The sequence below is a fragment of the Mobula hypostoma genome, chromosome 10, assembly GCF_963921235.1.
Source record: "Mobula hypostoma chromosome 10, sMobHyp1.1, whole genome shotgun sequence".
Classification (NCBI taxonomy): domain Eukaryota; kingdom Metazoa; phylum Chordata; class Chondrichthyes; order Myliobatiformes; family Myliobatidae; genus Mobula; species Mobula hypostoma.
The window spans coordinates 56,242,446-56,386,587 of NC_086106.1; the positions used below are offsets into that span (position 1 = coordinate 56,242,446).

A 144,142-nucleotide genomic window follows, 5' to 3' on the forward strand; every position below is an offset into this window, starting at 1 on the left:
AGACTTGAGATTTGTCTGCTTACATGCAGCCACAAAACAAAGAAACCCAAAAGAACTCATAAAAATACCAACGAACACCCAATGAGCAGAGAGAGAAAGAAACAAATTGTCCAGCAATAAAAGTAAGCAAATGGCATTTAGAATGAAATTGAATCCTCAGACACGAAGCCTGAAGCAGCCAGAGCAGAATCTGCCCTCGGTCTCAGAGCAGCTCAGAGCAGAGTAAACGTCACTGACCCCATAGGTATGAAGCCTCAGCCTCAGGCTCAGAGCGGAGTAAATGTCACAGAGCTCGCAGACATGAAGCCTGGAGCAAGCCTCAGCCTCAATGCGGCATGGTAAATCTGTTGGATTAGCAAGCACAACTGACCTGACCCTCATCTCTGGTGTCATTTGGTGCCTCTCTGATTCTCAATACAGGAGCCCTTCAGGGCTGAGTACTAAGTCCCCTCCTTTTCTCGCTGTATAACAGTGTGTCACCACCCACAGCTCCAATCTGCTGACTAAATTTGCCAACGACATAACATTGATTTACCTTATCTCTAACAATAATGAGGTGGCCTACAGGGAAGAAGTCATCTCTCTGACACAGTGGTGTCAAAAAAAGCAACTTCTCCCTCAATGTCGCAAACACAAGTGAGCTGGTTGTGGATTACAGGAGGAATGGAGACGGGCTAACCCCTATTGACATCAATGGATCTGGGGTTGAGAGCGTAAACAGCTTTAAATTCCTCGGCATCCATATCAACGAGAACCTCACGTGGCCTTTCACCTCAGACAGTTGAAGAACAAGTGTGGACCCCCAAATCCTAAGATCTTTCTACAGGGGCACCATTGAGAGCATCCTGACTGGCTGCATCACTGCCCAGTATGGGAACCGTACCTCCCTTAATTGCAGGACTCTGCAGAGAGTGGTGCGGACAGCCCAGCACATCTGTAGTTGTGAACTTCCCATGATTCAGGACATTTACAAGGACAGGTGTTTAGAAAGGGCCTGTAGGATCATTGGGGATCTGAGTCACCCCATCCGCAATCTATTCCAGCTGCTACCATCTGGGAAACGGTACTGCAGCATAAGAGCCAGGACCAACAGGCACATTTTGTTTGATTACATCACATTTTGTTTGATTATTTTGCTTAAAATAGTGATTGTCAGCCAGTGTGTGAGGCCATTTGTCTTATAGCATCTCCAGCAGAGTATTTATCCCCTGAGAAAGAGCGAATTTGTGTAATTTTTAGGGAGAACCAATAAAGCAACTCCTGCTGGAAGGGGAATGAATTAACCTTGATTGTATTCTCTTCATTATGTGTTGGCGCGTGGTCAAGTGGTTAAGGCGTTCGTCTAGTGATCTGAAGGTCACTAGTTCAAGCTTTGCTGAGGTAATGTGTTGTGTTCTTGAGCAAGGCACTTAACCACACATTGCTCTGCGATGACACCGGTGCCAAGCTGTATGGGTCCTAATGCCCTTCCCTTGGACTACATCGGTGGCGTGGAGAGGGGAGACTTGCAGCATGGGAAGCTGCTGGTATTCCATATAACCTTGCCCAGGCCTGCGCCCTGGAAACCTTTCAAGGTGCAAATCCATGGTCTCACGAGATTAATGGATGCCTAAAAAGAAATTCTCTTGATTGAACTGAGTGAAGAGAATAGCAGCCAGTATGGGAGGTGTCAATGGCAATATTGTGACAATAACAGAATTTTCACACCATCAGCAAACCTCTAAAAGCATTTCAGAGATTGCCCTTTCTGCACTGGGTGAGATAATTCAGATTGGCAAGTGGCTACACACAGCTCCATTGCTACATTCAAGTTTGTGGATGATACCACCATCGTGGGCCAACTGGTGATGAATCAGCATATAGAAGAGACATTGAAAATTGAGTGGACTGGGGCCATAACAACAACCCAATAACTCAATAACTCAATGTCAGCAAGTCCAAGGAGCTGTTTATTGACTTCAGAAGGAAGAAACCGGAGGTCCAGGAGCCAGTTCTCATTGGAGCATCACAGGTGGAGAGGGGCAGCAACTTTAAATTCCTCGGTGTTATTATTTTAGAGGATCTGTCAGGCCCAGCATGTAAGTGCAGTAACAAAGAAAGTATGGCAGCACCTCTACTTCCTCTAGAGTTTGTGGAGATTCAGCATGACATCTAGAACTTTGACAAACTTCTATAGATACATGGTGGTGGAGTGTATATTGACTGGCTGTATCATGGCCTGGTATGGAAACACCAATGCCCTTGAATGGAAAATCCCTCAAAAAGTAGTGGATACAGCCCAGTCCATCACATGTAAAGCCCTCCCCATCACCAAGCATATCTGCACAAAGCAATGTCACAGTAAAGCAGCATTCATTTTCAGAGATCCCCACCACCCAGGACATGCTCTCTTCTCACTGCTACCATCAGAAAGAAGGTGCAGGAGTCTCAGCACATGCAACACCAGGTTCAGTTCAGGTTATTGAACTATAGGGGTTTAACTTCACTCAACTTCACTTCCCCATCATTGAGATGATCTCACAGCCTATGGACTCACGTTTAGTGACTCTTTATCTGATGTTCTTGATATTTATTGATTACTTACCTTTAATTATTATTTCTTTCTTTTTGTATTTGCAGAGTTTGTTGTTGTCTGCACACTCGTTGAACACAGAAGTTGTTGTGGTCTTTCATTGATTCTATTATGGTTAATTATTCTATTGAGGTTTTATTGAGCATGTTCACAGAAAAAGTGAATCTTAGAGTTGTGTACGGTAACATATATCTACTTTGATAATAAATTTATTTTGAACTGTGAACTTTGTTAAGATTTCTTTTCCCGGAGCCCAGCTCTGAATTGTTGTCATCCCACTGCAACTTTCAGTCTTCATCCCACACTTCTGTTGTCACACACTTTCCAAACATCCAGAACAAGGAGAGGGTTTTCTTGTCTTCAACGTCCATTTCACCAGCATCCATATTCAGACTGCACCAATGCAAACCAGTTCATGTCCAGGAATTGATACTGTAATTAAGAAAAAATAAAACAAAAAATATCATTAAAAAAAAGAAAAGTCCTCTGATATCAATGGATATCTTTTAAATATTTTCAGCATTAAATCCCCAATACATGTCAACAAGACCATCTAGGAGCATTCAATGTCTATGGGCTATTTATTGGGTGATTGCAATGTTTGTAGATACTACCTGGCAGACAATTTTCTCAACAGAAGTGTCCTTCTTGTGGAATCTGATTCACCCAGCAATGACATTGGATTCTTTTCTACAGATCAAACTACTGTCTATATATATTCACATTGTATAGAGGCACAACTAACTGTTGCACATTTAACTAACACAGGCTATCTCCAGTGCTGGTAGTTATAGGGCAGAATAAACTGAAAGGACAGATACTAGTGATCTGCCTTAACGCAAAGTTTTATTGTTGAAATATTTAATTAATAATAGATTTATCTCTGTCTACATAAATTGTTCAGTTGATTTAACCCACACACAATAAATCACAGAACAGATTATTCATTCGACCAGAAGACATAGAAGCAGAATTAGGCCATTGAGCCCATCAAGTCTGTTCTGCTATTCAATCATGGGTGATTTATTTTCCTTCTTATTCCCAATCTCCTGCCTGCTCCCTAGAACATTCGTTAACCTAACTAATAAAGAATTTATCAGCCTCTGTATTAAATATACCCAATGACTTGGCCTTCACAGCCATCTGTGGCAAATCATTCATGATATATAATCTGTTGTTAGATGTTCAGATCACAGTTCTGGTGAGCTGGTGTACAACACTTCCCCATCATTCTTCCCAGTATAACCAGTCTTCTCCAGGCCCCTTTAACAGTTTATTCTCTTCTCCCTCCCCTCAGTCCCAAGGATTTCACATCACTGGTCCCTGATGATTGTCACGTTTTCAACCACAGAGTAACCTTTACCATCACTGAACATTGATTGAATGAGTCTGGTGGCAACCAACAGAGTGCATTATGTGTGCAGTTACCAATTTATTTGGGAAAGTGGTAATTCTATTGGATTTTGATTGATGCTGTTCCTGATGCTCCTGGTCCAAACATATTGTAATGGAGGCAACATTCTCATGATCAGTGAAATGTTGTCTGTTTGCTGACAATGACACTGTTAAATCTATACACAGATCCATCATCAAGGACCCTCACCATCCAGGCCATGTTCTCTTTTCACTGCTGCCTTTGGAAAGGAGGTACAGGAGCCTTAGGTCCCACACCATCAGGTTTAGGAGCAGTTATTAGCCTTCAGTCATCAGGCTCCTGAACCATCATGGATAACTTAATCACCCTAACACTGAACTGATCACTGAACACAACCTGTGGACCCATTTTCAAGGACTCTGCAACTCATGTTCTCAGCTTTCTTTCTTTCTTTCTTTCTTTCCTTATCTGTCTGCCTATCTGTGTTTGTTTGTTTATTTATTTTTTTGTTTGTATTTGTGTTTATTTATTTGTTTTCACACAGTTTGTCTTTCGCACAGATTTCTTGTCAGTCTTTGTGTGTGGTTTTCATTGATTTTATTGTATTTCTCTGTTTTATGTGAATGCTGGCAAGTAAATGAACCTCAGGATTGTACATGGCGTCAGAAACATACACTGATAACAAGTTTACTTTTAACTTTGATTTTGAGGCAGTTTACACTGCCAGGAGCAGCCACTCCAATCACTTTCTATAAGGGAAATGGTAAGATGTTGGTAAGACCTCAGACAAAGTCAGGAATCAAAGGATTGAACATGGTACAACTCAGGGCATGGATCAACACTTGGATTTATGACATTGCAGATATCAGTGAGACTTGCTTGCAGGAGGGGCAGGACTGGCAGCTCAATATTCTGGGGTTCCACTGTTTTAGATGTGACAGAATGGGAGGAATTAAAGGAGAATGGGTGATGTTACTAATCAGGAAATTAACAAGGCAGTGCTCCACCAGGACAAACTGGTGAACTTACCTCATGAGGTGTTATGGGTGGAACCAAGGAATAAGAAAGGTATGATCACATTAATGGGGCTATATTACAGACCACCCAATAGTCCATAGGAATTAGAGGATCAATTTTGAAGGAAGATCACACACTGTTGCAAGAAACCTAAGGTTGTTATTGTAGGTGATTTCAACTTTCAAAATATTGACTGGGACTCCCATACTGTAAAATGATTAGATGGGTTAGAGTTGTCAAATGTGTCCGGGAACATTTCCTTTATCACTAGGTAGAAGTCCCAACTAAAGAGTGTGTGATACTTTCAAGTGTATCAAGTGGCAGATGTTTGTATTGGAGAACACTTTCCATCTCGTGATCACAATGCCATTGCAAACATGGAAATCATGGTAAAAGCAACACACACAAAATGCTCGTGGAATGCGCAGGCCAGGCAGCACCTATATGAAGAGGTACAGTCGATGTTTCAGGCCTATAGGGGGGGGGGGGGCTCTTAATTCTCTGAGACCTCCGCACCCCTCACCTAACTCTTCAGGTTCTGACACTACTGGGGATACTTCCAGTCTACCTGGCGAGGCCTCCCCTGACCTATCACTTGTGCCTACCTGCAACTCGGATCCATCTGTCCCGTGGCCAAGCCCCGCTTCCTTCCCTGCAGAGTCCCGCTGCAACCCAGACTGTCCACTGCTAACCCCCTCATTCACCTGACTCAGCGGGAGAAGGGCTGGGAGTCTCTTCCTCCACCACTGGGATTTAGCAAAAGGCAGCATTTACCACGCATCCAGGTCCTCATCTTCCACATCAGTATCCCTCTCAGGGGCGGGGGCCAGCTTAACCTCTCCTGCTGTTGGCCCTGCAGTCGCCCCACGTTTCCACAGAGTGCTTTTACTAGGTGTAGGCTTGAAGTCAGGCTCGGGGTCTATCTGCATCTCTTTTCCCAGGGGCAGCTGGTGGTTCCGATGGACTCAACTCCAAACATGCTCAGTAACACATGGATGAGTCTGCTCTTGAAATCCCGTCCCAGATCACTATGTATCCGCCTGGGGAGGCCACAATAAAGGAAATACTTCTCCCATAACACTTTGGCCACTGTGGACACCCTCTGGCCCTTGGTAGGGAAAGTCTGCGCATATCTGGTGAAGTGATCCGTGATGACTAAGACATTCGCCGTGTTGCCGGCATCGGGTTCTATTGACAGGAATTTCATACACTCCAGGTCCAGAGACCCTGCACTCTGCAAGTGGGACAAGGGAGTTGCCCACATAGGCAGCGTCTTCCGCCGGATGCATCAAATGCATGACTTGCAGTATTCTTCGAACTCTGATTTCATCCTGGGCCAGTAAAACCGGTGTCTGAGCAATCCATACTCTTCTTCTGGCGTGACACCTGCTGCCAGCAGCCCTCCGCATTGTTCGTCTCCTTAGGGGATACGCCCCTGCATCTGCTCCGTCACTGGGGGGAGGCGGGGAGGATGGGTCACACCGGCAGATAACAGCCGAAACATCTCTGTTCTCCACTCTGCCACAGTCTCCTCTACCGCTCCCCGGGGTAGGCTATCCGCGGTCACTTCACCGCAGGGTCTGGAAGATATCAGCTGTGTCTGTTACTCTGCATTCTATAGGTGAGGTGTTTACATCCGGCAGATACCTTTACACATTTATATTCTCATTGAACTGCACACCCCAGCAGTATGAAGTACAATGTGTATCACTGGCCATTATTTCAACAAGATTATTCATTGTCACATTGGTACTACACCCCTCTCCATTCCTCACATTGCGTCATCCAAAACCTGCTTCTCCTCAGGCAACACTGACGATCCTTTATCAATGTCAGTTGGAAGCAAGAAGTGCTGATGGAAACAATATAATTTCTGGACTGCAAGTAATCAGTTGTTTGTCTGACGGTCAGCATGGACATGGGAGGCCAAAGAGCATGTTTCCACGTCGCATCTCTCTGTGACTCTTGATGTGTACCTGTTAATGGATAAGCTGCAATCTATGAACCAGAAGTGAAACATACAAAAAGAATATTAAAATACAATTGGTATTTAGTGCACGGCAACAGTGCTTTTGCTTCTGAATTCCTCCACCGATCTCCTCCTCATTCCTCTCATGTTTTCTGCTCCCTGTAGTGTCTCTACTTCCTCCAAATATGCCAGTAATGTCTGGAATTATTTTTCTGTCTAGTTCTAATTTGTACATTTCTGGTTCTCCCCGCTCTTCACCCTGCATCACATGATTTCTCTTACAGCAACAGTAGTTCAGTTCCTGGTTCAATCCGACATTCAACCGATCCATCAGATGTCTCTGCATGGGCCACATTCTGGTCCCCTGCATTGAGGTAGCTTTCCTCACTACACAAATACTCAGAATTCTTTGGTTCAGTCCCTTCCTATCTTCATCCATGACACCTCACATGCTCTTGAACACCTCAGTCACTCAGTTCCCTGGCCTTGATCACCTCATATTCACTATGGACATCCAGTCCCTATACAGTTCTCTCCCTCATTATGAAGGATGTAAACCTCTCTGAATCTTTCTGAACAATAGACCTGAACAGTTCTGCTCCACCACCACCCTCCTCTCTTTGTCAGAACTGGTTCTCCTTCGGGTTCTCCCACTTTTTCCAATTCCACTGTGTTCCCATGGGCCCCTGTGACGACCCAAACTGTACCTGACATTTTGTTGGCTACAAGTCTGCACTGGTAATGCATCTCAACTCTTCCTGTGCTACATCGATAACTGCACTGGTCTTGTTTCCTGCACCCGTGTTGAACTCTCCTGTTTGATCAACTTTGCCTTCAACTTCCACCCTGCTGTCAAATTCACTTGGTCCTTCCTTGACACCTCTTTCCTCCTTGATTTCTCTGTCTCCATCTCTGGAGACAGTCAATCTGCAGATATATTTTATAAAGCTAGTGAATCTTCCAGCTATTTTGACTATACTGCAGCTTTTCCCATAGGGTTCCCCTTGTCCTTACCTATCACCCCAGAAGCCTCTGTATCAAGCATATCATTCTCTGTAATATTCACCATTTCAAATGGGTTCCTACCACTCAACACATCTTTCTATTCTGCTACACCCCACCCCATCCATAGAGCTTGGTCTCTGCATGACTTCCTTGTCCACTCATCCCTCTCCACTGATCTCCTTGCTAAAACTTATCCCTGCAAACAGGTGTGCTAAACCTGTCCCTACACCTCCTCCCTCATCACCATTCAGGGAAACCAGTCCTTCCAGGTGACACAACACATCACCTACGAGTCTGTCGGTGTCATCTACTGTATCCAGAGCTGTCAGTGTGGCCTCTTGTACATCGGAGAGACCTCATGTAGAATGGGAACTGCTTCATCGAGGACCTTCTCTCTGTCTATCACTAAAGGTGGTGTTTACCATTACCACCTACTTCAATTCAATTTTCCATTCCCGTTCTGAAATGCCTGCCCATGACCTCCGCTGGTGCCATAATGAGGCTACACGCAGGCTGGAGGAACAAAACTATTAAGTGTTGTAACTCTAAATCATAAAACTAATCAAAGAAAAACACGGGGAGACTGGGACAAACATACTCTTTGTTTTTACAATTATCGAGGCATGCACTTATGACGTATGTCATTCACGCACTATTTCATATAATCCGTAATTGATTATTAAATAAAACAAAGAATGCTTAATCAAACAATATATTTGCAATATCACCAACCCTGCTACTCAGCCACTCACATAATACACACATCCATGTACCATTTACTATATAATACAACTGCTCTATAGACATCCACAGAATAGCTGGTGAATTGATGGTTGTGGAGTGTGTTGAATTACGATATGCAAGGACGAAATTGGTGAGTTTCTGACTCAAGTTTCAAAGTACATTTATTCTCAAAGTATGTATGAATCATGCAATTTTGAGATTTGTTTGCTTACAGGCAACTGCAAAGCAGAAAACCCAAAGGAACCCAATGAAAAGAAAATCAGATAAAGACCTGATGTGCAGAGAGAGGGAAAAGGAAGCACAAATCATGCAAACATCAGAATTGAGTAACAATATTCTGAACTGAAGTGAGTCCTTCGCTCCAAACCCCATAGCAGTATGCAGTAGGCCCAAAGCCTTGGTATCAGTTCATTATATTAGCGGGTACGGATCACAGCACCAGGGTAGTCTTCATAACCTCAGCACCATGGAGGGGAGTGGACATCCCAGGAGAGTGAGCGATTTCGGCTCTCACCTCCAATCCTGACACTCTACTTTCTAGTATATCTGAACCAGTGATTAAATTGTACAGTATCCTACCTCGTACGCTAGGACCCAGGCAAAGCAGCAGCGAAAGGCTCTGGGCCTAGACCACTCTGCCTAGCAACTCGCTCAGTGCCCAGATTTCACTGCCCAGCCAAAAACCGCTCTCAATTTCTCCAAATTGGCTTGGTGCGCAGAGCGATCCAACCTTGCATGTCAGCCCGTTGCATGGGTGTTGAACCTCCTCTGCCTCAATTTCTCCTCTCCAGATGCCTCACTGCATTGTCTAAATTCTGCAAAGTACCACCATGGTTCATCACATGAATTTGCTTTGCCTTGCTTGCCTCTTCACTGTTGGCAGTGGAAATTTACCACCGATTGCCTCAGAAAAGGGGTAATTAATTATGTTTTTAATCAAATTCCTTGCCTTTTCTTTTTCAATCTTTTTATTCATTTCGAAGTAGAGAAACAAAACATAGCAATAATACAAATAGTAGGAGAAATATTGTTACACTTAGGAAAAGTAATTGTAAAATCAAATAGTGGAAGTTAACAAAGCTCCCAATCATGTAGAACTGACAACAGATAATACAAATCAAAAAAAAACTGAAAAAAAATTAATGAAAAAGAAAAAAAAAACAAAACCAAAAAAAAAACAAACCCTATCCCCAAAGAAAAAAAAAATTAATCAACTAAACTAAAGACTTGGGCAAAACTAACAACTTAAAAATGGAAAAGAAGAAAACCTTAGTGTCGACGACTCCATTCCCCTCCAACAACAGTACAGAGAGATAAAACAAGTTTGGAAATGATCAAATTACATCAAGTGAAAATTCTGAATGAATGGCCTCCAAGTTTTTTCAAAATTAATGGAAGGGTCATAAACTGCACTTCTAATTTTCTCCAAATTCAAACACGCCATAGTTTGTGAAAACCAACGAAATACCTTATGAGGGTTAATATCTTTCCAATTCAACAAAATGGACCTTCTAGCCATTAAAGTAAGAAATGCAATCATCCTTCGTGATGAAGAGGTTAAATTATTTAAATCTATCATTGGTAGTCCAAAGATAGCAGTAATTGGATGAGGTTGTAAGTCTATGTTTAGGACCGTTGAAATAATATCAAGAATATCTTTCCAATATTTCTCCAACAAGGGACATGACCAAAACATGTGGATTAAAGAAGCTATCTCGGAATGACATCTGTCACATATTGGATTAATATAAGAGTAATAACGAGATAGTTTATCTTTGGACATATGAGCCCTCTGCACTGCTTTAAACTGTATCAACCTATGCTTAGCACATACAGAGGATGAATTCACCAACTGAAGAATTTTTTCCCATTTTTCAGTCGGTATATTAATCTCAAGTTCTCTTTCCCAGTCAGCTTTAATTTTATTAGAAGCATCAGGACATAAATTCATAATTATATTATATATAATTGCTACTACACTTTTCTGAGAGAGATTTAAATCTAAAATTTTTCCAAAATGTCCATTGGATATGGGTGTGGAAAATTAGGGGAAACAGTAATTAAAAAGTTTCTAATCTGTAAATATCTAAAAAAGTGAGATCTGGGTAAATTATATTTAATAGAGAGTTGATCAAAAGACATAAAACAATTATCCAAAAATAAATCGCGAAAAGATATTATACCTTTGGTTTTCCAATCAAAGTAAGCTTGATCCATCGTGGAAGGTTGAAAAAGAATATTTGATATAATGGGACTTGCTAGAATAAATTGATTAAACCCAAAAAATCTTCGGAATTGAAACCATATACCTAAAGTATGCTTAACTATTGGGTTATTCATTTGTTTATATAATTTAAAAGAAGTAAAAGGAAGTGAAGTTCCTAAAACCGAACCCAAAGAAAACCCTTGTAATGAATTAGATTCAAGATTTACCCAATGAGGATTTAAAGATACGTCCAAATCTCATAACCAAAATTTTAAGTATCGAATATTAATTGCCCAGTAACAAAATCTAAAATTTGGGAGGGCGAGCCCCCCTCCTTTTTAGATTTCTGTAGATACCTTTTACCTAACCTAGGATTTTTATTCTGCCAAATATATGAGGAAATTTTTGAATCTACATTATCAAAAACAGATTTTGGGATGAAAATTGGAACCGATTGGAATATATACAAAAATTTGGGCAAAATGATCATCTTAATAGCATTAATCCGACCAATCAAAGACAAAGAGATTGGCGACCATTTGGTAAATAAAAGTTTAATCTGATCAATTAAAGGTAAAAAATTAGCTTTAAATAAATCTTTATATTTTTTCGTAATTGTTACCCCTAAATATATTAATGAATCAGTAACCAATTAAATGGTAAACGTCCATAAGTAGGTACATGCTTATTTAAAGGGAGTAATTCACTCTTATTAAGATTCAGTTTGTAACCAGAGAAGTTACTAAATTGAGCTAACAGATCTAAAATAGCAGGAATTGACTTCTCCGGGTTAGAGATGTATAACAACAAATCATTTGCATATAATGATAATTTATCTCCCCACTGATCTCCCTCCTGGCACTTATCCGTGTAAGCGTAACAAGTGCTACACGTGCCCTTAACTCTTCCTCCCTTACAACCATTCAGGGTCCCAAACAGTCCTTCCAGGTGAGGCATCACTTCACCTGTGAGTCGACTGGGGTGATATACTGCGTCCGGTGCTCCCGATGTGGCCTTTTATATATTGGTGAGACCCGATGCAGACTGGGAGACCGCTTTGCTGAACATCTACGCTCTGTCCGCCAGAGAAAGCAGGATCTCCCAGTGGCCACACATTTTAATTCCACATCCCATTCCCATTCTGACATGTCTATCCACGGCCTCCTCTACTGTAAAGATGAAGCCACACTCAGGTTGGAGGAACAACACCTTATATTCCGTCTGGGTAGCCTCCAACCTGATGGCATGAACATTGACTTCTCTAACTTCCGCTAAGGCCCCACCTCCCCCTCGTACCCCATCTGTTACTCATTTTTATGCACACATTCTTTCTCTCACTCTCCTTTTTCTCCCTCTGTCCCTCTGAATATACCTCTTGCCCATCCTCTGGGTCACCCCCCCTCTTGTCTTTCTTCCCGGACCTCCTGTCCCATGATCCTCTCGTATCCCCTTTTGCCTATCACCTGTCCAGCTCTCGGCTCTATCCCTCCCCCTCCTGTCTTCTCCTATCATTTTGCATCTCCCCCTCCCCCTCCAGTTTTCAAATCCCTTACTCACTCTTCCTTCAGTTAGTCCTGATGAAGGGTCTCGGCCTGAAACGTCGACTGCGCCTCTTCCTATAGATGCTGCTTGGCCTGCTGCGTTCACCAGCAACTTTGATGTATGTTGCATGATAATTTATGTATTTCGTTTCCATGGGTAAGACCAACAATATTTGGCGAGTCACGAATAGCAATTGCTAAAGGTTCAAGAGCAATATTGAATAGTAAAGGACTAAGAGGGCAACCTTGCCTAGTGCCACGAAAAAGACAAAAAAAAAGGAGATCTATAATTATTTGTACAAACCGAGGCTACCGGGGAGTAATATAACAATTTAATCCAAGATATAAATGTCAAATTAAAATTAAATTTCTCAAGAACATTAAATAAATAAGGCCATTCAACTCTGTCAAAGGCTTTCTCAGCATCTAAAGAGATAATACATTCCGGGGTAGTAAATGAGGGGGTATAAACAATATTCATTAACCTCCTAATATTAAAGGATGAATAGCGATTTTTAATAAATCCGGTTTGATCCATAGAAATAATTTGAGGTAACACCTTCTCCAATCTAGTTGCTAGAATTTTTGAAAAAATTTTCGAGTCTACATTCAGAAGAGATATCGGTCTGTATGATGCACAATCAGTAGGATCTTTATTCTTTTTAAGAACTAAGGAAATAGAGGCTTCGTAAAACGATTGTGTTAATTTACCTAAATTGATTGCTTCCTTGAATATTCTAGACAACTTAGAAGAAAGAATCGAGGAAAAAAATTTTTTAAATTCCACTGTAAACCCATCCGGACTGGGTGCTTTACCGGAATTCAATGATGAGATTGCAGTTATTATTTCTTCCTCTGAAATGGAAGTTTCTAATGATAAGCAATCTTCGGTTGATAATTTCGGAAAGCTCAATTTACCTAAAAAATCATGCATGAAATTAGAATCATGAGGAAAATCAGAGTGATACAAAGAGGTATAAAATTCTTGAAAGGTTTGGTTTATCCCAACATGATCAACTGTGAAAGTATCATCTTGTTTGCGAATCTTAGTAATTTGACGTTTAACCGAATCAAATTTCAATTGGTTGGCCAGTAATTTACCCGATTTATCGTTATGAATATAAAAATCACTTCTCGTTCTCATTAATTGATTTTCGATCGAGGATGTTAATAATAAGCTATGTTCCAATTGGAGTTCAACTCTGTGTTTGTACAGCTCCTTACTGGGAGAAATAGCATATTTTTTATCGACTTCTTTAATTTTATCAACCAACAAAAGTATTTCATTGTTAACACATCTTTTCAAACCGGCCAAATAGGAAATAATCTGACCACGGATATAAGCTTTAAAGGCGCCCCAAACAGTTCCATTGGAAACTTCTTCCGTAGTATTAGTTGAAAAGAAGAAATCAATCTGCTCCTTTATAAATTTGACAAAGTCCTGATCTTGAAGGAAAATAGGGTTAAATCGCCATTGTCTGCTAGTACAAGAGGTGTCCATTAACTTGATGGAAAGTTTCATTGGAGCATGATCTGAAATAACAATACTGTCATAATTACAATCAACTACATATGGAATCAAACGAGAGTGAATCAAGAAATAATCAATTCGAGAAAAAGAATGATGAACATGTGAAAAAAAGGAGAATTCCTTATCATTTGGATGTAGAAATCTCCAAATTTCTGAAATCCCAGAATCCAACATAAAAGAGTTAATAATAGTAGCTGACTTATTCGGTAAAGCCGGACTAGCTATGGATCTGTCCAACATGGGATTCAAACATAAATTAAAATCACCGCCCATTATCAACATATACTCATTTAAGTCAGGAAAGGAAGTGAATAAGTGTTTAAAAAATTCAGGATAATCCACATTCGAAGCGTAAACATTAACCATAGCGACCTTTTTATTAAAAAGTACCCCAGTAATTAACAGAAATCTGCCATTAGGATCTGAAATAATGTCTTGATGAATAAATGTAATTGAAGGATCAATAAAAATTGAAACGCCTTTAATTTTGGCTTGAGCATTTGAGTGGTATTGCTGCTCTTTCCAAAACTTAAAGAAGCGTTGATTGTCCTCTTTCCTTACATGAGTCTCTTGTGCAAAAATGATATGAGCATTCAGTCTTTGGAACACTTTGAAAATCTTTTTCTGTTTGATTGAATTGTTTAAACCATTTGTATTCCAAGAGACAAAATTAATAGTATGAGCCATAATTGAGAATTAAGCCTTTGGTGAGTAAGGGGTTAACCATAATGTGAGCTCATGAAATTGGAAGAGGAATACATGATTAGAGAAGAACCGGAAATCTCGACACTGCAGACATCTTTCTAGTTCTGAATCAGCCCAAAAGAAAAAATTAGAAAAGAAAAAGACTATCCCCTCCCCCAACCCCAAGAACCCCGAACTAAGCCAAAGAAGGCTGAAAAAAGCTCTAACTAAAACTAATTCTAACCCCATTTCTGCAGGGGGCAACTCCAAAAATATATGTTAAATAGGTGACCTCCCAGACACTAATATGTGTAAAAAATAACCAGTATAATAATTAGTCTACATAGTAAAAATTACTAAAATATATGAAATAAAAAAAACTTAGTCAATACGTATAATTAGTTATAGACGAGTAAATAAAAAATCACTTCCAAAAGGAAAAAAAGGATTATGGGAAGAAGAAGCATAAGAACATGGCGTCCCGAAAAAAAACAAAGGAGATTATACAAAGAGAGAGACAAGTCGCCATTTTAATTATGCAAAAACCAAAAATAGGAAACATATAACTAAAAATGATCGTCGGATCAGATCATTAATGATAACGAAAAAGGAAAAGTTAAAACAAAAGGTTAACTAAAGGAAAATGATGTTATTCACAGGAGATAAGTATTCTATATAAGTTATAGAATAACAACTATAGTAATAAACAAAGAACAAAAATCTTGGACATAAAAAACCTTCATCGCACGGTAGTAAAAGGTTTATTTAAAGAAAAACACCAGAAAGGAAAAAAAAAATTGGTGCTGGAAGCACCGGACACAGATTAAGAGAGGGTGTCTGTATCAGATGGGAAGTTATCATCCAAAAAGCTTCGAGCCACAGTTGTAGAGTGGAAGACACGACGATTTCCATTGGGAAGAGAGATTCTGAGACGTGTAGGATACAATAGTGCCGGTTTGAGATTTTTTATATAGCATTCCGACATTAGAGGTTTAAAATTCCTTGCCTTTTGACCGACCAGTGAGCTGCCACACGTTTTGGTTGCAGACTCAGTGTGGGAATAGTGTGTTCTGCTGACATTGATCGCAGTGCAGTCTTTAGACTCCGGACAAACCTCTCCACGAAGCTATTTGTAGCTGGGTGGTGCAGTACAGATGTGCTTTGTCTTAATCAAGAGGAGTGTCCTCTTTTGTAAATTTTTTTAGGTATTTCTTTTTCCAAGTGTAAATGGGACAATCCGTCAGCATTTCCATGATTTGTCATCTTCTTGAATTAAATCTTGTAATTGTGTCCTCCAAGAATCAGAGCCCATCTTTACATTTGTGCTACTGAAGTTAGTGGAATACCCTTCTGTGGATTGAAAATGGACACCAGTGATTGATAATCAGTAATGATAGTAAACTCTCTCCCATACAGGTAGTGGTTGTATCATTTTACTCCCCAAACCAGACTCAAAGCCTCTCTGACAATCTGTGCATTAGTTTCTCTGCAGTGATCAGGAAACGTGACACAAAGGCTATGGAGCGTTCACCTCCATCACTCATAACAGTTGACATGACTGCATCTGTACCACAAGACAAGGCATTACAGGCAAGCTTCACTGGATGATATGGATCATAATGTGTGAGTACAGCGTCTGATGTCACCATCCGTTGTTCGGCCTCTGCAAAGCCCACAGCTGAAATGCTTCCCTCCAGAAAGGTTGCAAAGATATCCTCTATCCTGAGCAGAGGGCATTGATCTACTTTCAGGACTGGGTTGGTGGTGACGTTCACAACACCACAGATCCTATCAGACCCATCCTTCTTGGCTGCTGGAACTACTGCTGTTACCCATGGGCTCCACTCAACCTTGAAAATACTTATATAGTTTCCAGCTGATCTAGTTCACTGGATCTTTTATCATGGACGATATAAAGAACTAAATGGGATTTGTAACACTTTGGTGTGGCATAACATTATTTTACTGTTGAATGTCGGAGATTTCCAATGCCAAACTTGATCACTGCTGTGGCTTCATCCAGAATTGTTCTCAATTCATTTTCTGTTGACTCTATGGCAGAGGATGTGGAATGCAAATGGAGGATATTTCTCCAGCCAAGTTGTAGTTGTCTCAGCCACTCACATCCCCACAATGCTGGCCCCGCTGTTTTCACCACATACAAACTCAATGTGTCTTGTTGGTTGTTGTACCTCACTGTTACAAGTGTCACTCCCACTGGAGTGATCTTTCTCCAGTATGAGTTCTTAGTTGGATGTCTGCAGGCTTCAGTTCAGAACCTCTGAGATGACTTTCAATCTGATTTTGTGAAATGACTGAAACAGCTGATCCATTGTGCAATTCCATTTTAATTAATTTTCCGTTCATTTCTGGTTCATACTGCTTTTCTCTTGTCAGTTTTCACAATGTAAATCCTGTCTACCCAGTCCTGTGTCACTCTCATTATTGTCAGATTTTTCATGAGCAACATGCAGATCAGTGCTCTTTGTGAAACTGCAACAACTTTTTATCATTTTGTCTTCCCTATGCAGTCGATATATTTTTGTCCTCCGGACATGATTTGTGACCTACTTTGTTGCATTTTCTGCATGTTTCACCTTTAAACCTGCAATTGTCTGGTGTATGTGAGTTATTGCCACAACAGTCACACAGTTTGATTGGTGAGGCTGGTTTCTGTTCAGACACTGCAATTTTGTTCACGCTCAATTTCATTCCAGACTGCAACTCAATTGTCTCTGTCTGCTGTTGTGTCTCAGGCTGTGGTTTCATTTTGATCTAGTGATTTCAACAGCTCTTTTAAATGTGAGCTGTGCTTCAGTTAGGAGTCATTCTTAAATAGTTTCCTGAAATACCTTTCCACTACCTTTTTAGTGATGTCACAATCAGACCTTTACAGATATTGAAGGGCAAACACACCAACGAGTTTGTACACAGCAATATTGCATACACTGTGACCTTATAATATCCAAACAGTCTGACACTGGGCTAGTGATTGACGGGTGAGCATCCTTCAGACACTTGGAGATCACTTCTCAACTCCTCTTCAAATTAGGATCACATGTCATTTATGTCCACCTGTTTCATGTCTTTAACAGAGTCACACTCCCTTGGTCAGGTACAAGTCTTTCTCAGAAATGGATAAACAATATTTCAGAAAGGAAAGCAACAAAGGGAAAATTTTCGTGTGGAATTACGGCAGGATTTAGAGATAGGCCTCTTAAATATTTTAACCACAGCATAATATTAGCTCATTGTATTGATGTTGGCGCTGACCAGTTAATCAATACCATATACAACCTTCACCACCCTCTCTGCGCTGTCTGTAAGGTCCTTCAGTGCATCGGTCAGTATTGTGTAGGTCATGAGAAATGATGATCCTGTTGCAAAACAGGAATGAATGGCAGGGACAGAGTAAAGACCAACTTCCAAAGGTGAACCAACAGCTATAGCACGCCTTGCCAACGTTATAAGTACATCTTCATATCTTTCCCCTTGCAGGGGAGTTTTAACGACTGCCTTAAGCTCTTCCACAGGTTTATTTGTAATGTTGGCCAGTTTTTGAAGAGAAGCTTCATCCAGACCCAGACATTTACGATTATTCCAATTTTCAATATGCTAAAGTCATCAGCAAGAGAGAGACCAGGAATGGTGGCTTCTCTCAGAGATAACGATAGCTTTGCCAACGTCCAGACATCTTTCTGCAGCATCTTGCTTTTCTGCTGAACAATCTCCACACTTCGATTTGCATAGGTTAGAACAGAGAAACTTTTCTTTATATACGACAGATCATCTTCAAGTGTTTTATTTAACCGATTGAAATCATATCGATCCCGCTCAAAACTGGCTATCAGGAAAACAGACGGGATCAGAATCCTCACTTCCCTCAACCATCTAATGCAGTTACTCCGAATATCATCCAGCTTTTCTTCCTCATTAATTTTCTCTCCCCTTTCTCATTGAATAAAAATCTTGATCAATCTTCGTGCAGACAAAGTAGAAGTCTTTCCCGAGCTGTTTAATCTCTTCAGCAAGTTTTGCATCATTTTCTTTGAAACGACCAGCTGATATTATGATGAAGAAATCGTACATTTCAAATTTCATTTTCTTGACATATTTACCAGATGGAAATTGTGTGGACCCAATCCCTGGCAGGTCCCAGTAGCAGACGTTGGAGAAAATGGGATGTGGAGATCTAGCTGGCTCCATTGTAGTTTCAGTGAGCCCAACTTTAGCAGCTCCATTGTCCCTGTTCCGAAGTCCTCTCATGACATTGATGAAGGCAGATTTTCCTGTACCTGTCTCTCCTATCACTGCGATGTTAAGGTCTGTCTTATCCAGTTCTGATGCATTCCGCTTTATTAGAAAATTCATCTGTTCCACCCCACCTATTTTAACGTCGGTAATCACTTTGATGAGCTCTGCCATTGCGAAGACCGTGGCAACCTCAGCGTCAGCCATCTGTTGACTGAAAAGAAACATGATCATTATCATTTCTAATTATGAAAAAACTTCCATTTCTTCAGATCCCCATTCTCTTGTCATCCATCTCATTTGGGACAACTTGTAGTGACCAATTACCTCAAAAATCAGCAGCTTGTTCCGACATGGGTGATAATTGCAACATACAGGCAAACCTACAGGACTACAAACAATGTTTGTAAATTTCATGTGGATAACACCATAGATCAGGTTGCAATCTTGCTCTCTAGAACTATGAGAATTGGAAATCTATCCATACAACCTCACAATATCAATGCAGAAGTCCTTACGTGATAGCTGCCAGTTCAACCAGTATCAACTCCATCATAAATGTCCTCCCTTTCTCTACAAGGTCAGATGACAGAGATTTGATGATAATTACACAAGATTCAATTCACTTCACAATGAAAACTAAACAAATTCATGCCTGCTGTAACAAAGTGACCCAGGAGGGTGCAGTGACACTGTACTGCAAGTGGTGCAGCGGACTGACACCACCAGTGACCTGGCTTCACTCCTGGTCTCTGGTGCTGTCTGTGTGGAGTCTGCATGTTCTCCTGTGACCGAGTCAATTTCCCACGGGTGATCCTGCCACACTGTGTTAGTTGTTAGGTTAATGTGCCCCTGTAAATTGCTTGTCATGCAGGTGGGGGTGGGAAAGTTGGAAACTTGATGTGTACGTGAGAGAGAATTTGTTAGATGGAAATAAGCAGGTGCATGGGAAAGGTGGGAATGCTCAGTGGGGGGGGTGGAGGGCGGCAACAGAGATGAGTCTGGGTGTCATAAAGAAAAATAAAAAAATTACAAGTAATTTGAAAACATGAAAAAGCTGTAAGACTTTCATGTCTGTGTTAAACAAAAACAAGTAACACGTTTGTAACAAATGTACCAGGCTGTGACCATCTCCAAACAAGGAGAGTCTAATCACCTACTCTTGACACTAATACCACACAGATTTGTCACTGTGTGCCACATACACATCCCCTACACTGTTTCTTCTTGGCTACTCTGACAGCAACTCACAACCCCCTGATCTCCACTAATAAAACAGGGCACTACTAATCAGGGACAATATCACAGCTGCTCTCAGGGGGTGTAGATAATGGGCGGCTTATCCACTGAGCCCACAAGGGTAAAACTCAAGGTGCAATTACTCTGATCAGATTGCATTATAAAGACCCCAGTAGTAACCAAGATATTGAGGAACAAACATGCAGGAAGATTGTCAAAAACAACAGGGTTCCTTTATTGGGTAACTGCAATTTCACCAAATTAGACTGGGGCCTTCTTTGTGTAAGAGATTTAGACAGGGCAGAATTTGTCAGGTTCATCAAAGACAGTTTCTTAAAACGAAATGTGGTTATTCCAACTAGAACAAGGGCCACTCCAGACCTGTAACTGGGAAATGTGACTGGTCAGCTGACTGACCATTAAGTGGGGAGAAGTAAGAGGAAACAGTGATTACAATACCTTAAATTCTGATAGCTTCGAATAAGTACAGATATTACAGGAAAGCATTAAATTCACAGAGTTTTAAGCAGCAATCAGGTAGACTTAATCAGGAATAGTTGTGGTTGGGCAAATCCGTTCTTTGTAGGGTGTTTAATGGCTAACTTCACAGAACATGGAAGTGATATATTCTGGACAGATGGAAGGAGAAGTGTGGTAAATTAGGGGAGCATTGCAAAGAGATAATTAATTCAGTCAAGAGGGGAAAAGAACTGTACGTACAATTTAGGAAATTAAAATAATCGAAGAGTCCTCGAAGGATGTAAAGAAGCCAGAGAAGAACTCAAAAAGGGAATGAGGTGAGCCAGGAGAGGCAATGAAAAATCCTTAGCATGTTATATTAAAGGGAATCCCAGGGCATTCGATACATACATCAAGTGTAAGAAAATAACAATAGAGGATTAAACATACGCTTGGAGGTGGAGGACGTGAAGAAGTCCTAATGAGTACGAAACAAAATACTGGGCAAATTCAGCAGATCTGTGATTGACCTACTGAGATCCTACAGAGTTTTATGTATTGATCCAACAAGGGGAAAGTCATGGGGAACAGTGTGAGCAGTGTGGAGCATGTTAATATGCTGGGGCATTTTGAGATAAAGAAAAAGATGATGTTGTATCTGTTGAAGAATGAAAGGGGTGCTGGTGGCAATACATATGATTAAGGAGTTTAAGAGATAAAGTTTCTTTGATAAAGTATGTGTAATTGCAGAGAATGAAAAGATATGGACCATGTGCAGGCATAGTAATTGGTTCAGTCAGACATGATCAGCTTAAAAAGTGCAGCATAACATGATGAGCTGAAGGGCCTGTTCCCATGTTGAGTCATTCTGTGTTCTATGGCAAGGAATTTGATGCAAGGGAACACCATCACTACAGCTTCCCCTCCATCATACACTGATATCATTGCTCCACATGGTCACTGGGTCTACACTCAGGAATTCCAGATCCAACCCCACAATGGGATCAGATTTATCAGGATGGCAGCTGATCAGCAAAGCAGATCCCATGCACCAATGAGAATGCTGAGCACTCAGTGTGCAGTGCACTGGCAGGAGTTGCTGAGGTAGGGTTCATTGAAGAGACACACAGTGTGGCACGTTCTGACCTACCTGGAGCTTGTGCCTTCCATTCTTGATGGCTGTTTCTCACAGTGTGGCCTGTGTGACAATCCAGTAATCCCAGCACCAAACAGGGAGAGTGATTGGGGGCTTGGGTCTCCTCTTTGTCTTTGTGTGGGTTATCTCCTTGAAGGAAGTAAAAGGAGGGACTGGTGGTTATTTGTCTTTCAAGCTTATTTAATGATGCTCAGCAAATCACCTTTAATCACTGGAGAATAATGCAAGAAACCAGAGCATAGAACAGTACAGCATAGAAACAGGGATCTTGGCTCATATTGTTCCTGCTGATCATGATGACAAAATAAACTCATCCCATCGACCTGCACAAGATACATTTCTCTGCATTCCCTGCATATTCACGTGTCTGTCTAAATGTCTCTTAAATGCTCCTGTTGTGTCTGCTTCCACCACCATCTGTGGCAGAAAGATCCAGGCACTACCAGTCTCTGAGTAAAAACATCACCTTTAAACATGCCCTCTCACCTCATCTATGCCTTGTAGTGTCTGATATTTATGGGAAAATATCTCCTGCCAGGTCTCTCATTATTTTCTATACTTCCAACAGGTTTCCCATATCCCTGCAACCTCCAACACTATCCCTTCCACCACCCCCATCCCTCAACACTCCAGAGAAAACAATTCTGGTTTGTCCAAACTTTCCTCACAGCACATGTCATCTAATCTAGGAAACATCCTGGTAAACCTATTTCTCGCCTTCTCCAAAGCCTACATATCCTTCCTATAATAGGGCAACTACAAATGAATGGAATCCTCCAGATGCAGCCCAACCAGTGCTGCATCATTACAAAGCTGGAATAAATCGATGTTTGCCAAATTTTTTCTTGTAGCTAAACAGAAAATACACAACTGTATTTCTCTCATTACTTTAGTCAACCTGACAGAGGAGAATATCAGGTGAGTTGTGTTTCCTCCTCAAGGTTTCAGGAAAGGATGTGGTGGAACATTGGATGCTCGGAGCTGAAGGTGAATGGAAATAAGAAAGAACGTTGTCCATAGTGCACTCTACAACATGGAATCTGCAAATCAACCAACATCTCCAAAATGCCACACAGTTGCCTGTGATAATCACTCTGAATAGATAGTGTTTTCTACTCAAACTCCAAGATTCACAGGAACTTGTTGAATCTGTGGGGTGAAGACGCATCTGTGACATTGCAACTACAATCAAATCCAGACAACCTGCAGATAATGAACACTGAGCTGAACTCTCCCGAAATATGCCTTTTCATTTTCTGTTTGGCCTACTCCTGCACCTATTTTCTATGTTTCTGTGTTTTTAATATTCTGTGCTTTACTTTTTTCATTGTCATATGCATGATTTGTTTTTAAATGTCGTGCGGGAGGGAGATCAATACTTTGATGTCTTTGGTTTGTAAGGGTTAGTTTCGTAGTTCTTCTTTGTTATGTGACTGTATGTGGGGAAGACAAATGTCAGGGTTGTACACTACGTACATACTTTGGGGTGTATCGGGTGTCCAGGGAGGGGTAGTACCTCTGGTGACGGGCTTGTCGTGCTCTGCCCAGGGCAGCTCATCCACCATTGGTCCCCACCTGCCATCCAGCTCTCACCTGTAGCTCCAAGTAACTGTTCACATGCAATAGTGGCCACACCCCGGTACACCGCTTCGACAGGCAGGTTAAACCAGGTGAGGGTAGCCGGGAACCTCCGACCCCGGTGAGATAGGGATATGCTCACCCCAGCATGTGAAGCCAGATCCAGCAGTCTGGGTGGATGAGATCATCTACAAGATCTAACAGTGAAGAAGGCGGTGCTGCAATGTTTCGTGGAGAGCGAAGGGCAGGACAAGGCACAGACGGCGTCATGGCTACCCACTGCAGCGAGAAAGTTGTGACGATTTTTTGTACTACTAGATCGAGACTTTTGAGGCTGAGAGAATGGAACTGCCCCAGTGCAATGGATTTTCCACCATAAAACTCCTCCCGCACAGGTTTTACGTCATTGTTGGAAACAACAGGCAACCAACACTTTGACAATAAATGCACTTTGAAATTTGAGAATAGAGTGTAATTAAATTATAAAAATACTCCCACTACCAAGAGATTCCAAACTCACCATATGTGAGATGATGCTCTCACAGTCTTCCAGAGCTTCTCTGATTTTGGAAATCTTTGTCAGTTGTAAAGTTATTTATCGCACTCTATTATTTAACACGGGAAGAGAGAGCCTGTGGTATGTCAAGTTATCAGGTGAATGAGTAGTGTTTGGGGTGCTGTAGGTCTGTGTCTTTATTGATGTTTTGCTGCACGCCATGACTCCATATACCAAGGATGCGGCCTAGAAGATTAGCTTGCCTTCGAGAGTTTCGGGATTTTGTGGCTTTGGAGGTGTGCGGACTTGCGGTCGGTGCCTCTGCAGGAAATCGGTGTGTGTCATGGGACATGGAAGATCTCGGGCTGTGTGCGCGGAAATCCAAGTTCTTTGGGCACAGAGTCAGAAAAACCAACGCAATGGACTTTTAACGCCGTAAATCGGAGCTGTTTGTTCTGTCTCCCCTGTTGCTGTGAAACAGAGACACCCCTTTTCCCCTTATTAGGGAGAGAGAGTGTCTGTGGTATGTTGAATTACAGGGTGAACGTGTTGTTTTTAGTGTACTACAATTCTGTGTCTTTATTGATGCTTTGCTGCATGCTTGAGTGGATGGTGGGAGTGCAGATGCTTTTTTTTTGCTGGTGGGGGAGGTGGGATCGTTGCTTTGTTGCTGCTTACATGTGGGAAGGGGGAGGCGAGGGTTGTTTTGGGGTTCCAACATTTAACTGTCATTCATTCTTTGGGGCACTCCTCTGTTTTTGTGGATGGTTGCGAAGAAAAACAATTTCAAGATGTATATTGTATACATTTCTCTGACATTAAATGTACCTTTGAAATCTCTGAAAGAAATAAGGTTGATGAAACTGGTATCTGCTGTGGGAAATGTGAACATATCAGAGTGGGACTGAGAATTTGGACAGCATGTAGTGATGACCAGAGCATTTTCTCAAGTGACATTAAAAAACAGGGATTCTGTAACTGGAAGAGGAATGCAGAGGCATGGACTGATGATTCAGAATAAAATGAGTTCAGGTCACATCACAGCAGCAGAGGGATATAACAATGGATTGTATATGGTGAAAACAGCCAACTTGCATAATAGTCATGATTCAACCACCAGATCACCATCAACACTGAGCTTCTTCACCCTTTGTCCTTCACAGAAACATATGGTGATTGAAAGTCTTTGGATGTCAGGATTTACCCAATGCAAACATAAGGAAATTTTTGGGGAGATTTGGTGTGGTGGTAATTACCACTGGATCAGTAACCCAGAGACCCAGTTGTACACTGGGGATATGAGTTCGAATCCCACCATGGCAGATGGTGAATCTGAATTCAATAAACATACCTGATGACCTTGAAACCATGTCAATTGTCGTGAAAACCCATCTGGTTCACTAACATTCTTTAGGGGAGGAATCCTGCAGTCCTTACCTAGTCTGGCCTATATTTGACTCCAGATCCACAGCAACATGGTTGACTCTTAAATGCCTTATGAAATAGCCTAGCAAGTCATTCAGTTGTATCCAACCACTAAGAAGAAAATAGTAAAGAATGAACCCGAATGGACGCCCTGGCATCGTCCTAGGCACCAGAAACGACAATGGCAAAATGAGCCCTGTCGATCCTGCAAATTCCTCCTTCCTAACATCTGGGGACTTATGCCAAAGTTGGGAGAGCTGTCTCACAGACTAGTCAAGCAACAGCCTGATATAGTTATAGTGACAGAATCATACCTTACAGTTAACATTCGGGATTCCACCATCACCGTTCCTGGGTATGTACTGTCTCACCAGCAGGACAGACCTCGCGGAGACGGTGGCACAGTGGTATACAGTAGAGAGGGAGTTGCCCTGGCAACTCTCAACATCAACTCTGGATTCCATGAAGTCTCATGGCACCAGATTAAACACGGGTAAGGAAACCTCCTGCTGATCACCACGTACTGTTCTCCCTCAGCTGATGAATCAGTGCTTCTCCATGTTGAACAACACTTGGAGGAGGCATTGAGGGTGGGAAGGGCACGGAATGCGCTCTGGGTCTGGCACTTCAATGTCCATCACTGAGAGTGGCTCGGTAGTACCATCACAGACCGGCCTGGTCGGGTCCTACTGGACAGAGCTACTAGACTGGGACTACCGCAGGTGGTGAGGGAACCAACAAGAGGGAAAAACACACTTGACTTCATTCTGACCAATCTGCCTTCCGCGGAAGCATCTGTCCAAGACAGCATTGGTAGAAATGACCATTGTACAGTATTTGTCGAGACTAAATCCTGTCTTCACGTTGACAAAACCCTCCAGATCACATTGTGTGGCACTACCACCATGCTAAATGGGATAAACTTCAAACAGATCCAGCAACCTAAGACTGGGCATCTATGAGGCACTGTGGGCCATCAGCAGCAGTAGTAGAATTGTACTGAACTGCAATCTGTGACCTCATAGCCTGGCATATCCCCCACTCTAACATTACCACCAGGCCAGGGGATCACCCCTGGTTCAATGAAGAGTGCAGGAGGGAATGCCGAGAACAACACCAGGCATACCTCAATTTGAGGCGTCACGCTGGTGAAACCACAATACAGGACTGCTTGTATGCCAAACACCATAAGCAACAAGCAATAGACAGAGTTAAGTTGTCTCACAACCAAGGGATCAGATCTGAGCTCCATGGTCCTGTCACATCCAGCCATGAATGGAGGTGGACAATCAAACTACTCACTAGAGGAGGAGGCTCCACAATTATCCACATCTTCAATGATAGAGGAGCCCAGAACTCCTGTGCAAAAGATAAGGCTGAGGCATTTGCAACTACCTTCAGTCAGAAGTGTCGACTAGATGATCCAGCTTGGCCTCCTCCAAAAGTCCCCAGCATCCCAGATGTTAGTACTCAGCCAATCTGATTCACTCCACGTGATATCAAGAAACAGCCGAAAGCACCAGACACTGCGAAGGCTATGGGCCCAGACAATATCCCAGCAACAGTCCTGAAGAATTGTGCTCCAGAACTTGTTGCACCATAAGCCAAGCTGTTCCAGTACAGCTACACTGGTATCTACCCGGCAATGTGGAAAATTGCCCAGCTATATCCTCTACACAAGGAACAAGACAAGTCCAACCCAGTCAATTACCACCCTATCAGTCTACTGTAAATCATCAGCAAAGTAATGGAAGGAGTCACCAACAGTGCTATCATGCAGCACCTACTCAGCAATATCCTGCTTACGGATGCCCAGTTCGGGTTCTGTCAAGGCCACTCAGCTCCTGATCTCATCACCTCCTTGGACCAAACATGGACCAAAGAGCCAAATCCCTGAGGTGAGGTGAGAGTGATAGCCCTCGATATCAAGGCAGCATCTGACTGAGCATGGCATTAGGGTGTCCTAGCTAAAATGGAGTCAATGGGAATCAGGGAAAAGTGCTCCGCTAGTTAGAATCATACCTGACACTAAGGAAGATGGTTGTGGTGGTTGGAGGTCGATCGTCTCATCCTCAGGACATCACTGCAGGAGTTCCTCAGGGAAGTGCCCTGGAACAAACCATTTTTAACTGCTTCATCAATGACTTTTCTTCCATCCTAAGGTAAGAAGTGGGGATGTTCGCAGATGACTGCACAATGTTCTGCACCATTTGTGACTCCTCAGATAGTGAAGCAGTTCATACCCAAATGCAGCAGGACCTGGACAATATCCAGGCTTGGGCTGAGAAGTGGCAAATAACCTTCCAGCCACACAAGTGCCAGGCAATGACCATTTCCAACAAGAGAGGCTCTAACCAGTGGCATCACCATCACTGCATCCCCTACTATCAACATCCTGGAGGTTACCATTGACTGGTCTAGCCATAGAAACACTAGAGGAGATCAAAAGCTAGGAATCCTGCAGCATGTAACTCCAGCAACATACATCAAAGTTGCTGGTGAACGCAGCAGGCCAGGCAGCATCTGTAGGAAGAGGTGCAGTCGATGTTTCAGGCCGAGACCCTTCGTCAGGACTAACTGAAGGAAGAGTGAGTAAGGGATTTGAAAGTAGGAGGGGGAGGGGGAGATGCAAAATGTTAGGAGAAGACAGGAGGGGGAGGGATAGAGCTGAGAGCTGGACAGGTGATAGGCAAAAGGGGATACGAGAGGATCATGGGACAGGAGGTCCGGGGAGAAAGACGGGGGGGGGGGACCCAGAGGATGGGCAAGAGGTATATTCAGAGGGACAGAGGGAGAAAAAGGAGAGTGAGAGAAAGAATGTGTGTATAAAAATAAGTAACAGATGTGGTACGATTGGGAGGTGGCGCATTAGCGGAAGTTAGAGAAGTCGATGTTCATGCCATCAGGTTGGAGGCTACCCAGACGGAATATAAGGTGTTGTTCCTCCAACCTGAGTGTGGCTTCATCTTTACAGTAGAGGAGGCCGTGGATAGACATGTCAGAATGGGAATGGGATGTGGAATTAAAATGTGTGGCCACTGGGAGATCCTGCTTTCTCTGGCGGACAGAGCATAGATGTTCAGCAAAGCGGTCTCCCAGTCTGCGTCGCGTCTCGCCAATATATAAAAGGCCACATCGGGAGCACCGGACGCAGTATATCACCCCTGCCAACTCACAGGTGAAGTGTTGCCTCACCTGGAAGGACTGTTTAGGGCCCTGAATGGTGGTAAGGGAGGAAGTGTAAGGGCATGTGTAGCCCTTGTTCCGCTTACACGGATAAGTGCCAGGAGGGAGATCAGTGGGGAGGGATGGGGGGGACGAATGGACGAGGTAGTTGCGTAGGGAGCGATCCCTGTGGAAAGCGGGGGGGGGGAGGGAAGGATGTGCTTAGTGGTGGGATCCCGTTGGAGGTGGCGGAAGTTACGGAGAATAATATGTTGGACCCGGAGGCTGGTGGGGTGGTAGGTGAGGACCAGGGGAACCCTATTCCTAGTGGGGTGGTGGGAGGATGGAGTGAGAGCAGATGTACGTGAAATGGGGGAGATGCGTTTAAGAGCAGAGTTGATAGTGGAGGAAGGGAAGCCCCTTTCTTTAAAAAATGAAGACATCTCCCTCGTCCTAGAATGAAAAGCCTCATCCTGAGAGCAGATGCGGCGGAGACGGAGGAATTGCGAGAAGGGGATGGCGTTTTTGCAAGAGACAGGGTGAGAAGAGGAATAGTCCAGATAGCTGTGAGAGTCAGTAGGCTTATAGTAGACATCAGTGGATAAGCTGTCTCCAGAGACAGAGACAGAAAGATCTAGAAAGGGGAGGGAGGTGTCAGAAATGGACCAGATAAACTTGAGGGCAGGGTGAAAGTTGGAGGCAAAGTTAATAAAGTCAATGAGCTCTGCATGCGTGCAGGAAGCAGCGCCAATGCAGTCGTCGATGTAGCGAAGGGAAAGTGGGGGACAGATACCAGAATAGGCACGGAACATAGATTGTTCCACAAAGCCAACAAAAAGGCAGGCATAGCTAGGACCCATACGAGTGCCCATAGCTACACCTTTAGTTTAGAGGAAGTGGGAGGAGCCAAAGGAGAAATTATTAAGAGTAAGGACTAATCCCGCTAGACAGAGCAGAGTGGTGGCAGAGGGGAACTGATTAAGTCTGGAATCCAAAAAGAAGCGTAGAGCTTTGAGACCTTCCTGATGGGGGATGGAAGTATATAGGGACTGGACATCCATGGTGAAAATAAAGTGGTGGGGGCCAGGGAAATTAAAATCATTGAAAAGTTTAAGAGCGTGAGAAGTGTCACGAACATAGGTAGGAAGGGATTGAACAAGGGGGGATAAAACCGTGTTGAGGTATGCAGAAACGAGTTCGGTGGGGCAGGAGCAAGCTGAGACAATAGGTCTGCCAGGACAGGCATGTTTGTGGATCTTGGGTAGGAGGTAGAAACGGGAAGTGCGGGGTGTGGGAACTATAAGGTTGGTAGCAGTGGATGGGAGATCTCCTGAGCGGATAAAGTCAGTGATGGTGTGGGAGACAATGGCCTGGTGCTCCTTAGAGGGGTCACGATCGTGGGGTAAATAAGAGGAGGTATCCGCGAGTTGTCGCTGTGCCTCGGCAAGGTAGAGGTCAGTACATCAAGCATGACTCCCCAAAGCCTGTGGTAGAGGTCAGTACGCCAAGCATGTAACTCACCTCCTGACTCCCCAAAGCCTGTCCACCATTTGCAAGGCTGAGGTCAGGAGTGTAATGGAATACTGGCCACTCGCCTGGATGAGTGTAGTTCCATCAACACTCGAGAAGCGTGACAGCATCCAGTACAAGGCAGCGCATTTGATTGGTACAGATTTCACGGGCATCCAATCCCTCCACCATCGATGAACAGTTGGAGCAGTGTGTACTGTCTACAAGATGCACTGCAACAACACACCGAAGTTCCTGAGGCAGCACCTTCCAGACCCACGACCACTACCATCTAGGACAACAAGAGCAGAAACCTGTGAACAACACCATTGGAAATTCCCCTCCAAGTCACTCACTATCCTGACTTCGAAACATATCACTGTTCCTTCATTGTCGCTGGGTCCAAGGCATGGAATTCCCTCCCTAACAGCATTGTGGGTGTACCTACACCTCAGGGGATGCAGCGGTTCAAGAAGGCAGCTTATCACCATCTTCCCAAGTGTAACTAGGGGTGTACTAGGGCAATAAATGCTGGCTTAGCTGGCAACGCCCACATCCCACAAATGAATAAATTAAAAAAATGGTGATGGAAAGTTTGGTTATCAGCAATTACCAATGCTTTTCACTTTCACTTTTAGCCAAACTACTGATATATTAATAGAATCACTGGTACACTCCAAGAGGAGAGTTCACAATGGCGATGACACTGTGTGAGAAAGATTGACATTCTGGGTCTTCCCTCGATGGTGACAGTCATTCTCTGCCATTTCAGTTGTACTGATAATACTGTAAACTTTTTTCCTTTGATTAAACATTGCTTTGGCCTTGCTGCAGGCTGCTGATAAGAGCAACATTTGCTGATAATATCTGAAATGAAATGAACACTGTATAATCATCAGCAAACATCTCACCTCAGATTTTAGGGTGGAAGGAAGGTCATTACGGACGCAGTTGAAAATGGTTTGGACGAAGACACCAGACTGAGCAATTTCCACAGTGATATCCTGGGCTGACGTCCAACAACCACACCAATTTCTCTATGATATTTTCCCCTTGATGCCACACTCTGTCAAATTCTGCCTTTATATTTCCAATCACCTGCATCCCAGTGATTCTATTGAAGTTTGTCTGAACAGTTCAGGTCCAAAGACAAAGACAAAAGTGATTTCCAGAGCCATTGTGAGAACGACTGCCCTCAGCACTAATTTGACCCAGGGTCCAGGTAAACTGAAGTCAATGGGTGTGATGATTTGAATCAAACCTTAAAAAATGGAATTCGACTTTGGTTGTTGCAGGATTATCCCAAAAACCCCAGGATGGAATCCTTCAGAGCAGTGGTCTGGGCACAAACATCAATGAACAACACACATCAAAGTTGCTGGTGAACGCAGCAGGCCAAGCAGCATCTATAGGAAGAGGCGCAGTCGACGTTTCAGGCCGAGACCCTTCGTCAGGACTAACTGAAGGAAGAGTGAGTAAGGGATTTGAAAGCTGGAGGGGGAGGGGGAGATGCAAAATGATAGGAGAAGACAGGAGGGGGAGGGATAGAGCCGAGAGCTGGACAGGTGATAGGCAAAAGGGGATACGAGAGGATCATGGGACAGGAGGTCCGGGAAGAAAGACAGTGGGGGCGGGGGGGTGACCCAGAGGATGGGCAAGAGGTATATTCAGAGGGACAGAGGGAGAAAAAGGAGAGTGAGAGAAAGAATGTGTGCATAAAAATGAGTAACAGATGGGGTACGAGGGGGAGGTGGGGCCTAGCGGAATTTAGAGAAGTCAATGTTCATGCCATCAGGTTGGAGGCTACCCAGACGGAATATAAGGTGTTGTTCCTCCAACCTGAGTGTGGCTTCATCTTTACAGTAGAGGAGGCCGTGGATAGACATGTCAGAATGGGAATGGGATGTGGAATTAAAATGTGTGGCCACTGGGAGATCCTGCTTTCTCTGGCAGACAGAGCGTAGATGTTCAGCAAAGCGGTCTCCCAGTCTGCGTCGGGTCTCACCAATATATAAAAGGCCACATCGGGAGCACCAGACGCAGTATATCACCCCAGTCGACTCACAGGTGAAGTGATGCCTCACCTGGAAGGACTGTTTGGGGCCCTGAATGGTGGTAAGGGTGGAAGTGTAAGGGCATGTGTAGCACTTGTTCCGCTTACACGGATAAGTGCCAGGAGGGAGATCAGTGGGGAGGGATGGGGGGGACGAATGGACAAGGGAGTTGTGTAGGGAGCGATCCCTGCGGAATGCAGAGAGAGGGGGGGAGGGAAAGATGTGCTTAGTGGTGGGATCCCGTTGGAGGTGGCGGAAGTTACGGAGAATAATATGTTGGACCCGGAGGCTGGTGGGGTGGTAGGTGAGGACCAGGAGAACCCTATTCCTAGTGGGGTGGTGGGAGGATGGAGTGAGAGCAGATGTACGTGAAATGGGGGAGATGCGTTTAAGAGCAGAGTTGATAGTGGAGGAAGGGAAGCCCCTTTCTTTAAAAAATGAAGACATCTCCCTCGTCCTAGAATGAAAAGCCTCATCCTGAGAGCAGATGCGGCGGAGACGGAGGAATTGCGAGAAGGGGATGGCGTTTTTGCAAGAGACAGGGTGAGAAGAGGAATAGTCCAGATAGCTGTGAGAGTCAGTAGGCTTATAGTAGACATCAGTGGATAAGCTGTCTCCAGAGACAGAGACAGAAAGATCAATGAACGTTCCTTTCATTATCAAAATAGGGATACTTGTTGTTGATATTTTCCTTGGATTCCCCCTAAACATCTTACCTTAAATATAAACTCTTTGAATTCACAAATCTCCATTATGGGGCAATGTATCCCTATATCATTTGATCAAAGTTCCCCTCATCTTTCTTGTAAAATAAATGTTTAATATGCTCGTGCCTATAAAATGCCACCCTCTCTTATGGATGCACAACATCTCCTAGGCTAGGGCGCGCTTAGAAAAGTGGAAGGTTTCTTGACTCAGCTGCAACGCTCTCCCCACGAGTTCTGGGATCCCGGAGGTCTGAGTTGATCTACTTGTACCTGGAGTCTTGTGGCAGTAATGTTGTGTTGTCTCATTCAGCACTCGGAATAACCAGATGGATTGAGAAAGCGAATGGAAGCACGAAAGGTAACTTGTTTACCTTGCTCATTTTGACCTGTTCCGCACAAGTTCCCCGTACTGGGTGCAAAACTTTGAAACATAGAAACATAGAAAAGCAACAGCAAGATACAGGCCCTTTGCCCACAATGTTGTGCTGAACATGCACTTATTTTAGAAATGACCGAGGGTTACCCATAGCCCTCTAGTTCTCAAAGCTCCATATACCAGTTCCGGCTTCTCTGAATGTTGCTTTACACATCAATCCCAATGCGCGGAAACTCTCCATCTTGATTTTCTTTACATTAGTTTCAGGCATTTTTTTTCCTGATGTAGAAGTTTAGTTTCACATTCACTCGACCCCACACAGACCCCTCTGTAAACTCTGTAAACAGTGAAAGAGATGTCAAGTGTGCTGACAGGCTATGGGAGGACACTCTGCTCCAGAGGGTGAAATGCTGGGAACTACATCACAGTGAAGCACAGGCTCGGAAGGTCAGGAATCGACTCCTGGTCAGTATCAACCTGAGATTAGAGCTGCAACAGCCCTGTAAACTTCCTACTATTCCAGAATGCACAACAAATTCAACATAGAACTTAGTATCAAAGTATTATTTTATTATCTTATTATATATTATTAGGGAGAGAGAGAGCCTGTGGTATTTAGAATTACCGGGTGAATGAGTAGTTTTTGGGATACTGCAAGTCTGTATCTTTATTTGTGCTTTGCTGCATGCTTGAGTGCTGGAGGAGGGTGCTGATATTTTTTTGCTGGTGGGTGGGGGATCGTTGTTCTGCTGCTGCTTGTGTGTGGGGGGGAGTTGGGGGTGCCTTTGGGGTTCTGACGTTTTAACTGTCATTCATTCTTTGGGGGCACTCCTTTGTTTTCATGGATGTTTGCAAAGAAAAATTATTTCAGGATGTATATTGTATGCATTTCTCTGACATTAAACGTATCTATTGAAACCTATTGTATATGTTACCATATACTGCACTACTTGAGATTCATTTTCTTGCCGCCAATTGCAGGAAAATAAAGAAATACAATATAATTTATGAAAATATATCCATAGACAAAGATTGACAAACAATCAATATGCAAAAGAAGACAAAGTTCACAAATAAAAAATAAATAATACTGAGAATATGAGTTGCTGTGTCCTTGAAAGTGAGTTTGTAGGTCATGGAATTGGTTCAAAGTTGTGCTGAGTAAACTTATCCAGACCATTTCAGGAAGCTGGTGGCTTTAGGGGAGTAACTGTTTCTGAACCTGATGGTGTAGGACGTAAGGCTCCTGTACCTCCTGCCTGATTGTAGTGGTGAGAAGAGAGAATAGCCTGTATCATAAGACCATAGGAGCAGAAGTAGGCCATTTTACTCCACCATTCAATCACAGGCTGATCCAATTCCTCCAGTCACCCACACCTCCCTGCCTTCACCCCATAACCTTTGATGCCTGGCTAATCAAGAACCTATCTATCTCTGCCTTAAATACACCCAATGACTTGACCTTCACAGCCACTCATGGCAACAAATTCCACAGATTTACCACTCTTCGACTAATACTTAATACTTTATTTTATTGTCACCAAACAATTGATACTAGAGTGTACAATCATCACAGCGATGTTTGATTCTGCACTTCATGCACCCTGGAGTACAAATGGATGCCCTTCAATCCTGAAGTTGTGCCCTCTTGTCCTAGACTCCCCTACCATAGAAAATAACTTTACCATATCTAATCTGTTTAGCCCTTTTAACATTTGGAATGTTTCTATGAGATCCCCCATCATACTCCTGAACTCCAGGGAATACAGCCCAAGAGCTGCCAGACGTTCTTCACACAGTAACCATTTCATTCCTGGAATCATTCTTGTGAATCTTCTCTGAAATCTCCCTCACGTGGGCATATTACGATCAAGGAACGTGTCTGTAGCCCAGATATTGAACTTTTTGCTGTTGGACTCTGGCCATATTATTTGCCAAGGGAAATCTCGCATACAATTGTGGTTGTTGTGTACATCCCTCCCTCTGCCAACCTGACGTCGGCGTGTAACATCATTTACACCGTCATAGCCAGATTACAAACCCAGCACCCGAGTGCCCTCATTACCATCTCGGGTGACTTCAACCAGGTTACCCTGGGCAGTGTGGACAGGGCCAATGAACTTAACCTGTTCTTTAACAGATCTGACATTGTGACCCCTGCCCATCTCCAACATGAGCCATCTGTTGTTGGCCCCCAACCAACACATATTCCACTCTCCCCTCCTACCCCTCCTCACAGTCCCCCACCCTGCGCTCATGACTATACCCCTCCCCCACATGAAACCACCATTGTGGGCTTCATGGCTGAACAGGTGAGAAGACAGCTGAAACGTCTCAACCCAAGCAAGGCTGCAGGACCGGATGGTGTCAGTACCAGGGTGCTCAAAGACTGTGCCCCTCAGCTATGTGGAGTACTTCCCATGTATTCAACCTGAGCCTGAGGCTCCGGAGGGTTCCTGTACTGTGGAAGACGTCCTGCCTTGTCCCTGCGCCAAAGACGTCGTGCCCCAGCGGCCTCAATGACTACAGATCGGTAGCATTGACCTTCCACACCATGAAGACCCTGGAAAGACTTGTTCTGGAGCTGCTCCGGCCTATGGTCAGGCCACAATTAGATCCTCTCCAGTTTGCCTACCAGCCCCGACTAGGAGTTGAGGATGCCATCGTCTACCTGCTGAACTGTGTCTACGCCCACCTGGACAAGCCAGCGAGCACTGTGAGGGTCATGTTTTTTGACTTCTCCAGTGCATTCAACACCATCCGCCCTGCTCTGCTGGGGGAGAATCTGACAGCGATGCAGGTGGATGCTTCCCTGGTATCATGGATTCTTGATTACCTGACTGGCAGACCACAGTACGTGTGCTTGCAACACTGTGTGTCCGACAGAGTGATCAGCAGCACTGGGGCTCCACAGGGGACTGTCTTGTCTCCCTTTCTCTTCACCATTTACACCTCGGACTTCAACTACTTCACAGAGTCTTGTCATCTTCAGAAGTTTTCTGATGACTCTGCCATAGTTGGATGCATCAGCAAGGGAGATGAGGTTAAGTACAGGGCAATGGTAGGAAACTTTGTCACATGGTGTGAGCAGAATTATCTGCAGCTTAATATGAAAAAGACTAAGGAGCTGGTGGTAGACCTGAGGAGAGCTAAGGTACCGGTGACCCCTGTTTCCATCCAGGGGGTCAGTGTGGACATGGTGGAGGATTATAAATACCTGGGGATATGAATTGACAATAAACTGGACTGGTCAAAGAACACTGAGGCTGTCTACAAGAAGGGGCAGAGCCACCTCTATTTCCTGAGGAGACTGAGGTCCTTTAACATCTGTCTGACCATGCTGAGGATGTTCTACAAGTCTGTGGTGGCCAGTGCTATCATGTTTGCTGCTGTGTGCTGGGGCAGCAGGCTGAGGGTAGCAGACACAAACAGAATCAACAAACTCATTCGTAAGGCCAGTGATGTTGTGGGGTTGGAACTGGACTCTCTCATGGCGGTGTCTGAAAAGAGGATGCTGTCCAAGTTGCATGCCATCTTGGTCAAAGTCTCCCATCCACTACCTAATATACTGGGTGGGCACAGGAGTACATTCAGCCAGAGACTCATTCCTCCGAGATGCAGCACAGAGCGTCATAGGAAGTCATCCCTGCCTGTGGCCATCAAACTTTACAACTCCTCCCTTGGAGGCTGGTCCTGGACTTATTTCATAATTTACTGGCATAACTTACATATTACTATTTAACTATTTATGGTTCTATTACAATTTATTATTTATGGTGCAACTGTAACAAAAACCAATTTCCCCCTGGGATCAATAAAGTATGACTATGACTATATCCTTTCTAAAATAAGGAGCCGAAAACTGCACACAGTACTCCAAGTGTGGTCTCACGAGTGCCTTATAGAGCCTCGTATATTCTATACTTCTAGAAATTCACCTTCATCACCACCAACTCAAGCTGAAGGTTAACCTTTAGGGTATCCTGCACAATGACTCCCAAGTCCCTTTGCATCTCTGCATTTTGAATTCACTCCCCATCTAAATAATAGTCTGCCTGTTTATTTCTTCCACTAACGTGAGAGACCATACACTTTCCAACATTGTATAGCATTTGTCATTTCTTTGCCCCTTCCCCTAAACTATCTAAGTCTCTCTGCAGGCTCTCTGTTTCCTCAGCATTACCCGCTCCTCCACCTATCTTTGTATCATCAGCAAATTTAGCCACAAATCCATCAATCCCATAATCCCATTGACATACATCGTAAAAAGCAGCGGTCCCAATACCAAGCCCTGTGGACCTTCACAGGTAACCAGCAGCCAGCTCTGTTTTCTGTCCATCAGCCAATGCTCCACCCATGCTAGTAACTCCCCTGTAATTCCATGGGCTCTTACCTTTCTAAGCAGCCTCATGTACAGCACCTTGTCAAAAGACTTCAGAAAATCCAAGTACACCTCATCTACTATATCTCCTTTGTCTACCCTGTTTGTAATTTCCTCAAAAAAATGTCAGGCTAACAGGTCTAGTTTCCTTTCTGCTGCCTCTCACCCTTCTTAAATAATGGAGTAACATTTGTAATTTTCCAGTCATCCAGTACAATGCCAGAATCTATCAATTCTTGAAAGATCATTGTTAATGCCTCCACAATCTCTCCAGCAACTTCCTTCAGAACCCAGGGGTGCATTCCATCAGGTCCAGGAGATTTATCCACCCTCAGACCGTTAAGCTTCCTGAGCACCTTCTCAGTCATAATTCTCACTGCACATACTTCTCTTCCCTGAAACTCTTGAATGTCCGGTATAGTGCAGATGTCTTCCACTGTGAAGACTGATGCAAAATACGCATTCAGTTCCTCTGCCATCTCTGCGTCACTCATTACAATATCTCCAGTGTCATTTTGTATTGGTCCTATATCTACCCTCAACTCGCTTTTACCCTTTATACTTAAAAAAAAGTTTTTAATATCTTCTTTGATATTGGTCACCAGCTTCCTTTCATAATTCATCTTTTCCTTCCAAATGACCTTAGTTTCATTCTGCAAGTTTTTAAAAGTTTCCTTATCCTCTATATTCCCACTAGCTTTGGCTTCCTTATATGCCCTCTCTTTTGCTTTTTCTTTGGCTCTGACTTCACTTGTCAGCCATGGTAGTGTCCATCTTCCCTTTGAAAATTTCTGCTTATTTGGAATATATCTGTCTTGCATTTCCCTCATTTTTCACAGAAACTCTAGCCATTGCTACTCCACTGTCCTTCCTGCTAGTGTGCCTTTCCTGTCAGCCTTGGGCAGTTCTCCTCTCATACCATTGTAATTTCCTTTATTCCACTGAAATACTGACACATTGGAATTTAATTTCTCCTTCTCAAACTTAAGTGAACTCGATCATATTGTGATCACTGTTCCCTAAGATTTCCTTAACCTTAAACTCTCTTATCATCTCCAGATCATTGCACAACACCCAATTGAGCACAGCTGATCCCCTAGTGGGCTCAAAAACAAGCTGTTATGAAAAGCCATCCCTTAGACAGCGTACAAATTCTCTCTCTTGAGGTCCAATAATGGCCTGATTTCCCCAATCCACTTTCATGTTAAAATCCCCAATGATTATTATGACATTGCCTTTCTGACATGCCTTCTCTATCTCCTGCTGTAATTTGTAATCCACATCCTGGCTACTGTTTGGAGGCCTGTATACAACTGCCATTAGGTTCCTTTTACCCTTGCCATTTCTTAACTCAACCCATAGGGACTCTGCACCATCCGATCCTGTGTCATCCCTTTCTAATGATTTTATATTATTTCTGATACGCAGAGCCACACTACCCCCTCTGCTTACTAACCTATCTTTCCAATACAACGTATATCCTTGGACATTCAGCTTCCAATGGCAGCCATCCTTTTGCCAAGTTTCAGAGATGGCCATAATGTCATACTTGCCAATCTGTAGCTGAATTTCAAGATCATCCATTTTATTTCTTATGCTGCGTGCATTCAAACACAACACTTTCAGTCCAGTATTTGTTGCTTTCTGTTTTAACTGCACCATGCCTCTACTGCCCTGTAACTCATCCCACTGGCTGTGATTATGCCTCATATCCTTCCTGTCCTTTTTATCATCCCTGCTGCACGCTATCTTTGATTTATTTCTGTTTTCCCTTCCTCAGCCCTATCACTCTGGTTCTCATATCCCTGCCAAATTAGTTTAAACCCTCCCTAACAGCTCTATTAAACCTGCCTGCTTGGATGTTGGACCACATTGGGTTCAGGTGTAACCCACCCCTTTTGTACAGGTTGTACCTCTGCCAGAGGATGCCCCAATGATCCAGGAACCCGTAGCCCTGCCCCCTACACCAGTCTCTCAGGCGCGAGTTAATATGCTTGATCATGCTATTCTTGCACTCGTTAGCATGTGGTATAGGCTGCAATCCTGAGATTACTACCCTGGTGTCACAATCGGGGGGTGGCATTGGGAGCAAGGGTGGACCCAAATGCAAGACACATCTTGTGAGGTTAATTAAATTGAGTTTATTGTTGATACCAGGAGAGAAAGGCAGGAGCAGGAATAGCGACCTGGACAATGACTCAGGACTACGACTAGGCTGGGACCAAGGGACTGGGCTGGGACTCGGAATCGGATCCCAAAATTAGAGGCGACATGAAGATGCTACGGTATGGACTCCGAGCCCGAGATTGGGCAAGGACCCAGTATCTGGGTCTTGCCTCGGGCTCAGACCCCAGAAGTAGGCATGGACATGACACTGGCTAGGGAGAGGAGGAACATGGAAAAACAGAGCCTTGGTCTTGGGAGAACAGGTACATGGAACTATGGATACATACACAGAACACAGAGTTGGGACCTCTCCTTGGGTACAGGACATAGGGCCGGGACTCATGACCCCCCCACCCCCAGCGGGGCAACGGCAAGACGGCCTGACTTACCCCATGGAGGCAAGGACAAGACATAACAAGACGTGACCCCCCCCCCCGCGGGGCAACAGCAAGACGGCCTGACTTACCCCACAGAGGTGAGGACAAGACAAGACAAGACATGACCCCCAATGGGGCAACAGCAGGACGGCCAGACTTACCCCATGGAGGCGAGGACAATACAAGACCAACACGAAAGAACACCAGACAGTACCTATCTAGCTCCAGCGATAGAACTAGACCGAGGTGCTGGCGAGGGCTGCAGACAAAGGCTAGAGGCGAGAGGGGCAGAGAAGGGTGCAGACAGGGGGTTAGGATAGGAATCACAGACCGCCAGGGCCAGGACTTGACTCGGAACTTGGATGCTGCCAGGGCCAGGACTTGACTCGGTACATGGATGCCGCCAGGGCCAGGACTTGACCCGGTACTTAGATGCCGCCAGGGCCAGGACTTGACTCGGAACTTGGATGCTGCCAGGGCCAGGACTTGACTCGGTACGTGGATGCCGCCAGGTAGTGGCGAGCTCTCAACTCGGCCCAGGAGCAGTAGACAGTGGTTCTTGATTTCCTCCGGCGGGTTAACTGAGGGACCCACCTCGGTGAGGAAACTTTGCAGGCTCGCTTTGGTGGGGTAACTTGACAGGATTGCTCCGGTGAGGAAAGGCGAATTACCGGCACTCACTTCGGGCGGAGACTAGGTTTTCTCTGGCCAGATGACATTGGCACGCCGTACCTTGGTGACTTCACAAACGCTCCCGCGCCAAACGGCTGAAAGCTGGAGACTATAAACTACCGGTTCAGCTGGGAGTAAGTTGCCTTCAATCACCAAGGCCAAGGGACACAGGAAAACAGGAAACCAAAGAGAAACAGGGAGTCAACGGTCCGGATTGTAACATAAACAAAATAAATCTAAAGGGACCCTGATCTGGACCATGACACCTGGAGGTCCTGCTTTTCATCCTCCTACCCAACTTCCTGAATTGTCTCTTCAGGACCTTTTTCCTTTTTCTACCTAGGGTCGAGGATGGATGCTGCTTCCTTGTGGCAGTGCTCCGTGTTAAAATGCTCAGTGGTGGGGACGGTATTGCAATTGATGTACTAGGCTTTACCCACTGCTTTCTGGAGACTTTTACTTTTCTGTTCCTGGGCATTAGTGTCTCACACCCAGCAATAATGCATTCACGAGGAATGATGGATTCAGTTAGGATACTCTCCACTGTGCATCTGTACAAGTTTGTCAAAGTTTTTAGTAACATGCCAAATCTATGAAAACTTCAAGGAATCTTTATCAAACAGAGAAGTTTATCTGATAATGGACACCCTGTGAAATGGACAGACAGATAAGCAAGCACTGTAGATTATTGAAGAACAGATGTCGAGGTAATTATGGAATTTGAAGGAATTTGAAGTTAAAGAACCACATACTTCTGTGGATAAAGGCTGGACTGGGGCCCTTCCTCGCAGCCTGTGGGTATACCACACACAAGGACAACAGTGGTTCAAGAAGGTAGATGATAACAATTTCTTCATCTCCGGTCAGCTGGCACTTCACTTGCATCCAGTAAAGATTTAAAAATCAGTCAGAACCCTCAGGGGTGGAGCTTCTGAGGACAATGGCGCCTAACGTCGACTGCTTTGCTTGCATTTTCAGAAACATCTCTATTTCTATCATTAATATCTCTATTTTTCCCTTTCAGGGTTCTTTCAAAGACCCTGACCTGGAGTTACACGCTGACTTCGGTTCTTTGTGGGAATGGGACCCGCTCTCGGGGTTTCACGACCAGCTGATATTTGATATACCAAGGACACCACCTACAAGACTAGTGCGCCTTCAGGGTTCCAGGATATCGTGGCTCTGGAGGCGGGCGGACTCCAGATTGGTGCCTCCACAGGAAACAGGTGTGTTGTGGGAGCACATGGAAGATCTAGAGCAGCAAGCTGGTTGCTGGCTGTGTGCCCAGAGACCCGAGTTCTTTGGGCACAAAGCTTGAAAAAAGCGACACAACAGACTATTAACATCGTAAATCAGTGAGTTGTTTGTTATGTCTCCCCTCTCGCTGTTGTTACGTACCCCGTAACTGGGTTGCCAAACCAGCAGAAATGGATCACTCAGTTGGAGTCTGGAGTACTAGAACTAAGAAAGTTTTATTAAAGAAACAAGCAACACAGTAATCGAAAGGATAATAAATGCAACAATTCAACAATGATAACCACACATGTGCACAGAATTAAGATAACAGCATCAATCAAGCTCTATCATTGTCTAGGGGTAAATGACCAATTTCAAAATGACTCAAAGTTCAGTCCAGTTTAGTAGTTCAGTTCGCAGTAATCGTTGCCATGGCGATGGACAAGGTGGGGGAAGAGAGACAGAGAGAACAACTCATCATTCAGCACAGCTTCACTCACAGACCAGCGGGATGGCTCACAACCAGCTTTTGGGCAGGTCCTTGGTGATGTCACCTGAGGTCACCGACTGTGACCCCTCCTCCAGATGCGGTCGATCCTCTGCAGTGAACCCGGCACCCAGGCAAGGGCGGACACACACCGGGTTCCCGCTGATCGTACCTTTCCACCCTTGTCGTTGTCTGGGACTTCTCACCCACTCGTGAGAAGCGCACCGCTTCCAGGGTCTCGTTACCTCGGGTGGCGTGTGTGTCTGTCTTAGCGAACCTGTCCCTTTTTATCCCCCTGCTGGGGTATCGCCTGTCCATCACTTCAAACAGTTCAGGGCTCAAAGGGGGGAGCCGCTCCAGACAGCTCTTCCTCCCACATCCCTTCATTACACATCTCCAGACGCTGCTCCATTGTTCCTTATCTCTCCTTCCCCTGAGGGCAGGTGGCAGACCAACTGCTGATGCCACTGATGCTAGCCCAGGCCAGCAAACATCTTAATTTTATGTGTATTCTCGTAACACTGTGAAATGGAGACACCTCTTTTTCCCTTATTAGGGAGAGAGAGAGAGAGAGAGAGCAAGTCTGCGTATTTATTGATACTTTGCTGCCCGCTTGAGTGCACGGTGGGGGGGGGCGATACTTTTTTTTTGCTGGTGGGGTGGAATCATTGCCTTGCCACTGTTTGTGCGTGGGAGGGGGGAGCTGGGGGGCATTGAGGTTCTAACATTTAACTGTCATTCACGCTTTGGGGCACTCCTGTTTTTGTGGATGGTTGTGAAGAAAAAGAATCTCAGGATGTATATTGTATACATTTCTTTGACATTAGATGTACATTTGAAACTTGTGAAACCTTGGAGAACCCTAAAGGTCTTTCGTCCCACCAGAGCCTGGACTGCGTCACATCAGGCCAAAGTGATTTGTCTTCCATTAAGCTTACCAAGTAAAGTAATACCTCTTTCTTGCTAATAATAATGTTTGCTTTAAATTTATTCTGCCTATAACCTCTCCAGCAGTTACTTTTACCCCCTCTGTCTTTGAATGGCAATATTTGTTCAGATGTCGACCTGCCTGGAATTAGCTGCTTCCTGTTTAGTTTGCCAGGTCCTTCCCTGTGGTATTGAAATTGGCCAACATGTCCAGAATAAACTTGATCTAAATGGTGACAAACTTGGTACAATGCAGTAACAAAGTGGTTAGCACATTGCTGTACAGTGCAGGTGATCTGGGTTCAATTCCTGCCGCTGCCTATTCATTCTCCCCGTGACTGCGTGGGTTTCCTCCAGGTGCTCCGGTTTCCTCCCACAGTCTGAAAGCACACAGTCAATATAGAAAATAGAACAATAAAACACAAGAACCAGGCCATTTGGCCCATAATGTTATCCTGAACTAGCTAAAAAGCAAATGAACAGCACCCAAATACTAATCCCTCCTACCTACACAACATCCACATCTCTCCATCTTCCTTACATCCATGTGCCTATATAAACATCACTTAAAAGCCTCTGATGTATCTGCTCTGCCACCATACCAGACAGTGCATTCCAGGCATCCACAACTCTGAGTAAAAAATTACCACTCACATTTTGTTTGAGTCTACCCCATCTCACCTTCAATGCATGTTCTCTGGTATGAGACATTTCAACCTTGGGAAACAGATACTCCGTGTCTGCTCTATCTATGCCTATCATGATTTTGTAATCCTCAATCAGATCTCCCCCAGCCTCTGCTGCTCCAGAGTAATAACCCAAGTTTATCCAGCCTCTCATCACAGCACATGCCCTCGAAACCAGGCTGCATCCCGGTAAACCTCTTCTGCCCCCTTTGTAAAGTCTCAACATCCTTCCGATAGTGGGGCAACCAGAACTGTACGCGCTAGTCCAGATATGGCCTAACCAGAGATTTAAAAAGTTGCAACATAATCTCTTGACTTTTGAACTCAATACCTGGACTAATAAAAGCAAGTATACCAGAAGCCTTCTTAAGCACCTTCCACCTGTGCAGCCACTTTCAAGGAGATGTGAACTTGGATCCCAAGAGCTCCCTGCTAGCAACACTATTAAGGATCTTGCCCATAATAGTGCATTGTTTCCTTGCATTTTCCCTACCAAGATGAAGCACTTCACATTTATCTGGGTTAAATTTCATCTCCCATTTCTCTGCCTATGTCTGCAACTGATCTATGTTGCCCTGTATTCTTTGCCAGTCTTCTACACTAACCACAACTCCACCAATTTTGGAATCAACCACAAACTTACAAACCCACCCATCCACATTTTCATCCAGGTCATTTATATACATCAGAAACAGCAGAAGTCCCAGCACAGCTCCCTGAGGAACACCACTAATTACAGAACTTCAGCTCGAATAAGTCCCTTCATCCACTACCTTCTGTATTCTATGCACAAGTCAGTTTGAATTCAAACAGTCAGTTGACTCTGGACTTCATGCATCTTAGTCTTCTGCATTAGACTTCCATGAGGGACCTGGTCAAACAACTTACTAAACTCCATGTAGGCAACATCCACTACCCGACCCTAATGAACTTCTCTCATCACCTTGTCAAAAAAACTCAGTTTGGTAAGACATGACCTGCCCCGTACAAAGCCATGCTGTCTCTCCCTGATTAGGCCATGAGTTTCCAAATGCTCATATGTCCTATCCCTAAGAATTTTCTCCAGCAACTTCCCTACACCTGACGTGAGACTCACTGGTTTATAGTTCCCAGGATTTTCCCTTGTTCCTACCTAATATCCTTGTAGTTTCCCTATTCCAATTTAAAGCTCTTGTGCAGGGACCATACCTACCCATATCTATAGCTATCCTGAAAGTTAATGAAGGAACAAACATAAAAGCTGCTGGTGAACACAACAGGCCAGGCAGCATCTCGAGGAAGAGGTACAGTCGACGTTTCAGGCCGAGACCCTTCGTCAGGAATAACTGATAGAAGAGCTAGTAAGAGATTTGAAAGTGGGAGGGGGAGGAGGAGATGCGAAATGATAGGAGAAGAGAGGAGGGGGAGAGATGGAGTCAAGAGCTGGACAGGTGATTGGCAAAGGGGATATGAGAGGATCATGGGACAGGAGGCCCAGGGAGAAGGAAAACTCTGCTCTCAAACGCATCTCCCCCATTTCACGCACATCTGCTCTCACTCCATCCTCCCGCCATCCCACTAGGAATAGGGTTCCCCTGGTCCTCACCTACCACCCCACCAGCCTCCAGGTCCAAAATATAACTCTCCGTAACTTCCGCCACCTCCAACGGGATCCCACCACTAAGCACATCTTTCCCTCCCCCACCTCTCTGCTTTCCACAGGGATCATTCCCTACGCCACTCCCTTGTCCATTCATTCCCCCCCTCCCCCGCAATCCCTCCCCACCGAACTCCCTCCTGGCACTTATCCGTGTAAGCGGAGCAAGTGCTACACATGCCCTTACACTTCCTCCCTCATCACCATTCAGGGCCCCAGACAGTTCTTCCAGGTGAGGCGACACTTCACCTGTGAGTTGTCTGGGGTGATATACTGCGTCCGGTGCTCCCGATGCGGCATTCTATATATTGGCGAGACCCGACGCAGACTGGGAGACCGCTTTGCTAAACACCTACACTCTGTCCACCAGAGAAAGCAGGATCTCCCAGTGGCCACACATTTTAATTCCACATCCCATTCCCGTTCTGATATGTCTATCCACGGCCTCCTCTACTGTCAAGATGAAGCCACACTCAGGTTGGAGGAACAACACCTTATATTCCGTCTGGGTAGCCTCCAACCTGATGGCATGAACATTGACTTTTCAAACTTCTGCTGATGCCCCACCTCCCCCTCGACCCCATCGGTTATTTATTTATATGCGCACATTCTTTTTTTTCTCTCTCCTTTTTCTCCCTCTGTCCCCCTCACTATACCCCTTGCCCATCCTCTGGGTTTTTCCCCCCTCCCCCTTTTCTTTTTCCCTAGGTCTCCTGTCCCATGATCCTCTCATATCCCTTTTGCCAATCACCTGTCCAGCTCTTGGCTCCGTCCCTCCCCAGCTGTCTTCTCCTATCATTTTGGATCTCCCCCTCCCCCTCCCACTTTCAAATCTCTTACTAGCTCTTCTTTCAGTTAGTCCTGACGAAAGGTCTCGGCCCGAAATGTTGACTGTACCTCTTCCTAGAGATGCTGCCTGATCTGCTGCGTTCACCAGCAACTTTGATGTGTGTTGCTTGAAATTCCAGTATCTGAAGATTTCCACGTGGTTGCTTGCTGAAAGTTAATGAGTTGTGGCTGTTTTCTAACTATTCAACTACTGAAACGTCAGTAACCTCACCAGGCTCATTACACAACACCAGGTCCAGTACGCCCCCTCCTCTTGTTGGTCCGTCCACGTAAGGTTTAAGAAACTTTTCTGGATACACTTAACAAACTCTGCCCCATCTAAACCCCTTGCATTAAGAAGGTCCCAATTTATATTAGGAAATTTCATATTCCCCAGGACAACAACTCTATTTTTCCATATTTTCTAAATCTGATTACACATCTGTTCTTCAATGTTCCGTCTGCGATTGGGGCGAGAGCAGGCGTCTGTAGTACAATCCCACTAGTGTGATTGCACCCTTCCTATTCCTGAGTTTTCCCCACATGGACTCAGTGTCTGACGCCTCCATTATGTCTCCCCTGAACGCAGCTGTGATATTGTCTCTGGTTAGTAGTACAACCCCCACCCCCCTTTTAACCTCCTCTATCTTTTCTGAAACTTCAAAAACCTGGCACATTAAATACCCTATTCATGACCAGTTGGGATGGGGATTCGGTTTGGAGACGTGAATCCCCGCACCCCCACCCCCCAGGAAATCGTGTAAGCTGTGGAGCAGCAAAGCGCACATCAACAAGGGACGTCTGCAGTTACAGAAAATGTCAGCTCAGAGAACAGGAGTGGATGGCATGAAGTTATTGCCTGCTCTCTGGAGATCTGAGCGGTTAATCTGAGAGACGTATATTCAAATCCGTCGCCTTCTTTGGGAAATTTAATCTATCAAAATAAATAAATCAAGCAGCGTTGGCAGCGTGGTCTGTGGAACTGTTGGATGCTGTAAAACCCCTCGATCTCACTGAGGCCACTGCCGTCCTCTCTCCACATGCGCCTCCCTCAAGTCCCGGAGCAATGTGGTTAACTTCTGACAGTCCTTCGTTCAGTCCCAGCAAGACGCACAGAGCAGAGGCAAGTAGAGGAAGACACCGGGTTATGGTTATGGTTATGGTTCAGGGTTCGCGAGCAGACTGAGGCACAGAATGGATTATCGCTGCGGTGGAGCGAGTCACTAATTTCGGACCCCGGGAGGACCCTTCCTGAATGAGGAAAACAAGGAAGCCCCGCTTCAGGGTTCCGTGAGAATGATATACACAAACTGGGACAGGAAGCCGAACAAGCCCTCCATCTCCAACGGTATCCCACCACGAAGCATCATCTCCAACGGGGTCACACCACCAAGCACATCTTTCTCTCACCCCCCACGTTCCGCTTTCCGCAGGGATCGCTGCCTACACGACTCCTTTGTCCTTTTGTCCCTCCCTCCTGGAACTTATTTTTGCAAGTGGAGCAGGTGCTACACCCGCCCCTACACCTCCTCCCTCAATAACATTCAGGACCCCAAACAGTCCTTCCCGGTGAAGCAACACTTCACCATTGAGCCTGTTGGGGTCGTATACTGTGTCTGGTACTCTCGGTGTGGCCTCATGTATACAGGCGAGAGCCGACGTAGATTGGGAGATCGCTTCGCCAAGCACCTACGCTCCAACTGCTTTAAAAAAAAGGGGATCTCCCGGTGGCCACCCATTATAATTGCACTTTTCATTCACATTCCGATATGTCTATCCATGACCTTGTCCACTATTGTAATGATGCCACACTCAGACTGGAGGAACAACACCTTATATTCTGTCCGGGTAGCCTCCAACCTGATGGCATGGATATCGTTTCTCAAAACTTCCGGTAATGTGCTCCTTCACTATTCCCCATCCCCATTTCCCTCTCTCACCTTATCTCCTTGGCTGCCCATCGCCTCCCTCTGGTGCTCCTCCCCCTTTTCTTTCTTCCTTGGCCTTCTGTCTTATCCCATCAGACTCCCCCTTCTCCAGCCCGCTATCTCTTTCAACTATCAACTTCCTAGCTTTTCACTTCACCTGATCCCTCCCGGTTTCACTTATCACTTTGCGTTTCTCCCTCCTCTCTCCCACCGTTTAACTCTATTTTTTTTAAATCTCTGGTCCTGCTGAACGGTCTCGGCCCAAAACATCAACATACTCTTTCCATAGATGCTGCCTGGCCTGCTGAGTTCCTCCAGCATTTCGTGTGTGTTGCTTGGATTTTCAGCATTTGCAGATTTTCCCTTGTGTGCAAAGGGAGCCAAGGAGGCTAATGGGGAGCGGGCGAGTTGTGTTATAACCTGGAATTGAGAGGTTGAGTTAACATGTCGGTGAAACACAACCTTGGGTGGAGCGAACCAAGAAACCAGCTGTCTGAGGACATTCCCAAGGACGGAAACATCAGTTTCGAGAGAGTGGGCTGGGGGTGGAGCAGATTCACACCAGTGCTCGCAGCAATAACAGACTAAACCAACTAAACCACACTTCCTGTTCAAACTTTTCGAGCTCTGGGGGGAGGGGGGCAACTACAACCGTTGTTCAAGGGGTTTGCGGCTGGAGACAATCACAGTGAGAGCTCAGTTTTCGGGATGGGTGGGAGGGAGGCGTGAGGATTAGCGACTCCTGCCCTGACATGCAGGGCAGTGCGGATCGCAACTCCACAAATTCTGCTTAAAGTTCGTGCTGTTGTTCAAAGTAGACTTGAGATCAGTAAGAGGGATATTCATTGGGAGAATCGGCTCACAGTCAGGTAGTGGATTCTTTCCCAAGACATGGGAGCATTGTCTTGACCCCAACTGAACATATCTTCTCAAAGATGAAACTTCTGGCAATCCAGCACCCTGTAGCACCACCCTAGATCTCAGTATGGTAATCTAAGTGGGACAAAGACAGAAAGTTCATGGCTTCCAATGTTGTGGAATTTGTTCTCTTTGCCTCAACCTGGGATACATTCTCAACTATTTCCCATCTCTTCTGCTCTATATTACTAAACATCTACCTCCCAGAGCCAGCCTTCATTACAAAGTACAACTACATCATATTTTGACACTTTCACTGCAGCTTTGTGATCTGCACTCTGTGTTTCAGCATTTTCATTCCCATTCTACTTTCAGAATGAGGAAGTTTGCCTTTCAATACTTATGTGTTCAGACAGTTGGGTTTTGTGAAACCTGTTATCGTTCTGTTGCACTGGCTTCGACCTCAGCTCCGTGAATAAAATATTCCGGTCCTCGTCCCTCCGCGTTCTCGGAAAGGGCGCCGCTTCATCTTGAATCGAGCATTTTCACTGATGGTCACTCTACTTCCATCAGGAGTGGTCAGATGTGAAGCAGAGACTGGTGCTCATTGTTTTCATTCCCTGTAATGACATTGTGATTGGGTGGAATTAATCTTCTGGTCTCTCTGTGCGGGTGAGAAGAAGGCAAGTAAAAACACTGAACATGATCCTGTATAATGACACAGGAATCATTTGTCAGCAAGGCCAACTGTGGTCCTATCCACCTGGGAGCTAATCCTGCTATTCCTGGCAGATCTCTTAACATGACGTGGTCACCCAGCTGTGGGAGGATTGCCTTCTCTCTGTCTGGCTTTTTGTGATCAGAAAGATGTTGCTGTTGTTTTGCTTTCACACTTTGCTTGCTGCACGTACCCATATCATCACACTGATTCCACACTCTCAAGCACCGCCCCCCCCCCCCCACCGCCAATCTAGTTTAAACCCTCCCTGATGGGAAACCACATTTCTCTGCTGGGATATTAGTACAACAGTGCAGTACAACCAATCCTTTTTGGATAATTTGGACTGCAACCAATCACCAAGCAGGTCTATTTCCTTTTAAATCTGATTTATATTACTAAACATCTACTTCTTCGAGCCAGCCTTCATTACAAAACACAACTGCATCATATTTTAACACTTTCACTGTGGCTTGCTGAGTTGCACTCTGTCCTCTGCCTTTGCATTCCCATTCCCTTCCATTTGATTCCCTTTCAAGCACGTCTAGTACTACCGGTGAGAGTTTCAACTAGAATTGCTGGGTGGTGAGAACCAAACTGAAGAGACAGAGGAAAGGGTGGTTGGCTCAAAATAGAGAACGCTTGTAGGCAGTGTGAGAGGGAGGATAGGCTGGTGATAGAGAAGGGATGCATTCAGACTGATGGTTAGTGATGTGTCTATTTTAATACAAGGAGTATCATGAACAAAGTGGATGAGCTCAGAGCGTGGATCAGTACTTGGAGCTATGATGTTGTGGCCATTACATAGACTTGGATGGCTCAAGGGCAGGAATGGTTACTTAGAGTGTGAGACTTTGGATGAATCAGGGAGGACAGAGAGGGAAGGAAAAGAGGTGGGTGCATGGCACTGCTGATCAGAGATAGTTTCACGACTGCAGAAAAGGAGGAAGTCATGGAAGGATTTTCTACTGAGTGTCTGTGGGTGGAAGTTAGGAACAGGAATGGGTCAAGAACTCGACTGGGTGTTTTTTATAGGCCACCCAATAGTAACAGGGACATCAAAGAGCAGATAGGGAGACAGATTCTGGAAAGGTGCAATAATAACAGGGTTGTCGTAGAGGGAAATTTTAATTTCCTGACGCAATATGTAGATAAGTGGAAAGTTTCTAGACACAATATGTAGATAAGCCTACAAGAGGAGAGGCTGTACTTGATCTGGTATTGGGAAATGAACCTGGTCAGGTGTCAGGTCTCTCAGTGGGAGAGCATTTTGGAGATAGTGATCACAATTCTATCTCCTTTACCACAGCATTGGAGGGGGATAGAAGAGACAAGTTAGGAAAGCACCATCATACCTGTTATTTCAATTTTGCCTTTCAATACTTCTGTGTTCAGACAGTTGGGTTTTGTGAAAGCTGTTGTCATTCTGTTGCACTAGCTTCGACCTCAGCTCCGTGAATAAAATATTCCTGTCCTCGTTCCTCCTCGTTCTCGGAAAGGGCACGGCTTCATCTTGAATCAAGCATTTTCACTGATGGTTACTGCAATTCGCCATCCGGTCATGATGATACGCGTTCAACCCAGATCCAGAGAAATAAGTGAGCAAGGAAAGTTCCACACAATCAAGTGTGTCTCACTCTCCCCGCCCGCTTCACTGGTTCTGTAAGGTACTTTGGGTTCACAGCCCGAGTGCTCTTGAATTCTGAATGTTTGGTGATAATGTGATGGTGCTAAGAGCAGCTCAGTGTGACAGCGGTTCACAGTCTGTGAACAGCAGGGACCCGAATGGAGATTGAGCAGCTTGGAACAAGTGATGACCTGAAAGGAGCTGTCTGGCTTTTCAAATGTTCAATTCCAAAGAAGAAGCATACAAATTAGCCAGAAAAAGTGGCTCACCTGAGGACTGGGAGAAATTCAGAGTTCAGCACAGGAGGACAAAGGGCTTAATTAGGAAGGGGAAAAAAGATTATGAAAGAAAACTGGCAGGAAACATAAAAATTGACTGTAAAAGCTTTCATAGATATGTGAAAAGAAAAAGATTGGTAAAGACAAATGTAGGTCCCCTACAGACAGAAACAGGTGAATTGATTATGGGGAGCAAGGACATGGCAGAACAATTGAATAATTACTTTGGTTCTGTCTTCACTAAGGAGGACATAAATAATCTTCCGGAAATAGTAGGGGACAGAGGGTCCAGTGAGATTGAGGAACTGAGGGAAATACATGTTAGTAGGGAAGTGGTGTTAGGTAAATTGAAGGGATTAAAGGCAGATAAATCCCCAGGGCCAGATGGTCTGCATCCCAGAGTGCTTAAGGAAGTAGCCCAAGAAATAGTGGATGCATTAGTGACAATTTTTCAAAACTCTTTAGATTCTGGACTAGTTCCTGAGGATTGGAGGGTGGCTAATGTAACCCCACTTTTTAAAAAAGGAGGGAGAGAGAAACCAGGGAATTATAGGAATTAGCCTAACATCGGTGGTGGGGAAACTGCTGGAGTCAGTTATCAAAGATGTGATAACAGCACATTTGGAAAGCGGTGAAATGATCGGACAAAGTCAGCATGGATTTGTGAAAGGAAAATCACGTCTGACGAATCTCATAGAATTTTTTGAGGATGTAACTAGTAGAGTGGATAGGGGAGACCAGTGGATGTGGTATATTTGGATTTTCAAAAGGCTTTTGACAAGGTCCCACACAGGAGATTAGTGTGCAAAATTAAAGCACACGGTATTGGGGGTAAGGTATTGATGTGGATAGAGAACTGGTTGGCAGACAGGAAGCAAAGAGTGGGAATAAATGGGACCTTTTCAGAATTGCAGGCAGTGACGAGTGGGGTATCGCAAGGCTCAGTGCTGGGACCCCAGTTGTTTACAATATATATTAATGACTTGGATGAGGGAAATAAATGCAGCATCTCCAAGTTTGCGGATGACATGAATCTCGGCGGCAGTGTTAGCTGTGAGGAGGATGCTAAGAGGATGCAGGGTGACTTGGATAGGTTAGGTGAGTGGGCAAATTCATGGCAGATGCAATTTAATGTGGATAAATGTGAAGTTATCCACTTTGGTGGCAAAAACAGGAAAACAGATTATTATCTGAATGGTGGCCGATTAGGAAAAGGGGAGGTGCAACGAGACCTGGGTGTCATTATACACCAGTCATTGAAAGTGGGTATGCAGGTACAGCAGGCGGTGAAAAAGGCGAATGGTATGCTGGCATTTATAGCAAGAGGATTCGAGTACAGGAGCAGGGAGGTACTACTGCAGTTGTACAAGGCCTTGGTGAGACCACACCTGGAGTATTGTGTGCAGTTTTGGTCCCCTAATCTGAGGAAAGACATCCTTGCCATAGAGGGAGTACAAAGAAGGTTCACCAGATTGATTCCTGGGATGGCAGGACTTTCATATGATGAAAGACTGGATGAACTAGGCTTATACTCATTGGAATTTAGAAGATTGAGGGGGGATCTGATTGAAACATTTAAAATCCTAAAGGGATTTGACAGGCTAGATGCAGGAAGATTGTTCCCGATGTTGGGGAACTCCAGAACGAGGGGCCACAGTTTGAGGATAGAGGGGAAGCCTTTTAGGACCCAGATGAGGAAAAACTTCTTCACACAGAGAGTGGTGAATCTGTGGAATTCTCTGCCACAGGAAACAGTTGAGGCCAGTTCATTGGCTATATTTAAGAGGGAGTTAGATATGGCCCTTGTGGCTAAAGGGATCGGGGGTATGGAGGGAAGGCAGGTACAGGGTTCTGAGTTGGATGATCAGCCATGATCATACTGAATGGCGGTGCAGGCTCGAAGGGCTGAATGACCTACTCCTGCACCTATTTTCTATGTTTCTATGTTTCTATGTTGGTGGTATTCATGACCAGTTGGGATGGGGATTTGGTTTTGGAGATGTGCATTCCCCCCCCTCCCCAGGAAATCGTGTAAGCTGTGGAGTAGCAAAGGGCACATCTAATCAACAAGGGACGTCTGCAGTTACAGAGAATGTCAGCTCAGAGAACAGGAGTGGCAGACATAATGTTATTGCCTGCTCTCCGGAGATCTGAGCAGTTAATCTGGGAGACCCACATTCAAATCCAATTGACAATAGGTGCAGAAGTAGGCCATTCGGCCCTTTGAGCCAGCACCGCCATTCACTGTGATCATGGCTGATCATCCACTATGTACCCTATTCCTGCCTTCTCCCCATATCCCTTGACTCCGCTATCTTTAAGAGCTCTATCTAACTTTTTCTTGAAAGCATCCAGAGTATTGGCCTCCACTGTCTTCTGAGGCAGAGCATTCTACAATCCACAACTATCTGGGTGAAAAAGTTTTCCTCAACTCTGTTCTGAATGGCCTACCCCTTATTCTTAAACTGTGGCCTGTGGTTCTGGACTCCCCCAATATCGGGAACATGTTTCCTGCTCCTCGCATGTCCAATCCCTTAATAATCTTCTAAGTTTCAATCAGATCCCCTGTCATGCTTCTAATTCCAGTGTATACAAGCCCAGTCACTTCAATCTTTCAACATATGACAATCCCATCATCCCGGGAATTAATCTCGTGAACCTACTCTGCACTCCTTCGATAACAAGAATGTCCTTCCTCAAATTTGGAGACCAAAACTGAACACAATATTCCAGGTGTGGTCTCACCAGGGCCCTGTACAACTGCAGAAGGAACTCTTTCCTCCTATACTCAATTCCCCTTGTTATGAAGGCCAACATGCCATTAGCTTTCTTCACTGCCTGCTGTACCTGCATGCTTGCTTTCAGTGACTGATGAACAAGGACACCTAGATCTCGTTGTACTTCCCCTTTTCCTAACTTGACACCATTCAGATAGTAATCTGCCTTTCTGTTCTTGCCACCAAAGTGGATAACCTTACATTTATCCACATTAAACTGCATCTGCAATGCACCTGCCCACTCACCCAACCTGTCCAAGTCACCCTGAATTCTCATAACATCCTCCTCACATTTCTCACTGTCACCCAGCTTTGTGTCATCTGCAAATTTGCTAATGTTACTTTTAATCCTTTCATCTAAATCATTAATGGATATTGTAAATAGCTGCGGTCCCAGCACCGAGCCTTGCGGTACCCCACTAGTCACTGCCTGCCATTCTGAAAAGGACCCATTAATCTCTACCCTTTGTTTCCTGTCTGCCAACCAATTTTCCATCCACCTCAGTACACCACCCCCAATAACATGTGCTCCAATTTTGCGCACTAATCTCCTATGCGGGACCTTATGAAAGGCTTTCTGAAAGTCTAGGTACACTACAGCCACTGGCTCTCCCTTGTCCAAATTCATAGTTACATCCTCCAAAAATTCCAGAATATTAGTCAAGCATGATTTCCCCTTCGTAAATCTATGCTGACTCGGACCGATCCCGTCACTGCTAACCAAAATGTGCTGCTATTTCATTTTTTATAATTGACTCCAGCATCTTCCCCATCACTGATGTCAGGATAACTGGTCTATAATTCAATGCCATCTTGGGAAATTTAATCCATCAGAATAAAGAAATCAAGCAGCGTTAGCGGCGTGGTCTGTGGAACTGTTGGATGCTGCAAATCCCCTCGAACTCACTGAGGCCACTGCCATCCTCTCTCCTCATGCGCCTCCCTCCAGTCCCGGAACAATGTGGTTAGCTTTTGACTGTCCGTCGTTCTGACCCAACAAAACGCACAGAGTTGTCAGCAAGCAGTGAAAGGCACGTGGTTATGGTTAGGGTTCAGCGTTCTTGAGCAGACTGAGGCAAAGAATGGCTTCGCTCTGCGGTGGAGTGAGTCACTGATTTCGGACCCCGGGAGGACCCTTCCTGAATGGGGAAAACGGGGAAGCCCCACTTCAGGGTTCTGTGAGAATGATAGACACATACTGGGACAGGAAGCCGAACAAGCCCTCCATCTCCAACGGTATCCCACCACCAAGCATCATCCCCAATGGGGTCACACCACCAAGCACATCTTTCTCTCACCCCCAACGTTCTGCTTTCCGCAGGGATCGCTGCCTACACGACTCCTTTGTCTTTTCGTCTCTCCCTCTTGGAACTTATCCTTGCAAGTGGAGCAAGTGATACACCCGCCCCAGCACCTCCTCCCTCAATACCATTCAGGGCCCCAAACAGTCCTTCCCGGTGAAGCAACATCTCACCATTGAGCCTGTTGGGGTCGTATACTGCATCCGGTGCTCTCGGTGTGGCCTCATGTATACAGGCGAGAGCCGACGTAGATTGGGAGATCGCTTCACCTACGCTCCATCTGCTTTAAAAAAAGGGGATCTCCCGGTGGCCACCCATTATAATTTCACTTTTCATTGCCAGTCCGATACGTCTATCCATGACCTTCTCCACTATTGTAATGAAGCCACACTCAGACTGGAGAAACAACACCTTATATACTGTCTAGGTAGCCTCCAACCTGATGGCATGGACATCAATTTTTCAAACCTGTTTATGTCCCCCTTCACTATTCCACATCCCCTTTTCCCTCTCCCAACTTATCTCCTTGGCTGCCATCACCTCCCTCCGGTGCTTATCCCCCTTGTCTTTCTTCCTTGGCCTTCTGTCTTATCTCATCAGACTCCCCGTTCTCCAGCCCTGTATCTCTTTCTACTATCAACTTCCCAGCTCTTCACTTCACCCAGCCCCTCCCGGTTTCACTTATCACCTTGTGTTTCTCCTTCCCCTCTCCCACCTTTTAACTCTAATCATTTTTAAAAAATCTCCAATCCTGCTGCAGGGTCTCAGCCCGAAACGTAGACTTACTTCTTTTCCATAGATGCTGCCTGGCCTGCTATGTTCCTCCAGCATTTTGTGTGTGTTGCTTGGATTTCCAGCATCCACAGATTTTCTCTTGTGTGCAAAGGGAGCCAAGGAGGCTAACGGGGTTGGGCCAAGTTGTGTTATAACCTGGAATTGAGAGATTGAGTTAACATGTCGGTGAAACACAACCTTGGGTGGAGCGAACCAAGAAACCAGCTGTCTGAGGACGTTTCTAAGGACGGAAACATCAGTTTTGAGAGAGCGTGCTGGGGGTGGAGTAGATTCACACCAGTGCTGGCAGCGATAACAGACTATACCCAACTAAATCGCACTTCCTGTTCAATCTTTTTGAGCTGAGCGGGGAGGGGGAGCAACTACTCCCGTTGTTCAAGGTGTTTGCGGCTGGAGACAATCACAGTGAGAGCCTAGCTTTCGGGATGGGTGGGAGGGAGGCGTGAGAATTGGTGACTCCTGCCCAGACATGCAGGGCATTGCGGATCGCAACTCCACAAATGGTTCTTAAAGTTCGTGCTGTTGTTCAAAGCAGACTTGAGATCAGTAAGAGGGATATTTATTGGGAGAATCGGCTCACAGTCGCGTAGTGGGTTCTTTCCCAAGAGCATTGTCTGGACCCCAATTTAACATATCTTCTCAAAGTTGAAACCTCTGGCAATCCAGCACCCTGTAGCACCACCCTAGATCTCAATTTGGCAATCTGAGTGGGACAAAGACAGAAACTTTGGGGCCTGTGTTTGTAGACCTGAGCCAATGTGATTGGGTGGACTTGATCTCTTGGGTTGCCTGTGTGGGTGAGAAGAAGGATACTATGAACACTGAACAAGATCCTGTACAATGACACAGGAATCATTTGTTAGCAAGGCCAACAGTTGTCCTATCCAGCTGGGAGCTAATCCTGCTATTCCTGGCAGCTCTCGTAACATGACGTGGTCACCCAGTTGTGGGATGATTGCCTTTTCTCCCTCTGGCTTTTTGTGATCAGAAAGATGTTCCTGTTGTTTTGCTCAGACCCTTTCACATTTTCTTTCTGCACATACCCATGTCATCACACTTCACACTCTCGAGCACCCCTCCCCCCACCAATCCAGTTTAAACCCTCCCTGATGGAAAACCACATTTCTCTGCTAGGATATTAGTACCCTCTTTTACAGTGCAGTACAACCAATACTTGTTGGATAATTTGGACTTCAACCAATCACCAAGCAGGTCTATTTCCTTTTAAATCTGATCTATATTACTAAACATCTACTTCTCAGTGCCAGCCTTCATTACAAAGAAAAACTGCATCATATTTTAACACTTTCACTGTGGCTTGCTGACTTGCAATCTGTCCCCTGCATTTGCATTCCCATTCCCATTCATTTCATTCCCTTTCAAGCACGTCCAGTGCGACTGGGGAGAGTTTAAACTAGAATTGCTGGGTGGTGAGAACCAAACTGAAGAGACGGAGGAAAGGGTGGTTGGCTCAAAATAGAGAACGCTTGTAGGCAGTGTGAGAGGGAGGATAGGCTGGTGATAGAGAAGGGATGCATTCAGACTGATGGTTAGTGATGTGTCTATTTTAATACAAGGAGTATCATGAACAAAGTGGATGAGCTCAGAGCGTGGATCAGTATTTGGAGCTATGATGTTGTGGCCATTACATAGACTTGGATGGCTCAAGGGCAGGAATGGTTACTTAGAGTGTGAGGCTTTGGATGAATCAGGGAGGACAGAGAGGGAAGGAAAAGAGGTGGGTGCATGGCACTGCTGATCAGAGATAGTGTCACGACCACAGAAAAGGAGGAAGTCATGGAAGGATTTTCTACTGAGTGTCTGTGGGTGGAAGTTAGGAACAGGAATGGGTCAGTAACTCTACTGGGTGTTTTTTATAAGCTACCCAATAGTAACGGGGACATCAAAGAGCAGATAGGGAGACAGATTCTGGAAAGGTGCAATAAAAACGGGGTTGTTGTGGTGGGAGATTTTAATTTCCTGACAGAATATGTAGATAAGTAAAAGGTTTCCAGACACAGCATGTTGATAAGCCTACACAAGCAGGGGCTGAACTTGATCTGGATAGGGAAATGAACCTGGTCAGGTGTCTGGTCTCTCAGTGGGAGCGCATTTTGGAGATAGTGATCACAATTCTATCTCCCTTACCATAGCATTTGAGAGGGATAGATCAGACAAGTTAGGAAAGTGTTTAATTGGAGTAAGGGGACATATGAAGCTATCAGGCAGTAACTTGGAATCATGACTTGGGAACTGATGATCTCAGGGAAAAGTATAAAAGAAAAGTGGCAAATGTTCAGGGGATATTTATGTGGAGTTTTGCTCAGGTACGTTCCAATGAGACAGGGAATTTATGGTAGGGTACAGGAACCGTGGTGTACAAAGGCTGTAATAAATCTAGTCAAGAAGAAAAGAAAAGCTTACAAAAGGTTCAGAGAGCTAGGTAATGTTAGAGATCTAGAATATTATAAGGCTAACTGGAAGGAGCTTAAGAATGAAATTAGGAGACAGAACGGGTCATGAGAAGGCCTTGGCGATCAGGATTAAGGAAAACCCCAAAGCATTCTACAAGTATGTGAAGAGCAAGAGGTTAAGACATGAAAGTATAGGACCAATCAAGTGTGACAGTGGGAAAGTGCGTATGGAACCGGAGGAAATAGCAGAGGTACTTAATGAAAATTTTACTTCAGTATTCACTATGGAAAAGGATCTTTGTGATTGTAATGATCACTTGCAACAAACTGAAAAGCTTGAGCATGTAGTTATTAAGAAAGAGGATGTGCTGAAGCTTTTGGAAAGCATCAAGTTGTATAAATCGCCGGGACCAGATGAGATGTACCCTGGGCTACTGTGGAAGGCGAGGGAGGAGATTGCTGAGCCTCTAGCGATTATCTTTACATCATCAATGGGGACGGCAGAGTTTCTGGAGGATTGCAGAGTTGTGGATATTGTTCCTTTATTCAAGAAAGTGAGTAGACATAGCCCAAGAAATTATAGATGAGTGAGTCTTACTTCAGTGGTTGGTAAGCTGACGGAGAAGATCCTGAGAGGCAGGATTTATGAACATTTTGAGATGTATAATATGATTAGTAATAGTCAGCACGGCCATGTCAAGGGCAGGTTGTGCCTTACAAGCCTGATTGAATTTCTTGAGGACATGACTAAACACATTGATGAAGGAAGAGTAGTAGATATAGTGTATATGGAATTCAGCAAGACATTTGTTAAAGTACCCCGTACAAGGCTTATTGAGAAAATAAGGAGGCATGGGATCCAAGAGATCATTATTTTGTGGATCCAGAACTGGCCTGCCTGCAGAAGGCAAAGAGTGGTTGTAGGCAGGTCATATTCTGCAAGGAGTTTGGTAAACCAGTGGTGTGCCTCAGGGATCTGTTCTGGGACCCTTACTCTTCGTGACTTTTATAAATGACCTGGATGAGGAAGTGGAGGAATGGGTTAATAAGTTTGTTGATGACACAAAGGTTGGGGGTGTTGTGGATAGTGTGGAGGGCAGCCAGAGGTTACAGCGGGACATTGATAGGATGCAAAGCTGGGCTGAGAAGTGACAGATGGAGTTCAACCCAGATAATGGTGATGTTGTTCATTTTTGATAGGTCAAGTATGATGGCAGAATATAGTATTAATGGTAAGACTCTTGGCAGTGTGGAGGATCAGAGGGATCTTTGGGTCCGAGTCCAAAGGACGTTCAGAGCAGCTGCGCAGGTTGACTCTGTGGTTAAGAAGGCATACGGTGTATTGGCCTTCATCAATCGTGGAATTGAATTTAGGAGCCGAGAGGTAATGTTGCAGATACATAGGACCCTGGTCAGACCCCACTTGGAATACTGTGCTCAGTTCTGGTCGCCTTACTACAGGAAGGATGTGGAAACCATAGAAAGTGTGCAGAGGAGACTTACAAGGATGTTGCCTGGATTGGGGAGCATGCCTTATGAAAACTGGTTGCTTGAACTCGGCCTTTTCTCCTTGGAGCGACAGAGGATGAGAGGTGACCTGATAGAGGTGTATAAGATGATGAGAGGCATTGATCATGTGGATAGTCAGAGGCTTTTCCCCAGGGCTGAAATGGTTGCCACAAACGGACACAGGTTTAAGGTGCTGGGGAGTAGATACAGAGAAGATGTCAGGAGTAGGTTTTTTACGCAGAGTGGTGAGTGCGTGGAATGGGCTGTCGGCAACGGTGGTGGAGGCGGATACAATAGAGTCTTTTAAGAGATTTTTGGATAGGTACATGGAACTTAAATAAAAATAGAGGTCTATGGGTAAGCCTAGTAATGTCTAGGTTTTGTAGGTTTTCTATGTTTCTATGTTTCTGTAATCAAGATTTAAAAAGCACAGTTTCATGGCAGTTTCTTGGAGTTGGACTGTGAGCAATCACCGAGCAGGATTCTTTAGAAAGCGTGAATAAAAATAACACAAATGCAAGCCATTTTTCGAGCGGCCAATCTTTGGAGTGTACCAGTGTTTAGAGTGGCTTTAGCTCATTAGGATTGAGTGAGTTCAGGCTTGAGCGAGATAAAGCATCTTGTAAGTTTCTCCTTTTGATCTTAATTGTTCAATCCTCATCTGTTAGATTAAGCATAGTAGTGTGCTGAGACCAGCTCCAGGGGAAGTGTTTTATACTGTGTGTGAGATATAGGAATTCCAGGAGCCTGGTCACAAAAATGAACACATTTACACCAGGTGCACTGAGATACAGCTCCTGAGGGAATGTATTAATGAACTGGAGCTGCAGCTCAACAACCTTCAGCTCATATAGGACGATAAGAAGGTGACAGATAAGAACTACAGGGAGGTAGTCAACCCTAGGCGGCAGGTTACAGGTAACTGGGTAAGTGATAAGAGAAGGAAGGCAAATGCACAGGCGGTGCAGAGGACACCTATGGCCATTCCCCTCAATAATAGGTATTCCACTTTAGATACTATGGAAGGAGACAACCTACCAGAGGGGAGTTGGTGAACAAAATCCAAAATGTGAATACAGAGCTGAAGGTGTTCTATCTGAATGCACACACTATGCAGAATAAGGTTGGCAAACTAGTAGCACAGTTACAAATTGGCATTTACGGCTTTGTGTGCATCGCTGAAGTGTTGCTGAAAGTAGATTATAGCTGGAAGCTTAATGTCAAAGGATACAAAAGGACACATTTGTACGCAGAAGGGTGGGCTGGCTCTTTTGGTAAAAATAAAGAATTGAAATCCTTTGGAGGTGACATAGAGTCAGAAGGCATTGGATTATTGTGGGTAGATGTAAGGAACTACCAGAGTAAAAGTACACAGACGCCAACCAGCAGTTAGGATGTGATCAACAATGTTGCAATAGTCATGGCGAGATTTCAATACTGAGGTAGATTGGGAAAATCAGGTTTGTGGGGGGATTTCTAGATTGCCTATGAGATGGCTTTTGAGAACAGCACATGGTTGGGCCCACTAGGAGATCACATATTCTGGATTGGGTGCTGTGCAATGAACCGGAAATGATCAGAGAGCTGAAGGTAAAATAACCATGAGGGGCCTACTCCAACACTCCACAGTGATAGATCTGCTCCATCCCAACATTTTTTATTCACTACAGTTAATAAGCTGAATTAGTAAATCAATTAACGAGCAATATGTATATTGCCTCTTTTAAGCTCCTGGTCAATTAAACTCGGCAGGAAGTCCTGAGACAAGTCTCTTTTAAACTCTTGTGCCTTTCACTCCAAGTCCAGAGCAAGAGAGAGGCGGACAGAGAGACACAAACCTTGCAACTGTCAAAGTATGAACATACAGTAAATCAAACAGCTTTATGGTCCTGTGAACTAATCCAGAGGACAGCGCAAGCTGATGAGATTGATCTAGAAACAGAATTCCTATGAAAGGAACAACCTGATAAATGTAGAAAACATAAATGGCAAAAATAATTAAAGAACCAATGGATAAGATAATTGTGGAGTAACCTCAACAGGGACTTTGAAGGAGTTACAGAAACACATACTTGTATGGGTAAGGATTGGATTTTCAGCCCTGTAATCTGCTATAAAGATGACGCAGTGTCAGGAAGGTAATGCAAAGAAATGTACAAAAAGTGTCCTGAGAGATGACAGACAGCACTGACGACTGTGGACACTGACCATTTGAGACGCTGAACCAGGAACTCAGTGAAGAACTCACCAAGTCAAACCACAGATAGGGTCACCAAGAGCAGGTAATATCAAAATATGAGGACTGAGTTTTGGAAATTGTGAAAGGAGTTGATTAACTAGGAGTTAATTAATTTAAAGATTATGAGACCAAGGTACTAAGCAATTATCTGAACTATTTAATGAATCTCTAAGTCGTTTGAACTCTGCATTTAATAAAAAAGTACAGTTGTTAGGCAAAGCCACTGTCTGGAGCCATTCATAATGTGCTGATAGAATCTAACTGACAGCAGTTCTTCAGTTTGTAATCCTGGTTCACTGAGACTCCATGAGTAAAGGAACACTGGGATCAGCTAAAGATCTACATGAAATCTATGACACACGTCCAATGCTGGAAAAACTTGATGGGGGAAGCAGCATCTGTGGAAAGAAAGGTTCACAGCATTGGAGTATTTTCAACCCATTGGATCAACATCAGCTATCCAGGGAGCGATACCTTTCATCCAAAATTCTCTCTCCTTACTCCTCTACAGTTTGTGTCTGTACCTAAAACCACCATTCTTCATGGATTCAAAAAAACAATTCCCCACATGGCTCCTTTGAAATTTCCTTGTTTACCTTATGTAAGTAATGCCCTAATGTATTCAACGTTTCTGTCCTGGGGAAACGATGTGGATGCCAACTCTATCCAAATTGATCATCAGTTTATAAATTTTATCAATTCTCCTCTCAGTTGCTCCAGAGAAAGCGACCATGGAAGATTGAGACTTTCCATGTTGTACAATTCCTTGAAGCCTTTCAGTAAGATGCTTAATTGCAACGGCCTTTCCGGGTCCAACAAACACATCCTTGAGCCCAATTGGTTCATGTCAAACAAGATTCCATCGAAGCTAGTCACATTGGCCATACCTGGCCCATATCCCTCCAGTCCTTTCTGATCAATGTAACAGTCCATTCACATGTTAGATGTAGATAATATACCTGCCTCAACCACTTCCTCTGGCAGCTCATTCCATATACTATCCATTCTCTGGGTGAAAAAGATGCCTTCTGGCTCCTATAAAAACCCTTCCCTCTCAACTTAAACATCTGCCCTCTAAATCTTGATTCATCAGCCCAGGGAAAGGACTACACATTCTCCCTATCAATGCCCCTCATAATTTTATGCACCTTTGTAAGATTACCCCTTATTCTCCTGTTCTACAATGAATATAGTTCCACCCCGTTGAAGCACTCTCCATAACTGAGTTCTCTACTCCCAGCAATTCCCTCATCAATTTCCTCTGCATTCTTTCATGTTTAATGGCATTTTTTCCCTCCAGCATTGTGACCAAAACTCCCAATGGTTTTGTACAGAGGGACAGAGGAGTCAAAAAACATGGATTCCTGAACCTGACATGGTTGGTAAACAGGATGGTGAAGAAGGCTTTTGGCACACTGGCAACCAGTACTTGAACATTTCAACTTCTATTCTCAATAGTTCAGTGGTTCCAATTAATATCAAGGAATGTATTCAGTATACAACCGGAAATTCTTACTCTTTGTTGACATCACAAAAACAGAAGAGAATTCCAAAGAATCACTAACAGAAAAATGTTCGAACCCCAACACTCCCTCCCGTCCCCACATACAGGAAGCAGCAAAGCATAAACCCTTCTCCTCCTTACTTCAGCAGGAAGCATTAGCGTCCATCACCCACCAAACAAAGTCCCCAAGTGAGCCGATGATCTGCAGTCCAACAAAAACTGTTGTTCACCTGACAATTTGACATACTGCAGGCTCTCTCCCTCTCTCTCTCTCCCTCTCTCCCTCTCTCTCACTCTCTCTCCCTCTCTCCTTCTGTCTCTCATACTCTCTCCCTCTCACTCTCTCTCTCTCTCACTCTTTCTCTCTCTCTCCCTCTCCCTCTCAGTAACAAGGGACAGAGAGGTGTCGCCCCTTTTCCACAGTGAGAGGGGAGACCAACAAACAAACCGCTCGCTGTTATGATATCACAGGCTGGTGAGTCACTTCTATTCTCAGATTTTCTGACTCAAGAATCGGCAGCAAACTCTCCCCCAACATAGAGTGGCGGGGGGTTGGTGATTAAAGGACCGTAACAACTCATTTATTGTACTCCTAACACTGAACAGTTAGTGCGGTAAAAGTACTTTATGTAATTGGGAGTCCTTGTGCAGGATACTCTAAAAGTTAACCTCCAGGTTGAGTTGGTGATGAAGAAGGTGAATGCAATGTTGGCATTTATTTCTAGAGGTATACAAGATAAGAGCATGGATATGATGTTGAGGTTCTATAAGGCACATGTGAGACCACACCTGGAGTATTGTGTGCAGTTTTGGGCTCCTTAATTTAGAAAGGATCTACTGACGTTGGAGAGGATTCAGAGAAGATTCACGAGAATGATTCCAGGAATGAAAGGGTAACAGTATGAGGAACGTCTGGCAGCTCTTGCAATGTATTCCCTGGAGTTCAGGAGAATGAGGGGGGATCTCATAGAAGGATTCCAAATGTTAAAAGGCCTGTATAGATGAGATATGGCAAAGTTATTTCCCATGGTAGGGGAGTCTAGGACAAGAGGGCATGACTTCAGGATTGAGGGACATCCGTTTAGAACAATGATGCGAAGAAAATACTTTATCAGAGGGTGGTAAATCTGTGGAATTTGCTGCCATGAGCAGCTGTGGAGGCCAAGTCTTTGGGTGCATTAAGGCAGAGATAGATAGGTTCTTGATTGGCCAGGGCATCAAAGGGTATGGGAAGAAGGCAGGGGAGTTGGGATAACTGCAAAAACTGGATCAGCCATGATTGAATGGCAGAGCAGATTCGATGGGTCGAATAGCTTACTTCTCCGAGATCTGATGGTCTTAATGGTAATTACATCATCATATCAAACCATCTTCTTAAAGTGATCTCCAACTCAATGTCGGTGGTTATGAATTCTTTGTTTCCACTAATTACATTGCCCTTTACAGGTCCCCCAGAATTCACTAAATCCAGCATAACGAGCCTGTCTATAGTTCAAGTGAGCCACCCAACTCGGGTCCTATGTTCCACGTGTGGAGAAATAACAAAGCATCTGGTTTGTCCAGAGATGTGTTGATAAGCTACCGATCATGTCGTGACAGCAGGGACATTATAGCAAAATTATCGAAATCTTGCTTGGCAAGTTTACGGCAATCTACCAAAGTACATTCAGATTTATTCCTATCTATAATAAAACTCTTTTCTCTCCCTTCCAAAGTGCACAAAAACAAAGGAAGTGGAATTAAGGTCAACAGGAACCCAAGATTGCTGTACACCATGATGGAAAGTAGGAATAGGTGCAAAGGAATTGAATTTACTGAGGATAGTGGCAATAGCATCTGATCATAGTGGTTAATTGTTGCCTGCTGGCACACAACACAGGCTGAAGACCAGTTACGCACCTCAGGCCGTGCTGAACATACTTCAGTTAAACTAGTTTCTGTGAGGGTTTTTAGTCTGGATGCCATGAATGGAGTCAAAAACAGCCCACCAGCAGTTTATGGGCATGATGGGGTAAGGGCGACTGGTTGAGATATCGCACAGCAGAGAAACCCCCAGTTCCCCAAATTTAATGTCAGCTATCCGCTGTTCCATAAGACTGGACCTATGGGTCAGGAGCTTGGTCAGCTACCATGAAGGCATAGTCAACCCCTCTGTGTATGGCCTCAATGGCTAGCCATGAGAGGTAATCAGCCATGACATTATTTTCCCCCTTGATGTGCCATATATCAGTTGTGAACTCGGATATGTGGGCCAGGTACTGTTGCAGTCATGCAGACCAAGGGTCTGATATTTTGGCCATCACGTGCGCAAGGAATTTGTGGTCAATGAATGCTGTGAAATGGCGACCCTCCAGAAGAAAATGAAAATGGTGGACAGCCAGATAGAGACTGAGAGTCTCATGATAAACATGTTGGACTTCCTTTTGCGGGGTTGGAGCTGCTGGCTGAAGCAGGTGAGCAGATGCCACACGTGTCAAACCAACTGATTATGTTTGACATCATCAAATGCCCTTGTCATGTCCACTGACCAGTCAAGTGATGGGATATTGCCTTCAAATGTACTATACAGGAGGAGCATAAGTTCAGCAGCTTGTTGAATGAAGGGCTGATAGAAATTCACCATACCTAAAAAAACTCCTTTGGTGTTTGAGTAGTGTGGGCCGTGGAAAACCAAAGCAGTGCTACTTTTGATGGCAGGAGTTTAGCACTTCCTGCAAAGATACGATGGCCAAGGAAGTCCATGGTAGACAACCCAGACTGGCATTTAGCTGTGTTAATAATCTATCCGTGTTGGTTTAAGTGCTTGGAAAGTGTATGGAAATGGGATACATATGCGGATTTGGATGCACCGTGACATGTGTCATCCGGGTAAACAAAAAAATAGAAACTAAGTCTTTTAATAAAGACACGATCAACCATTGGAAATGCTCTGCTGCATTTTTTCAGCCTAGATGGTCTACATAGCAACTTAAAACTGCCAAAATGGTTTATCACAACCATTTTGGAAATGTCCTCCAAGCCTGGACTGACTTTGGAAGAATACGACTTTCAAATGTTCAAATGTTCATTTATTATCAAAGTGTACAACTCTGAAATTCTTCTTCTCCAGGTAGTCATGAAACCAAGAAAAAAAAGGTAGCAGGATCATCAACTCACAAATCCCCTCCCTGCAGAAAAAAGTGAACAAAAATGGAACAGGCACACCAACACCCAAATCCCTCCTCCCATCCAAAACACAAACAAAATCAGAACAGATTCATCAAACCCCAAATTCCCCTCCCACACAAAAAATGAACAAAATGGAGCAGGCGTATTGACCCCCTACATCCACCTGCCATTGCACAGAGAGAAAAAAAAGAGAAATATTAGGCAGAAAACACAGAATATAAAAACACTACAAGACTGCAAAAAGGCTGTTGTCCAAGTCCACATCCAAAATGCAGAAAACCTGGGCAACGTTCTCCTGGCAGAGCAGCGGGCTCTCCTCTCTCCAGTAGCATACCAGAGCGATCCTCGTCAATCAGAAGACAGACAGCCGGTGCTCACATTCCACATTTACCCGGATATTTCACTCTCCCTCGTCACTTTAATTGGTGCACAATGGAAGCTTTGATTGATGAAATGGAGTCAAACATCAGCTTGCTTCCCATCCCCCAGGCTACCCGCACTCACCACCTCTGCTAAACGTGCTGAAAAATCTTGGATGTGTGGGACCAGGTGATGATCAGGGGTCGTGGCCTCATTAATGTTTCGGCAGTTGTCACATGGGCGGCAACCACCACCGGATTGAGGGTCCAAATGGAGAAGCAAAACCCTGGGGCTATTCAACCGTGTACAATGCCAAGTCTTTCCATATTGGCAAAGTCAGCTTTCATGGTTGCCAGCTTTTCAGGGTCTAGTCTATGCGCGTGGGTATGGAATGGCGGGCCAGTTGTGGGTATATGGTGCTTGACCCGGTGTTTTGCAACTGTAGTGGAGAACATGGGCCTGGAGAGGTTTGGGAATTCACCCAGCAGTCGAGTAAATTCACACGTGGTGGTGCATGCGCTTGACAGAGTCATTGTGATGAAGTTACTCGGACAACAGGTTAATGACCCAATGTCCATGACATGCACAAGCCAGCAGTTCTTTAAGATTGACTAATCATCCTTGGGCACACAGGAAATTTGCACTGAGCAGAGGTTTAACCACTTTAGCTAGGACGAAGTACTGTGTGTAACGTTGCCCACTGAAGCAGAGTGTCACCCATTGTGTCTGGATCCTGCCGCCATTGGTGGCCTCCAGCAAAGCTTCATTGCTTTTGCCTTCATCAATAGGTGATTGTAATATTGCGGGTCTGGCAAGTGAGACTGGAAATGCACTGACTTTGAATAGGTACAGTATATTCATCATTTATTTCCAAACAGTAAAAACTGGACCAAACATTCATGTTCCCCAGATAACAGACAGGACAAAGCTGAATACTAAACAAACATACTTAGTTAAAAGTGCGAGCAGAGCATAACTTCCCAATGGTCTTGCCTTTACAAAGGAAGAAGAGAGCAAGTCCCTTCCATGTGCTATTTGTATATCCAGAATATTTGAAATAGGACTCCAGGCAGTTTTCAAATGTGGAAACCAGCTGCAGCTCTAAACTAACTAATCACAAAAAAAAGCACCTTTTGACAATTAGAATAAGCCATGCCCCCACAGGACACTCCACCCTTCAAAAGTTGCAAACGTGGCTAGTATGACCCTCATGAACTCCCAACTAAGTTATACATAGATCACAAGACTACAATTCCCAGTACTGTAAACCCAATAATCACCTCCCAGTGTACCACAGTAGTCCACCAGGCTCTCTGTGACCCAAAAGGCCACCAGCCCCAGCCTGGAGTGTAATTGTCAATGACCTGGCACCCCACTTGATCTTATACACTGACCCTTAGATATGATCAAGCAGGTGAGTGACATTACCTGACCCATCAGGAATGTAGGTGCAGCATTCTTGACTAATAACAGTACCAGTGCCACCTTCCTTTGTGAGCCAGTAATCCAAGGCCATCAAAATCAGTTCCCGGGACAGTCTGGCCATACCATGTAGAGAAAGGCTATCATTTGAAACATCCTTCCTTTGTAATTGCCCTCTTACCATCCAGCAAGGACAAAGTGTCCATTCAGGGCACTGGGCTGGTGTACATACAGCACCACGTCTCAACTTCACCACCTTATGGGAATAATGGCTAGGCCTAGAAACAGCATATCCAGTAAGTGTCATTCAGCTGCCAGCAAGTGCCCAGCCCCACAACACTATTTGGCATAGATGCATCTATCCCAGGATACTGTTCATGCTCACACTCACCATCCACCTTGCCTCTTGTATCTGTACTCAACATACCACCTGCATGAACACTGTCATGTTGGGATATCACTGGGAGTCAGGACTTTTCATTTATACAAATGGTACATAGGGAAATACCAGCCCTTAAAGTACTCACACCAGGGTTATTGAGGTTCATGTCTCTTAAGGCTGTTTCCATACTCTGGGTCAGGATTTGGCAGAAGACTACTCCCTCCCAACTCCCTGAAAACAGAATACCAAATCCCGAGAAGCCAGATAATTCCCCCACCATCTTTTCCTTGTCAAAGGGATTGATATCAGTGGCATCCCTTCCATGATGTTGTAAGCAGTCTTCATGCAGATTCAGCAATCTGACCTGTTGGTCCAGTGTTGAAATTCAAATGCCATCCACAGGAATGTATAACAGGATCTCCCATGACAAATTAGCATCCACCACTTTGCCATTCTGTAATGCAGGGAGATACAAATGTACTCATTCCTGATTAATCACTGGATATTTGGCGGGGGGGGGGGAGCAGTAAATCTACAAGAATTGCTCCCCAAATGTTCAATTCCCTCTGAAATGTGGGCATCTCATATCCAGAAATAAAGTTGCCCAAATTTTTGCCAACTTTCAACTCAAATTTCGTATGGCCAGTATGAAATGAGTCGTCCCTAAACTAATTATATGGGGGAACAAGTATCAAAGTAACATATTAGATTAGATTAGATTATGAGGACGCTCCATCCTCGTTTATTGTCATTTAGAAATGCATGCATTAAAAATGATACAATGTTCCTCCAGGATGATATCACAGATACATAGGACAAACCAAGACTAAAACTGACAAAACCACATAATTATAACATATAGTTACGACAGTGCAAAGCAATACCGTAATTTGTTAAAGAGCAGACCATGGGCACGATAAAAAAAATTCTCAAGTCCCGATAGCCCCATCATCTCATGCAGACGGTAGAAGGGCGAAACTCTCCCTGCCATGAACCTCCAAATGCCGCAAACTTGCCTATGCAGCACCATTGGAAGCACCCAACCGCTGCGGGCTCTGAGTCTGTCTGAAAACTTCGAGCCTCCGACACCGAGCACCGAGCACCATCCTCTGCCGAGTGCTTCGACCCCACCCCGGCCGCTGAGCAACAAGCAAAGCCGAGGACTCGGGGCCTTCCCCTCCGGAGATTCTGGATCACACAGTAGCAGCGGCAGCGAAACAGGCATTCCTGAAGTTACACCAGATGTTCCTCCGTCCTCTCACGTCTGTCTCCATCAAATCAGGATTGTGCACGACACCCTACTTGACAGGTAACAGATATTATCACCCGAGTGGCCGCTGCGAGCTACGTCACGCCGCCATCTTCTGCTCCCGGCTTATATTAAGACACAATAAAGATGTAACAGACGTAACTGACTGAAAAGTAACCAACTAAACCAAACAAAAAGCAGATTAAACAGACCAGTTCAGAAGCAGGTGAAAACCTGGCCAGCAGGAGTCATTTCTGCTCTTCAAGACTGCTTTGAGCAGACTTACTGGCACATGTTCAGAGAGGCTGCAACCGATGGTGACTCTAACAACTTAGAGGAGTACACAGCATCAGTGACTCGCTACATCAGCAAGTGCATTGATGATGTCACTGTGGCCAAGACCATCACTACAGGCACTAACCAGAAGCCAAGGATGGCCACGGAGGTGCGTGCGCTGCTGAGGACCCGTGACTCCTCCTGCAGAGCAGGTGACAAGGCAGCCCTAACAACAGCAAGGGCCAAACTGTCCGGGGCCATAAGAGAGGCAAAGCGTGCACATGCCCAGCGAATCCACAGGCACTTCCAGGACAGCGGAGACACGCGGCGCATGTGGAGGGGCATTCAGGACGTCACCAACTACAGGACAACATCACCTGACTGTACGGGTGATGCCTCCCTCCCAGATGCGTTGAACAACTTCTACACTCAGTTTGAGGTGGAAAATGATGTGGCAGCGAGGAAGACCACCCCTCCTCCAAATGACCAGGTGCTATGTCTTACCATGGCCGATGTGTGGAGAACCCTGCACAGGGTCAACCCATGGAAGGCTGCTGGACCAGACAATATTCCTAGCAGAGTGCTCAGAGGATGTGCAGATCAGCTAGCAGATATTCTCACTGACATCTTCAACATCTCCCTGAGCAGTGCCGTCGTTCCTACATGTTTCAAAGCCGCCACCATTGTCGCCGTGTCAAAGAAGTCTTCAGTGTCCTGCCTCAATGACTACCGTCCCGTTGCACTCACATCCATCATCATGAAGTGTTTTGAGAGGCTCGTCATGAGGCACATCAAGACCCTGCTGCCCACCTCACTGGACTCCCTGCAGTTCGCGTACTGTCCCAACCATTCAACAGACGACACTATTGCCATCACCCTCCATCTGGCCTTAACCCACCTGGACAAAAAAGACACAAACGTTCGAATGCTGTTCATAAACTTCAGTTCAGCATTCAGCACAAATCATTCCTCAGAAACTGATTGGAAAGCTGAGCCTACTGGGCCTAAACACCTCCCTCTGCAACTGGATTCTAGACTTCTTGACTGGGAGACCTCAGTCAGTCCAGATTGGAAGCAGCATCTCCAACACCATCACACTGAGCACGGGTCCCCCCCAGGGCTGTGTGCTCAGTCCACTGCTGTTCACTCTACTGACCCACGACTGTGCTGCAACACACAGCTCGAACCACATCATCAAGTTCACCGATGACACGACCGTGGTGGGTCTCATCAGCAAGAACGATGAGTCAGCATACAGAGAGGAGGTGCAGCGGCTAACGGACTGGTGCAGAGCCAACGACCTGACTCTGAATGTGAACAAAACAAAAGAGATGGTTGTTGAATTCAGGAGGACACGGAGCGACCACTCTCCACTGAACATCGACGACTCCTCCATAGAGATTGTTAAGAGCACCAAATTTCTTGGTGTTCACCTGGCGAAGAATCTCACCTGCTCGCTCAACACCAGCTCCATAGCAAAGAAAGCCCAGCAGCATCTCTACTTTCTGTGAAGGCTGAGAAAAGTCCATCTCCCACCCCCTCATCCTCACCACATTCTACAGAGTTGTATTGAGAGCATCCTGAGCAGCTGCATCACTGCCTGGTTTGGAAATTGCACCATCTCAGATCGCAAGACCCTCCAGCTGATATTGAGGTCAGCTGAGAAGAATACTGGGGTCTCTATTCCCGCCATTACAGACATTTACACCACATGCTGCATCCGCAAAGCAAATAGCATTATGAAGAACCCCAGACACCCCTGATATAAACTCTTCTCCCATTGCCATCTGGCAAAAGGCACCGAAGCATTCGGGCTCTCACGACCAGACTATATAATAAATTTTTCCCCCAAGCCATCAGACTCCTCAATACCCAGAGCCTGGACTGACACCAACCTACTTCCCTCTACTGTACCTACTGTCTTGTTTATTATTTATTATTATTTATTGTAATGCCTGCACTGTTTTGTGCACTTTATGCAGTCCTGTGTAGGTCTGTAGTCTAATATAGCTTCTGTGTGTTTTTTTTTTACGTAGTTCAGTGTAGTTTTTGTATTGTTTCATGTAGCACCATGGTCCTGGAAAACATTGTCTCATTTTTACTGTGTCCTGTACCAGCAGTTGTGGTTGAAATGACAATAAAAAGTGAATTGACTTGACTTGAAAACACAAATCATAAAGCACAGACTGTAATCAGCTGCTTTAAAACTTCCTATAGAAACATAGAAAACCTACAGCACAATACTTTATACTTTATTGTCACTAAACAATTGATACTAGAATGTACAATCATCACAGCGATATTTGATTCTGCACTTCCAGCTCTCTGGATTACAAATCGATAGTAAATATTAAAAACTTAAATTATAAATCATAAATAGAAAATAGAAAAATGGAAAGTAAGGTAGTGCAAAAAAAAAAATGAGAGGCAGGTCCGGATATTTGGAGGGTACGGCCCAGATCCAGGTCAGGATCAGTTTAGCAGTCTTATCACAGATGGAAAGTAGCTGTTCCCAAATCTGGCCATACCAGTCTTCAACCTCCTGAGCCTTCTCCCAGAGGGAAGAGGGACGAAAAGTGTGTTGGCTGGTGGGTCATGTCCTTGATTATCCTGGCAGCACTGCTCCGACAGCGTGCGGTGTAAAGTGAGTCCAAGGACGGAAGACTGGTTTGTGTGATGTGCTACGATCTTCTGCAGCTTCTTTCAGTCTTGGACAGGACAACTTCCATACCAGGTTGTGATGCACCCTAGAAGAATGCTTTCTAAGGTGCATCTATAAAAATTAGTGAGGGTTTTAGGGGACAGGACAAATTTCATTAGTTTTCTCAGGAAGTAAAGGCACTGGTGGGCTTTCTTGGCAGTGGACTCTGCTTGGTTGGACCAAGTCAGGTCATTTGTGATATTGACCCCGAGGAACTTAAAGCTATTGACCTGTTCCACTTGCACACCACCGATGTAAATTGGGTCGTGTGGTCCGCTACTCCTTCTGAAGTCAACAACCAATTTCTTCATCTTGCTGACGTTGAGGGGTAGGTTATTGTCTTCGCACCATGCCACCAGGTTCTTAATTTCCTCTCTGTACTTAAATTCAACATTACCTGAGATACGGCCTACAATTGTTGTGTCATCAGCAAACTTATATATTGAGTTTGATGGAAATTTAGCTACACAATCATGGGTGTACAGTGAGTACAGCGGGGTGTGGGGGGCAATACAGGGCCTTCACCCACAATGCAGTACTGAACATGTACTTACTTAGAAATTGCCTTGGGTTACCCATAGCCCTCATTTTTTCCAAACTCCATGTGCCTCTCCAGGTGTCTTTTAAAAGACCTTTTCGTATCCATCTCCACCACCGTTGCACAGGAAGGTTTCCACATCCTTCCTGCAGTGAGGCTACCACATTTCAGAGGGAATTGAACATTTGAGGAACAACTCTTGTAGTTTTACTATTTTTCCCCCTAATTATCCAGTGATTAATCAAGAATGAGTGCATTCCATGCACTTACCACTCTCTGCATAAAAAAAATCTCCTCTGTACCTACTTCCAAACACCTTAAAACTGTGCCCTCTCCTGTTTGCCATTTTAGCCCTGGGAAAAGCCTCTAACTATCTACATGATCAATGCCTCTCATCATCTTATACACCTCTATCAGGTCTCCTCTCATCCTCCATCGCTCGAAGGAGAAAAGGCCAAGTTCTCTCAACCTATTCTCATAAGGCATGCTTCCCAATCCAGGCAAGGTCCTTCTAAATCTCCCTTTCTATAGTTTCCACATCCTTCCTGTAGTGAGTATACCAGAACTGAGCACAGTACTCCGAGTGGTGTCTGACCAGGGTCCTATATAGCTGCAACATTACCACTCGGCTCGTAAACTTAATCCCATGAAGAGAAGGGGTCCCAGAACAGATCCCTGAGGCACACCACTGCTCACCGACCTCCATGTAGAATATGACCTGTCTACAACAACTCTTTGCCTTCTGTGGGCAGGCCAATTCTGGATCCACAAAGCAAGGTCCCCTTGGAACACCATGCCTCCATACTCTCCTTACTTTCTCAATAAGCCTTGCATGGAATTGCAAAAGCTTAAAACAGACAGTTAATGTCTCAGAGAAACTGCACACTTATCAAAGAACATCAGACAAGGAAAAAGCAATTAGGTGGGGCCCAACAATCACCGAGTCTCTTAATGGCAAAGTCCACAAATACACAAACAAACTGACGTGTGGCCAAACTTCACAATTCTCTGCATTCAAAGAGTTCACCCTCTATTTACAGAGAAGAGGGGCACAGGGTGAATGACCACCCTCTCCCTACAACAATGAGGTGCGAATGTACTGAGGAACTTGAAGCTGTTCACCCTCTCAACTCTAGGTCCATTGATGTCAACAGGGGTTAACCCGTCTCCATTCCTCCAGTAGTCCACAAACAGCTCCTTTGCTTATCGCAACATTGAGGGAGAGGTTGTTTTCTTGACACCACTATGTCAGGGAGATGACTTCTTCCACCTCATTATTGTTTGAGATAAGACCAATCAATGTAGTGTCGTCAGCAAATTTAATCAGCAGATTAGAGCTGTGGGTGGCAACACAGTCATGGGTATGCAAGGGGTAAAATCGGGGACTTAGTACACAGCCCTGAGGGGCTCCTGTATTGAGAGTCAGAGGGGTGGAGGTGAGGGAGCCCACTCTTACCAGCTGCAGGAGATCTGACAGGAAGTCCAGGATCCAGCTGCACAAGGCAGGGTCAAGGCTGAGGTCTCTGAGCTTCTTGTCGAGCCTGGATGGAACTATGGTGTTGAATGCTGAACTGCATTCCAAGAACAGCATTCCCATACAAGCATCCTTCTTCTCCAGATGTGCAAGGATGGTATGTAGAGCAGTGGCTATTGCATTGTCTGTCGATCAGAAGTGTTGGTAAGCAAATTGTAGGGGGTCCAGTTTGGGTGGTAGCATGCTGCAGATGTAGTCCTTGATCAGACTCTTAAAGCATTTGCTTATTTTTGAGGACGCCAGTCATTTAGGCATGTTACCTTGGTCTTTTTGGTACAGGGACAATGGTGGATAATTTGAAGTAGGAAGGCAGTCTACACCGAGAGAGGGAGAGATTAAAAATGTCAGTAAACACACCTGCCAGTTGTGAATACTAAAGTATTTTAAGCCGGATCAAAGCAGGACAAGTAATAAAACACAACACAAGAAATCCAGGCCCTTTGGAGCCCCGAATCTGCATCAGACCAGGGATGCCCCTTATTTCATTGTCCCTCCTTCTCATGTTCCTTCCTTCCATGTGGACAGTTGTGTACCTGGCAGTTATTATACATGGACTGAGAGGATTTCTGCCGTCTTGCACAACATGTCAATTCCCCAACTAAAACACTTGCTTGTCTTAAATGGTAAAGCTACATAAAGATTTGGCTCTCTTTTTGCTCTTTGTCACCAGATCACTCAGGATCCTGGGATTCTATGTTAGAACTTCATGATCAGAGTTCTGACAGATATACCACTGGTCAGCCACATCTTGCAGATTCCCAATGCAGACTCCAGAAAAGGACAAAGCTCAGTTGTGAATTGGATGAATCTAACAATCCCAAGTTTCCTCATCAATTGCTTCAGAAGCCTGTAGTCATCATCAGTCATTTGGATCTGCTGAAGAAAACTGTCATACTTTTCAATGTCGATTACAGCTGACCGTAACCAACTCATACCTCATACCTTTGTGTTTTGATTTAAACACACTTAAATTTACTTTTAATGTAATCAAATCACTTTCATCATGGCATAAAATTACGCATTTTAGTACTCATAATTAACCCTTCCTTGTTGCATGACATCACATATAAAAAGTTTTTTCACTTCTTGTTTCTTTAACTCTCCTGTTCAAGTTAATTATCATTCAACCATACATGAATAGAACCAAATGATCCATAGGTGGTTACGATTTCAAAATTATATATGTAGTCACAATGAAACAAAACTTAATATAGCCATTGCCTGAGTGGCACGATTGTAGGATTAATAGCAAGTTGTCCTGATTCAGGTTGTTCTTCCAATGAGCGAAACACTGAAGAGCAGCTTCGACAGAAGGGAACAGCCCCAACACAGGTTCGGATTCCAACTCGCCCCGTGGGGTTCTCACACACCACTCCAGCATCTCTTCTCCTGGTCGGCTGCAAGAGGCAACTCCGTGGTCTCAGCCTAGAGCTTGACTAATGAGGTAACACAGATCTCCATTGTCCATCTCGTCAATGAAACAGTGAACTAGGCTTGCAGTATTCAATGTTACCAATATCCAGCAGGGTCTTTCAATCACAATAAAAATGTTCAAGACAATCACTCACACTGAACAGCGTGGAATTTTACACAACAATTCCAGGCAACAACACAACAATGATAGATAATAAGTCCAGCTCCATCACGATCAAGCAACTTGTTGATGGGACAGTCCTGGAGTGTTTGACGTTCTCAGTATCCAGCAGTGAATTGCAATCATTAAAAAGACATGCAAGATGAACAAATACACCTTTGATTGTACCCGGAGCTGTGTCTGAGGATGCTGCCATCTTTTTCTAATACTCAGAGACTGTTAAATGTTATATACTCATCCCCCTCGAAAACTCCCCAGTGTGTTGTTTCCCTTGATGCTGAAAAGGCATTTCATAGAGTTGAATGGAAATAACTAATTTTAATATGTGGATTAGAACGATATATAAAAGCCCTATTGCCACTGTAATTGCTAATAACTGTAGATCCCCCTTTTTTCGACGTTCGCGGGGTACGAGACAAGGATGTCCGTTAAACCCTTTGTTATTTAATTTGGTGCTGGAACCTTTGGCTATTGCACTTCATGAAGCTAAGGATATCCAAGGAATTTCCATAAATGGGATTATCCAAAAGATTTCCCTTTATGCTGATGATCTCTTAGTGTATATTTCGAATCCTGAAGAATCTATTCCTAGTTTATGGAAATTATTAAATGAATTTGGAAAGTTTTTGGGATATAAATTAAACCTGCGTAAAAGTGAATTATTTCCTTTAACTGATTCTGCTTTTATATATGATGATATTCCTTTTAAAGTTACGGATTCTTTTAAATATTTAGGTGTAGCCCCCCTGGCCACCAATAAAATATAAAAGGAAAATAAAAGGCACCACACTTATCAAAGTTCAATCTCTTTGTGCACAAAACAGTTGGAGCTCCAGAACCTTCTTCTTTACCCTGCGACTCCTCAGACCACCTCGACCGGCCACCTGGGACCAACAACGGTGGTCGACCAGACGCTCCACACGAGTCCATCTCCGTCTCCTCGCCGAACGCCCTGCTCGGGGTCCGACCCCGTTGGCGGACATGACAGCACCTGCTCCATTCTCTGTCTCTCTCTCCCGCCTTCTCCCCCAAAACCCCACGCATACAAATCTTTCAGATACACCAAATTCATAACAACTATCCCAATTGGTTCGTAACATCCTCTTATCACCCCTTAACACACAACAAGCTGCTAACGCAAAGCTTTCTCAGCGTTTAACATAACAAAGAAGCATTCCCGATTATAACATAACAAAGAAGCCATTTTAAATTTAACATACAAAAAAAGAAAGACCCTGTGCACTCTTCCCCCCACCAAATAAAAGTCATGCCCTCATGACTTCTAAATAACTCACCAACCAGTCCTACAGACACACAACACACACATACACAGATACACACAGTGACAGTGCTCCCCAAACAGTGAACTCTACGCCCGTCTCACGGCACTACATAGTCCACCTATCTGAGAGCTTCTTAATCTTCCGACACCTCCGTACCCCCTCACCTAAACCCAAAAGGCTCAGACACTACTAGGGATACCTCGGGGCTGCTTGCCATCTCTTCTCTCACTCAGGCCACCACTACAGCTCGGAGCCCCCGTCCCGTGTCCGGGACCCCGCCTCTCCTCCTTCCTAATCCTACCGCAACTCAGACTGCCCACAGCTAGTCCTCCCCACTACACCTGACTCAGTGGGATGAGGGCCAAATGTCTCTTCCTCAATCACGGGGAAGTTAGCGTAAGGCAGCATGTACCACATGTGCAGCACATCCTCCTTCGAATCTGCATTCTTTCTCATTCCCTCGATCGGTAGCTGCTGTTTGAGTTTCTCCAAACTGAAACATTTAGCCGGAGCTACCCCTTCAGCCTCCTGCAGTTGAGACGTCAGCTTCTTCGGGGACTCCTTCAACTCTCGCCACAGCCTCCGCAGTTCTGACTCAGGGTTCTTGGCCATCTCAATCTGGGACGCAGTTACCCCACCAGCTCCTCCCACCCTGATCTGAAAAGCAGCAATTATAGGATGCTCAGCCTCCAGATTTTTCTTCCTGATGACATCTTTCAGGTCAACTTTTAGTTTTTCCACTTCATTTAAACTCGCAATAGTCATCTTCAGGTTCCTTTCAAGCGTCCGCCTCCCTTTTCCGAGATCTGTCCTCCATTTCTTCACCTCCTCAGGAGTGTAGTCAAACTCCCCTCCCTGGGCTCTCGGTTTTCTGTTGGCCTTAGTCAGAACACTTCCTTGATCTTCCTCAACTTGTAAGTCTTCCGATCTTTTCTGAATCGACGTCTTGTGTTTCTGCTGATCCCTTTGAAGATGGGTCATTGTTTCTTCTCGCTGGATTAATTCATCAGCACATGACCGCAGCGTTGGCTGGGAATTCCGTTGCTCCTTCTCCATTTTGACGAGCGTGAATTCCAAGTCTGCAATGGTCATCCCACAAGCTCGGCACTCATTCTCCGGCCGGCATCTCTGAGCAATCAGTTCAATGGTGCAAATCCCCTCTCTCCCCTGTGTCTCATTCAGATTGATGACTTGGGTTTCTATCCCCAGGTCCACCACCATCTGTTCCAACACCAGGAAGTTCAACTGGTCTGTCGGGTCAATTTTCTCACATTGCACCAAACTCCTCCGGCCAAAAACTCCTCCACATTTGACACTTCGCTTCGGTCGCCCGGGCTCAGCTACTCGCCTCGCTTCATAGTCCCTCCAGGCGAATCCAAGCTCTAGGCGGTCATCCACATACGCTAAAACTCCACACACCTTCACTTCCCCCATGGTCTTCCTCGTGCCCCGCAGGAATGATGCAGGTGCTCTGAATATGCCCCTGGGCATCTTTTCGGATCGGAATAATCTTAGGGAACTAATAACGGCCATCTTCAGCTCGACAGCCACACTCCTCGGGATCTGGCAACATCCACTCCTCAGATCCAGCACATTAAACCACATCGCACAATCTGCAAACACGCTGCCTCCATCTTCCACGCCGCGAGGGTCCAGTTGCTGCGACCTCTCTCTCACTGAGGTGTCTTCAGCTGTCAACTCCCCTCCCTCGTGGTAGTTCGGAGCGTCTACTAAGCGGGTCTCACCCTCAGCTACTTTCCCCAGGCCGTACCACCGCTGGGTCTCGTTTAAATTCAGTACGGGCTCAAGGCTGCTACACACGTCCTCAGAAGCAACTCGACATGCTGGGTGCCCAGACAATGCCCGTACGAACTATAGGGTCATTAACCAATCATCGTCTGCTGTATATCTACTGGCACTGGTACCCAAAATCTCCGGTGCCCTTGCGGTTGTCAAGGGTAAATGCTTCAGACACCGGTTGTGAAACGAACTGTATAACTACTTGACCTGCGCCCCGGGATCGAGGATGGATTCAGCATCGCTTCCCTCTATCCATAACGACACCCTGGGGCGTGGTCCCTCTAAGCCTTCAGGAATAGGGTCTTTTCCTTGCAGAAGTTCATTGGTACATTGTTGGGAACGTGCTTCCCCAGAGATCCCAAGCCTTTCTCCCACTGGGCCTCCACTAAGGTTCCCGACACCTCTCTGATCAGCTGAAAAACTGAAGGAGGGGCTGATCCTCTGAAATGATCCCTCTGGCTCTGCAAGCAATTTAGCTGCCCTCCTAGCCAGAGAAGACACACTGAAAACTTTCCCCCTCTTTCAAATAACTGACAGCTGTCACTATGGTGTAAGTGAACCTGACAGCTCTAACACCGTCACCAGCCCGCCTACTCAAACTTTCAACCAATCCCTGTCGCTCTCCCTCAACCGAGCACTGCCACTCATCTAACAACTGAGAGATCCGCTCCGTCCACATCTCGCACGCCTCCGCCCCTCTTGGGGTGGACACTATCCCAAACGCTAGGCGGAGCCTGCCAGAGCTAGAACATTTATTCCCACAGACTACTCCAAATCAGACCACTCTTTCCTCTCTCTCCCAACCGCATGGACAGCCCCGAGTACCACCTCCAACTCATCAATGCCACCCTGAACTCGAACAAAGACCGCACCCACAACACATACAGCAATAACCAGCAAATAACCCACAGAGACACACATTACAGATTTAAACAGGGCACCCACACAGCATACCAGTAGACCCAATCCTGGACAAAGCCCACACAAAGTAGCCCCCCTGGCCACCCTCAGGTTTGCTCGGCTCGCTGTTTTCTAGGGAAACAGCCCTGGGCCCCGCCAAACTGGGTAATTCATTTGTGTGGATGCTGTGTGAGGTACCCCACCCTGTCCAAATAACAGACAATACACCAGATGCAATTAAATGATTTACAGTTTATAGATATTACTGGAACGAATTAATTAATAGAGAATAAAATATAAAAGGAAAATAAAAGGCGCCACACTTATCAAAGTTCAATCTCTTCGTGCACAAAACAGTTGGAGCTCAAGAACCTTCTTCTTCGCCCTGCGACCCCTCGGATCACCTCGACTGGCCGCCTGGGACCAACAACAGTGGTCGACCAGACACTCCACACAAGTCCATCTCTGTCTCCTCGCCAAACGCCCTCCTCGGGGTCCGACCCCGTTGGCGGACATCACAGCACCTGGTCCATTCTCTGTCTCTCTTTCCTGCCTTCTCCCTCAAAACCCCGCGCATACAAATCATCCAGATACACCAAAGTCATAACAACTATCCCAATTGGTTCATAACATCCTCTTATCACCCCTTAACCCACAACAAGCTGCTAGCGCAAAGCTTTCTCAGTGTTTAACATAACAAAGAAGCATTCCTGATTATAACATGACAAAGAAGCCATTTTAAATTTAACATACAAAAAAAAAGAACCCAGAAAAATAGGTATTATCATCACTAAAAATTATGGAGACCTTTATAGAGCTAATTTAGTTCCTTTAGTGGATTTAATGAAGCAATTATTTTCTAGATGAAATCCTCTTATACTTTTGTTAGTTGGTCAATTTCATGCAGTTAAAATGATGATCTTACCAAAATTTTTATATGTATTTCAAAATATTCCTATTTTGTTAACTAAGAAGTTTTTTTGATCAGGTTGACTCTATTCATCTTTTGTTTGGAATAATAAAAGACCAAGAATTGGAATTATTTGGTGGCTAATATACGCTCTGCGTGTTCTTGGTTATATTGGACCGATAGAAATGAACGTCCACCATGGGTTGACTTGGAATTGAAAGCTGTGAAACAATTTTACCTAAGTTCGTTATTAGGAGCTTCTCTACCTGTACAACTAGCCAAAATTTCTATCTTAAATATTAATCCTATGATTAAGCAGTCATTACGAATTTGGTACCAGTTTCGTAAGTTTTTAATCTTAAAAAATTTAACCTTCTTAGTTTAATTTATCGAAACTATTTATTTAAACCTTCACTTAGTGATTCTACCTTTTCCCTTTGGAGGAATAAAGAAATTTATTCCTTCATGGATCTGTTTCAAGAAGGCCGATTGATGTCCCTTGATTAGTAAACTAAATGTTCTGACTCAAACTCACACTTTTTGCAATATCTTCAAGTCAGACATTTTTTACAAGAATATTTAAGTAACTTTCCATATATACAAGATTCTGACCTGTTAGACACTATTTCAAAAATCAACCCTTTAGTGAAAGGTTTTATTGGGAAAATTTATAATTTACTATTACAACAGGATAATTATCCTCTATTTAAGATTAAGCAAGATTGGGAAAGTGAGCTTAATATGACCTTGATAACAGAGAATTGGTTGCGAATTCTGAAGTTGGTCAAATCTTCTTCAATTTGCACCAGTCATTCTTCGATTCAATTTAAAATTGTACATCGTTATTATTTGACAAAGGAGAGACTGTCTAACATATTTCCTAATGTTAACAGTCAGTGTGATAGATGTAAAACTGAAATAGCTACATTGACACATATGTTTTGGTTGTGTTCTGTATTGAAATAGTTTTGGAAATCTATTTATTCTACAATTTCTAAAGCTTTAAAAATTAATTTACAACCTAATAAATTTACAGTTTTGTTTGGTATAATTCCTCAACATATTCATGGTATTTCGACATCAGACCAATATGTAATTGCATTTGGTACATTATTGGCTAGAAGGGCTATTTTATTAAAATGGAAAGATGCCTCTGCTCCCACTTTGACACAATGGTTCTCTCAGGTGATGTTATGTCTTAGTTTGGAATAAAAGCAGATGTTGAACATTTGATCCTCGATTTGACTTTGAGAAAAGGTGGGGCTCCTTTGCCTGCTACTATCATTTGATTTGTGCTAATTAAGATGGTTCCCTTCTGATTCTTGGGTAAATAGATTTGGTTGACAGATTGATGTCTTTTTTTTTAATAGAAGCCTGTATGGCGTATAGCTCCGGGTTTGTGTTCCAAATGGGTTTTTATTTCTCGCTTTTTTTTGTTTGTTAGTTGATTTTGTTTGTTTTAGTTAGTAAGAGTTCTTTTTTCCTTCTTTCTTTTTTCAAAAAAATATAGCTTTAACATTTTGGTTTTCTTAATTATTATTATTGATATACTGTTTAGTTTGGTTAACAGTTTGACTCACTATACTTATTGATATATTGACTTGATTATTTTAATGTACGTTTCTTTGTCAATTTTCAATAATAATTAACAAAAAGATTTAAAAATGAAAAATCAGAAGGTTGCAGGGCAAGGCTCCAGACACAGGTTGCAAGGCAAGGCTTCAGAAGGAAGGGGAAGGGAAGGGAACAGTCCAGCCCCAGGTAACGGCAAAGATGGCCTGACTTACCCCACAGAGGCAAGGACGGGATACTGACGAGACTAACCAGCAGCCACACTCGAACCCAGGGCCACTTATATTCCCAGCGTCAAGACGAGCATCAGGTGCCTATGATTAAGTCCAAGTGAAACAAGGGAAAGCCGGAAGAACTGGAGTTCGGAGTCCACTGACGGGACCATGAACCAGAAGGCAGACTTCACGGACCGGACCATGACAACTCTTCATTTATCAATTTCTCTTTTTTCCCAGTGTCAAGGTCATTCCCAGAGAACTAACTTCTTGTTTCACCACCTGTGCTTTTTTAGGATTTACCTTTAGTCCCAATGCATGTAATAATTGCAACAGTTCTGTCAATGGCTGGTAATGTTCCTGCTTGGTTTCAGTATTCAAAAGTAGACCATCTATTGTACCAAGCATTCAGGCTTTGAAAACCATTTTAACCCTTTCCTTAAATGCTGATGAAATATAGATGGGGAATTATGGAACCCCTGTGGTAGGGCAGTCCACATATACTTCTGCCCCTGAAAGGTAAATGCCAACTTGTATTAACACTCACTTTCGAGTGGGATAGACCAAAATCCATTATTTCTGTCCAAAACTGAACCATTGCGCTCTTTCATTCTGTTTGACCTCTATTTCTGGGTTAGTTCCTACAGTTGGGGCTGCTAACAGGATTACTTTATATAGTCTAATGTGAACCTCCAACTACCATCTGGTTTCCTCCCTGGCCAAACGGGTGAGTTATTTGTGCAGGTTACCAGCCTCAGTACCCCTGGTTGTACCAAACTTTGGATTACATTACCTATATCTTCCTCTGCTTCTTTTGGACAAACCCATGTTGCTTCTGTGAGCACACACAAAGCATCCACTTTTACATCCATTCCTTATCAATTCAAATATCGCATTCCAGTGAAGTTGGCCACAGGTCATGTGTCTGAACTTTAAGACCTTGTTATTGGCTCTGCTCAAAGCCGGCATCATTTATTGCCCTCTTCCCATCAAGTGACAGTTGATAATTTAGGGCTGTTTGTTCTCAGTCAGCAATGAGCACAAATCAGTCCAGGCAAGCACCAACCCCAACATTCAAAAACTGCATATCACATCCAAACAAAGAATATCACACAAATAACAATTTCTTTTTTGGAAATGATCGCCAGTCCAGCAAATTACCTGAAGTATCATTGAGTCTTCTTTAAAAAATTGATGAAGCCCAGCATTCAATAGTTTTTCAATGCACAAAGGCCGTTGTAAATCTAGTCAAGAAGAAAAGAAGAGCTTATGAAAGGTTCAAAAAATTAGGTAATGATAGAGATCTAGAAGATTGTCAAGTTAGCAGGAAGGAGCTCAAGAATGAAATTAGGAGAGCCAGAAGGGGCCATGAGAAGGTCTTGGCAGACAGAATTAAGGAAAACCCCAAAGCATTCTACAAGTATGTGAAGAGCAAGAGGATAAGATGTGAGAGAATAGAACCAATCAAGTGTGACAGTGGAAAAGTGTGTATGGAACCGGAGGAGATAGCAGAGGTACTTAATGAATACTTTGCTTCAGTATTCACTACAGAAAAGGATCTTGGTGATTGTAGTGATGACTTGCAGCAGACTGAAAAGCTTGAGCATATAGACATTATGAAAGAGGATGTGCTGGAGCTTTTGGAAAGCATCAAGTTGGATCAGTCACCAGGACCAGACAAGATGTAACCCAGGCTACTGTGGGCAGCGAGGGAGGAGATTGCTGAGTCACTGGCGATGATCTTTGCATTTCAATGGGGATGGAAGAGGTTCTGGAGGATTGGAAGGTTGCGGATGTTGTTCCCTTATTCAAGAAAGGGAGTAGAGATAACCCAGGAAATTATAGACTAGGGAGTCTTACTTCAGTGGTTGGTAAGTTGATGGGGAAGATTCTGAGAGGCAGGATTTATGAACAGTTGGAGAGGAATAATATGATTAGGAATAGTCAGCATGGGTTTGTCAAAGGTAGGTCATACCTTACAAGCCTGATTAATTTTTTTGAGGATGTGAGTAAACACATTGATGAAGGTAGAGCAGTAGATGTAGTGTATATGCATTTCAGCAAGGCGGTTGATAAGGTACCCCATGCAAGGCTTATTGAGAAAGTAAGGAGGCAAGGGATTCAAGGGGACATTGCTTTGTGGATCCAGAACTGGCTTGCCCACAGAAAGCCAAGTGTGGTTGAAGACGGGTCATATTCTGTATGGTGTTCGGTGACCAGTGGTGTGCCTCAGGGATCTAATCTGCGACCCCTACTCTTCGTGATTTTTATGAATGACCAGGATGAGGAAGTGGAGGCATGGGTTAGTAAATTTACTGATGACAAAAAAGGTTGGGGGTGTTGTGGACAGTCTGGAGAGCAGTCAGAGTTCACGGCAGGATATTGACAGGATGCGAAACTGGGCTGAGAAGTGGCAGATGGAGTTCAACCCGGATAAGTGTGAGGTGGCTGATTTTGGTAGGTCAAATATGATGGCAGAGTATAGCATTAACTATAAGACTCTTGGCAGTGTGGAAGATCAGAGGAGTCTTGGGGTCCGAGTCCCTAAGACACTCAAAGCTGCTATGCAGATTGACTCTGTGGTTAAGAAGACATACAATGCATTGGCTTTCATCAACTGTGGGATTGAGTTCAAGAGCTGAGAGGTAATGTTGCAGCTATATAGGGCCCTGGTCAGACCCCACTTGGAGTACTGTGCTCAATTCTGGTGGCCTCACTATAGGAAGGATGTGAAAACCATAGAAAGGGCAGATAGGAGATTTACAAGGATGTGGCCTGGATTGGGGAGCATGCCTTATGAGAATAGGTTGAGTGAACTCAGCTTTTTCTCCTTGGAGCAACAAAGGATGAGAGGTGACATGTTAGAGGTGTACAAGATGATGAGAGGCATTGATCGTGTGGATAGTCAGAGGCTTCTTCCTAGGGCTGAAATTGCAAGCACAAGAGGACACAGTTTTATGGCGCTTGGAAGAAGGTACAGAGGAGATGTCAGGGGGAAGATTTTACGCAGAGTGTGGTGAGTCCGTCGAATGGGCTGCTGGCGGCTGTGATGGAGGCAGATATGATAGGGTATTTTAAGAGGCTCCTGGATAGGTTCATGGAGCTTAGAAAAATAGAAGGCTATGGGTAACCCTTGGTAGTTCTAAGGTAAGGACACGTTTGGCACAGCTTCGTGGGTCGAAGGGCCTATATTGTGCTGTAGGTTTTCTATGTTTCTATGTTTCTTCTATTTCGTGACTGAGTGGTCTGGAAGATATCAGCTGTGTCCGTTACTCTGCATTCTACAGGTGAGGTGTTTACATCTGGCAGATACCTTTACACATTTATATTCTCGTTGAACTGCACACCCCAGCAGTATGAAGTACAATGTGCATCATTGGCCATTATTTCAACAAGATTACTCATTGTCACATTGGTACTACACCCCTCTCCTTTCCTCACGTTGTATTATCCAAAACCTGCTTCTCCACAGGCAACATTGACGATCCTTTATCAATGTCAATTGGAAGCAAGAAGTGCTGATGGAAACAATATAATTTGTGGACAGCAAGTAATCAGTTGTTTGTCTGAGGGTCAGCATGGACATGGGAGGCCAAAGAGCCTGTTTCCACGTCTGATCTCTGTGTGACTCTTGATGTGTTGCTCTTAATGGATAACCTGCAATCTATGAACTAAAAGTGAAACATACAAAAAGAATATTAAAATACGATTGGTATTTAGTGCATGGCAACAATGCTTTTGCATCTGACTTCCTCCACCGATCTCCTCCTCATTGCTCTCATGTTTTCTGCTCACTGTAGTGTTTCTACTTCTTCCAAATATTCCAGCAATATCTGGAATCATATTTCTGTCTAGTTCTAATTTGTACATTTCTGGTGCTCCCAGCTCCTCCTCCTGCATCACACAATTTCTCTGACAGTAGCAGCAGTTCAGTTCCTGGTTTAATACAACATTCAATTGATCCATCAGACATCTCCCCATGCGTCTCATTCTGGTCCCCTACATTGAGGTAGCTTTCCTCACTACACAAATACTCAGAATTCTTTGGTTCAGTCCCTTCTTATCTTCATCCTTGACACATCACCTGCTCTCAAACACCTTAGTCACGAAGTTCCCTGTCCCTGATTGCCTCATATTCAATATGGATGTCCAGTCCCTATACAGTTCTCTCCCTCATCAGGAAGGATGTAAACCTCTCTGCTTCTTTCTGAACAACAGACCTGAACAGCTCTGCTCCACCACCACCCTCCTCTTTTTGTCAGATCTGGTTCTCCTTCGGCTTCTCCAACTTTCTCCAATCCCAACGTGTTCCCATGGGTATCTATGATGACCCCAACTATGCATGATATTTCATTGGCAACAAGCCTAGCTGGTAATGCACCCCAACTCTTTCTGTGCTCCATCGATGACTGCATTTGTGCTGCTTCCTGCACCCATGTTAAGTTCATCTGTTTCATCAACTTTGCCTTCAAATTCCACCCTGCTGTCAAATTCACTTGCTCCTTCCTTGGCACCTCTTTCCTCCTTCTTGATCTCCATGTCTCCATCTCTCCATCTCTGGAGATAGTCAATCTACAGATATATTTTACAAACCTAGTGAATCTTCCAGCTATCTTGGCTGTACTTGAGCTTTTCCCATAGGGTTACCCTTGTCCTTACCTATCACCCAACAAGCCTCTGTATCAAGCATATCATTCTCTGTAACATTCACTATTTCCAATGGGGTCCTACCACTAAGCGTATCTTTCTATTCCACTACACCCCACCCTACTATTAGGGATTGGTTTCTATGTGGCTGCCTTGTCACTCATCCCTATCCACTGATCTCCATGCTGCAACTTATCCCTGCAAACGGGTGCTAAACCTGCCCCTACACCTCCTCCCTCATCGCCATTCAGGGAGAAGCAGTCCTTCCAGGTGACACAACATTTCATCTACCAGTCTGTCAGTGTCATCTACTGTATTGGGTGCTCACAGTGTGGCCTCTTGTACATCGGGGAGACCTCATGTAGAATGGGGATTGCACCATCAGTGGACCTTTGCTCTGTCTATCACTGAATGTGGGATTTACCGGTGACCACCTATTTCAATTCAACTTCCCATTCCCATTCCGGAATGTCTGTCCATGGTCTCCTCTAGTACCATGATGAGGCGACACTCAGGTTGGAGGAACAACACTGTTGTGTTTTGTAACTCGAAAACATAAAACTAATCAAAAGAAAAACACGGGGAAATTGGGACAAATGTATACTCTTCGGTTTCACTTTTATCGAGGCGTGCACTTATGACGTGGTGATGTGATGATGTGTGACATTCATGCACTATTACATAGAACCCGTAACTAATTATTAAACCAAACAAAGAATGCTTAATCAAACAATATATTTGCACTATTACTGAAATACACACACACACACATATACACACACACACACACACACACACACACATACACACACACACATACACACACACACACACACACAGACACAGTCACATATATATGTACCGTTTACTACAGAATACAACTGCTGTATAGACATCCACAGAATAGCTGGTGAGTTGTGGGTTGTGGAGTGTGTTGCATTACGACATACAAGGAGGAAATTGGTGAGTTGCTGATTCAAGTTTCAAAGTACATTTGTTATCAAAGAATGTATGAATTATGTAATCTTGAGATTTGTTTGCTTACAGGCAACCGCAAAGCAAGAGACACGAAAGAACCCAATGAAAATAAAATAAAATAAAGGCCAACGCTCAATGCAGAGAGAGAGGGAAAAGAAACACAAATCACGCAAACAATTGAAGTGAGCAGTAACTTTCTGAACCAAAATGAGTCCTGAGATCCGAACCCCAGAGCAGCCCTGAGTAGGCCCAAAGCCTCAGTATCAGTTCATTATATTAGCGGGTACGGAGCACAGCACCAGGGCAGTCTCCATTGCCTCAGCACCATGGAGAGGAGTGAAGATCACAGGAGGGTGAGCGATCTCGGCTCTTGCCTCTGATCCTGACACTCTTGTCTTTCAAGTATATCTTGGCCAGTGTTTAAATTGTCACCCTTCTGTGGATTTAAAATGGACACCAGTGGATGATAATCAGTAACGATGGTAAACTCTCTGCCTTACAGGTAGTGGTTGTACCATTTTACTCCCCAAACCAGACTCAAGGCCTTTCTGTCAGCCTGTGCATTATTTTTTCTGCACTGGCCAGGGAACGTGACACAAAGGCTATGGAGCGTTCACCTCCATCACTCATAACAGTTGACATGACTGCATCTGTACCACAAGACAAGGCATTACCGGCAAGCTTCACTGGATGATATGGATCATAATGTGTGAGTACAGCGTCTGACGTCACCATCTGTTGGTCGGTCTCTGCAAAGTCCACAGCTGAAGTGCTTCCCTCCAGAAAGGTTGCAAAAATATCCTCTCTCTTGGGCAGAGGGCATTGATCTACTTTCAGGACTGGGTTGGTGGTGACGTTCACATCACCACAGATCATGTCAGACCCATTCTTCTTGTCTGCTAGAACTACTGCTGTGGCTCATGGGCTCCACTCAACCTTGAATACATTTATTCAGCTTCCGGCCAATCTAGTTCACTGGATCCTTTATCATGGACGGTATAAGGAATCGGATGGGCTTTGTAAAACTTGGGTGTGGCATTTTCATTTAACACTATCTTACCATTGATATCTTTGAGTTTTCCAACGGCAACCTTGAACACTGCTGTGGCATCATCCAGAATCTTTCTCAATTCAATTTCAATTGACTCTACGGCAGAGGATGTGGCATGCAAATGGTGGATATATCTCCAGTCAAGTTGTGTTGTCTCAGCCACTCTCATCCCCACAATGCTGGCCCTCCTGTTTTTACCAGATACAAACACAATGTAGATTGTTGGTTGTTGTATCTGTTACAAATGTCACTCCTACAGGAGTTAACGTTTCTCCAGTGTAAGTTCTTAGTTGGATATCGGCAATTTTGTTGACACTCACTTTCATTCCTGACTACAACTCAATTGTGTTTCTGTCTGCTGCTCCCTTTGAACTCGTGATTTCAACAGCTCTCTTAAATGTGAGTTGTGCTTCAGTTAGGAGCCGTTTTTCAATGATTTCTTGCAATGCCTTTCCATTACCTTTTTATGACGTCACAATCAGATCTTTACAGATATTGAAGGGAAAACACAGCCACTAGTTTGTACACAGTAATACTGCAAACACTGTGACCTTAGTCCAAACAGTCTGACACAGGGCTGTTGATTGACAGGTGAGCATCATTCAGACACCTGGAGATAACTTCTCGACTCCTCTTCAAATTAGGATCACATGTCATTTCTGTCCACCTGTTTCATGTCTTTAACGGATTCGCACTCCCTCGGTCAGGCACAAGTGTTCCTCAGAAATGGATAAGCAATATTTCAGAAAGGAAATCAACAAAGGGGGAAGTTGTCATGTAGAATTACAACAGGGTTTAGTGACAGGCCTCTTAAATATTTTATCCCCAGAAAGACATGAGCTCATTGTATTGATGTTGGCGCTGACCAGTTAATCATTACCATATGCAAACTTCACCACCCCCTCTGCGCTCTCTGTAAGGTCCTTCAGTGCATCGGTCAGTAGATCATCAGAAATGATGATCCTGCTCCAAAGGTGGAACCAATGATGAGGATAGGGTAAAGACCAAATACCAACACTGAAATGGCAACAACTGTAGCACCCCACCCTAAACTCACAATTATAGTTTTTATCTATTTACCCCAGCAGGGGAGCTTTAACTATGGCCTTAAGCTCTTCCACAGATGTTTCTGTGATGTTGGCCAGTCTTTGAAGAGGGGCTTCATTCAGACTCAGACATTTACAGGAATGGATTATTGTCCCAATCAGTATGCCGATATCACAAGTCAGAGAGAGACCAGGAATGGGGCTGCTCCCACAGATCCTGAAAGCGTTGCCAACATCCAGACACATTTCTGCAGCATCCTGCTTTTCTCATGAACAATCTCCACACTTCGGTTTGCATAGGCCAGGACAAAGGTTCTTTTCTTTACATTCGGCAGATCATCTTCAAGTGTTTTATTTAATTGATTGGAAGCATATCGATCCTGCTCAAAATTGGATATCAGGAACACGTTCAGAGTCAAAATCCCCACCTCTCTCAACTTCTTTATGCAGTCAATCTGAGTACACTCCAGTTCATTTTCTTCATTAATTTCCTTCCCCCGTTCTCATTGAACTAAATCTTCATCATTCTTAGTGCAGAGAAAATTGAATTTTTTTCCAAGCTGTTTAATCTCTTTATCAGGGTTTGCATCATTTTCTTTGAAATGACAAGCTGATATTATGATGAAGAAATCATATCTTTCAAATTCTGTTTCCTCAGATATTCGGCAGCTGGAGATTCTGTGGACCCAGTCCCTGACAGGTCCCAAGGAGCAGACATTGGAATGATTGGGATGTGGGTATTCGATTGGCTCCATTCTAGTTTCAGTGAGCCCAACTTTAGCCGCTCCATCATCATTGTTCCAATGTCCTCTCATGGCATTGACGAAGGTGGATTTTCTTGCACCTGTTTCTCCTGTCACTGCAATGTTAAGGTCTGTGTTATCCAGTTCTGCTAGCTGTGTTCACTCAGAAAGGTAACTTTTTCCACTCCATCCTCTTCAAAGTAGTATTTCAGTTTGTTGAGCTGTTCCATTATGAAGAATGTAGGATTCTCGGACTGGGCCAACTGTTGTCTGAAAAGAAACATGTTCCATTAGAATTTCTAATCATAAACACTTCCAAATTTACAGATCCCCAACCTCTTGTCATCCATCTCATTTTGGACCAATTAATCAAATAATCAGTATGCTTTTGGGATGAGGTGGTAATTGCAACATACAGGCAAACCTACAGGACCACAAAGATTGCTTGTAAATTTCATGTGGATAACACCATAGGTCAGGCTGCAACCTGGCTCTCTAGAACTATGAGTATTGGAAATCTATCCATACAACCTCATGATATCAATATCCTTATGTGACAGCTGCCAGTTCAAACAGTATCAACTCCATCATAAATGTCCTCCCTTTCTCTACAAGGTCAGATGTCAGAGGTTTGCTGATAATTACACAAGATTCAATTCATTTCACAATGAAACTAAACAAATTCATGCCTGCTGTAACAAAGTGACCCAGGGGGTGCAGTGACACTGTACTGCAAGTGGTGCAGTGGACTGACACCACCAGTGACCTGGCTTCACTCCTGGTCTCTCATGCTGTCTGTGTGGAGTCTGCATGTTCTCCTGTGACTGAGTCAATTTCCCACGGACACATTGTGTTAGTTGTTAGGTTAATGTGCCGCTGTAAATTTCTTGTCATGCAGATGGGGGTGGGAAAGTTGGAAACTTGATGTGTGTGTGAGAGAGAATTTGTTAGATGGAAATAAGCAGGTGCATGGGAAAGGTGGGAATGCTCAGTGGGGGGGTGGAGGGTGGCAACAGAGATGAGTCTGGGTGTCATAAAGAAAAATAAAAAAGTACAAGTAATTTGAAAAGATGAAAAAGCTGTACAAAGCTCATGTATAGGATAAACAAAGACTAGTAACATGTTTGTGACAAATGTACCAGGCTGTGACCATCTCCAAACAAGGAGAGTCTAACCACCTACTCTTGACACCAATACCACACAGACTTGTCACTTGGTGCCACGTACACATTCCCTACACTGTTTCTTCTTGGCTACTCTGACAGCAATTCACAATCCCCTGATCTCCACTAATAAAACAGGGCATTACTGATCAGGGACAATATCACAGCTGCTCTCAGAGGGAGTGGATAATGGACAGGTTATCCACTGAGCCCACAAGGGTAAAGCTAAAGGTGCAATTACTCTGACTGGATTACGTTATAGAGCCCCCAGTTGTAACCAAGACATTGAGGAACAAACATGCAGGCAGATTGGGAAAATTGTCAAAAACAACAGGGTTGTTTTATTGGGTAAATGCAATTTCACCAGAATAGACTGGGGTCTTCTTTTTGCAAGAGAGTTAGGCAGGGCAGAATTTGTCATGTTCATCAAAGACAGTTTCTTCAAACAATATGTGGATATTCCAACTAGAACAGGGGCCACTCCAGACATGTTATTGGGAAATGTGCCTGGTCAGCTGACTGATCATTAAGTGGGGGGAAATAAGAGGAAACAGTGATTACAGTACCTTAAATTCTGATAGTTATGAGTAAATATAGATATTACAAGAAAGCATTAAATAGGGGGAGGGAAATTCTCAGAGTTTTAAGCAGCAATCTGGTAGAGTTAATCAGGAATAGTTGTGGCTGGACAAATCTGATCCCTGCAGGGTGTTTAATGGCAGCTTCACAGAAAATGGAACTGATATGTTCGAGACAGATGGAAGGATGACTTTGGTAAATTAGGGGAGCTTTGGAAAGAGGTTATTAATTGAGTCAAGAGGGGAATGGAACCATATGTACAGTTTAGGACGTTAAAATAATCGAACAGAGTCCTTGAGGGATGTAAAGAAGCCCGAGATGAACTCGAAAAGTGAATGGGGTGAACCAGGAGTGGTAATGGAAAGTCCTACAATGCTATATTAGAGGGAATCCCAGGGCATTCTATACATACATCAAATGTAAGAGAATAACCAGGGATAGGGTAGGACCACTCAACAATAGAGGATTAAACATACATTTGGAGGTGGAGGATGTGGAGAAGTCCTAATGAGTACCAGACAAAATACTGGGCAAATTCAGCAGATCATGCAGCATCTGTGCCTGACCTGCTGAGATCCTACAGGGTTTTGTGTATTGATTCAACAAGGGGAAATTCATAGGGAACAGTGTGAACAGTGTGGAGCATGTTAATATGCTGGGGCATTTTGAGAAAAAGAAAAAGGTGATGTTGGATCTGTTGAAGAATGTTAATGTGAAAGGGGTGTTGGTGGCAATAGATATGATCAAGGAGTATAAGAGATTCTTTAACGAGCATGTGTAACTGCAGAGAATAGAGAGATATGGACCATGTGCAGGCAAAATAATTGGTTCAGTGAGACATCATGAACTGAAGGGCCTGTTCCCATGTTGAGACATTCTGTGTTCTGTGACAAGGAATCTGATCAAAGGGAACACTATCACCTACAGCTTCCCCTCCATCATACACTGATATCATTGTTCATCATGGTCACGGGGTCTACACTCAGGAATTCCAGATCCAACCCCACAATGGGATCAGATTTATCAGGATGGCAGCTGTTCAGCAAAGCAGATCCCATGCACCAGTGAGAATGCTGAGCACTCAGTGTGCAGTGCACTGGCAGCAGTTGCTGAGGTAGGGTTCATTGAAGAGACACACAGTGTGGTGTGTTCTGACCTACCTGGAGCTTGTGCCTCCCATTCTTGATGGCTGTTTTTCAAAGCGTGGCCTGTGTGTCAGTCCACTAATCCCAGCACAAACCAGGGAGAGTGATTGGGGTCCTGGGTCTCCTCTTTGTCTTCGTGTAGGTTATCTCCTTGAAGGAAGTAAAAAGAGTGACTGATGGTTATTTGCCTATCACGATTATTTAAGGATGATCAGCAAATCCCCTTAATCACTGGAGAATAATGCAAGAAACCAGTGAATAGAACAGTACAGCATAGAAACAGGGTCCTTGGCTCATATTGTTCCTGCTGACCATGATGACAAAATAAACTCATCCCATCGACCTGCACAAGATACATATCTCTGCATTCCCTGCATGTTCACGTGTCTGTCTAAATGTCTCTTAAATGCTCCTGTTGTGTCTGCTTCCACCACCATCTGTGGCAGAAAGCTCCAGGTACTACCAGTCTCTGAGTAAAAACATTACCTTTAAACATGCCCTCTCACGTCATCGATACCTTCTAGTGTCTGATATTTCTGTGAAAATAAATCCTTCCATGCCTCTCATTACTTTATATAATTCCAACACATTTCTCAAGTCCCTCCAAACTTCATCACTATCTTTCCCCCACCCCCCACCACCCCCAGCTTCAAGAGAAAATACCCCTGGTTTGTCCAAATCATAGCACATGGCCTCTAATCTAGGCAACATCCTGGTAAACCTCCTCCAAAATCACCGTAACCTTCCCATAATAGGGCAACAAGAAAACTGACATCTGCCATGGGAAATGTGGACATGTCAGAGTGGGACTGAGAATTTGACCAGAGCATTTTCTGAAGTGACAATAATAAACCGGGATTCTGTAACTGGATGAGGAATGAAGAGGCATGGACTGATGATTCAGAATAAAATGAGTTCAGGTCATTTCAGAGTAGCAGGGGTATATAACTTAATGGATTGAAGAACAGTGAAAACAGCTGGCTTGCATAATAGTCATCATTAAACCTCCAGGTTACCATCAACACTGAAATTCTTCACTCTTTGCCCTACAATGAAACATGTGGTGACTAAAAGTCTTTGGATGTCAGGAATTACCCAATGCTTTTCACCTGCTTTTTTAGCCAAAGTACGAATATATTCATAGACTCACTGGTATACACCAAGAGAGGAGTTCACTATGGCGATGACACAGTTCGAGAAGGATTGATGCTTGGGCCTTCCCTAGATGGTGATAGTCATTCCCTGTCAATTCAGTTGTACTGATATTACTGGCAACACACATAAAGGTTGCTGGTGAACGCAGCAGGCCAGGCATCATCTCTAGGAAGAGGTACAGTCGACATTTCGGGCCAAGACCCTTCATCAGGACTAACTGAAAGAAGAGCTAGTAAGAGATTTGAAAGGGGGAGGGGTAGGGGGAGGGGGAGATCTGAAATGATAGGAGGAGACAGGAGGGGGAGGGATGATGGAGCCAAGAGCTGGACAGTTGATTGGCAAAAGGGATATGAGAGGATCATGGGACAGGAGGCCCAGGGTGAAGGAAAAGAGGGATGGGGGAAAACTCAGAGGATGGGCAAGGGGTATAGTGAGAGCGACAGAGGGAGAAAAAGGAGAGAGAGAAAAAGAATGTGTGTATATAAATAAATAACGGATGGGGTACGAAGGGGAGGTGGGGCATTAATGGAAGGTAGAGAAGTCAATGTTCATGCCATCAGGTTGGAGGCTACCCAGACGGAATATAAGGTGTTGTTCCTCCAAATTGAGTGCGGCTTCATCTTTACAGTAGAGGAGGCCATGGATAGACATATCAGAATGGGAATGGGACGTGGAATTAAAATGTGTGGCCACTGGGAGATCCTGCTTTCTCTGGTAGACAGAGCGTAGGTGTTCAGCGAAACGATCTCCCAGTCTGCGTCGGGTCTCACCAATGTATAGAAGGCCACATCGGGAGCACCGGACGCAGTATATCACCCCAGCCAACTCACAGGTGAAGTGTTGCCTCAGCTGGAAGGACTGTCTGGGACCCTGAATGGTGGTGAGGGAGGAAGTGTAAGGGCATGTGTAGCACTTGTTCCACTTACAAGGATAAGTGCCAGGAGGGAGATCGCCAGAGAAAGCAGGATCTTCCAGAGGCCACGCATTTTAATTCCACATCCCATTCCCATTCTGACATGTCTATCCACGGCCTCCTCTACTGTAACGATGAAGTCGCACTCGGGTTGGAGGAACAACACCTTATATTCTGTCTGGGTAGTCTCTAACCTAATGGCATGAACATTGACTTCTCTAACTTCTGTTAATGGCCCACCTCCCCCTCATACCCCATCTGTTATTTATTTATATACACACATTCTTTTTCTCTCTCTCTTTTTTCTTCCTCTGTCCCTCTCACTATACCCCTTGCCCATCCTCTGAGTTTCCCCCCCTCCCCCTTTTCCTTCTCCCTGGGCCTCCTGTCCCATGATCCTCTCATATCCCCTTTGCCAATCACCTGTCCAACTCTTTGCTCCATCCCTCGCCCTCCTGTCTTCTCCTGTCATTTAGGATCTCCCCCTCCCCCTCCCACTTCCAAATCTCTTACTAGCTCTTCTTTCAGTTAGTCCTGACGAAAGGTCTCGGCCAGAAACGTCGACTGTACCTCGTCCTAGAGATGCTGCCTGGCCTGCTGCGTTCACCAGCAACTTTTATGTGTGTTGTTTGAAATTCCAGCATTTGCAGATTTCCTCATGTTTGTGATATTACTGGACACTATTTTCCTTTGATTAAACATTGCTTTGGCCTTGCTGCAAGCTTTTGATGGGAGCAACATTTACTGAGAATTTTTGAAACAAAATGAACACTATAATCATCAGCAAACATCTGACTTTAGACTTTAGGGTGGAAGGAAGGTCATTATGGAAGCAGTTGAAAATAATTTGGATGAAGGTGCCACACTGAGTAATTTCCACAGTGATATCCTGGGCTGACCTCCAATGACTACACCAACCTTCTTTTTGCAATTTTCCCCTTGTTGCCACACTATGTCAAATGCTGCCTTTATATTTCCATTCACCTGCATCCCAGTGAGTCTATCAAAGTTTTCCTGAACAATTCGGGTTCAACAACAAAGACAAAGATGATTTCTGGAGCCACTGTGAGAATGACTGCACTTGGCACCAATGCGGAATTTAAGTGAAGGTCCAGGTAATCTGATGTTAATGGGCATGATGATTTGACAGTAGACAATAGACAATAGGTGCAGGAGTAGGCCATTCGGCCCTTCGAGCCAGCACCGCCATTCACTGTGATCATGGCTGATCATCCACAATCAGTATCCAGTTCCTGCCTTATCCCCATAACTTTTGATTCCGCTATCTTTAAGAGCTCTATCCATCTCTTTCTTGAAAACATCCAGAGACTTGACTTCCACTGCCTTCTGGGGCAGAGCATTCCACATATCCACCACTCTCTGGGTGAAAAAGTTTTTCCTCAACTCCGTTCTTAATGGCCTGCCCCTTATTCTTAAACTGTGGCCTTTGGTTCTGGACTCACCCATCAGCGGGAACATGCTTCCTGCCTCCAGCATGTCCAATCCCTTAATAATCTTATATGTTTCAATCAATTTGAACCAAACCTTAAAAAATGGAATCAGGTATTGGTTGGTGCAGGATTAGCACATCAACCCCAGGACAGGAATCATTCAGAGCAGTGGTCTGGGCCCAATGAACATTTCTTCCTTTATCAAAAATAGGGATATTTGCTGCTGATTGCATAACATTCACATTATTTCACTTTCTTTCAGATAATAAGACAAGTTGTGCCTGCATGGAGAACCACCAAGTCCATCTGCAGGCATGAGGAGATAGGTAATGTGTCTGTGACGGGATGCTAAGGCGAGGGTGGTAAGCTGGTAAGCACCCACATGCTGGAGTATCTGAGACTGGAATCGAGACAGACAGGATTTTGAGACTGAGTCAAGAACAGGGTTCCTGAGTAGATGCCAGATGAGAGCTTGATGCGACTGGACAGGAGCCCAAATGAGACAGAAATTCCAAACACAATCTCAGACTGTACCAAGGTTGAGCTGATGATTCAATACTGAACCTGAGTTCAGGAGCTCTTTAAAAATCCAAATCTTGGAGACAAAACATGGCCACCAATTGTGGAGCTGGCCAGAATCTTTAAAGTGACCATGGCAGTTTCCATCCACTGGAGAATCAGAGGCTGGCGCGGTTGGCTGCGTACCATAACAGTATCAGACTCCATTCACAAATGAAATCAATAAGCCTCCCCAGTGAGAGAATATTTGAAAGCCGACTCTCTGTCACTGACAGACATCATCATTATCAGTGGCAAGTCCCCCTGCCATCAGTGTGTGCAGGACTAGAAATCAGATGGGTAGTTACAGAAGTTCAGCAGCCGTGTGAGCAGCTCAGAAGGTAAATCACACAAAAGGGGAAGGACAACTGGCAGGGCTCATCACCATTTACAAATCTCCCTGTGTGCCGCCAGTCTGGATTTATGTTGCTGTTTCTCCTTTGGGGCAAAGTCCAGCAATGTTTTAGACAACACTGGGGGGAAGAGCTTCACCTCCAGATTGAGAGCAGTTCCAGTGAGTACATCACCACAGCTTCTCTTGTCTATTCAGGAAATACAGTGAATTCCAATTAATTAGGACACATTGGCACCACTACATTTTGCCCAATAGACAAAGTTACATGGAGGTAGTTAAAAAGGTATAAAAAAAGACAAACTGAGGAACAAATTAAGTGTTTAAATGAAATACAGAACAAACTAGAATACTGCCAGTGATACTGTATATCAGTTCCTGATAGTTATTGACAGAGGAATTCCCCCATTGTACTCAATGAACAAAATCATTGCCAACTCCCAGTACAGGTAATGAACTGCCCTCATGCAATGCTATTAACGATTGTATCTTGCAAATCTTCATTTTCATTGTAACATTCAAGATGATTGTTGATACATTCAAATACTTCATAGGTCCTAACTTGATGAAGTGGTGGAAACGTTTTGTTTTAACTCCTGCAGGTTTCTGGAATCTCCAAGCCTGAAACACAGTCAGCAGAACAATTCACAATTGTCTTCCTGCTTATTTCTCATCAACTATCAGTGACAAAAATCACTGCTTTTCCACACACACACACACACAGATGCTATTTTAATTCCTCCTAAGTGTGTGCGACTAAAGCTAGTTAAGCCATTCGACAACAGACTCCTTCCTCAATTAATCAGCATAGTGTCCCAAATAAAGGAAGGAAATTTAGCAATTTCCTCTGTTAGGTTTTGTTCTTTAAACATTGTTTCAAATAAGTGGCTGGCCTGATTAACAGGAACCCTCTCTATCCCAGAAATGAACAAGAAAATCTCTGCTTCTTTCCTCCTTCACTTGATTGACAACTGTAAGAGGAACCTTTCAGGAAGAGCTGTAGTTTGCTTTGTTCAAAGTTGAAACTTCAAAATAAAGTTATTATCAAAGTATGAATGTGTTACCACACACAACTATTCTGACAGTCAGCTCTGATGTCAGGGGTTTTCTTCCATGTGATTCCTTCTAAACATCTTACCCTTAAACCTGTGTCCTTTGATTTCACAGGTCTCCGTTGTGGGGCAAAGTTTCCCACTATCTATGGTATCGATGTTGTTCAAAGTTCCTCTCATCTTTTTCATTACATAAATAGTTTAAGTGCTAATGGCCATAGAATATTGCCATCTTTCTCCGGATGCGCACCAGCTCCTAGGCTTGGGTGCCCTTGGAAAAGCAGATGGTTTCCACACTCTCTCCACAAAGCCCACAAACCCAGAGGTTTGAGATCATCTCCTTAATCTACTGGTCAAGGCCACAGCAATCTCATCTCTTGCCCCTTCAATAACCTGGGGCAAATCACATCAGGCCCTGGGGACATATCAAGTCAAATCAGTCAAGTCAAGTCGTCAAGTCATATTTTATTGTCATTTCGACCATAACTGCTGTTACAGTACACAGTAAACACTAGACAACGTTTTTCAGGACCATGGTGCTACAGGAACAATACAAAAACTACACTGAACTATGTAAAAAAAAAACACAAAACTACACTGGACTACAGACCTACCCAGGACTGCATAAAGCACACAAAACAGTGCAGGCATTACAATAAATAATAAACAAGACAATAGGCACAGTAGAGGGCAGTAGGTTGGTGTCAGTCCAGACTCTGGGTATTGAGAAGTCTGATGACTTGGGGGAAGAAACTGTTACATGGTCTGGTCATGAGAGCCCGAATACTTCGGTGCCTTTTGCCAGACTAATTCCCCTAACCAGTTCCCCTCTACCACCACGCTGCTCCGTCTAGCAGAACTAGACCTTACTCTTAATAATTTCTCCTTTGGCTCCTCCCACTTCCTCCAAACTAAAGATGTAGCGATGGGCACCCGTATGGGTCCCAACTATGTCTGCTGTTTTGTTGGCTTGGTGGAACAATCCATGTTCCAAGCCTATACTGGTATCTGTCCCCCACTTTTCCTTCGCTACATCGATGACTGCATTGGCGCTGCTTCCTGCACGCATGCTGAGCTCGTTGACTTCATTAATTTTGCCTCCAACTTTCACCCTGCACTCAAGTTTACCTGGTCCATTTCCGACACCTCCCTCCCCTTTCTGGATCTTCCTGTCTCTATCTCTGGAGACATCTTATCTACTGATGTCTACTATAAGCCTACGGACTCTCACAGCTACCTGGACTATTCCTCTTCTTGCCCTGTCTCTTACAAAAATGCCATCCCCTTCTCGCAATTCCTCCGTCTCTGCCGCATCTGCTCTCAGGATGAGGCTTTTCATTCCAGCACGAAGGAGATATCCTCCTTTTTTAAAGAAATGGGCTTCCCTTCCTCCACCATCAACTCTGCTCTCAAATGCATCTCTCCTATTTCATGCACATCTGCTCTCACCCCATCCTCCCACCACCCCACTAGGGATAGGGTTCCCCTTGTCCTCACCTACCACCCCACCAGCTTCCGAGTCCAACATATAATTCTCCGTAACTTCCGCCACCTCCACTGGGATCCCACCACCAAGCACATCTTTCCCTCCCTTCCTCTCTCTGCTTTTCGCAGGGATCGCTCCCTACACGACTCCCTTGCCCATTCGTACCCCCCATCCCTTCCCGCTGATCTCCCTCCCGGCACTTATCCTTGTAAGCAGAACAAGTGCTACACATGCCCTTACACTTCCTCCCTTACCACCATTCAGGGCCCCAAACAGTCCTTCCAGGTGAGGCAACACTTCACCTGTGAGTCGGCCAGGGTGATATACTGCGTCCGGTGCTCCCGATGCGGCCTTCTTTATATTGGCGTGACCCGACGCAGGCTGGGAGACCGTTTCGCTGAACACCTACGCTCTGTCCGCCAGAGAAAGCAGGATCTTCCAGAGGCCACGCATTTTAATTCCACGGCCCATTCCCATTCTGATATGTGAATCCACGGCCTCCTCTACTGTCAAGATGAAGCCACACTCAGGTTGGAGAAACAACACCTTATATTCCATCTGGGTAGCCTCCAACCTGATGGCATGAACATTGACTTCTCTAACTTCCGCTAATGCCCCACCTCCCCTTCATACCCCACCCTTTATTTATTTATTTATTTATTTACTTACTTATTATTTATTATATACTGTATATGTATATATTTTTCTCTCTCCTTTTTCTCCCTCTGTCCCTCTCACTATACTCCTTGCCCATCCTCTGGGCTTCCTCCCTCCCCCTTTCTTTCTCCCTAGGTCTCCCGTCCCATGATCCTCTCATATCCCTTTTGCTAATCAACTTTCCAGCTCTTAGTTTCATCCCTCCCCCTCCCGTCTTCTATCATTTTGGATCTCCCCCTCTCCGTCCCACTTTCAAATCTCTTACTATCTCTTCTTTCAGTTAGTCTTGACGAACGGTCTCTGCCTGAAACGTCGACTGTACCTCTTCCTATATATGCTGCCTGCCCTGCTGTGTTCACCCGCAATTTTTATGTGTGTTGCTTGAAATTCCAGCATCAGCAGATTTCCTTGTGTTTACGAGTGATGAAGCTGCTCAGGATGCTCTCAATACAACCTCAGTAGAATGAGGTGGGGATAGGGGTGGGAGATGGACTTTTCTCAGCCTTCACAGAAAGTAGAGATGCTGCTGGGCTTTCTTTGCTATGGAGCTGGTGTTGAGGGACCAGGTGAGGTTCTCCGCCAGGTGAACACCAAGAAATTTGGTGCTCTTAACGATCTCTATGGAGGAGTCGTCGATGTTCAGAGGAGAGTGGTCACTCCGTGTCCTCCTGAAGTCAACAACCATCTCTTTTGTTTTGTTAACATTCAGAGACAGGTTGTTGGCTCTGCACCAGTCCGTTAGCCGCTGCACCTCCTCTCTGTATGCTGACTCATCGTTCTTGCTGATGAGACCCACCACGGTCATGTCATCGGCGAACTTGATGATGTGGTTTGAGCTGTGTGTTGCAGCACAGTCGTGGGTCAGCAGAGTGAACAGCAGTGGACTGAGCACACAGGCCTGTGGGGGACCCGTGCTCAGTGTGATGGTGTTGGAGATGCTGCTTCCAATCCGGACTGACTGAGGTCTCCCAGTCAAGAAGTCTAGGATCCAGTTGCAGAGGGTTGTGTTCAGGCCCAGTAGGCTCAGCTTTCCAATCAGTTTCTGAGGAATGATTGTGTTGAATGCTGAATTGAAGTCTATGAACAACATTTGAACATACGTGTCTTTTTTGTCCAGGTGGAGGGTGATGGCAATGGCGTCATCTGTTGAATGGTTGGGACGGTACGCGTGGGTCCACTGCAGGGAGTCCAGTGAGGTGGGCAGCAGGGTCTTGATGTGTCTCATGATGAGCCTCTTGAAACACTTCCTGATGGTGGATGTGAGTGCGACGGGACGGTAGTCGTTGAGACAGGACACTGAAGACTTCTTTGGCACGGGGACGATGGTGGCGGCCTTGAAGCACAGAGGAATGACAGCGCTGCTCAAGGAGATGTTGAAGATGTCAGTGAGAATCTCAGCTAGCTGGTCTGCACATCCTCTAAGCACTCTGCCAGGAATATTGTCTGGTCCAACAGCCTTCCGTGGGTTGACCCTAATCAACATTAATATTCATTAGGAGCCCAAAACTTCCTCCTCCTTGACCTCTAAACACCCTAATGTATTACACATGAAGCATGGATCTCCCGGTTCATCCTATCATTTTCCTTGTTAACTACTGACACTCGTTAAGTACATCACTCACATTCTGCGCATCCAAGCAAATGTTCCTCCCGCGAGCTGTGAAAGCCTCCACTTACCAAGTATTCTTTGACAGAAAACAGCCTTTCCCAATCCACACTTGCCATACCCTTTCTTATACCATTATAATTGGCCTTTCTCCAGTTTAGAATCTCAACCTGTGGACCAGACTTAAAAATTTCCCTTTAAGATCTCACACATCTCTTTTGGCTCCATGCATCGATTACTATTCTGATCTTCCAGATAACCAACTTTGTCCCTTGCAATCCTTTTTCTCTTAACATCTCTGTAGAGTCCCTTTGGATTCTCTCAATATCTCCTGGAAATCAAGGTTCTATAATTCTGTTATCATTACCCTTTATTCTGACAGGCACATACAAGCTTTGTACTCTCAAAATTTCATATTTGAAAGTCACCCACTTACCAAGTATGCTTCGGCAAAAAAACGCTTTTCCACACCCACAATTCCCATATCCATTAAAATTGCCCTTACTCTAGATTAGACCAGACCTACCTTTTTCCATATTTACTTTGAAACGAATGGCATTATGATCACTAGATGTAAAATGTTCCCCAACACAAACTTCTCTCACCTGCCCTGTCTCATTCCTTCATGGGAGAATAGATCAATATTCAGACACTTTGCAGTAGATCTCCCCACATACCAGACTGTGATTCAGCCTGTCAGAATGCTCCACACTACAGCTATAGAGGTTTTTGAGAGTTTTTGTTGACGTACCAAATCTCTTCAAAATCCTAATGAAGTATAGTTGCTGTCTTGCCTTCTTTATAGCTGCATGAATATGTTGGGACCAGCTTAGATCTTCAGAGATCTTGACACCCAGGAACTTGAAACCGCTCACTCTCTTCACGTCTGATACCTCTAGGAGGATTGGTATATGTTCCTTTGTCTTATCCTTCCTGAAGTCCACAATCAGCTCTCTCGTCTTACTGAAATTGAGTACAAGGTTGTTGCTGTGACACCACTCCACTAGTTGGCATATCTCACTCCTGTACACCCTCTCATCTCCATCTGAGATTCTACTAACAATGGTTGTATCATCAGCAAATTTATAGATGGCATTTGAGCTACGCCTAGCCACGCAGTGATGGGTATAGACAGAGTAGAGCAGTGGGCTAAGCACACACCCCTGATCGTCAGCGATATTATCACCTGTGTTGATCGCCAGTGAGGAGGTGATATTATCACCAATCTGCACAGATTGTGGTCTTCCATTTAGGAAGTCAAGGATCAAATTGCAGAGGGAGATACAGTGGCCCAGGTTCGGTAACATTTCAATCAGGATTGTTGGAATTATGATGTTAAGTGCTGAGCTATAGTCGATGAACAGCATCCTGACATAGGTGTTTGTATCGTATAGGTGATCTAAGGCCATTGAGGTTGCATCTGCTGTTGACCTATTGTGGCGATAGGCAAATTACAGTGGAACCAGGTCCTTGCTGAGTCAGAAGTTCAGTACAGTCATGACCAACCTCTCAAAGCATTTCTTCACAGTCGATGTGAGTGCTACTGGGCGATAATCATGGAGGCAGCTCACATTATTCTTCTTAGGCACTGGTATAATTGTTGACTTTTTGAAGCACGTGGGAACTTCTGCCCATAGCAGTGAGAGGTTGAAAATGTCCTTGAATACTCCCACCAGTTGGTTGGCACAAGCTTTCAGAGCCTTACCAGGTACTCTGTTGGGACCTTCTGCCTTGCTACGGTTCACCCTCTTTAAAGACAGCCTAACATCAGCCTCTGAGACAGAGATCACAGGATCACCAGTTGCAGCAGGGATCTTCACAGCTGTAGCTATATTCTCCCTTTCAAAGCTGGCAGAGAAGACATTGAATTCATCTGGTAGTGAAGCATCACTGCCATTCATGCTATTGGGTTTCACTTTGTAGAAAGTAATGTCTTGACGATTTGACTGATAGGTCAAATATCATATTTGGAGGTTTACTGAGGAGTGAAAAGAAAAGAGGTTTACTGAGGAAAGAAAAGTGGAGAAGTGAATAAAGAGGAGTTGTAAAGAGGTTTCAGGTGAATATAGATAAGCTATGTGAGTGGTAGATGAAGTATAATGTAAAAACGTGAAGTTTTCCACTTTGGTGCATAAAACAGAGAAAAAGAGACAGTCATCCATTGGGTCATGGCTTTGATTTTCAAAGGGACCTGGACATGCACGTCACTGAAAGCAGACATGTAAATAATGAGGGTCAAGATGCACATTAGCCTCTTCTGCAAGACGACATGTCTTACTGTCATCAAAAAGGACGGAGTGAAACAACGACTGAATTATTAAGTGCAATGTCCAACTTCTTTCTGAAAAGAAAATTGATGAACTTGCCAGAGGGGGACCACAGTGAAGAAACACTGAACAGACCAGGTCGGTGTTCTCAAAAATGTTGCAAAAAAATTGTGGAGAACCCATTGAAAATCACAGCTTCTCACAGGACTCCATTGATGAGAGGGTCCAGAACTGGTAGTTCTCAAAGGAAGGGATTATTTGTCAGGGATAGAGATCAAAAGAAATATTGTAGCCTAAAGGATTGTAAATTTTTGGAATTATCACCACAAAACGGCCATGGAGATTCAGCCACTGAGTCAATTCACAAAGGACATTGATGGATTTCTGGAGTTTTAGGGTATCCAGGGATATGGGAATAGTTCCAAGGTAGAAGATCAGACTTGATCTTACTGAATGACAGGATAGTTGAAAGGACCAAAAAAGACAAAAAGGAAGTTGGACAGTTGATTATGGAGGCTGCAGACAATATTGTCAGAATGAGTAAGTGAGTAAGGGGAAAAACTGATGCCAAATTGGATCACTGTGGCCTTTCCTTAATGCATCCTTAATGTCTTGTCCTATCAGGTACCTGCCTAGGTTAGGCAGAGTTTCTTTCTGGCCTGAAACACAACCAGAAATGGGAAAGAGAGAATAATTAATTATCAGTTGCAGAGAAGTAAGGGGCAAGAAAAGAATAAAGGGAATATCAATCACAAACTTGAGAAAATCTGCAGATGCTGGAAATCCAAAGCAACAAACTCCAAATGCTGGAGGAACTCAGGACCGGGCAGTATCTATGGAAAGGAGTAAATGGTCAAAGTTTTGGATCTAGACCCTTCATCAGGACTGGAAAGAAAGAGGAGAAGTCAGAGTAAGAAGGTGGGGTGAAGGGGGTGAAGGTGGGGTGAAGGCACAAGATGGCAGGTGATAGATGAAATCAGGGGTGAAGTAAAGAACTGGGAAGTTGATTAGTTAAAGAGATAAAGGGCTGGAGGAGGAGGAATCTGATAGGAGAGGATAGAAGACCATGGAAGAAAGGGAAGGGAAAGGAGCACCAGAGGGATGTGATAGGCAGGTAAAGCAATAAGATGAAAAAGGGAAACGGGAATCAGGATTGGTAAAGGGGGGGAGGGGGAGAGGCAATTACCGGAAGTTCAAGAAATTGATGTTCATGCTGCTCAGACGGATATAAGGTGTTGATCCTCCAACCTGACTGTGGCCTCATCGCGACAGTAGCGGAGGCCATGTACTGACATGTTGGAATGGGAATGGGAAGGGGAAGTGGAATTGAAATGGGTGGTTACAGGGAGATCCCGTTTTTTTCTGGGGACTGAATGTAGGTGCTCGGTGAAGTGGTCTCTCAGTTGACGTTGGGTCTCACCGATATACAGGAAGCCTCACCAGGAGCACAGGATACAGCAGATGCCTCCAAGTTTCGCCTCACCTGGCAGGACTGTTTGGGCCCTGAATGGTAGTGAGGGAGGAGGTAAAGGGGCAGGTGTGGCACTTGTTCCGCTTGCAAGAATCCCGTTGGAGTTGGTGGAAGCTACTGAGAATGGTGTGCTTGTTCTTGATGAGGAATGTGCCAGCTTAGTATTGATAACATTGCATCTGTCCTCTATTATTAGATTCCCCCTTCTCCAGCCCTGTATCTCTTTCACCAATCAACTTCCAGCTCTTTACTTTACCACTCCCCACCCCTAGTTTCACCCATCACTTTGTGGTTTTTCCTTCCTTCCCCCCACTTTCTCACTCTGACTCCTCATTTTTTCTCCAGTCCTGCTGAAGGGTCCCAGCCTGAAACATCGACTGTACTCTTCCATAGATGCTGCCTGGCCTGCTGCATTCACCAGCAATTTTTATGTGTGTTGCTTGAAATTCCAGTATCTGCAGATTTCCTCGTGTTTTCTTCTGCATTTTGTCTATGTTGATTGATAACAATTGGATGGTTTAATCAATGACTACTATGCAAATTTTCCGTGGTCTTCACATTTCACTAATTTAGAGCTGTGTTCCCCAACTGCTGTGATGCAATTTGAACTCAGTTTTGCAAAATCTCTGTCAACTTTAATCCTGATCCTGACACTGAATTCCTGTGCATTATTGTTGTTTGACCAAACTTTCAGTCATTCAATGTCTAGTTCAAGTATCCTATAATTGATATTAGGTTAATCACGCTTTATTTAAGCTTCTTTTTCTTCACTTTAATTAAAACAAAGGAATGTCATAATTTACTGAGAAAGATTTCCAAAGCTAGGGAAGCTGTGGAAGATCACGAGAGAACTATCTTTTTAAAAAACTGAGTTTGGAGACTCTTGATACTGGGAATATTTTCTATTTTTTCCTCACTGTGTTCTCAATATTTTATGGATGTAAAGTCAAATAATTTTCTCCTGAGTTAGTTTTATATTTAAATGTATCACTCTCTAGTTTAGTTTTTTGACTGTAATTGCAATCCATTGGATGCATTCTCAGCTGGATGCTGCCTGATTTGCAAATTAACCTTGTCAAGTGCTCTATACACATCTTTATTTTTTCCCATTTGCATTCATTACTGTTGTGTATATTTGGCTATGAGGAGAAGTTGAACAAACTTGAATTGTTTATTGTGAAGCATTGACACCTCAGCGAGATACCGTCATCAGAAGTATAGATGGGATAGAGGGTCTTATTTTTTTACAGGGTAGAAATGTCAAATACCAGAGGGCCTATCTTTAACGTGATGGTGGAAGGCTCAAAGGTCATCAGTCCTGCAAAGTTTGTATTGGGAGAATGGAGTGGATAGTTTGGAAGGAAATAAAAGAAGATTCACTGATTTTCCATCCCCACTTTTATCCAGAAGTTCTGAAATTCCTGGTATGGGGAAATGCCATATTTCTTTTGGAACTTACTGTATTCCTCCCAAATTTCTGTACCAATGGTTGAACATTACATACACAATTAATAATGCCTGTCTGAAATCTGAAAGTCCTACAGTACGATTAATGGTCTGTTGTCAAATCCAGGATTCTTGCATTTGTTGACGGTACCACTTAATAAATGTAACCTAATATAAATACTTCAGTGCAGCTTTTTCCAATTGTCACTGTGTCACAGGGCATAATGTGTCAGGTTGACAAAGATACATCTGACAGACTAAACCATAGCTGCTGTCATTCACAGAGTATATTTTAATTTTTTTTTCGCCAGTCATCAGTGGCATTAGCACAGTATACATTGGTGGCAAAGCTGTTACCTACTTCATAACAAGTTTGAACGAGTGACATCAAGAATGGTGCCAATTAGTGTCCAATGGAAATACCAGCTCCCCAAACTGCACACACAATGCACACAGCTGGACCCCAACAGGAGCATTTACTCAATGTTCAGTGAATGCAAATATTGCTCTGGGTTGGATCCTGTGACCGTTAGCATGGATCACTGATGGGAAGTCCTTAGGAATGAGGGGAGGGAGAGAGGAACTGAAGAAGGGTCTGCTGAAGACAAGTTACACTGAGAAAAATGATGTGGAGCATCATACCCCAGCTCAAGGGAACTGCTGTGTGACCAACCCTGATTAACAGATTGATGCTCATGATGTGACATACTATACTGTTACTCTGAGCTATTGTGTACAGGTTAAATCAACTGAACTACTTAGGTAAACATAGTTATATCAATTGTTAATTAAGGATGTTGCTTCAGATAAGCTTTTCAAACCTCTGTGTTAATGGAAATTACTGGATTCCATCTCTTCAATTTATCCTTACCAGCACTGTGACCTGTGCTGGTTAAACAAGCTAGGTTTCGTTGTGTTTGAACATATACTGAATATACAGGAGGATGTTTGGGCTGTGCAAATGGTTCAAATATTCCTGACAACTTGCAATAAATCAGATTTTAATTCAAGAGTATTGTTGTTGAGAAAATTTTGTGTCAACTGAGGTAGGCAGTATCTACAACACTGCAATATTCTTGAAGACTGGCAAAGACCTTGTCCTTATTGGTCTTCGATGGGCCCTATTCTCTCAAGTTACTATTTCTCCATTAATATGCTTGTAGTTTCTCCATAATCTTTTCTGCCACAGCTATTTCATGCACCCTTTATGTTCTTATTACCTTCCGGAGTATACCTTTCCAACTCCAATACTCCTCCCGTGTTTCACTTGATTCCAGTTACCCGTGCCTCCCTTCCATTTCCAAATCAAGAGCATCAATATCCCTCATCATCCAGGGTTTCCTACTACAGCCAAAACTTACCCTTCACGCTAACAGGCCCATGTGGATACTGAATTCTCAATATATCACTTTCAAAAGCATTCCACTGGCCAGGCATCTCTTGCATGTGAAGGACCTACTCTAATAAACTCTTGCAAGTTGCAGTTGAATTTCATCAAAGTTTACTTTTCCCAGATTTAGCTCTTTGACCTCTGAACCAAATCTGTACCTTTCTATAATTAATTCCAAGGTAACAGAACTGTGGTTTCTGGTCTGAAACTACTCCTCCACCAGCATCTCAGTCATTTGCTCTGCCTTATTTCCCCAAGGGAGGTCAGACATCGCCTTTTCCTGACTATCGCCTTCTATGTAATGTTGGAGAAAACATTCCTGAAGAATAAATTCTACCCCTTCTAAACCCTTCTCATTACAGCAGTCCAAGTTAAAATCCCCTACCATGACAACCCTTTCATTCTTACAACCTTCAGCAATTTCTCTAAATATTTGTTCCTTTAACCTCCAACAATTATTAGGAGTCTATCGTACAACACCATTAAGATTTACTGTTCCCTTCTTATTTCACAGCTCCAGCCACAGAGCCACTTTGGATGATCCCCTAGTAATTTCATTTCAGACTACCAGGTATTCAAAACTGCAACTCCCCCTCCACTCTTTCCTTCACTACTATCTTGCCTGTAGCACCCACACAGTCAACATTACGTTGGAGTCCTATTCCTCCCTTGGTCATGTTTCTAATGGCTATAGTATCCTAGTGCCACGTAGCTATTCATGTCATCAGTTCATCCGCGTTACCTGCGGAGCCTCTCGTCTTGAAACACATGCATTTTAATCCAACAGGCTTCCATCACTCCCTGCCTGTTTCATCTACTGGCTTTACAGGCATTGAAATGTTTCTTAACTTCCTCACTAGCACATGCCACAACAAATAATCCAGAGATTACTACCCTTGATGTCCTGCTTTTGAACTTCTTTCCTGAATCCCTACATTCATTCCACAAAACTTCAGCAGCTTTTCAACACGTCATCTGTGCCACCATGCATAATGACTTTTGGTTGTACATTTCCCCCCCACACCCTCCCCGAATATGTTACCCAACTGATCTGACACATCATTGACCCTGGCAGCACCTAGGAGGCAACACCCCATCCCAAAGTCACTTTTGTAGCCACAGAATCTCCTACCCGGTTTCAGATGGCGATACTGAAGATGGGCAACAGTTCACTGGCAGTTTGTAAAGCAAGAAATGCAATTAAATACTTCATTAATAACACTTCTTCTGTGGAAAATTATGGGAAATGATCACCGCAAACAATGACAAGGTGAGCGAAGGCAAGGCTGACTCCAGGATCGAGACATGCGGGTGCATTGCAAAGCCGGAGTGATATCGAGACATGTTTATGGAGAAGTGTTTGGAAGTTAGGAACTGGAAGGCATCAGTAACTCTACTGGGTGTTTTTATAGACCTCCCAATAGTAACAGGGACATCGCGGAGCAGACTCCTGGATAGGAACATGGAGCTTAGAAAAATAGATGGCTATGGATAACCCTAGGTCAGTTCTAAAGGTAAGACTTGTTCAGCACAGCATTGTGGGCTGAAGGGCCTGTATTGTACTGTAGGTTTTTAATGTTTCTAAGTGATTGGAGTGAGGTCAAGACATGGGCGAGACAGAATCGGGGATGCAAAGTGTAGAACTGTTGGAATGGAGGAATTTCAGATCCCGTTCACCTAAACCAATGAGGTTTGATCTACCTAAGTGCTGGGCCAATTTGGAAATGTTGGGTAAAGGCCGGAACATGGCAGTGGGGTCTAGGCTCAGGCACATTGGTGCAGAGGGGCCCGGGTCCTAGAGCACAGAACAACCTGTTGTTTGACAATGTAAATGTCAGCCAGATGGACTGAAAAAGCAGGGTATTGGGACCGGAGACAAGGGTTGGACCGGTTCTGCTCACTGCTCTGTGATGTTTACTCCACTCTCCGTGACACAGAGGCTGAGGCTGTGTCCTGTTCCGGCTGCTCCAGGCTTCGTGTCTGCAAGATCTGTGACGATTTGCCCCACTGTGTGGTGAACTGAGGCTGAGGCTATGGGCCTGCTTTGGGCTTCGTGTCTGTGGACTCACTTTCATTCTGAATGCCATTGCTTGCTTTCATTGTTTGCATAATTTGTTCTTTTCCCTCTCTGCACATTGGGTGTTTGTTGGTCTTTGTTTTTAATGGGTTCTTTCGGGTTTCTTGTTTCATGAGTGCCTGTAAGGAGATGAATCTCAAGGTTGTATAATTTATATGTACCTTGATAATAAATGTATTTGAACTTTGAACTTTTTGAACTTGCCTTTCGAGTCTCCTATCACTATAGTCCTATTTGTCTTCACCTTTACCCGCTGAGCGTCAGATACAGTCCTGGTGTCACAGACGTGGCTGCTGCCTTTTTCTGAACTATCATCCCCAATCACTATCCCAAATGGTTACTTATTTTCAAGGTAATTAGCCACAGAGCATCCTGCATTATCCGTCTACCCCCTCAACCTTTTGTGGTGGTCACCGACTACCTGCAAGCCTACCTTACGTGTGACAACCTGGCTGAAACCCTTTCTCTGATGCTTTCAACATCCTGGATGATCTGAAGTTTTCAGAATTAATCAAATTTATCTTAACTCACAACATTTATTTTCACCAATTGTTACAACAGTGATTCAAGAAGAGAATTTCCAGCACCATGGAGCAGCAGGTAACAGCTACCAAAAGCAAAATGCAAAGTGTGATTAATAGCTTACATTTAGGTATTTCTATGTTGATGATTTTCTAATGCATAAGGAGTGAATCTTTCAGATGGCCCTCTGTAGAAAATGAATGTGACCCCCAACTAAACAAATCAGGTTAACCATGACGTTGGGATCAAGTTGAACTTTGAAAGCTGTGAGAGGTGCGACCTAAAGGTGGTCATCATCTTCCTGCTGAAGTGCAGTCTTGGCGAGGATTTGCTGAGATAGCAACCGGTCATCCAGTGAATCCTTTAGAACGAGAAAGGTGAAGGCAGATGAGGACATTGCCCCAAAGACAGAGACTGTCACTGAATGGTGGCTGTCTGTGAAGACAACTATCATACAGACCACAGTGAGGATGAACGACAGCACCTTAGGGGAAAATCGAAGCAACGTGAAAGGTGGTTGATGTTCCATTTCAGTTTTCAGAAGTGTTGCAGACTTGTTGACTCTGCCGGACAAGTTCCATACCACACGGTCACTAACGCCTAGTTGCCATCGAAAGTACATCCACCCAGCAGCAGTACAGGCAATGGCAGTGAGGAAAGGCAAGCCTGGGGCTTGGATTATGCCCACAGCCCCAGACAGGAAGGCCAACAGCACGATGACCCTCATTATCAGCCTGCGTTTGGATAGTTGGATTCCCAGCATCATCTCTGGAATTGCGCGTGAAAAAGTATTAGATCTTATGCTCTCGAGATCAGTGGCAAGGGTAGAGTTCAATTTTGGAAAATCATATTCTTTCACATCGAAACTGGAGATCAGGAAAATGGCTGGTGGTTTAACTCCAACACTTTTAAAGTTTTTAACACAGTCCTGGATGATTTGCATCTTCCCTCGACTGAAGTCAATGCCTTGTATCTGCATGGAATAGGCATCATTGTCAATTTTGGACCGAATGTAGTAGAGCTCTTTCTGCTGTGCTTGAATCCTTTTGGAGAGCTCCCCATCACACTCTCTGAATCGTGACTGAGACACAATGATGTAGAAGTCATAGCTTTCAAAATTCACTTGTTTCAGGTAACGGTTCAGTTCAAAACCAAAGGAGTTTAATCCTGGGAGATCCCAGAGTTGAATATCTGGCCGGGATGGATAACGATATCTGGTTGGCTTCTTGCTGGCTTCACCATTCCCAGTTGGAGCAGCTCCGGGATCGTCACTCCGAACATCCCTCATAGCGTTGATGAAGGTGGATTTCCCGGAGCCCACATCACCCAGCATGGCAACGTTGATCTTTACACCGGCTAAATCCTCTGCCTTCCGCTGCAGTTCAAGGATCACCGTTACCACATTACCTGTACTGTACATGGACTGTAGGCTTCTCACCTCCTCAGCGCCAAAGAACTTGGAAAGGACTGAAGAGGTCATTTTATCCCTGGGAGGAAAATAAATCAGCAAATATCACCTGGCTCTGGGGACATTCGAGTCATTCACTTCTCAGGCCTGTGTCTTAATTCCTTGTATTACTGCACAGGAGAAGCTTAATAAAATGGGAGAACACACGTGGATTTGAAGGAGACAGGCTAATCTTTGTGCAGTACCACGGGATGAAGCAGAGGGCTTCATTAACAGTGGGAATTTATATCAGGGGCACAGACTCTGATGAAAATAAGAAAAGCAACACGCCCACTAATTTTTACAGCCCATAGACAACAATGGCCGGACACCATGCAGGAGAAATTCTTCATGTAAGAAATGACTCTACGTGAAGTGAAGGTACTCACAGACCTGTCTGGTAAGCACGGTGACATCAGACTGTGTGAAAACTGGTTTTGGCATCACTTGTGCTTTTGGGCCTCGTGAACACAAGACCACAGACACTCAGCAGCAAACCTGCTTCTGTCAATTCTCCTTCCCTCTCCCCTCCATCCAGCCAACCCGACATCTGGTGTTGCCCTTGGCAACCTGCTATCCTCTGCCCCACGTTGTCATGGTGATTGGGAAGGTTCTGGCGCTGTGCACGAGAGGATTACACATTCTTCCTCTGACCGTGTGGGTTTCGTCCCTGTCCTCTGGTTTCCCCCCACAACCCAAAGACCTGCAGATCAGTGGATAATTTGAAAGTTTATAGAATACAATTGAGTTTGGTGTAAACACTCAGAATTTAACCCTTGATATCTGGAGATGATGCTGCAACATTGCTGAACCAATCCCTCAAAAGGCAAAGTCTCTCCCCTGGGGAGGGTCCCCAATATGCAGCATGGTCTAACAATTTCTCCCTGATTCCAGGTTATAAGAGTACCCACCCTTTAGTCACTGATTCTCTTCACACCAGTTTATGACATTTATATCAGAGGAGCTCCAAATTCCCATATGAGCCCCCTTATTTTCCTCATTCAGAAAGGATTCTTCCTTAGCCAAATCATGTGACTTTCTCCAGCCCATAGACAGCATAATCCTTCACCCTGCCCAAACCCAGCCCTCGGTGTCCCTTTCTACCTGCCAACTGAAATGACTTTCTTGCTTAGAATCAGAATCAGGTTTACTATCACTGACATATGTTGTGAAATTTGTTGTTTTGTGGTAGCATTACAGTGCAATACAGGAAAACAAACTATAGATTACAATAAGACATATATATAAAACAAAAATTGAAAATAGGAAGCAAAAATAGTGAGGTAGTGTTCATGGGTTGATTCATTGTCCATTCAGGAATGTGATTGTGGAGGAGTCAAAAGCTGTTACTGAACTGCGTGCATGTCTTCTGGCTCCTGTACCTCCTCCCTGATGGCAGCAATGAGAAGAGGGCATGTCCTGGGTGATGGGTATCCTTAATGGATAGATAGATAGATAGACAGATACTTTATTGATCCTACAGTAGCATTACAAGTGCACAGATAAACAAATATTACAAGAGGAGTAAGAAAGAATGAAAAATATGTTACCTCAAACAGTCTAACAGGAGGAGTCATTACTTCCCCGGCTATAGGTTGACTCACTTTCCAGCCTAATGGCCGAGGGTAAGAATGTCCTCAGGTCCAAAGAATCACCGCTTTGGAGCAGCACAATTGTCTTGGTCTATTACTAAAAGTGTTCCATTGTTCAGCCAAGGTGACATGCAGGGGGCATGATGTTTTCCATTTTCTGAGACATTGCCTTTTGAAGATTGTTTTCTGGCGAGTTGAGTGCCTATAATGGAGTTGTCCGAATTTGCAACCCACTCCAATTTGTTCTGATCTTGGGTAGTGGCTGCTCCAGACCATATGCTGATGCAGTCAGTTAGAATGATGCATCTGCAGAAAACTGCGAGTGTTTTTGGTGACATACCAAATCTCAAACTGCTCATGAAATATAGTCACTGACGTGCCTTCTTTGTAATTCCATCACCATGTTGGGCCCAGGAACTTGAAACTTCTTGCCCCTTCCACCACTGATCCCTCAAATAGGACTGGTGTATGTTCCCTAGATTCCCCTTCCCGAAGTCCACAATCAGTTCCTCAGTAAATCAACTCGGTCAGAACAGAGGGCAGTCAAGGGTTAAAAACGTTGTTCCAAGACTGAAGCCACGGGTAGGATGAGGGGTGGGGGTAGGGGTGGCACTCATTCAGCCTGAGGGGTTTTACTACATTCCACGTTAACACACAAACTGCTGGAGGCACTAAGCAGGAGAGGGACGGTTACAGCAGTTCCACAGTCCCCGTTATTGATATTCATTGGTTTACCTTCCCAGTTTATTTCATCACAAGAATTTAAGTTCCCAATCTGGATTTGACTCGTACTTCTCAAATTAAAAGCCCGGTCCTCCGGAGAGCAGTCAATAACTTTTTGCCTGCGGCCCTGTTGACGTGGGTTGCATATTCACTTGCCGCCACGCTGTTTACAGTCCCTCCTGGCAGAGCCGTATCCGTACGGCATTCAGTTCCCTGTACAAGCTGATCATGAACCGTCAAAATATCAGAAAGGAAACCTCTCCTGGCGGGCCAACACTCGTTGCAGGCATCTCGTTCCCCGTTCTCTGTGCCCTGTATTGTTCGGGAACTGTGAACCACACACATTTGGACCGATCTCCCAAACTGCATTCAGTCAGAGAGCGAAGGGAATTTAACTTGTCACAGAATCAACCCACAGATCCAAAGCGGTCCGAACTGCGAGGCAGAGACACTCACCTTGTTATCTGGCAACTTCCCGGGTCACAGAACTCCATTCTGTTCAGGTTCCGAAAGGATTTCCACTAGGAATTCTTGTAACTAGGTGTTTTCCTGCCGGATTCGTCACTGCAGGAACGTCCAAAGGTACAGCTCAACTGAAAATGAAAATGAAACCAAACCGCAAAAAACTTCTCTGAGAAGTGCGTGAGGACTGCAACAGCGTGCACACTTACTCTTTCTTAGTTACACCTGTACTCAAGTATATAATATATAACAAAATATAACATATAATCCAAATATATAATCAAACAATCACGTGGCAGTGGCAGTAATTCAATGTATAAAGGTCGAGATATGATCAAGAGGTTTAGTTGTTGTTCAGACCAAACATCAAAATGGGGAAGAACTGTGATCCAAGTAACTAGGCAGGAACCTGAATGAAGAAGAAATTTAGGACGGATTAAGGGCAGGACACAGTGATCCAATTTGACATCAGTTTCCTCCCCGCCACTTACTAATCCTGACACTGTTGTTTGCAGCCTCTATTATCAACTGTTCAACATCCTTTTTTTTTCTTTTGGGCCTTTCAACTATCTAGTCATTCACTAAGATCAAGGCTGATCTTCTACCTTGGAACTATTCCCATATCCCTGGATACCCTGAATCTCCAAAAATCCATCAAGGTCTGTTGTGAATTGACTCAGTGGTTGAATCTCCACAGCCCTTATCTGCTTTCAGTGACATACATACCCAGGTCCTTTTGAAAATCAAATCCATGACCCAATGGATGACACACACAAAATGCTGGTGGAACGCAGCAGGCCAGGCAGCATCTATAGGAAGAAGTACAGTTGAAGTTTCACGTCGAGACGTCTCGGCCTGAAACATTGGCTGTACTTCTTACTGTAGATGTTACCTGACCTTGTCACAGTGGCGGGGCATTGGGAGCAAGGGTGGACCCAAATGCAAGACACATCTTGTGAGGTTACTTAGATTTAGTTTATTGTTTGATATCAGGAGAACTAGGCAGGAGTAGCGAACTGGACAAGGACTGAGGACTATGACTAGGCTGGGACCAAGGATCTGGGCTAGGACGCGGAATTGGCTCCCAAAACGAGAGGAGACATGAAGAGGCTAGGGTATGGACTCCGAGCCCGAGACTGGGCAGTCTTGCCTCGGGCTCGGACCCCAAAACCAGGCATGGACATGACATGGGCTAGGGAGAGGAGGAACATGGGAACACAGAGCCTCGGTCTTGGGAGAGCAGGTACATGGAACCATGGACACATACACAGAACACAGAGTCGGGACCCCTCCTTGGGTACAGGACATAGGGCCGGGACTCACACACAGTACACAGAGTCGGGACCCCTCCTTGGATACAGGACATAGGGCTGGGACTCACACACAGAACAGAGAGCTGGGACCCCTCCTTGGGTACAGGACATAGGGCCGGGACTCATAACCCTCCGCGGGGCAATGGCAAGATGGCCAGACTTACCCCACGGAGGCAAGGACAAGACAAGACAAGACACGACTCCCCGCGAGGCAACGGCGAGACGGCCTGACTTATCCCATGGAGGCGAGGACAGGACAAGACAAGACCAACATGAATGAACACCAGGCAGTACCTATCTAGCTCCGGTGATGGAACTAGACCGAAGTGTAGGCAGGGGCTGCAGACGAGGGCTAGAGGCGAGAGGGGCAGAGAAGGGATTCAGACAAGGGGGTAGGACAGGAATCACAGACCGCCAGGGCCAGGACTTAACTCGGAACTGGGAAGCTGGAGGGCCAGGACTTGACATGGTACTTGACTGCTGCCAGGGACAGGACTTGGACGTGGTACTTGAATGCTGCCAGAGCCAGGACGTGGACTTGGTACTTGAATGCTGCCAGAGCCAGGACGTGGACTTGGTACTTGAATGCTGCGAGAGCCAGGACGTGGTGCTTGGAATCTCAGGGTAGTGCCGAGCTCTGGACTCAGGCCGGGAACAGAAGACAGCGGTTCTTGATACCCTCCGGCGGGTTAACTGACGGACCCACCTCGGTAAGGAAACTCTGCAGGCTCGCTTTGGCGAGGTAACTTGACAAGATTGCTCCAGTGAGGAAAGGCGAATTACCGGCACTCGCTTCGGGCGGAGACAAGGCTTGCTCCGGCCAGATGACATTGGCACGCCATGTCTTTGCAGACGCTCCCGCACCGAACGACTGAAAGTCGGAGACTATAAACTACCGGTTCAGCCGAGTGTTAATTGCCTCTAATCACCAAAGTCGAGGGACACGGGAAAACAGGGAATCAATGGTCCAGATCGTAACATAAACAAGCTAAATTTAAAGGGACCCCGATCCGGACAATGACAGTACCCCCCTCCCAATGGGAGCCTCCAGGCGACCAACAGATTTTCCTGTATTATTGATGACCTGGGTGGGTAGGGGGGATTTGGCCGGCGGACAAAACAGAACAACACCTTGACTTTCAGACTGACAAGAGTTTGGAAAAACAGTTTGTATCTGCTGGGTCCACATTTGGCGAGAGCGTTCTGTCACAATGGTGGGGCATTGGGAGCAAGGGTGGACCCAAATGCAAGACACCTCTTGTGAGGTTACTAAGATTTAGTTTATTGTTTGATATCAGGAGAGCAAGGCAGGAGCAGGAGTAGTGAACTGGACAAGGACTGAGGACTACGACGAGGCTGGGACCAAGGGTCTAGGCTAGGACTTGGAATCGGCTCCCAGAACTAGAGGAGACATGAAGAGGCTAGGGTATGGACATGACATGGGGTAGGGAGAGGAGGAACATGGGAACACAAAGCCTTGGTCTTGGGAGAACAGGTACATGGAACCATGGATGCATACATAGAACACAGAGTCGGGACCCCTCCTTGGGTACAGGACATAGGGCCGGGACTCATGACACTCCGTGGGGCAACGGCAAGACGGCCTGACGTACCCCACGGAGGCAAGGACAAAACAAGACGAGACACGACTCCCGCAGGGCAACAGTAAGACGGCCTGACTTACCCCACGGAGGCAAGGACAAGACAAGACGAGGCACGACTCCCCACGGGGCAACAGCAAGACGGCCTGACTTACCCCACGGAGGTGAGGACAGGACAAGACAAGACATGACTCCCCACGGGGCAATGGCAATACGGCTTGACTTACCCCACGGAGTCGAGGACAAGACAAGACAAGACCAACACGAATGAACACCAGACAGTACCTATCTAGCTCCGGTGATGGAACTAGACCGAAGTGCAGGCGAGGGCTGCAGACGAGGGCTAGAGGCGAGAGGGACAGAGAAGGGATTCAGACAGGGGGGTAGGACAGGAATCACAGACCGCCAGGGCCAGGACTTCTCGGAACTGGGAAGCCACCAGGGCCAGAACATAGACGTGGTACTTGGATACCGCCGGGGTCAGGACTTGGACTTGGTTCTTGAATGTCGCCAGGGTCAGGACTTAGACATGGTACTTAGATGCTGCCGGGGCCAGGATGTGGACGTGGTACTTGGATGCCGCCAGAGCCAGGACGTGGTGCTTGGAACCTCCGAGTATTGCCAAGCTCTCGACTCGGCCCTGGAACAGAAGACGGCGGATTTTGATTTCCTCCGGCGGGTTAACTGACGGACCCACCTCGGTAAGGAAACTCTGCAGGCTCGCTTTGGCGAAGTAATTGACAAGGTTGCTCCGGTGAGGAAAGGCGAATTACCGGCACTCGCTTCGGGCGGAGACAAGGCTTGCTCCGGCCAGATGACATCGGCACGCCGTGACTTTGCAGACTTTGCAGACGCTCCCGCCCCGAAAGGCTGAAAGTGGGAGACCATAAACTACCGGTTCAGCCGAGTGTTAATTGCCTCTAATCACAAAAGTCAAGGGACACGGAAAAACAGGGAATCAACGGTCCGGATCATAACATAAACAAGGTAAATTTAAAGGGATCCCGATCCGGAACATGACAGGCCTGCTGTGTTTCACCAGCATTTTGTGTGTTGCTTGAATTTCCAGCATCTGCAGATTTCCTCATGTTTGCATTTTTAAATCCAATGGATGACTGCCTTTTTTTCTCTGTTTTATGCACCCTAGTGGAAAACCTCACGTTTTTACATTATATTCATCTACCATAGAGATACCCACTCACATAGCTTATCCATATACACCTGAAACCTGTTTACAACTCCTCCCTATACTCTTCTCCACTTAGTTTTCTCTCCTCAAATATGACATTTGACCTTATCAGTCAAATCGCTGAAGGAGCTACGGTCTGACTAACCACCATTGGGATGCCCTACTCATCATAAACGATCAAACTGTGAGATATTTAAGAGCATTTAGCCGAATAGGAAAAGAATAGGATTTAGTCCTAATATAGATAATTGGAATTCCTGTAAGTGGGGGAAAAGATCAGCATTTGACGTGATGGGCCTGACTTCCTGTACCATTGCTGAAAGACTCTATCACTATATGAATCTCTGCTACTGTTGATGCTTGAAAAATTTCAAAGGCCCGTTTGTTACATATGTCACCCTGACACAGTGGTGTCAAGAAAACAACCTCTCCCTCAATGTTGCAAAAACAAAGGATCTGGTTGTGGACTACAGGAGGAACAGAGACAGGCTAACCCCTATTGACATCAATGGACCTGGGGTTGAGAGGGTGAACAGCTGTAAGTTCCTTGGTATACACATAACCGAGGACATCACTTGGTCTGTACATACCAGCTGTGTGGTGTAAAAAGCACAATAGTGCTTCTTTCACCTCAGACGGTTGAATAAGTTTGGCATAAGTCCCCAAATCCTAAGGACATTCTACAGGGGCACAATTGAGAGCATCCTGACTGGCTGCATCACTGCTTGGTATGGGATCTGTACCTCCCTTAAGTGCAGCACACGGCAGAGAGTGGTGCGGACAGCCCAGCACAGCTGTAGATGTGAACGTCCCACTATTCAGGATATCTACAGTGACAGGTGCATAAATAGGGCCCAAGGAACAATTGAGACCTGAGTCACCCCAATCACTAACTGTCCCAGCTACTACCATCCAGTAAATGGTACTGCAGCATTAAAGCCACACCAACATGCTCCGGGACAGCTTCTTCCACCAGGCCATCGGACTGATTAATTCACACTGACACAAATATATGTCTAAGCTATATTGACTGATCTGTTGTACATCTTACTATTTATTTATTACCTACTTATTACAAATTACTGTAACTTGCACATTCAGACAGAATGTAACAAAGATTTTTACACCTCATGTATGTAAAGGTTGTAAGAAATAAAGTCAATTCAATTATTCAATTCAATGCCGGAGAGATGAGTTTATTTTGAAGACCGCAATTCATAAATGGCTCCTGCTACTGGATAGAAGGTTTCTTACTGAAGACTGAAAACACCCATGATTAGAGAACACTCAGACACAGTCAATAATTGGCAAGTGATAGACACATCAAGAAAGTACCACATGAATATAATATATCCTAACCCCCTCTGGAATCCTCCATGGATTCACTAGATCCCAGCTGTCTGCTTTATCCATACCTCCTTCCTTTTCCAGTCAAGAACATCAATACCTGTTGTCATCCAGGGTTCTCTGTTCCTGCCAGCCTGATAGAAACATACAAATGTTGGACTCTAGATATCACATTTTTAAAAGCCACCCACTTTTTAGACGTGACTTTGCCTGCAAATAAGCTACCCCAATAAATTTCTGCAGTTCCTGTTGAATACTATCCAAATATGCCCTGCCTCAGTTTAGTTCTTTCATTTCCATAACTAATTTAAAATCAACAGAATTTCCCACCATGATCACCCTATTGCACTTGCAGTCCTCTGTAGTCCCCTTGCTTATTTGCTCCACTAATTCACGCTGACTATGAGAGACGCAAAAATACGATGTCTTTTTATTTTGCAGCTCCACACATAAATACTCACTGGACAATCCTTCGGTAACTTTACGGCAGGCTCTCCACCTTCAGCCTTCACAAGCTGCTCCAGTCAGTTCCAAAGGTGCTGTTCTTCATCATTATTGTGGGCTGTAAAATAGCTGGTACAACAGCACTCTCTGTCTGTGGGGCAGTTGCCCTCCACTGCTTCCACCTTCCTGGTTCTAATGGACTTACTGGACAGCTGGCTGTGATCTGCACAAAACGTTGCCAGTTAGCAGTGAGCACCTCAAAGCCAAACATCTCACAGTCGCACCTCAGACACACGTTCCATTGAGGTGGTCACACTTAAGGTGCAGACTGCAGATAATTGGGTGACAACCAGAGGGGGGGTGGTAGACAGATAAGTGCAGGACCCCCTTGTGACCAATCCAATTGAAAACAAGAGTATAAATCTGGAGATTCAAGAGACAATGTAAGTGCAGGAAAATGGGAGGAAAACATCCAAAATGCAGGAGGAATTCAGCGTAGCAAGCAACATTTGTGGAGGGAAAGAAACAGTCGACATTTCGAGCCAAGACACTTTATCAGGATGAACGGGCTGGTAGATTTATATCCTGGAAAGAGCAAATGCTTTTCAAAGAGAGCTGTGTGTTGTGGACTTCCCTGAAAGCAGAGACTTTGGCCTTTGGGGGAATGCACTGGCAATGTAGCAGTTCCATGTCTCAACCTCAAAGGGTGAATTATCAGGGATTACAACAAAGATTAGTATTCCCCAAATTGACAAATAGTTTACAACGGTTAATTAATCGATCAACTCGTATTTTGCGGTGGGTCGAAAATGGAGCACCCAGAAAACACTCATGGGAAGAACATGTAAGCAAAGACCCGATGAAGGGTATCGGTCCAGAATGTCCACAGTCTGTTTCCCTCCTGACGGACTGAGATTCTCCACCACTCAGCATGTTTTTGAATAGAGTTTGGTGGGTATCATATCTGGTGTGATGAGTTCAGCGGAATTTCAGAAAATCACATTCTTTCACGTCAAAACTGGAGATCAGAAAAATGGCAGGTGATGTAATTCTGAAATTCTGAAAGGTTTTGACGCAATTCTGGATGACTTGCATCTGTGGTTAGTAATAATCAACCCCTGCATCTCCATGAATTATAACGAAGAGGCAGATTTTGGACCAGATGTAGATGAATGCTTCCTGCTGTTCTTGAATCTCATCGCTGTCAGAAGTGCGACTGGAGCACAGTGATATAAAACTCACAGAAATGAAAACATATTTGCCTCTGGTAATGGTTCCGTTCAAAACCAAAGGAATTTTATCCTGTCAGATCCCAGAGTTAGATATTAGGCAGAGATGGATAGTAAAATCTGTCTTGCATTATGCTGGCTTCGTCATTCCAAGACGGAGCTGATTCAGGATCGTCACTCCAAAAACCCTTCATCGCGTTGATGAAGATTGATTTAGGGGCATCCACATCACCCATTATCACAATATTAATCTGCATACCAGCTCAATCCTCTACCTCCTGCTTCATCTTAAAGAACACTGCTGTCACATTACCTTTACTGTACATGGACTGTAGGCTTCTTACCTCCTAAGTGTTGAAGTACTTTGACAGGACTAAATGGGCAAATTTATTACTGGGAGGAAAGTAAATCCACAAATGTCAGCCTAGCATTGGGAATATTTGAGGTGTTAACCATTTGGGCCTATGTCCTGGGGGCCAGTATTACTACCAAAGTTGAAGCTTCATATAAAACTAGGTGAAGGAGGCAGGCAGAAAGATGATTTGTCTTTACATAGCAACCTCTGATTCCTTAAGGTTGTTATACTTTGAGGTGGTAATGGGGACAAGCTCCCACTACCTATTAAATGCTCCCAATGGCGTGTGGCTCAGATAGCCTCAGACAACCATCCAGATCCTGGCCTTCATGTGTGGCTTGGCTGCTAAACCCAGCACAGCTGTTTCTACCGACAGCAGAAGGGGCAAAGGTGGGTTACTTGTAAACTGAAATTCGCTGGACCAAATAACGGAAGCACAAAAAGACTGTTGCTGATCTTTTCACCACTTTATTTCTTTGAGCTCAGCCAGCGAGGGAACTTGGTCCCGACACCAGGGGGGAAGCGTTCTCATCCCTCCGGCATTTCAAACAACTTCACTGCTCGACTTCCAGAACTGTTACAATTTATGAGGCCACCGATACAAAAGAACAATCAGATCGATAGACATTCCAGCTACTCAAATAGAGCAAAACTTAATAACTTACATAAGAGACACCACAAAATTTAAGCTTTAATTAAGAAAGGAACTTCCTGACTTATCAGCAACTGCCTTTTGTCGAAACCAAAAGGTGTGAAAAATCAGGAGACGTCTTTTGTAGATCTGCGTAAGCTTTACCCTATCTCGCTCCAAGGAAGCAGCTGTGAGACATCATCTTAAACATGCTGTAGCCATTCAGAAACCAGAATACACAGACACAGTCGGTACTCAACCTTAGCCCATGATTTACATGAGTCTGAGAATCCCCCAATTCCCTTAAAAATTTATCATACTGGCATCTTAAAACCAGTCACTTTGGGTAGATGAGGCTTGTCACCTATGGTTGGCAGGTCATCCAGGAAAAGGAAAACTCTGATTTCAAGCCTCCGCTATCTTGAGGCTATACCCACTTATAGGGAAGGCTTCAGGAGTAAACCCCGAGGGAAAAGTCTGGAGCTGGAGCCCCTAAGGCAGCCCTATGTTGATTTCAACACTGACTGGCAACTCCTGCGATGCTGCTGGTACCAAACTGTATCAATCTCTGCCATTCCTTTCGGTTCATCAGATGTATGGAGAGAGGGAGCTTGCTACATGGACAACATTTTATTCTCCATATTGTACAGCTCAGGCTTGCATATCTAGACAGATAGGATGCAACATCTGTGGTGGAACCTGACAGACTAAGGCCTCACTCACTGGACAGTCTCCAGGGCTTAACGAAAAGTGGGAATTTCTGTCCAGGGCACAACCACTGATGAAAATGAAAATAAGAGAAACACACCAACTAATCTGCACCCAGCACACAGGCAACAATGGCCAGATACATTGGGGGAGAACTTGTTAATCTAGTGTAATAACTCAGTGCATGATGTGCAGGTATCAGCAGATGGGTCTGATCAACACTGTGATGTCAGACTATGTGAAGACGGGTTCTGACATCACTTTTAAAACTCTACTGGTACACCTGACCTCTGTGAACGTCTGCACCAGCAACACCCAGCAGCAAATCTGGAAACTGCTTCTGCCTTTCTTAAAGAATCTAGCCTCACCTACTGTTTGGGCATTAAACCTGCATTATTCTTGACACACAGGCACACCCCCTTCACATCCATCCAGTTAATCCCACATCCATTGTTACCCTCAGTCCCTGCTCTGTGATTCTGATGGGTCGTCTACTGTATCTGTAGCGCTTGATTTGGCCTCCTCTACATTGTTAAGAGCCGAGAATAAGTCAGAAGCCATCTTGTTGCGCATCTCTGCCCCATCCACAAAAGTGAAAACTTCTAGTGGCAAAAGATTTTAATTCCTTTCCCTATTCCCATTCCAGCTTGTCGATCCATGGCCTCCTCTTCTTTCAGAATCAGGACACTGTCAGGATGGATGAGCAACGCCTCATATTCAGTCATCCAAACTGATCACATGAACATCAATGTCTCCCTCCAGTAAAAGTATATTCCCCTCCCTTTCCATCTTCTTCTATTCCCCACCCTGGACTTTTATCTCTTCTCCTCCCCTGCCTATCACGTTCCCCTGATTTCCCATCTTCCCTCTCACCATGGTCACGCTCCTCTCCGATCAGATTCATTTTGGTTTTCCAACTGTCCGCTCCCAGCTTCTTACTTCTTCCCCCCACCACATCCACCTGGCTTCACCTATCACCTTCTATCCCCTTCTCCTCACCCGACTTTCTTATCCTGGCATCTTTCCCCGTCCTGGTGATGATCAAAGATCACAGCCCAAAACATTGACTTTTTATTCAACTCCAGAGATGCTGACTGACCTGCTGAGTTGCTCTACTGTTTTGTGTGTGTTGATCTGAATTTCCAGTATCTGCAGAATCTCTTGTGTTTAGACTTTTCAATATTTGGTAAGTTTCAGTGTGATCCCCTCATTCTTCTCAACTCCAGTGAGTACAGGCCCAGAGCCATCAAACACTGTTCATATGTTATCCCTTTCATTCCTGGGATCATTCTCGTGATCATCCTCTGGGCCTCTCCAATGCCAGCACATGCTTTGAGGGGCTGAAAACTGCTCACAGTATGCTCTGCGGTCTGAACAATGCCTTATAAAGCCTCAGTGTTACTTCCTGCAAGTTAACTTCTGGAGAATCCTGCACCTGGTCTCCCAAGTCCACTGGCACTTCCATTTTCTGAATCCATTCTCTGGTTAGAAAATATTCTATGCATTTATTCCTTCTACCATTAAGCCTGACCATACACTTCCCAACACTGAATTCCATCTGCCACATCTTTGCCCATTCTCCTATCTGTTGAAGTACTTCAGAGATTGCCTGCTCCCTCATCACTGCCTACTCCTCCACCTTGCTTTGTATTGTCCATAAACCTGACCAAAAAACACATGAATACTGTCATCTGGATCTCTTACACATAATATGAAAAGTAGCAGAACCAACACCATCCCTGGCTAACACCACTAGTCACTGGCAGCCACCCAGTGAAGGGCCACTTCATTTCTGCTGTTTGCCATCTGCTTACCAGCCAACCTTTTGTCCATGCTGATATTATTTTTTTTCAATAGCATAGGCTCTTATCGTGTTTAGCAGACTTGTGTGTGACGTCGTTCATTCTGCTGGTATCTTCATTTTGTTTCAGATATGGTTCAGCTACTGTTATCTGCATTCTGGCAGTGCATATTGAGGCCAATCAGGTGATCTGGCACTTTGCTCTCTCCAAGAGGTTTCTACAAATTTGTGAGCAAAGTGCGGGGCATGGAAACCAGGAAGCATGGAGACAGGACATGAGCCCATGATACACTCCATCTCTTGCCGATATCACCGATTAACGTGCCAAGGGAGATTGAAATCATTGAGGAGGGAGGGGAGGGCAAGCAATTGTTCAGCACCATCTCCCAGCCTCTCACTCGTTGTTCTCGAGGGAAGGTCCTTGTGATTTCTCTCCCTCCCTCAATGCTACTGGAGGAGGGTTCAGGAGCAAGGTTTAATGGACACAGTGTGTACATTGGACGTTGTGATGTGTTCCATTTTCAGGTTGCACTGTTTTTTGATTGCTATTTTCGTGCATATTTTGAATCAGGACATCCTGCAGATGGTGAACACTGAGCTGAACTGAAATATGCCTTTTGCTTTTGTGTTTTATACTCTATGTTTTCACTTTCTTTGTTTTAGTTTGTGCAATTTGTTTGTTTCTGTGCATGGTTGGGGGGCATTTGATATTTTTGCTTTGAACAGGTTTCATGGATCTTCCGCTTTCTGCAGGAAGACCAACTTCAGGGTTGCATACTGCAAACATTCTTCGATCATCAATATACTTTGAACTTAGCTGAAGGCCTTCTGAAAATTCAAGTGAGAAATTCCACACTCCTCCGTCCATCCTGTTGGTTCTTCAAAGAATTGCAACAGATTGGTCAGGCAAGATATCCCTTTAAGGAAACGATGCTGACATGGGCCTATTTTTATCATGTGCCTCCAAATATTCCAAAACCTCACCCTAAAGGGCAATGTTACAATAGTTATGGGGGATTTCAATATGCAGGCAGATTGGCGATTTTCCTCTGAGCCTACGAGATGTCTTCGAGCAGCTTGTGGTTGAGCCCACCGGGGGGAAGTCAATTCTGGAGTGGATGATGTGTAATGAGGGCAGATAAATCATATGGAGCATATGGACTGCACCCCAGGGTTTAAAGGAGAACCATTGGATGCTGTGTATTTGGATTTTCAGAAGGCCTTTGACAAGGTGCCACACGTGGGGCTGCTTAACAGGATAAGAGTCCATGGTTTTACTGGAAAGATACTCGGATGGATAGAAGATTGGCTGACTGTAGGAGGCAAACAGTAGTAATAAAGGTGCCTTTTCTGGTTTGCTGCATGATGAATGATGTTCCGCAGAGGTCTATAATAAAGCTGCTTCTTTTCACATTATATGTCCGTGATTTGGAAGATGGTACTAATGGGTTAGCGACCAAGTTTGCGGATGATACAAAGATAGGCGAAGGGGCAGGTAATGTTAAGGAAGCAGAGAGTCTGCAGATGGACTTAGACAGACTTGAAAATGAGCAAAGAAGTGGAAGTTGGAGTATAGTGTAGGGAAGTGTATAGATATACACTTCAGTAGAAGGCGTGGACTATTTTCTGATTAGTTAGACTATTCAAAAATCAGTGGTGCAGAAGGACTTGGAAGTCTTTGTGCAGGATGCCCTGGAAGTTAACTTGCAGGTTGAATTGGTGGTAAGGAAGGCAAATGTAATGCTCGCATTCATTTCAAGAGGACTCAAATGTAAGAGCAAGAATGTAATACTGAAGCTCTATAAAGCTCTGGTCAGACTGGATGAAATATTGTGAGCAGTTCTGGGCCCCTTATCTAAGAAAAAATGTGCTAGCTTTGGGTAGTGTCAGGAGGAGGTTAATGGGAATGATTCTAGGAATGAAAGGGTTAATGTATGAGAAGTGTTTGCTGGCTCTGGGCTCACTGGAGTTCAGAAGAATGAGGCATGACTTATTAAAACCTATCGAATATTGAAAGGCCTGGATAAAGTGGATGTGGAAAGGATATTTCCTATAGTTGGTGTTTCTTGGATCAGAGGACACAGCCTCAGAACTGAGGGACAGGTAGAACAGAGATGAGGGGGAATTTCTTTCGGCAGAGGGTGGTGAATCTGTGGAATACATTGCCATGGACGACATTGGAAGCCAAGTCATTGAGTAAATTTAAAGCGGAGGTTAATGCTTCTTAATTAGTCATGGTGTCAATGGTTATGTGGAGAAGGCAGAAGGATAGGGTTGAGAAGGATGATGCAATAACTCAGCCATGATGGAATGATGGAGCAGACTCAATGGGCTGAATAGGGTAATTCTGCTCCGATGTCTTATGATCTTAATAATGGACTCCAACATCTCACCAACCACTGAAGTCAGGCTAACAGGCTTTTAAGTTCCTATCTTTTGTCTCCTTCCCTTTACAGTGAGTGGCGTGATATTTGCAATTGTCCAGTCCTCCAGAACCATTCCTGAAAATAGTGATTCTTGAAGTATCACTACTAATATCTCAACAATTTCTTTAGCCATCTCTTTCAGAGCCCTGGGGTGTACACCATCTGGTCCAGATGACCTTCAGACCTTCCAGTATCCCAAGTACCTTCTCTTTCGTAAGAGTGACTACACTCACTTCTGCCCCTGACACTCTCAAATTTCTGGTATGCTGCTGATGTCTTCCATAGTGCAGACCAACACATCATGCTTATTAATTTCATCCACCATTTCTTTGTCCCACATTACTACCTCTCCAGCGTCATTTTCCCACAATCAGATATCCAGCATTGCTTATTGTTTATTCTTTATATATCTGTAAACAACTTGGTGTTCTCTTTTATATTATCGGCTAGCTTAACTTCATTTTTCATCTTTTCTTTCCTTATTGCGTTTTTTTTGTTATTTGCCTTCTGTTGGTTTTCAAAAGCTTATCAACCCTCGAAGTTAAAACAAATTTTTGCTATATTACGGGCCCTCTCTTTTGCATTTATTTAACTTTGATTTCCCTTGTCAGCCATGGTTGCCTCATCCTCCCTTTAGAATGTTTCTTCTTCTTTGGATAAACTGATCCCTCTCTCTCAATCTCCTTCTCAATCTGGATGGTGAATTCTATCATTTTAAGATTGCTGCCTCCTCAGGGTTCCTTACCTTCAGACCCGTCATATAATCTACTTCAATACACAACATCCAGATTGGAAATTGCCTTTTCCCTTCTGTATTCAACCAGAATCTGCTCAAAAAACCACCTTCTATTCTACTCCATCTTTGATGAGCAACCTCATACTCAGAGAACAGTTTTTCCCAGTCATCCCATCTGAGGGTTATATATTTCAATCGGTTTTCCGGTCATTTTTCATGTTTTCAAGAACGAAGGCCTGGCTTGTTCTATCTCAGTTTATCTGACAAACCAGCCATTCTTGGAACCAGTTCAACACACTCCCTTTATAACAAGCATATATTTTTTCAACAGAAGCCTAAAGTTTTGTACAGTAGCATACTAAAGTCCGATAAAATTATGGTATATCACTTCTGCTGTGATGGTGTAGAATTTGCCTTTCTCATTCTCTGTAAGTTGCCTTTCGGCAATGTATGTATAAGCACACCCAGGTCCCTTTGGAATGCAATATTACCTAATCTCTCCCATTTTAGCACAGCCCTGCTTCTCTGATTTATACACTAAAGTGGTTAACCTCATATTTTTCACATTATATTCCATCCGCCATCTCGTCACTCTCTCACTAATCTTGCCCATATCATAATGAAGCCAAGTGACACTCCCTCCCTAACTTGCATTTCCACAAATGTATTGCACCAGCAAACATACAGATGTGACACTTAATCTCATCTAGCAAATCACTGATGTAGACTGTGAATAGCCGGAGCTGAAACACCCTTCATTGATGCACTCTACCCATCACTGATAAAGATTCCTTGCCTTGATTCTGACAACTGGATACCATTCCACATCACAACTGTGTGCTCTGCAACTGCTGCCACGTAGGATTTCATTAGAAGCCACTGAGTACAAGGTTTTCTTGTTACGGCATTAGCAACAATGAATATGGAAATAAGTCAGGGTTTTATAAACAAACATAAACATTTATTAAACTCTGCTCAACAATAGTGAATAGTATTCAAAGGACTAATTTTACCGAAAGTTAACTGCTATACGGCAACTCCGGAACAGTTCTTAAAAGGGTAACTTCGAGAACAGTTCTTAAATTGGTAAATTCAAACACAGGCTTAAAATGGTAAATTCAAAAGTCCAAGTGATTTACACAGTCAATAAGGAAAGACTTCTCTGGAAACAGATTTCTTCGAAGACTTGACGTTACTGCTGATTCTCCAAAGGATTCACGATGAAGGAAATAAAACGGCTTAAAGGAACTGACATTTTCCTGGCGAGTGAACACTGCACAATCTTCCCTGCTCTTGCATGCGCTATCTCAGATACAGGTCACTGTTTCTGAATGAAGGCTTAATAAGGTCAATCCTTTATAAAACCGCCAAACGACTCCAACTTTATTCGATCCTTCAGGTTCCCCTCTTTTAGTAAGGTCTTCACTCTCCAATACTACTGTAAAGGTAAATCAAAGATACACCAACAAAGCTGGCAGCAATTGGCGAAACTGCCGGCACAACGATTTCACCTTACAATAGAAAGTAGAACTCCACTTTAAAATGAAACTGTGCCATGAGATGAATACGCAGCATAACAGAGTAACTGACGAACTAAACTGAAAACTAACTGAAAACCAACTGCGTCACAACAGGAGTTCTCCTTTTATACCTGATGTCAACATCTCATCATGTGACCTCACACTGGCGGGAAAATTACATCACCCTACCATCACAAGACCATTACATCATGGTCATAAGACAGTCACAAGATACCCATGAGGCATGTAACATTCATAGATTGAGCATTGGCCATTCTGAATTTAAATTTTGGTGAGCAATTTGAAGCATTTGAAATGTTCTTGTCATGCAAAATTGTGGTAACAAATATTTCTGTCACAAAAAATTTATCCAAAGCCCCCATGAGATTTTAGTTCAAGCTAATCTTAATTTGCTTTTGGAGTTCCAATTTGATTCAATTCCAGTTGTAATCAGCTTTTGCCTTTTAGACTGCCTCTAACCAGTTAACATGATGCCAGAGTGTAACAAAAAGATTGTGACGATCCAACGGCATTTGGACCCAACAGCAACGACTCGGCTGTGCAGAATGCAGTTTCCCTTAAACTGCCAACCTTCTGGACCACCCAGCCCCTGGTCTGGTTTGAGCAATCAGAGCCCCAGTTCCAGGTCAGGTAAATTGTCTCAGATGCCACCAGGTATTCCTACATGGTGGGTGCCCTCGACCAGGAGACAGCGGGCCACGTTATCAACTTCCTGTGTCAGCCCCCAGCAACAGACAGGTAGGAGGCACTCAAGGCCCTGTTAATCCGCATGTTTGACATCTCCCACCGTGAACGGGCCACGCAGTTACTACATATGGACGGCCTAGGCGACCGCGCACCATCAGCCCTGATGAGCGACATGCTAGCACTGGCAGACGGCCATAAGCCTTTGAACAGATCTTCTTGGAGCAAACACCAGAAGATATCCGCCCCCTGCGAGCAGATGAAGACTTCAGAGACCCGCACGGGGTGGCTGACCGTGCAGACGTGCTTTGTCGTGCCAAACAAATGGGCGGAACCACCATCGGAATTAGTGCTGCGGCACGGCCGAAACCCTACCCCTCCCACACCCCAGCAGCGGAGCACTGAACACCCACACCAAGGGACGGCACCACTTCTGAGTCTTGGTGTTTTTATCATCAAAGGTGGGGTTCCGCTGCCGACCGCCATGCTCGTTCCAGCAAAACTCCAGGACCAGCCGTCGCTGATGGCTACGTTGGCTGGTCACCGTGATAGCCTCCTCCACGTTTGGGACAAGCTCTCCGGGTGAAGATTCCTGGTGGACACGGGGGCGGAAGTCAGTGTCCTACCCCCCAACCCACGATACCCGAACTGGAAGAACAGGACCGGAACTTACGGCAGCCAACAGCAGCACCATCCGCACCTACGGCACAAGAACCATCCCCTTGCAGTTCGGTTCCAGCTGTTTTACATGGACATTTACGCTGGCCGCAGTGTCACAGCCATTGCTGGGTGCCGACTTCCTCCGCGCGCACTGCCTGCCCGTGGATTTGAAGGGATGACGATCGGTCCATGCGAAGACATTCCAGTCTTTCTCCCTCGGTGAGGCCAGGTTACCGGCCCCGCACCTGGACTCCGTGACTTATTCCGACAACGAGTTCGCCAGAGTGTTATCAGAGTTCCCATCTATCATCACGCTGAAATTTTCCTCAACAAACCCCAAGCACGGCGTGATGCACCACATCCCCACACAGGGATCTCCCCTTCATGCCCGGGCCCACAGGCTACCACCCGACAAGCTCTAACTCGCGAAGGAGGAATTCAAGAAGATGGAGGAGATGGGGATTGTGCGGTGTTCCGACAGCCCGTGGGCCTCCCCACTCCATATGGTGCCCAAGTCCGCAAGAGGGTGGAGACCGTGCGGCGACCATCGGAGGCTGAACGACGCCACCACGTCCGATCGCTCTCCGGTATCGCACATCCAGGACTTCACGGCCAACCTGCATGGGGCGCGCATCTTTTGGAAGATTGACCTGGTCCGGGGGTATCATCAGATCCCAGTCCACCCGGATGATGTACCCAGTACGGCCCTCATTACCCCCTTTGGCCTGCTCGAGTTCCTCAGGATGCTGCTCGGGCTCAAAAACACGGCGCAGACTTTCCAGCGCCTGACGGACGCAGTAGGGCGAGGTCTGGACTTGCTGTTCATCTACCTGGATGACATACTTATCGCCAGCCACTCCCGCCAGGAACATCTAGCACATCTATGTCTGCTCTGCTGCCGCCTAAGCGACTACGGCCTGGTTATCAACCCCGCCAAGTGCCAGTTCGTCCTATCCGCCATCGACTTCTTGGGACACCAGATCGACCACCATGGAGGGGTTCCGCTGCCGGCGAAAGTTGAGGCCATCCGCCAATTCGCCACAGTGATGATAGAAACAGCGATCAAGATTCTGGGGAGAAACCGCCACAAGTCAAAACCATGGGTCACTGACAAGATACTGGATATTTTTGACACAAGAAGGAAATTAAAGAAAGATAAAAACACAGCAGAGGGAAGAACAGAATACAGGAAAATCAACAAGGAAATCAAGAGGGAAATGAAGGATACAAAGCAAAGATGGATAGCCGAACAATGTGCGGACATTGAAGACAGCCTCTCGAACAACAACACAAAGAAGGCATTCCAACTGGTGAAAGATCTTACCAAAGAAAAACAAGACAAAGTGAACATCATCCAAGACAAAAATGGCAAAAGTCTCACAGAAGGAAAGGAAATAATGGAAAAGTGGACAGAGTACTGTTCAGAACTGTACAACTACCAGAGCAAAGGGGATCCAAACATGCTGAATGTGAAGGAATCTTCCAATGAGGATGACTATCCAATCATACGTGAAGAAGTTGAAGCCGCAATACGATCACTGAAGTGCGGGATGTCAGCAGGAGTTGACAACATCCCTGCTGAACTGCTGAAGCATGGAGGAGAGGCCACATTAGACATGCTTACCATCAACTGCAATAAAATCTGGCAGACAGGTGAATGGCCGACATTTTGGGCTCAGTTTCTGATCATTCTGCTTCCCAAGAAAGGCAATCTCCAACTTTGCCAGAATTACCGTACCATCCGTTTGATCAGCCATGTAAGCAGGGTAATGCTCAGAATCATCCCGAACAGAGTGAGACCTCAGGCAGAAGGTATCATTGCCGAGGAACAAGCAGGCTTCCGTAAGGGCAGAAACACAACTGAGCAGATTTTCAACCTCCGCACCCTTTGTGAGAAACACCTTCAGCACCAGAGAGAGTTCAACCACGTCTTCGTAGACTTCAAGAAGGCATTTGACAGAGTCTGGCATGATGCCTTATGGGCTACCATGAAGAAATTCAACATGGGGCAGAAGCTGATTCATACAATGCATCAGCTTTATGCCAAGGCAACCAGTGCAGTACTTGCTCAGGGCACCATCGGGGAGTAGTTCCGTACCGCTGTAGGTGTCTGTCAGGGCTGCCTTCTCTCCCCCACTCTCTTCAATGTCTTCCTTGAATGAATCACGAGTGTTGTCCTTGAAGATCATATGGGCACAGTCAGCATCGGAGGGAGGAACATCACAAACCTAAGATTTGCTGATGACATTGATGGACTTGCAGGAAAAGCGGACAAGCTGGCTAACCTGGTCAGTCATGTTGATAGAGCCTCCACAAAGTTTGGAGTGGAAATAAGTGCTGAGAAAACCAAGCTCATGGCAAATGCCAATGGTGCCATCACAACAGACATCTCAGTCCATGGTCAGAAACTTGAGAGAGTGCAGCAGTTCAAATACCTGGGGGCAATCATCAGTGATGAAGGATCAAGACCAGAAGAGCTGGCAAGAACCGTATAGACAATGACTAAACTATCAAAATTCAAGACAATATGGAGGGACAGCAACATCACCATGAAGTACAAGATCAGACTCCTGCGTGCATTTGTATTTTCCATCTTCCTGTACGCATGTGAGACATTAACACTCACAGCAGAGCTACAGAGGAAGATAAAGGCATTGGAAATGAGATGCTATCGCAACATCTTGGGAATTTCATACCTGGACCACATCACAAACGAGCAGGCCCGCAGGACCATCCAGCACCACATTAGCCCCCGTGAAGACCTTCTCACAACGGTGAAGAAAAGAAAGCTGAGATGGTACGGCCACGTAACAAGTTCCGATGGCCTTGCAAAGACCGTTCTGCAATGAACTGTGGAGGGCAAAAGAAGGAGAGGTAGACAGAGCAAAAGATGGACAGACAACATTAAAGAATGAACAGGGAAAATATTTGCAGTGACCCAGGCTCTGGCACACAACCACGACAGATGGAACAGACTGGTGCAAAGCTTGTCATGACGGCACCCCAACGACTCCACCAGGAGTTAAGGGAGCATGGAAGGAAGGAAGGATTGTCTTAATAGCAATAAATCAGGTGCAGTGAGTTTCCACAGACATTTTCGAAGCTGTGCTAAAGATAATTCTTATTAACTTCAAGCTGATTACTGCTTTTTGTTTACATTTTACAATCTGAATTCCTTTTATAACCATAAGCTAAACAAACTGTTAGTTGGAAGTTTACTTACAAGTTATTTTGACCTTTCAAGTAGTAGCTGCTTGTGTGTGGAAAACATGCTTGGCAAACAGCCAAGAGCCCACTGACCCAGGATAATGAATACTTACCACACTGTTATCGATGCTGGATGTGGGCATATTGCTAATGTGCTGCTACTGAGGGTCAGACTGTTGGCATTATCAGTCCAACTGTACTCCAGACAACCTATCTCAAGGGAGAAAATCTGTTAATGCCTTAACTCTTGTAGCTACCAACACAACCATGGCACTGCCATGCTCACCTCACCTCACCCCTCCAACCAGCTTGGCACCACTTAAACACCCTCACCCGAATACTTCCAGAGAACACCAGATGAACACGAAATATTTCCATTCGCTTAGGAATCTAACACGCTTCCCAACCAACAGCTTGTTAAAACTGCTGTGTCCTGTTCATGGGTTGCTTATCAGCCCAACAAATGCAGCTGTCTTTGATCAGCCAGTGCCAGGTCTGTATTAGCAGGCATTTCCCTGCCCTGATTAAAGTCTGACTCTTCCCTGAAATCCCACCAATCCCAGTTTTCATTTAGTTAGTCTAATAACTTTTTTCAGCTTTAGTTCATCTCTAGGACTACAATTCTTCAAGGAATTCAGGCCGAAGTGTTTGAATTATCAGTAACTATGACAAAGGTTTGACCCACTGCTGATCATTGCTTAAAGTTAAACACTGTACTCCAAGTTTGGTGATGAGTTGTAGCTCTTTAGATGAAGTTGCACTACAATGCTATTGGGAGAATGTTCTACAATTGAAATCAAGTGAAGGATCAAGATTGGGTAGTGTGGATGGGGGTCTGAATGTGCCTGGTAAATCACTTCTACACCCTTTGTAAAACTTCACAACAACCATTTGTATGTTGTCACAGAATCCACTGGCCATTCCTATGCTTTCTGATAGTATTTCAGAATTTTAGCAACACTCACAAGCTTTCCTGCAGAAAACTGGAGTGCGCTTCACACAGGGAGGTAAAACAATATGTTACATGCTCAAGGAAATCTGCTTTTTTTTTGTGAGAATGATGTAATGGTCTTTTGGAGGTCACCTGATGTGATTTTCCCACCGATGTGAGGTCACGTGATGACATGTGCCCGGTGTCTATATAAGGGTCGACTCAGGTGATGCAGTAGGGATTTTTGAGTTTGTAGATTTCCAGGTAGAACGTGTTGTGCGTCCGTTTCTGTTGCGTTTGTTTTTGTGACACAGTTTCATTTTTAAAATGGAAGCTGTGTTCTCTTACAAGATATGGTATTATTGGACTGGAAATTTTTGTTAGATGTGTTGATTTACTCAATTCTAACATTCGAAGGGAGAGTGAAGAATTCATCGAAGTGCAGGATCGAGCGGAGTCGGCATCGTTTGGCAGTTTAATAAAGAATCGACCTTATTGAGTCTTCATTGGAGCAGTACCTGCATCGAGATAACTCTTGCCAGAAAGAGCAATGGGTTCATGCAAAAAGGTGTTCTCTCTCTCTCTCTAAAGAAATTTAAGGTCAGTCGATTTAAACTGTTTATTTTCAGCATCGTGAATCCTGTGGACAGAACCAGCAGTAAAGGTGCATTTGTGAAGAAATCTTTCTCCAGAGAAGTCTCTCCCAATTGAACGTGTAAATCTGTTGGACTTTCGAAGTTATCACTTCAAGAACTATATCTGACTGTATTGCTTTAAGAATTGTTTTCGCATTTAACGCTTTAAGAAGCAGAGTCGAGTGGAGTTGGTGAACGACTGCATATCTGTTAATTTCCGGCAAAAGTTTTTGTTTGTTTTTTTTCCCTTATCGTTTATACGTGTTTAATAAATGTTTGGTTGTTTTTATATAACCTGTCTCAATTAATAGTCATTGTTGCTGGTTACGTAACATAATTTGTGGGGGCTCATGGAATATGTTCCGATTTTGAGTTTAAGTGCTGGTAATTGCCATTTTGATTTGTTAAAAGGGAATTATTCGATTTTTTTTTTGGTTTGATTGGTGTGTGTGTTGTATTTGGCAACAATGGCTAGTGACGGGTTTTTGAAGGCGCCTGATTCGGGATTTTTAGAGACTGCGAGAAAACCTGTGATATTGGAGATTGCTAAGAAGTTAGATATTAAAGGAATTACAAAAATTTCTACCAAGCGTTTCATACAAAGGAAAATTGCTGATCATTGTATTAATTTGGAATATTTTGAGGAGGAGGTGTCAGAGAAGTTTCCAATGAGTAATCTGGAAATGCAGTTGCATCTTGAACAGTTAAAGTTTGAAAGATTTAAAGTGGAAATGAAAGAAAGAGAAGCTGAAAACCAGAGGAAATTCGAGCTAGAGATGCAGAAATTAAAGTTTGGGAGTCAGTCTTCTGGTTCTACGAAACAATTTATTGCTAGTCGTGAGTTTATTTTGGCTCCTCCAGTTAATGAAGCTGATACGGACACATATTTTCAACAATTCGAAACAGTTGCTCTGAGTTTAAAGTGGCCGAAAGACCAATGGCTAGTGATGTTACAAAGTGTAATTAAAGGCAAGGCACAACAAGTTTATACAGTTTTAAATGCTGAGCAAGCACTGGATTATGATACTGCTAAACAGCAAATATTAAAGGCATATGAGATGGTTCTGGAAGCGTATAGAGAAAGATTTAGAAGTTGGAAGAAATCAGTGGAAAAAAACTTATGTGGAATTTGCCTATGAGAAATCTATGTGTTTTGAGAGATAGGTTTCCTCTAAAAATGTGAATGGGGAGTATAATAAATTAAAAGAGCTGTTTTGCAGGAGGAATTTAAAAGAAGCATTCCTGTTGAAGTGAGAACATACTTAAATGAACAGGACACTGCTACATTGCAGGGGATTGCTAAATTGGCTGATGAGTATGTTTTAATTCACAAGAATAAATTTTCTCCAGGTAAAATTTTTGAAAGGAAAACTAGCACACAGAGTCAAGGTAAATCAGAAATTAAATCTGAAGTTAGTGAGAAAAGTAAGGATGAAGGGAGACATGTGAAGGAAAGAAATTTTGGTATTATTTGTAATTATTGTAAGAAACCTGGACATGTAATAGCTAATTGCTTCCAATTGAAACAAAAAGAGAAAGAAGTGGCCCCAGATGCTTGTGTGCAACATATTGGAAAACCTGTAAAACCACAGGGTTTAGAAAATACTAATGAAGATGTGTCAGAGCCTGACCAAGTTAAGGAGGGATAGGAAGCTTTTATAAAAGGATTTGTATCCTTGAAAGAAGGATCCAATGCAGTACTGATAACGATACTTAGAGATACTGGAGCTTCGCAATCACTATTATTAGACAGGGTGCTAAGGTTTAGTGATGAGTCTGACATTGGTGAGGTAAATTATATAAGAGGAGTAGGGAGTGCCCTTATGCGAGTACATTTACATAGAGTAAATTTAAGGTCAGGATTAGTTACAGGGATTGTTAAAGTAGGACTACAATCTAGTTTACCTGTGAATGATGTTTCTCTTTTGTTAGGGAATGATTTAGCAGGTGGACAAGTTTTTCCTGAAGTGCATTTGACAATAAATTCAAATTCTGAAGAACCACAGAGGGATTCCAACACAGATTCTTCCTGTGTTGTAACAAGAGCTATGACTAAAAAGACTGATGTAAAGGATGTGATTATTACCCATGACAGTTCAAACCAAGATTCGAATTTTGAGGATGTATCAGAAACTTTCTTACCTACCTTATTTGATCAGGATTTTGATGGTAAGTCTGATGAGGAAGATTTGTCTTTATCTCGGAAGGAGATGATAGCAGAGCAGGGTAGGGATCCTGAGATAGTTAAATTAAAAGAACAAGCTCTTTCAGATAGTGAAACTGAAAAAGTACCAGCTGGATATTATTTTGAAAAGGGGGTATTAATGAGAAAGTGGAGATCGCCTACAATTCCTGCTAGTGAGGAATGGGAAGTTAATCATCAGGTTGTTGTTCCTAAAATTTACCGAAATGAGATTTTTACTATGGCTCATAGTATTCCTTTGGGTGGTCATTTAGGGGTAAAGAAAACTATGAACAAAGTTTCTAAACATTTTTATTGGCCTAGTTTAAGATAAGATGTGGTGACATTTTGTAGAACATGTCATACATGTCAAATTGTTGGTAAACCTAATCAGGTTACTCCAGTGGCTCCACTGCAACCAATTCCTGTATTTGGTGAGCTGTTCTCAAAAATAATTGTAGACTGTGTAGGTCCTTTGCCAAAAACTAAAACTGGACATTAATATTTATTAACTATTATGTGCACAGCGTCTAGATTTCCAGAGGCAGTACCTCGTAGAAATGTAACAGCTAAAACTGTGACAAAAGCTCTTATAAAATTCTTCACTTATTTTGGGTTGCCTAAGGAAATACAATCAGATCAATGTAGTAATTTTATGTCTGGGTTGTTTCAGAAGATAGTTTATAAACTGGGAACAAAGCAGATTATTTCCTCAGCCTATCACCAGAATCACAAGGAGCCTTGGAGAGATTTCATTCTGCACTAAAAACTATGATTAGGACATATTGTGTGGAAAATGAAAAGGACTGGGATGAAGGTATAAATATACTACTTTTTGCAGTAAGGGAGGCAGTACAGGAATCATTAGGTTTTAGTCCTTTTGAACTTGTGTTTGGACATAGAGTTCGAGGACCTTTGGCTTTGTTGAAGGAACAGTGGATTAACAACGAAGTACACACCAGTTTGCTAGATTATGTTTTGAAATTTAAAGACAGATTGTACAAAGCTTGTAGTATGGCCAAGGAAAATTTAAAGTTAGCTCAAGAGAAGATGAAGATGTGGTATGTTAAGGAAGCTAGGATGAGGTCATTTAAGCCTGGAGATAAGGTGTTGGTTCTTTTCTCAGTGCAAACAAACCCATTACAAGCCAAATTCCATGGACTTTATGAGATTAAATCTAAAGTAAATGAGGTAGATTATGTGGTAAAAACCCCAGATCGGAAAAAGACAACACAGCTGTGTCATATAAATATGATAAAACCGTATTATGAGAGAGAGGTTGCTACGGTGACTGTTAAGGAAAAGGGTTAAGGAAATTAAACTCTAATTTAATAATCCAGTTTAATGTTACAGGAGTACAATATTTTGATCTATCATATTAAGGGTAAAGACAATGTGATCGCTGATTGATTGTCTAGATGTTAAATGTACAAGGAAAATTTGGTTTTTTTGGAGGGATAGTTTAACATTTGTAACACTCCTACTGTACAGTAGTTTGTAAAGGGCTGAAAGATAAGATTGTATATATTGTGTATTTTGTAAATTTTATACCTTTGTTTTTTTTTGTATACATTGTTAAAATTTTGTTCTTCAAGTGACCAAAATTTTTTTTTGGAGAGAGGTGTTACATGCTCAAGGAGATCAGTTTTTTTGGTGAGAATGTTGTAATGGTCTTTTGGAGGTCACCTGATGTGATTTTCCCGCCGATGTGAGGTCACGTGATGACATGTGCCCCGTGACTATGAAAGGGTCGACTCAGGTGATGCTGTGGGATTTTTGAGTTTGTAGATTTCCAGGTAAAATGTGTTCTGCGTCCGTTTCTGTTGCGTTTGTTTTTGTGACGCAGTTTCATTTTTAAAATGGAAGGTGCGTTCACTTACAAGATATATATTACTGGACTGGAAATTTTTGCTAGATGTGTTGATTTACTCAATTCCAGCATTCGAAGGGAGAGTGAAGAATTCATCGAAGTGCAGGATTGAGAGGAGTCGGCATTGTTTGGCAGTTTAATAAAGGATCGACCTTATTGAGTCTTCATTGGAGCAGTACCTGCATCGAGATAACTCTTGCCAGAAAGAGCAATGAGTTCATGCAAAAAGTTGCTCTCTCTCTCTAAAGGAATTTAAGGTCAGTCGATTTAAACTGTTTATTTTCAGCATCGTGAATCCTGTGGACAGAACCAGCAGTAAAGGTGCATCTGTGAAGAAATCTTTCTCCAGAGAAGTCTCTCCCAATT

The 144,142-nt window shown here is 44.3% G+C and overlaps 1 protein-coding gene and 2 pseudogenes across 1 annotated transcript; all 3 read right to left on the reverse strand.

Annotated features, from left to right (window-relative positions):
- Positions 1-17,920: 17,920 nt before the first annotated feature.
- LOC134353313 (interferon-inducible GTPase 5-like) lies at positions 17,921-91,669 on the reverse strand (annotated as a pseudogene).
- A 183-nt stretch (positions 91,670-91,852) lies between these two features.
- LOC134352541 (interferon-gamma-inducible GTPase 10-like) lies at positions 91,853-96,170 on the reverse strand (annotated as a pseudogene).
- A 17,816-nt stretch (positions 96,171-113,986) lies between these two features.
- On the reverse strand, positions 113,987-123,827 carry LOC134353314 (interferon-gamma-inducible GTPase 10-like). The gene is made up of 3 exons (XM_063061353.1): positions 123,805-123,827; positions 118,281-118,417; positions 113,987-115,549 (listed from the first exon to the last, which is right to left on the reverse strand). The coding sequence occupies exons 2-3, from the start codon at positions 118,316-118,318 to the stop codon at positions 114,343-114,345; spliced, it is 1,245 nt and encodes a 414-aa protein (XP_062917423.1). The 5' UTR covers positions 118,319-118,417; positions 123,805-123,827; the 3' UTR covers positions 113,987-114,342.
- Positions 123,828-144,142: the final 20,315 nt, after the last annotated feature.

Bases quoted from the DNA above. Each gene is read 5' to 3' on its own strand.
- LOC134353314 (XM_063061353.1), bottom strand. From the start codon at position 118,318: ATGGAGTTCTGTGACCCGGGAAGTTGCCAGATAACAAG. The intron at 115,550-118,280 runs GTGAGTGTCTCT...TTTTCCTCCCAG, and splicing joins GGAAGTTGCCAGATAACAAG to GGATAAAATGACCTCTTCAG.